Here is a 106,431-nt window from a genome sequence, read left to right on the forward strand (position 1 = left end):
GGCAATCCCCCAAACTGTCGTCATCTCAGATCTGCCAATCCCAGCCCCACCGTGGGGGTCTCACATCCCAAATTATTAGCATCATAGACATCTGGCTTATTAGATCTCGGATCAGGCCAGAAATGGCGGACATTTCATGCTTTTAGTTTACGGTCATGATATAAGTTGTCATTCGCAATTATAATGTTTTGGGCATCGCTGTGGTACAAAAATCCTAAATAGTTGCTACAAATAAAAATAAATATATAGAAAATAGTGTATACAAATAATATTCTGCTGACTGAGATCGTGTACAAGGACAATACCTGATCTGACATATAGTATATTAGTAGTTACCTGTAATAATGGCGCTCCTCGCCGGCTCCGGGATGACAGTGATCTGCGGGTCGTTGCTGTCCGGGGATGTGTGAAGTAGCCGCGTCCTCTCTCGGCTCATAGTGATGTTTCCTAACTTCCTTCCTGTCATGTATCTTGACTTTTACAATCTACATGAACCCTGATTAAATATAGAAGTCGCCCATTGATGTGTATGGAGGGCGCTATAAGATCAGCAGGGTCAGCAATATAGACCATATTGTGTCCATATTCCAGGGGGCGCTGTTTTATTAGAGATCATACACATGGCCGTACAACAGCTCTGGGAACTGAGATAAAGACTCTAGAGTGGGTTTGTATTTTGGGGGACTATCTGTTTAGGGGTCTGGCCTTAGTTGTGGATTTAGGGTGTGATAAAGGGACATGCCTTAGATGGGGGGGGGGGTGTCCTATATAAATGGACAAGACATATGTTATGCGTCATGTGCCGTATAATACATCACTACTCGGAATCTCGCGGCAAGTATGGCAGGGCTACAATGACTGTATACAGAAGCTTTGGAGCGTAATACCGGCGGTGCAAATAGTGACTGCCGCTCCGTAGTACAGAGAGGGACGCCATAGCCCCATAAAGCCTTCTATAACATGGATCTGATAGGACACAGATTTATTTTAGAGGTTCACCGTGGCCTCATGAGACCTCCATGACTCCATATATAATATATAACCGTGGTGTGCACCACATTACGTTCATTAAGGTTAGATCTAGATCCCGTCACCTGGCGTGGAATATTCTTTACAACTGGGCGTCTAATGAATGTCCCTGCTACATTTTAGGAGTGTGACCACCTGCACGCAATACAGTTACCCCTGATATCTGCAGCTGCAATATATGGAGCCAGTGGCAGAAATCTCCGAGTCGTGCCAAAGGGGTTTGATCTCACTATAGAGCCAACGTCTAGGAGGCATCTGGCAAAAGGTGTGTGTGTGTGTGGGGGGGGGGACACTCCTGTAATAGTTGTCAGATCTCCTTCGAGTGGCGTCCCATGTGGACTATGGTGTCCAAACTCATGTGCAGTGACAGGGCCCCAAAAAAAGGAGTGGGGTCTGGTAAGAGGGCTCGGCTATACCACAATACCCTACATCCCAGATCGCAGTCCAGATATCTCATGGGTCCATCAACCACACAGAAATCTCCCCTGTGGTTCTCCACCCCCCGGAGCGCGTCCACCAACAACCACCAGCTGCAGTAACAGTGATGACTGACTTCTATGTATATACTTTAGATATGTGCAGAACATGCGCCATACGTGTCGGCACGGCCTGTTTGTTATCATCGTATGGGAAGCAGCTGCCATAGGGCAAACCGAAACTTGCACAAAACTTCTGCATTTCTTTGACACTTTTAGAGAAAATCTAAAAATATCACATTTCGTGCAAATCGCTGAATCAGAGATAAGTCTCCAGGAAGGGCCCGGAAATAAGTCTCATGATCACCAAGAATCTTGTTAGATAGGGCGGAAGAGATTGTGTGGAGATTATAGTTAGCTGTAGTATAGCATATATGTATAGTGTGTGTGTGTGTGCGTATATATATAAATATTAAGGGGGGCCAGCTCACACGGTGGGGGAGCAGCAATGACACAGTTCACACAGGCAGTAGATTTAAAGTTCAAGGGTGTTTTATTCTGTTGCTTCTGCACAAAACACCATGAAAACAAATCCTAGGCCTGTCCACTGTCCAGTGGTAGCTATACACCAGCATACCCCACTAAGTAAGGCCTCGTTCACATCTCCGGGGTTGTCGGCATGAGGTCCCCTCCGAACAGAACACCCAATGCAATTGCAAGCAGTGTGCAGTGAAAGCACATGGACCCCATAGACTATAATGGGGTCCATGTGCTTGCCACCAGATCTCCGCAGGGATCATGCCGACAGGAAACTAGTTCACAATCTATTTTGCTCTCCACATGATTCGTGCCCGGCGAGTACACGGACTCCATTATAGTCTATGGGGTCCGTGTGCTTTTAGTGCACACTGCTTGCAGTTGCGTTCGGTATTCTGTTGTGGGGAGGGGGGGGGGGGATACCGAACGCAGATGTGAACGAAGGGTAACACGTCACCAAAATCCCGTCACATGGTAGCCTATCCGTCATGGCGAGTAAAGAACGTGTTGTAGCTTGCAAGTGACTACAAACATGGCACAGGGGTCACAAGAAATCCAAATCTGCTGGCTTTCTTGTGCCGGTCATGTTACCACATGGCGACTTCCTAATCATTGGTCGCCATATTCACGTTCATTGCCTGCAGTCGATTTTTGACCATGCGATATTGACCTGCGCCATCTTTCTTCTCCCCCTCTTTCCCTGTCACTTGGTTTGACCTGAAGACACCTGAATTTTCCAGATAAGAAGGGAGGGCCCTCAGGTAAGATTATCAGTGTCAATTTCTTAATATTCCCTGAGAAGAGCAGCAAATAGTGAAGCCCCTTATACTTCAATATCTTTAATACAATTTGGACTGTGACTCCTGGGACTAGGAGGGAATAAAGTAGGAGGCATTGCGTGCACTACCAGCCTCAGCCTGCAGGTGTCGCTGTATTATTACACCACATACATGGTAGCAAAGGCAGCGACTCAGACGTAATCGACTCATCCAGCGCCATAAGTGCGACAGCGACACCCAGAGGCCGGAGGTGGTACTGCGCATGACGTAACCTGCGGTGCTGGAATGCGGCGTTTGTCCTCACGTGACGCAGGTGACGGTGAAGATGGCTGCCGGATGCTGTCTCCATGGTGACGGGCGGAAGTCAGGTTGTCAGCTGGTAGGGTTTGGTAAAGATGGCGGCGGAGGCTGAGTACGAGTCCGTGCTGTGTGTGAAGCCCGAGATCAGCGTCTACCGGATCCCGCCGAGGGCATCCAACCGGGGATACAGGTGAGGGGGCGGGAGCGGCGGGGTAAGTGTGTCCGGTACAGCGACACCTGCCGGCGTGTCATCTATCGCGATATGTCTCCATCTCAGGGCCTCGGACTGGAAGCTGGACCAGCCGGACTGGACGGGGAGGATGAGGCTGACCTCCAAGGGGAAGGTGGCGTTCATCAAGCTGGAGGACAAGGTGTCAGGTAGGGGGGGGGAGGCTCCTGCTGTCATGGCGCCCAACGTCACCCTTACATCTGTAATGTCACCTGCACCCCCTGTCATGGCGACCCTCCCTCTACCCCCTCATGTCATGTGATCCCCCCCTCTAACCCCTCATGTCATGTGATCCCCCCTCTACCCCCTCATGTCATGTGATCCCCCCTCTACCCCCTCATGTCATGTGATCCCCCCTCCAATAACCCTTGTCATGTGATCCCCCCTCTACCCCCTCATGTCATGTGATCCCCCTCCAATAACCCTCGTCATGTGATCCCCCCTCTACCCCTCATGTCATGTGATCCCCCCCCTCTAACCCCTGGTCATGTGATCCCCCTCTACCCCTCATGTCATGTGATCCCCCCCCAATAACCCTCGTCATGTGATCCCCCCTCTACCCCCTCATGTCATGTGATCCCCCCTCTACCCCCTCATGTCATGTGATCCCCCTCTAACCCCTCATGTCATGTGATCCCCCTCTAACCCCTGGTCATGTGATTCCCCCCTCTAACCCCTGGTCATGTGATCCCCCTCTACCCCCTCATGTCACGTGATCCCCCCCCTCTACCCCTCATGTCATGTGATCCCCCCTCTACCCCCTCATGTCATGTGATCCCCCCTCTACCCCCTCATGTCATGTGATCCCCCCTCTACCCCCTCATGTCATGTGATCCCCCCTCTACCCCCTCATGTCATGTGATCCCCCCTCTACCCCCTCATGTCATGTGATCCCCCCTCTAACCCCTGGTCATGTGATCCCCCCTCTACCCCCTCATGTCATGTGATCCCCCTCTAACCCCTGGTCATGTGATCCCCCCCTCTACCCCTCATGTCACGTGATCCCCCCCTCTACCCCCTCATGTCATGTGATCCCCCCTCTAACCCCCTTGTCATGTGATTTCCCCCTTCTTGTCATGTGATCCCCCTCTAACCCCCTCGTCATGTGATTCCCCCAAATAACCCTCCTGTCCATACCTCCCAACCGTCCCGATTTCCGCGGGACATTCACGATTTGGGTGACATGTCCCGGTTGGAGGGAGGTATGTCCCGATTTCAACTCAGATCGGCGTCCAGAGGACACATTTGCGGCTGAAGCAAGGAGCTGACACAGGGCAGCTCCTCGCTTCGCCGCTGCATGTCTCTCTCGCTGACACATATGCGGCTGAAGCGAGGAGCTGACCTGTGTCAGCTCCTTCCTTCAGCCGCATATGTGTCAGCGAGAGAGGCGGGCAGAGAGCGGCGAGGGAGCGGAGGAGAAGGTAAGTTTAATGTGGAGGTGGAACGTGAATCTGGGGGCAGAGATGGAGAGGACGGCATGACACTGGGGGCAGAGATGTGGGGACATGAATCTGGGGGCAGAGATGGAAGGGGGACATGAAACTGGGGGAGAGATAGAGGGGGGACATATAATTTACGGGTGACTCTAGGAGGATTATACTGTGTGCGGGCACATGAAAAATTAACGAGTGGGCGGAGTCAACACAAAAGTGGGTGGGGCTAAATTTGCCACAGCGCGCGCCGCACATTTTGTCCCTCTTTCAGTACTTCAAAAGTTGGGAGGTATGCTCCTGTCATGTGATCCCCCCTCATGTCATGTGATCCCCTCCCTCTATCCCTCCCGTCATGTGATCCCCCTCATGTCATGTGATCCCCCCCACTAACCCCCTTGTCATGTGATTTCCCCCCTCTACCCCTCATGTCATGTGATCCCCCCTCTATCCCTTCATGTCATGTGATCCCCCCTCTATCCCTTCATGTCATGTGATCCCCCCTCTATCCCCTCATGTCATGTGATCCCCCCTCTATCCCCTCATGTCATGTGATCCCCCCTCTATCCCCTCATGTCATGTGATCCCCCCTCTATCCCCTCTTGTCATGTGATTCTCCCCCCCCTCGCCCTCCTGTCATGTGATTTCCCCCCCTATCTATTAGGTCATGTTCTCCTCATACATGATCTACAACAACATGGCGCCCTGTGTCCGCTGCCCCTGCCTCACGCCCTGTCACTCTCTCACAGGAGAACTCTTCGCTCAGGCTCCGGTCGATCAGTTTCCGGGGATCGCGGTGGAGACGGTGACTGATTCCAGCCGCTACTTTGTGATCAGGATTCAGGATGGAAACGGTAAGCGAGACGTGAAAGGCGAAACGCATCAGATCTCACACGTGCGCACTCGCTCCTACATCGCCTCTGACCGCCGTGTGTTTCCGCTCCCCAGGACGAAGCGCTTTCATCGGTATTGGCTTTGCAGATCGGGGCGATGCCTTTGATTTCAATGTGTCCTTACAGGATCACTTCAAGTGAGTGAGCGAGCGCTGAGCGTCACTACACAGCCATGTTCTGTATGGAGGAAAGACCCTGCAGTTATGGGAAACCTGCCGTCCTCCTCCACCGGCCCCCCGACCCCCTGTACATTTACTAGGCTGCACCCGCAGGACAATGGGGTCACATAACAGCAAACATATAGCAGAACCCCGTATTAAAGGGATTGTCTGACTCGCAGGAAATAGTCTCCCATCCCCCGCCCAATTCAGTCCTTAGCTGCAAATGCAGAAGATTACGGCCAGTGGAGGGGACACCAAACCCGCACTGTGACCTCTTCACTGCCAGGATCATTGGTCATAAACTGATGGCCTATCCTACGGGAAATGTTCCTAGTGGTGCGAATATCACCACCAAGGGGGAAGGGGGAACCCCCTGCAGATCTGAGGAGCCTGGGAAAGCTGGGTACAGACATTAGGGCAAAAGTCTGTGACACGTAACCGATCCGTACCCCCTTCTCTCCTCACAGGTGGGTGAAGCAGGAGTCGGACTTCTCCAAAGAGCCCCAAGGACAGGACAATCAGCCCAAGCTGGATTTGGGGTTTAAGGAAGGCCAGACAATCAAGCTGAATATTGGGGTATGTGCGGGGGATGGGGCAGCACTGGGGTCCATCTCCCCATTCCTGCAAGGAAGACGTTCATGTTGTGCTGTTCCTCTGTTATTCCTCCTGGAAATCTATGAGTTTATAAATGTTCCTTACCAGGTGGAGGCGACGTCTCTGCCGCTGACCAATCAGTGCAGACGGAATGGCGCTCATACATTTCCAGGAGTGGTAACTGAGGGATAGGAGTTCTCTGTAAACATATTCTGCCTTTGTTCTCAACTAGAACATGAAGAAGAAAGATGGTTCCTGCAAACCTCGGGGTAACGCCGGCGCTGGGGGTATCGCTCTGCTTCCCCCACCACCTGGGGGCAAAATCACAACACCAACCGCCCCTGTGACCACTCCAATCCCCAATCATGTGACTCCTCCACCCACCAACACACCCTCCAGCCCAGGTATGTGCACGTCCATCTTGTTATCACTATGAGAACACGGGCCAGGACAGATCCCAGCACATTATGTCTGTGCTGTCCAGGAACCTTACAGTGTCCCTGCAGCGCCCCCACAGGGCAATGGAAGCATTACATAAATTGTAGATCTTAGAGATGTAGGAAGAATCTGATTTGTTATGTGTCCAGGCATCAGACACAAGCGCCACATCCATCAGGACCAGCACACAAGTGTAACTCTGTTTCTACCTCAGATATTCTGCTAGATTTGGGGTCTCCGGTGCCACCACCTAAAGCTGCTCCGGCCTCCGCAGACCTGTGGGGTGACTTCAATACTGCCAGCAGGTGAGAAGCATCTCCTGACGGGTGCGAGTCTGTATGTGGTAAGGCAGGGGCCAAACCTAGCGCAACGGCCCGAAGGGTATTCACAGAGCAAGCTTCAGAGCTGAAATCTCCCAGCATTCCCTGCTTGTTCCCTGTCTGCACACAGCTTTCTATGGTGACTGTAATTCTGGATGAGAGAACACAGCTCTAATAATATAATACAGGATAAGTAATGTATATACAGTGACTGCACCAGCAGAATAGTGAGCGCAGCTCTGGAGTATAATACAGGATAAGTAATGTAATGTATGTACACAGTGACTGTACCAGCAGAATAGTGAGCGCAGCTCTGGAGTATAATACAGGATAAGTAATGTAATGTATGTACACAGGGACTGCACCAGCAGAATAGTGAGCGCAGCTCTGGAGTATAATACAGGATAAGTAATGTAATGTATGTACACAGGGACTGCACCAGCAGAATAGTGAGCGCAGCTCTGGAGTATAATACAGGATAAGTAATGTAATGTATGTACACAGGGACTGCACCAGCAGAATAGTGAGCGCAGCTCTGGAGTATAATACAGGATAAGTAATGTAATGTATGTACACAGGGACTGCACCAGCAGAATAGTGAGCGCAGCTCTGGAGTATAATACAGGATAAGTAATGTAATGTATGTACACAGGGACTGCACCAGCAGAATAGTGAGCGCAGCTCTGGAGTATAATACAGGATGCAGTTTGTCTCACTACTACCAGCAAGTGTGAACGTTACCTGGCCCTTACAGTTGTATCTGAGCTTGGCTCGCAGCTTATTGATGGTGGTGGGCAGCATGCTGGGACTTGCTTCTGCTATATATGACACTTGCCTTCACCTGCTTGCGCTCTCTCTCCTGTCCAGCAGTCTGTCCTCTCAAGCTCCGCAGTCTTCTACCTGGGTTCAGTTCTAATGGCCGCTCCTGGATCCTCTTCCTTTCTTTCCCCTGGAGAACAGACAGTCCCCTGTCCACCGCCGGGAAGCACAGCCGCTCCGTACCGCATATCATTGTGACGTCTTCTCATTATTTGGGCTGTGTGGGTCTCCCAGGGGCCAATGTGTTGTGCATCTCATACTTTCTTCCTTTTCGCCTCCCCGTCCCCCGTCCCTGCCTGCTCCCCCTCTGTTATCATGTCATTGTTTTGCTGTCTGTCACACCCCTCCCCCTATTACTAGTTACACACACTGTATTCATTCCACACCTATATGCAGGGTATTGTGGGCTGGCGTTGGGTAGCTGGCGCTGATGCCAGTGCCCGATCTGTACAAGAGCTGCTTTTGTTTACAGACAATTGGTAAACCTATTTTCTTTTGTTATTTCTGATTTATTATGACCAGTATTTCAGTATTAATTTGTGCCATCCGGGCCACCGTAGACCAGTCCTCCAGCTGGATAAGGCGTCAGATTTTGTATTCGGTAAATTACAACAGTGGTCGCCAATCTGTGGCTTTCCAGATGTTGCAGAACTACAACTCCCAGCATGCCTGAACAGCCAAGAGCTGGGCGTTGTGGTCTTGCTGCAGGTGGAGACTACACATCTGCAGCCATGAGCCCCGTTGTATGACGATTACTTTGATTTAGTGTTATTTTTGGGGTTGCCTGTATCATGTCCTCCTGCAGGGTAAGTGGGGAGGGGGGTAAGTAGACTCGTGTATTTTGTCCTGTAATCATGAGACATATTTATTATCTAGTGATCCAATAAAAGAAGAAAATGTATATAAAATAAATTTAATGTATCACCACTTGTGGTTCTGGCTCTTTGTTTGACCCCGCTGTAGGTTTCTTCTCTGGGTTTGTATAATGAACCATGAACTACAATACAAACTGGGCAGTTGTCCGGGACACAATCCCCAAAGGTAACCCATCAGCACTACCCGGAACCAGGATCGGGCAGCTTAGACTCCCTGTGCTTTAATCATTGGGCAGTGATCCTTATCATAGAGAGAACCGTGTAACCATACAGTACAGCTGCACAGTCCTCTCTGCACGGATCACAGAGAAACAGGACTGTTCATTGGCTGGATGATGAGAGTATAAGGGGGAAGCATAGGGAGGAATCTGTGAAAGAGAAGGAGGAGTGGGGAGCAGTCTGCGAGGAAGAGGAGTCAGCGTGGGGAGCAGTCTGAGGAAGAGAATGGGGTGTGGGGAGCAGTCTGCGAGGAAGAGAATGGGGTGTGGGGAGCAGTCAGAGGAAGAGAATGGGGCATGGGGAGTAATCTGCGAGGAAGAGAATGGGGTGTGGGGAGCAGTCAGAGGAAGAGAATGGGGCATGGGGAGTAATCTGCGAGGAAGATAATGGGGTGTGGGGAGCAATCTGCGAGGAAGAGGAGTCGGTGTGGGGAGCAGTCTGAGGAAGAGAATGGGGTGTGGTGAGCAGTCAGAGGAAGAGAATGGGGCGTGGGGAGCAGTCTGCGAGGAAGAGGAGGCGGCGTGGGGAGCAGTCTGCGAGGAAGAGGAGTCGGTGTGGGGAGCAGTCTGAGGAAGAGAATGGGGTGTGGGGAACAGTCTGAGGAAGAGAATGGGGTGTGGGGAACAGTCTGTAAGGAAGAGAATGGGATGTGGTGAGCAGTCAGAGGAAGAGAATGGGGCGTGGGGAGCAGTCTGCGAGGAAGAGAATGGGGCGTGGGGAGCAGTCTGCGAGGAAGAGGAGGCGGCGTGGGGAGCAGTCTGCGAGGAAGAGGAGGCGGCGTGGGGAGCAGTCTGCGAGGAAGAGGAGGCGGCGTGGGGAGCAGTCTGCGAGGAAGAGGAGGCGGCGTGGGGAGCAGTCTGCGAGGAAGAGGAGGCGGCGTGGGGAGCAGTCTGCGAGGAACAGGAGGCGGCGTGGGGAGCAGTCTGCGAGGAACAGGAGGCGGCGTGGGGAGCAGTCTGCGAGGAACAGGAGGCGGCGTGGGGAGCAGTCTGCGAGGAACAGGAGGCGGCGTGGGGAGCAGTCTGCGAGGAAGAGAATAAGGTGTGGGGAGCAGTCTCTGAGAGAGGAGGACACTGGGCCCGGTCGGGGTGCCATTTATTGTAGGTCTATTACTGTGTAAAGTACAGCAGATGGCTCCTATACGGTGTGGTGCACTTTTAGTGACTGCACCATATGGGGGCGCCATCTCTTTTTTCCTCTTATTTCCTGGTAACACTATCCCGGAGCTTAGGATGTCTGGACCATAAAATCTGCAGGTAAGAGGTGTCTGGAAGAAGCCAACATGGTGGTCTGGGCCAAATGTGCAGTCACTGGATATAACTGCACTGTAGTGATAACTTTATAGCTTTGCTGGCTAAGGGCTTGTTTTTTGCAGGGCGCGTTGTATTGTTAATGGCGCGGTTTTACGTTTCATCTAATCTATAGAAAGTCTTCTGACTCTTGCGCAGTTTTATCTTATAGAAGAGGCGTCTTTTATTATTACAAAAATTGTACAGTTGCGTATTCTACATAATCGTATAACAAGGCGATGTCCCCGCAGAGCTACAGGAAAAAGCGTGTCGTTACATGGTCACCTCCGACGAGCAGACACTCACTGAGGTTGTCCCGGACTATAACAAAATGGCTGCCCCCTTCCACAAACAGCGCCACTCCTGTGCACAGGTTGTGTGTGGTATTACAGGTGAATCTCATTCCATTCTATGGTGTATGCTGCAGTACCAGGCATGACCTATGGACCTCTGTGGCGCTGTATCTGAAGAGCAGCCCTAGTTTTCCAATCCTGGAGCTCGCCCACCTCTCCAATCTATTCGGTGCCATCATATACACAGTTTGCCTCATCGGTGACACAACCATTTGCTGGTGATAATTTTTTGGATTTTTTTTACGTTGCCGTTTTATTTTACTGCGGCTTCTCCCACCTGTCTCTTTCTGGCTGTTGCAAAGCTGGTAATTTTGCAGCAGCCAAAAAGTAACACACTGGAAACTAAAGACTTGTAGTAAAGGGGGAGGGATCAAAGCGTTGCCTTTGGTTGGATGCAGACACTTACCCAATTACACGAGGGCCGACCACGATGGCGGCAAGTCCTGCTGTCACCTTTACAGATATGGCCATTTTCTATGGCAGTGGTGGCGCCACCCATAGGCCGCTGTCAGCATTAGCCTGTACCCTGCCTCTTCCTTACATGGGGGTGGGGACACTTATACAGTAAGATACGAGGAGCGGAGCACCGAGTACATATAAGACTTCATGTGGTATCACTACCCCAATATAGATAGTACCTAAGACTACAAGTAACTGCACCTACACGCAGGGGGCGCTGCTGGTACTAGCCCTGCTAGGTTAACATGGAGATGTTGCATAGATATGGATTAAATACTGTCAGACACTAAATCTATCATTAACATGTCATGTGCTTCAGAGCTGACACTCAACTGCACCCTGGTAAGATATGGGGAGAGCAGGACTGATCCAAGGGTCTTACTCCAGGGGGGGATGTGACTTTATAAAGGACCTTCCATCACCAGTGACCCCTCCATTGTCTCTCGCACAGTTATAATTTTTCTCCCCAGCCCTCGCCATTCCTGAGCCATCACTTAGTAGGTTTCATCACTACTATACTCTCTTATGGCAGGTGGGCGGTCCCTGATGACCTGCTCCAGCCAAGAACCGCCCACCTGGCACCCGAGAACATAATGGTGCTGAAACTGACAGCAATGATAGCTCAGGAACGGTGGGGACAGAATCAGAATCACTAGGGAAGTTAAAATAATGAAAGGTCCCCTTTAAGGGGGGGTTCCAACACCTAAACCATTGCAGGCAGCAGACCTAGGACTTATTCAGACACTTCCAGAAGCCGTTGCGTGTCTTTCCCATTCACTTCTCTCCCTTTAGATGGTCTCGGCTTGCTGTCAGTGAATAGAAACCATTACCCATCCCGGTCATATTCTAGTGACCCAGCTGCAACGCCCGGACCGTCTCTGACACACTGTCACAAACTCTACACCGGTCAGGATCAGGTTTTAGTCTCTGTTCCCATTCACTGACAGCAAGCAGGGGTCTTGGAAATCGTGAGGAACAAACTCAGTCTATGAAAAGCGGAAGGTTTTTTTTTTTTTTTTTGCTGTGCGATTAAAGGGATATTCCGGGCCTAGGACAATGAAGGCTGCGGCGTATTCACAACTTTCCAAGCACAGCGCCATCTGTTATAGGGTGGTTGTGCTTGGTATTGCAGCTCAGCCCCATTCTTTTGCACAGGACTGAGCTGCAGCGCAGTCATGTGACCATAGAAGAGGAGGTGGAGCTTGATGTACCCTTTAAACCTTTCATTTTCCTTAAACCGGACCCCTTAAAGAGACAATGTTGGCGGCCCCTTGAGGTCCTGTCTGCTCTCCTTCTTGGAACAGTTTTTGTTACATCTCCTCGTGGTTCCTCTGTTATTCCTCCTGGCAATGTATGACAATTGGGTGCTATCAGAAGTGATTGGATACTGTCAGTGTATAGTGATACCCCCTATTGACCAGGGTCATGGCCACACCCCTAGTCGACTTATTCATACATTTCCAGGAGGAACAACAGAGGTCCAGCCTGGCAGACGAGAGCGCCATCATCTAGACTGAATGGAGCACAGATACTAGATATATGGTCTTGGTTACCGGTTATACCGTCCTAGAGGAGGGGGAATCCGGATGAAGACGACACACACTGGAGGAGGAGGATGATGTCAGACCGCTAGTGGTCGCTACGTGACGTCTGCAGCGCCGTCCACTGGCCGCCAGAGGTAATTAAATACAATCAATCTTAATTAGAAAAAAAAATTAGCTGAATCCCTTCATCCCTGTACCAGCCAATGGAGTGAGAGGTCAAGCCTAGTGTCAGGGGTCACCTCAGGTCCGGCCAAGTTCGGAGTCCGTGGTTCCGTCAGGGTTCGTACCGCGGTCTCTGGAGTCTTAGTGCATGGTTGCGGCCTCTGCTTTCCCGGTACATTGACTGAGCCCGGCGAGCATGCACTCACACGGCAACCGGTCAGACCGCGGTCATTGTGCCGGCGGGGCCGAGGGAGAAGGGAACGCTGCTTGTAAAGCGGCCAGATCACGGGCGTCTGCTGCGGAGTACAAATTACTCTGTCCTAGCATGGATAGCGCCATCCGCAGGGTGCTCCAGATATTGTCGGACATGGCTCCTCCGGGGCCGCCGCTCCGCTGCTGCATGCTGAGGGCCTCTATGAAGTGCTCCACGGCCTCCCTGTAACAGGTGCAAAATAATAGGTCATACAGCGCCCCCTAGTGTTTATAAAAGTTGTACCTGCCCCCTTGTGCCCCTCCAACATCAGGGTAAATTCCTTATATCTTGTCCGTGCTGCAGCACTGCCTCCATAGACTTCTATACACTTCTTACAGCGGCACCAAAGATCAACCTCAGGAAGTTGAAAGCCATAAAAGGGTTAAGCTGCGGGGACCGGGATCAGCTGCTGTCTGATAGCAATAAAAACTTATCAGATTCCCGGGTGCTGGACTTTGTTAATACTCTCTGGCAACAATCCTGCGAGCGCGCGGTGCTGACGTTTACCTTACAACCCTATGCCAGATCTAAGTCGTAGGTGAATGGGAAATGATAGGAATATATTGAAGTATCAACAACGGAAAAACATCTAAAAACGTAACTTATAATAAGGAGCACAGTCCCCTAAAACTGATAGATAATACAGTGATGTATATGTGTAGTGTATCTGCTGCTGCACATATTTCGCTGATAGAACTTGCGCGTAGTTTGCAGCACAGAATCACGGATACATCTGACGGTCGGCTAGTTATTATAAGGGCTCATCATACAGATCTGAGCATGGCTAGAATGCAAAAAGTAGCAGCACCTGAGGCTCATGGTAGTGTCACTGTCTGCAGGCTATCCACACAGGGGCACTATTAGTTCATAAGCGTATATCCCCATAGAGAGAGCGTATTATATAACCAGGGCCTCTATGCTTATGAGTGACCCGCCTTGAACACACAGCTGCTTGCTAGCGTGAACTGTGTGTAACTCATGGACCGATTAAACCTGCTGACGATGTGTATGCGGATTAACCTATATACAATGGGTCTCCTCTATACAGAGACAGACAGATGGCGGCACTGCGGTACTAGTATGACAGGGGTGTGGCCGGCGGCATGGGGCCTTAAATAGCGTTGGTAGAATGATACGCCCATAGGGGGTGTGGCTTGGCACTAGGAGGACCAATCAGGAATTAGGGGAGGGCACACCTGACCATCGCCCCTAAGACATCCAATCGGCCTATTAGCCTAGCATTACCTCCTGTGCTGTGTAAATAGACTGCAGATATAGTGATGGCTACCATGAGGCTCAGGCGCGGCTACTTTTTGCATTGTGGGCGTGCACAGGTTTGTCTGATGATGGTAAAACCATGAGCCATTCTAAAAAAGAGCCGACCATCAGATTTATCAGTGATCCTGTGCTGCAAACCACGCAAGTTCTATCAGCAAAATGTGCGTGGCAGCAGAGACACTACATATATACATGGCAGTATTTATCACTTTTAGGGGCCTGCGCTCCTTGTTCAGTTTTTTGTTGATACATATCTGAGCCACGGCTGACATTGCCACACACAGTCTGCGGCACATTCCCCCCGACCAGACTTAATAAACCTCCTAAAATAACTGCTAGAGTAAACACACACCAGGTCCCGTGTTATTAACCCCCGCAGGCTAGCTCAACGTCACGTTAAATATTTGCACTCCGAGTTCTCTGCTTTGTTCTACTTTGTAGCGAGCTCAGCTGAGAAATCCTCATAAGAAGGGGGAGGGGGTGTAGACTTATGCAACCACTTTATGTATTGCAACTAAGTAATGTAGCAAAATGTTTTGTATTAATGATCTGCTACAGTTTCTAAACAGGTGTCTTTATGGTAACAGACTACAAACAAGGCCGGTGTAGTCTGGTGCGGCAGTAAAGTGTAACTCCACCAGCCGTATTGTATCAGGAAGGGGAGGCAGAGAGAACACGACTGCAGCATCAGATCCATGGGGCAGTGATACATTGTAGTAAGGAGTTGCAGAAGTATTCACATCCTCATAATTCATTGTATAAGGACACTGTGTCTCACCTGTGCGCCCCCAGATTGATGCACGCAATGCCCAGGTTGTATCGGGAACGTATAAAGCCCGGTTGCAGTTGCAGTGCCCGCCGGTACGCCTCCACCGCTGCCTCGCTGTCATTACCGTTTGCCAGGGTGGCGCCCAACTTATTCCACAGTAAATAGTCCTGTAAGAGAGAAGATGGCGGAGCGTGAGAGCCTCACTTAAAGGGAATGTCTGGTCTAAAGCACATAACATGGGGCCATGGTTAGCCTTGGAGAGAATGGAGCGGATATGTGATTACCTGGGAGACCCCTCACCCTAGAGATGGATGGAGCTCAGGCCCCCGCCCATCACTGAGCTATCATACATATAGACCAACATTGGTGCAGACATCGTAGTCCATGGAATTCCATCTCACATCTGTCGGCACCTGACTAATCACGATGGGCGCCCCCCCCCCCCCCCCAGTGTTACTAGTCACCCCCAGCCCCCGCCACACTCACATCCGGTCTCTGGCTCAGGGCGGCCGTGAAGCAGTCGACAGCTTTCTGATATTCCCCGCTCAGGTTAAAGAGAACCCCAAGTCCACACTGAACATCCGGATCCACCAGACTTGGGTCCATGCGGACGGCAGAGAGGTACAACTCCCGAACCTCGGAGAACAGGGAGCTGAAAGCAGAAAGAGGATATTATGTCTGACAGCCCGGGCCCCGGGGGTCCACAATCGTTTGTAGTCACATAGGCCGGCATAGGAAATAATAAATCAGAACTATTTGATGAATTACTTTATGCTTTCTAGTTATTTAGTCGTCTTGGAGCAATATATAATGCGGCTATGAAAGGTATACAAGCCGTATCCGAGTCATGTGACCACAAACGTGGTCTGCAACGCGTGGTCAGGCAAATAGACAAGAGAAACAAGACAGGTTGCAGGTCGCCTGGACACACGACTTACACCAAGGACCAAAAATCAACCAAGTTTGGATTTTTTCACAGCATCTCATGTTGCAAGGCGATCACATGACACATTGTGATCTCCTGGTTGCACGACCAAAGCTGCCATGTAGTCGTAGTCAGACAGCTAATCTGCAGCAAGCACAGAATGATCAGTATACAGAGCTATACAGTCGCCAGCCTTCACTCACTCAGACAGTAGCGTCCCCAGGGATTTCTTCCGAGCAGCCTCCCCGCCTCCGCTCTCCTCCTTTATCAGGTGGGTGTATTTGGGGTTGTGCCGCAGCCACTCCCGCAGGGTCTCACAGGCCTGCTGCTGGAGGCATTCATTGGTGAAACTAACCGCCAGCGCCATCAGGGCGTGCAGATTGTCCGGCTTTATCTCAAGGCACCTGGGGTTAAAAAATTGACACGGTGAACCAGATCTACATGCAAGAAATCAAAAGAGAGAGGCCAGAAGAAGAGGAGACCTCACCTGCGGAGAGCACTGATGGCCGCCAGCTCCTGCTCATTTTCTGCCTGAGTGGTGCCCAAATATTGCCAGGCCTGAAATATACAGAGGATGACAGGGATCACTAACACTGCTCAACCCTGCCCGCATCCTCCACCATAGGATAGTAGCACACTATGTCTCAGGGAAAATTGGGGACACAGCACATAAGTAGCCCCTGGTGCCGGAGGGGGCCCATACTACATCACAAGGGACCCTTTAACAAATTTTGCACTGCAGGCCAGGGTTTTAAGGGAATGTGTCACCAAAAAAGTGATCAATAAACTAGTTTAAAAAATGGGCAACACATTTCCTTTAAGTTTCTGCACCTGGTGGCGGTAGCATTGACTCTTCCATGTGAAGACCCTAGAGAAAAGCATCCTAGATCTCGGCTTCCTGGACCCCTAAGGTTATGACTTTGGAGAAGAGAAGTGGAAGATTGCACTTAAAGGGGTTCTTCACCAATATGGCCTCCAGGTCCTTGGATTTAACCCTATGCTGGCAGATGAATACAAGAGACAGTCTAGACAATGTGACGTCCTTGCAGATGCTCAGCCAAAAAGCACAGTATTACTAGAGTTCCTTTAGCTCCTGGCAAACCTGTATCTGGGTGAGAGGTGGACACTGCGGGGTGAGAGGTGGACACTGCGGGGTCAGGAAGGTCATGTTTTCGGTACTTTGGTCTGCCGGGTTGTACAGCAGAGATTAACCCTAATGTGTGCAGAGTAGCCTGCACCAAATTGTGAGAAGATACTCAGAGCCCAAGGGGGCAAAACTGGATGAGGAAGGGGTTGCAGCTTTGTTTATCCTGAGCTTCCGCTTCATCTGAATATAAAGCCAGAGCAGTACAGTAAACACTGACACTTAACAGGCAGAGCCGCCACCCGTATACAGGGGACGGAGGTCACTATTAGAATACAAGGTTGAACCTAAATCTCCTTTTACCTCCATGTGGCTGGGATCTCTTTGTACGGCAACCTCGAAAAGTCTGACAGCGCTGGGGAGGTCTCCTTCCTGAAGGCGTTTTAGACCCTCCTGAAATGGCTGCACCTCCTTGGAGAATGGATTGTCGTCCTCAAAAGCGTAGCCCTAGAAGAAGACACAGAAGACGTCATTGGAGAAGGAAGCAGCGACATCATCACGTCCAAGTATTATCCTGATACAAAGCTCCAAATCCCCTGCAGAGGAAGAAATAACTGCTAAAATTCTGTACCTGCAGCCGCCACCAGAGGGAGCTCAGGAGCTTACTGCAGTCATAGCCATTGTACTCAATAATACTGTGAGCTCCCCCTAGTGGTGGCTGCAGGCAGACTGAATTGTAACATTTGGTGTACAATCTGCAGATTTGGTGCTCTGTATCAGCGCGATCTATAGGTCACCTTGTCATAAGACTTGGCAGACAAGTCCTGGAAGTCTGAGAGCCACGGATGCGCCTCCGCGTCCCTCTTGGCCATCTCCTCCCATTCTTCCTGAAGTTTGTCCCAGAAATCAACATCAGCCTAATAAAATAAAAAAAATGCAGAAAACTTTGTGAAACCCCTGAACACAGCTTGCTGAAATACTCTGTGCTGCTGTCAACAGTACTAGTGTTATTTACCTCCACTGCGGCCTTTGCAGACTCAAACTCTTTCTCCAGGGGGGCAAATTGATCGACCCAATGTTCAGCAGCAGCCTGCGGGGGGAACGGGGGGCAGAGGAGATGGTCAGCCATGACAGGACAGGAGCAGCAACACCAGCAGGGGACAGAGACACACCAACAGGCAGGAAGACACAAAGAAGCCCCGACCAAGTGAGTAAGACGTGACTATACTGAGTAATGATGATGCAGTAAATCATGGGTGCGGGGTCCGAGCTGCAGGATTTCCTCCCAGGGGCCAAATCAGTCCAAAAAAAAAAGTGACAACCACTTCCCCAAAAAATGTGCTGGGAGCAGTTGTCACTTCCCTTCCTCCACTCGTCTTGCCATTTCATGCATTAACCTGCAGAGGGCAACAGTGAGCACAGCATGGGATAATCAGATGACACCCACGCCCCATGCTAAGGGATCACAGGGGGGAGGGGATTTACAGCAAAAATTTGCAAAATTGATGTAACTATTGATCAGATCACACCCATGTTTTACTCGGCTCCGAATACATAGAACAGGACACAAGGATATATCGTGGCGGCTGCAGCCTGTGGCTCCAGGGATGTCCTGGGACTACAACTCTCAGCAGGCTCTGACATCTGGAGGACTACAGGGCGCAGATCACCAATGCAAAGATTAGTTACAGGATTTCCAGCCGTATGTAAAGAAACTTTTCGGTTTTCGTTCTTCACCATATTAAGATCCCTGCTTGCTGTCAGTGAATGGAGCGTTACTGGTGAAGGGGTCTCCAGGGTTAATAATGGATGACCTATCCTTAGATCAGCAGGGTCTGACACCCCCGCGATTTGAAGAGACCACTGTGTTAAGGCCGAATACCAAGCACAGCGCCGTACATTGTATAATGGCTGTACTTGGTACTGCAGCTCAGTCCCATTCGATTGAATCGCAAGATCGCACAGGAGACTCCCGATGAAATTAATTGGAAGTTTGTAGCGAAGCCATTGCAACAAGTCCATTAAATGTTCCCACAGCAGAAATCCTAAAAATGGTGAAGAACTGGAACACGAACCAAAAACGTTACAGACCTTCCCTCCAATGATTCTTTACACAAGACTGGACAATCCCTTTAAGCCAGGTGGTGGGTGTCACTAGGCCTCTCCTCCACCCGCACACCCCACGCTGCCGGTCACTACCTGCTCCTGTATAAACTGCTCTGACCACTGCTCTGCCTGCGAGACCGTCTGGGAGGGAGCGCTCGGAGTCTGCGACAGAGACACCTCCCCGTCTCCTATCTTCCTCACAAATTGTAAGAACTGACAGAGAAAGAGAGATGGAGACAGTGACATCGACACATAAGATGGAGGGACACAATGTGGGGGGGGGGGTTGTGCAAATTTTACATAGGGTTCCACTTTATGCCTCTCTATGGAGCAAGTATAGGCACATCCTGCCCTGTGTAGTCTACAAACACCATAGAAAAGGGAAGGTCTCTGTACTGCTACCTTGTGGTCATCACTGGTACTGCAGGTAAGAGAACTGTGGCACTGTATAGCAAATATCATAATGAGATGGGGGGTTTTGTGGACCAATTGGGAAAGAGCGTTCACTGTGACCATTTCTTTTTAGGGTACATACATATATACAACTTACACCCCACCCTGACCCCCTCCCGGTACCTGGCTGTTGGTTAGCTTGGGGTCGTTGACTTGGGACAGCAGAGATTTGGCTTCTCTCTGCAAGTCGTCCTCAGGTTGGTACTCTTCAGTCCTTCACAAAGGGAGAGGATTGGAAAAAATTAAAGGAGACCCCTCACCACTTGTACCCCTGGTGGGGCAGATAGGAACCCCAAAACCATACCCCGCAGGAGACTCAGGTAGAAAGCAGTCCTACTGTACTGGTCAGGTGAGACTTTCTACCCAATCACACGGCTGGGGTAATTTTTTTGGGGGGGCATCTGCATGAAGAATTTGCACCAGTAATAGGAAAGGTTTTAGGGGTCCCCCAGCAAAATAAAGCAAAGCAGTGACCCCTTAAAGGAGAACTCCACCATTAGAAAATATAGTGGCTCACTTCTACTCAGGAAGTGACATCACGTCCATTGGCCACGTGATGTCACTTCCTGGGAAGAAGAAAGCAGCCATGTTTTGTAACCCTGCATCACCCCTTTAGGACGGCGCGTTTACGAGTGGTCACGTTTTCTCACCATTTTTCGGCCATCGCTCCCTCGCTCTCTCCCAACCATAGCTTCTCCTCTGATTGCTGGAGGTATTCCTCTGCCCAGCGAGACGGGGAGGAGAGGGGGTCTAGGAAGACAGAAAAGAGAGAGTTGTGGGGTCCCCGGGTAACTTTCAGGGCTTGGGGTCAAGAATCCAAACTCTGACTCCAATTTTAACACAGTCTGACTACGACTACGAGCAGCGACGGAATTCCTAAGAAAGTAACAATGTAACAAACTAACGAAATATTCAAAATATTTACTATTTCCCTTTATTCTGATTCCGACTCCACAGCCCCATTAATATCCCTCTTACAGACCTATATTATAGGGACGCCCTTACTGAATCTGTGATGGGGTGTACCAATCTCCAAAATCTTCCCCCTCCACGCCCCCACACCTCTTCATGATGACATACCTGCCTGCTCGATGAACTCCTTGCTCCAATCTTCTTCTTCTACCACCGGTTCTTGCTCAAGAAATTCATCCGTCCAGTGTTCAGACAGAGCGAGATCTGCGACACCCGGAGCTACGGGACGGCAAGGAGAGGGGGTGTAAGATTACCTGAAGTCTTAGACTGGAAGATCCGACGTCTAAAAGGAAGAACCGCGACTCTAAGGACCACCAGTAGTGTCGAAAAGTAGTGAAAGTCATAGAACACAGCCATAAGTGATAGCAACAAGTTGTAGAATGAAGTAGATACACAAAAGAATGGCAACATAATCGTAGAATGTCGTCGTAGTCGGGCAGTAGATACACAAAGAATGATGGAAAGTTGGTGGAACGTCGTCGTGGTCGTAGATACAGTCATAGCCCGGCTGCAGATCTGAGCTTTGTTCTTACCTCGGAGCGGCTCAGGACGGAAACTGCTTTGCTCGATTTGCTGCATCTCTGCCAAGAGGCCGTCCATCTTAAACGTGTGAGGAGCCCGGGTATGCAGGGAAGGAACACGGGACTGGAGGAACTCCGACACAAGCTGAGGACACGGGGGAGAGGAATAAGGGAAACGTGCAAGACAAAGAGCAACGGCACCAGAAAACGTTCTGATTCTAGGAAAGTTGGGTGACAACCAATACGGAAGCCATACTAGGAGTTGTCACCCAGCTTTCCCAGAGTCATGAGCAGCAGCTTTGTCCTCACCTCATCTTCTGTGGCTTCTCCAAGAGGCTTTGAGATCTGCAAGAAACAATAAGCAGCAAGTAAAGACGTCAGTAAATCCTAATGGCCGCCTTCACATAGACCTTGTCCTTCCATATCTCGCTATTTTCAATACCTCTGCTTGCTGTGAGTGACTAGAAAGCGTCTACATATATCCCTAATGCTCCTCGCAACTGTAACGGACCCTCAGCTGTGAGAAGTGTTAGGTCTCTACAACCTGCCCATGAATAAGGATATTCCCATTCACAGACAGCAAGCAGAGATCCTTAAAATGGCCACACAACAAATAGAATAGGAAGGTGAAGATATTGTTGTGCTGGGATCTGTAGTTCACCGGCAAAGCCAGATAATGAATACAGTCATGGCGGGGACATCACGAAAATGTGCGACCGTCAGACTCCCTGCCCCCTCTGTTTGTGGGGTGACTTACCGCGGTGGCTCCTGGGGGCCACGCCACACTGGGCAGCCCCTCCTGCCGCAGACCTTTATCCTGGGTGAAGTGACCGGTCAGCTTCATGAGGGGATTCGCCCCCCCACATTCCGTGTCCACCAGTCCACGCATCGCCATGCTAACGGCCTACAACATGGAGACAGCAACATGATAAATACGGGCTCGCCCAGACGTGACAGGATCCCCTGACAGGACGCAACTGACGTGACAGGACCCCAGGACAGGACAGTCACCCCCAGACAGGACACAATCACCCCAGATGTCAGGATCCCCCCAAGACAGGACACAACTGACGTGACAGGACCCCCAAGACAGGACAGTCACCCCCCGATAGGACACAATCACCCCAAATGTCAGGGTCCCCCCCAAGACAGGACAGTCACGCCCAGACAGGACACTATCACCCCTGACATAAGGACCCCTAAGACAGGACAGTCACCCCAAAATAGAACACAATCACCCAAGATGTCAGGATCCCTCCAAAGACAGGACAGTCACACCCAGACAGGACACTATCACCCCAAAATAGGACACAATCACCCCCGACAAGGCAGTCACTCCAGACATCAGGATCCCTTGAAGACAGGACACAGTCACATCCGACATGACAGGACACAGTCACCCCAGACGTCAGGACCCCGCACCATCCAGACACTACGACCCCCAGACAGGACAGTTATCCCTGACATGACACAATCACCCCAGACGTGACAGGATTCCCTGACAGGACGCAACTGACGTGACAGGACCCCAGGACAGGACAGTCACCCCCTGATAGGACACTATCACCCCAGATGTCAGGATCCCCCCAGGACAGTCACCCCCAGAAAGGACACTATCACCCCAAAATAGGACACAATCACCCCCGACAAGGCACAGTCACTCCAGACGTCAGGATCCCCTGAAGACAGGACACAATCACATCCGACATGACAGGACACAGTCACCCCAGACGTCAGGACCCCGCACCATCCAGACACTACGACCCCCAGACAGGACAGTCATCCCCGACATGACACAACCACCCCAGACATGACAGCACAGTCTCCCCCGTCCATTAGGTGAGGTCTCACGGCTGCGCTTACCCTGTGTCTCCCTGCTCTGATGGTCTCCTTCTCTACCTCAGCTGCTGTGGGTCTCTCTCTGCCATGGATCTGTCTCTCCGGCCTCGGCTGTCTCTTCCTGTGTGTCAGAGTTCAGGGGGAGGAGAGACAGTTAAAGGTACAGAGATCAGGGGGAGGAGAGAGACAGCAAGAAGGAGGGAGAGAAGGCTGGGAGCGGGGAAAGAGACAGCCGGGTACAGGGAGGAGGGAGAGACAGCCGGGCACAGGAGAAAGAGACAGGCAGTGCTGAAGGTGGTCGCTTATTCACACACATGGAGATGGAGCTTCAAGGGAGGAAAGAGACAGTCATATGAGAAGGGGAGGAGAGAGAGGCGGCCAGTCACAGCATGGAGGAGGAGAGAGAGGCGGCCAGTCACAGCATGGAGGAGGAGAGAGAGGCTGCCAGTCACAGCATGGAGGGAGGAGAGAGAGAGGCTGCCAGTCACAGCATGGAGGAGGAGGAGAGAGAGAGGCTGCCAGTCACAGCATGGAGGAGGAGAGAGAGGCTGCCAGTCACAGCATGGAGGGAGGAGAGAGAGAGAGGCTGCCAGTCACAGCATGGAGGAGGAGGAGAGAGAGGCTGCCAGTCACAGCATGGAGGAGGAGAGAGAGGCTGCCAGTCACAGCATGGAGGAGGAGAGAGAGGCTGCCAGTCACAGCATGGAGGGAGGAGAGAGAGAGGCTGCCAGTCACAGCATGGAGGAGGAGAGAGAGGCTGCCAGTCACAGCATGGAGGGAGGAGAGAGAGGCTGCCAGTCACAGCATGGAGGAGGAGGAGAGAGAGGCTGCCAGTCACAGCATGGAGGAGGAGAGAGAGGCTGCCAGTCACAGCATGGAGGGAGGAGAGAGAGGCTGCCAGTCACAGCATGGAGGGAGGAGAGAGAGGCTGCCAGTCACAGCATGGAGGAGGAGAGAGAGAGGCTGCCAGTCACAGCATGGAGGAGGAGGAGAGAGGCTGCTAGTCACAGCATGGAGGGAGGAGAGAGAGGCTGCCAGTCACAGCATGGAGGAGGAGAGAGAGGCTGCCAGTCACAGCATGGAGGGAGGAGAGAAAGGCTGTCAGTCACAGCATGGAGGGAGGAGAGAGAGGCTGTCAGTCACAGCATGGAGGAGGAGAGAGAGGCTGCCAGTCACAGCATGGAGGGAGAGGGAGAGAGACTGCCAATCACAGCATGGAGGGAGGAGAGAGAGGCTGCCAGTCACAGCATGGAGGGAGGAGAGAGAGGCTGCCAGTCACAGCATGGAGGAGGAGAGAAAGGCTACCAGTCACAGCATGGAGGAGGAGAGAGAGGCTGCCAGTCACAGCATGGAGGAGGAGAGAGAGAGACTGCCAATCACAGCATGGTGGAAGAGGAGAGAGGCTGCCAGTCACAGCATGGAGGGAGGAGAGAGAGAGGCTGCCAGTCACAGCATGGAGGAGGAGAGAGAGGCTGCCAGTCACAGCATGGAGGAGGAGAGAGGCTGCCAGTCACAGCATGGAGGAGGAGAGAGGCTGCCAGTCACAGCATGGAGGAGGAGAGAGAGGCTGCCAGTCACAGCATGGAGGAGGAGAGAGAGGCTGCCAGTCACAACATGTCATTGCCATAGTAACATCGGGCCAAAACTAGTCCTGTTGTCCCTAATGCAGACAGTCTGTGAGTAGGATGATCTGCATTACACGGCGCCCTCTACAGGCTGAATATGAGAATACTGTATACAGCCTGCGGTAGGGACCTGTTCACACCAGAAGGTCTCTTACACTTCTCCATACCTCCCAACTTTTGAAGAACAGAAAGAGGGATAAAATTTAACTCCACCCACTTTTATGTTCACTCCACCCATTCTCATTCATTTTCCATGTCCCCCCACACAGTATAATCCTCCTACAGTCACCCGTACTTTATATGTCCCCACATTGTAATGTCCCCTCCAACTGCCCCATAGTATTGTCCCTCTCCTCGTGCCCCAGTTTACTCTGGGGGAACTAGAGGGGACATGAAACTGGGGCAGATGGAGGGGGACATGAACAGTGGGGGTAGTTGGAGGGGCCAATAAATTAATTGCAGCTAAAGTGGGACATTAAACTGGGGGCAACTAGAGGCAGACAGGTCCCCCTCCCGCTATTCCCACGGTTTAATGCCCTCTCCAGTTGTCCCCAGTTTAATGTCCCCCCAGTTTAAGTGACCCCCTTATCTACCCCCAGTTTCATGCCCCCCTCATCTCTGCCTTCAGTTTCATTTCCTCCCCTTCACCTCTGCTCCCAGTATAATGTCCCCCTTCACCTCTGCCCCCAGTATAATGTCCCCCTTCCATCTCTGCCCCCAATATGTTCCCCTTCCATCTCTGCCCCCAGCATAATGTCCCCCTTCCATCTCTTCCCCCAGTATAATGTCCCCCTTCATCTCTGCCCCCAGTATAATGTCCCCCTTCCATCTCTGCCCCCAGTATAATGTTCCCCTTCATCTCTGCCCCCAGTATAATGTTCCCCTTCCATCTCTGCCCCCAGTATAATGTCCCCCTTCCATCTCTGCCCCCAGTATAAAGTCCCCTTTCACCTCTTCCCCCAGTATAATGTCCCCCTTCATCTCTTCCCCCAGTATAATGTCCCCCTTCCATCTCTTCCCCCAGAATAATGTTCCCTTCCATCTATTCCCCTAGAATAATGTTCCCCTTTCATCTCTGCCCCCAGAATAATGTTCCCCTTCCATTTCTGCCCCCAGTATAATGTTCCCCTTCCATTTCTGCCCCCAGTATAATGTTCCCCTTCCATCTCTGCCCCCAGTATAATGTCCCCCCTCCATCTCTGCCCCCAGTATAATGTCCCCCTTCCATCTCTGCCCCCAGAATAATGTTCCCCTTCCATTTCTGCCCCCAGTATAATGTTCCCCTTCCATTTCTGCCCCCAGTATAATGTTCCCCTTCCATCTCTGCCCCCAGTATAATGTCCCCCCTCCATCTCTGCCCCCAGTATAATGTTCCTCTTCCATTTCTTCCCCTAGTATAATGTTCCGCTTCCATCTCTTCCCCCAGTATAATGTTCCCCTTCCATCTCTGCCCCCAGTATAATGTTCCCCTTCCATCTCTGTCCCCAGTATAATGTCCCTCTCCATCTCTGCCCCCAGTATAATGTTCCCCTTCCATCTCTGCCCCCAGTATAATGTTCCCCTTCCATCTCTGCCCCCAGTATAATGTTCCCCTTCCATCTCTGCCCCCAGTATATTTTCCCCATTCATCTCTACCCCCAGTATAATGTCCCCCTTCATCTCTGCCCTGGTATAATCTTCCCCTTCCATCTCTGCCCCCAGTATAATGTTCCCCTTCCATCTCTGCCCCCAGCATAATGTCCCCCTTCCATCTCTGCCCCCAGCATAATGTCCCCCTTCATCTCTGCCCCCAGTATAATGTCCCCCTTCATCTCTGCCCCCAGTATAATGTTCCCCTTCCATCTCTGCCCCCAGTATAATGTTCCCCTTCCACCTCTGCCCCCAGTATAATGTTCCCCTTCCATCTCTGCCCCCAGTATAATGTTCCCCTTCCACCTCTGCCCCCAGTATAATGTTCCCCTTCCACCTCTGCCCCCAGTATAATGTTCCCCTTCCATCTCTGCCCCCAGTATAATGTTCCCCTTCATCTCTGCCCCCAGTATAATGTTCCCCTTCCATCTCTGCCCCCAGTATAATGTTCCCCTTTCATCTCTGCCCCCAGCATAATGTCCCCCTTCATCTCTGCCCCCAGTATAATGTCCCCCTCCATCTCTGCCCCCAGTATAATGTCCCTGCTCCATCTCTGCCCCCAGTATAATGTTCCCCTTCCATCTCTGCCCCCAGTATAATGTTCCCCTTCATCTCTGCCCCAGTATAATGTTCCCCTTCCATCTCTGCCCCCAGTATAATGTTCCCCTTTCATCTCTGCCCCCAGCATAATGTCCCCCTTCATCTCTGCCCCCAGTATAATGTCCCCCTCCATCTCTGCCCCCAGTATAATGTCCCTGCTCCATCTCCGCCCCCAGTATAATGTTCCCCTTCCATCTCTGCCCCCAGTATAATGTCCCCCTTCATCTCTGCCCCAGTATAATGTTCCCCTTCATCTCTGCCCCCAGTATAATGTTCCCCTTCCATCTCTGCCCCCAGTATAATGTCTGGTCTGGGGTCTGTATTAGTTTAGGGGTCTGGTCTGGGGTCTGTATTAGTTTAGGGGTCTGGTCTGGGGTCTGTATTAGTTTAGGGGTCTGGTCTGGGGTCTGTATTAGTTTAGGGGTCTGGTCTGGGGTCTGTATTAGTTTAGGGGTCTGGTCTGGGGTCTGTATTAGTTTAGGGGTCTGGTCTGGGGTCTGTATTAGTTTAGGGGTCTTCTCTGGGGTCTGTATTAGTTTAGGGGTCTGGGGTCTGTATTAGTTTAGGGATCTGGGATCTGTATTAGTTTAGAGGTCTGGTCTGGGGTCTGTATTAGTTTAGGGGTCTGGTCTGGGGTCTGTATTAGTTTAGGGGTCTGGTCTGGAGTCTGTATTAGTTTAGGGGTCTGGTCTGGGGTCTGTATTAGTTTAGGGGTCTGGTCTGGGGTCTGTATTAGTTTAGGGGTCTGGTCTGGGGTCTGTATTAGTTTAGGGGTCTGGTCTGGGGTCTGTATTAGTTTAGGGGTCTGGTCTGGGGTCTGTATTAGTTTAGTGGTCAGGTCTGGGGTCTGTATTAGTTTAGGGGTCTGGTCTGGGGTCTGTGATTATTTAGTGGGTCACCTGTGTGGCTTGTGTTTGGTTTGTGGTCTGTATGAATTTTGGGGGTCTGTAATATTTTGGGGGGGCTCTTGCACTACATGTAGGATGGGGGCGCCCTATATAAATGGGCAGACATATGTAAATCATTGCGCTTCCTTCCTGTCCTTGTCGTTGCTTCTTGGACTCTCCCTGACATCTCCATACTGACGGTTTCCTTTCAATGACCATGACAAGCACTTCCTTCTGCCTGTAGATATTTATTAATCTGTCTCTAGACGTTTTTCACGGGCTGGTTCTGGTTCTTTGGGGTCGGGGTCTAGTACAGGGCTGGGGGGGGGGGGTCAGTTACTGAGAATGACCCCCTTCAGGCTGAGCTGATCTGCGCGGCGTTCACAAACACTTGTGTATTTCTCGCTGCACTCTTCATCGCTCCATTGCGAGGCTGGAGACAAAGTGACACAATCCTCGTCACCATCATTATTGGGCTGCTCCGGACCCCAGACCCTGCAGAAATACAAGAGGAGGAAGATCATGTTAGTACCAGTTCTGGCCAGCAGGTGGTGCTGTAGAGACATGTGGAGAATGATTAGCCTTTATCGCCATCTGGTGGCGGACATAGATACAGCAAGAAAGAAAAAGCAAGAACAATGGAAATAATCTGCGGCCACCATGGATTATAATCTGATGGGGGGCAATAATCTGAGCAGCCCCTTCACAAACTAGATTGTCCCTGTAACTGTCTGCGCCTCACCATGTTGTAGACTCGTATGGTGTCCCGTCCACCCAGCGCCAGTTCCCTTCTCTGTGATGATCCGAGAGGCCGATCCAGGCGGTGACATTGACGAAACCCTCCAGAAAGTTCTATGGAAAAGATGTGGGATATAAAATGTGGTTAATACGGGGCGAGCAGACTGCGACGGGTACAAAGCAGCCCTGGAGGTCAACGCTGAGGACTGTAGGTGACCTATAGGATGGCTGGGAAGTGGCAGGTGGGGACATAGGGGTGGCTAATATGTATGGGTCTGGTTATGGGGTCATTGTGTCCAGTTACGAGGTCACTGTGGTTATGGGGTCACTACTTCTAGCAGTATTATGGGGCCACTGTGCCTGGTTACGGGGTGACTGTGTCTGGTTTTAGGGTTACTGTGTCTAGCACTATTATGGGATCGCTGTGTCTGGTTATGGGAACATTGTTTCTAGCACTATTATGGGGTCACTTTGTCTGGTTACGGGGTCACTGTTTCTAGCACTATTATGGAGTCACTGTGTCCAGTTATAGGGTCAATGTTTCTTTGCACTACTATGGGGTCAGTATGGTTACGGGGTCACTGTGTCTGGTTATGAGGTCATTGTTTCTGATTATGGGGTCACTGTTTCTAGCACCATTGTGGGGTCACTGTGTTTGGTTATAGGGTTACTGTGTCTAGCACTATTATGGGGTGACTATTTCTAGGACTATTATAGGGTCACTGTCCCTTGTTATGCGGTCCCTTTTTCTAGCACTATTGTGGGGTCACTGTGTCTAGTTATAGGATCACTGTTTCTAGCAGTATTATGGGGCCACTGTCCCTGGTTATGGGGTGACTATTTCTAGGACTATTATGGGGTGAATGTCCCTGGTTATGGGGTGACTATTTCTAGGACTATTATGGGGTGAATGTCCCTGGTTATGGTGTGACTATTTCTAGGACTATTATGGGGTGAATGTCCCTGGTTATGGGGTGACTGTTTCTAGCACTGTTGTGGGGTCACTGTGTCCAGTTATAGGGTCAATGTTTCTTGCACTACTATGGGGTCAGTATGGTTACGGGGTCACTGTGTCTGGTTATGAGGTAATTGTTTCTGATTATGGGGTCACTGTGTCTGGTTATGGGGCGACTGTTTCTAGGACTATTACGGGGTCACTGTCCCTGGTTATGGGGTGACTATGTCTAGCAGTATTATGGGGCCACTGTCCCTGGTTATGGGGTGACTGTTTCTAGGACTATTATGGGGTCACTGTCCCTGGTTATGGGGTGACTATGTCTAGCGGTATTATGGGGCCACTGTGCCTGGTTATGGGGTGACTATGTCTAGCAGTATTATGGGGCCACTGTGCCTGGTTATGGGGTTACTGTATCTAGCACTATTATGGGGTGACTGTCCCTTGTTATGGGGTCCCTTTTTCTAGCACTATTATGGGGTCACCCCCAGCCCATATTTTACCTGTTCCTCCTCGTCATTGACCACCGCCAGGAATCCGCCCCTCTCCCGGCACCAGGACAGACTTTCTTCCCAATTTTGCGCCTCTTCTGACTGCAGGTAACAGGACAGCTCATAGATCCTCCACCGCGGGGGGCAGAAGGGGCACAACATGGCTACAAATAAAGAAAAGATATGAAAAACTGAGGCCTGGATAAAGGACTAAAGCCCAGCCGATCCCCCTGGTGCACTGTAGTAGTTGTCATAGGGAACATCTGTGTCCAGGTGAGTATTCTCTATGGGCTCTGCACAGTGACACCTTGTGGTCATTCTGCTAACTACAACCAGTGATAATATTGATACCCAAGTCCTGGTCCGCGGCGGCGCAGTCCATCAGCAGGTCACTGGTCCTGGGGATCAGGACGTTCCCCTTCAGGAAGTTTCGGTACTGCTCTTCCAGTTTGCTCCGTTTGCTGCGCTGCTGCTGTCGTTGGCGCTCTATTACCTGCAGCGCCCCCTGGTGCTGGTTCTGGTTATACCGCAGGCCGGGTATTAGAGTGTCATGTAGGTGGCGGTATTCCTGCAGGACGGAGGACAGATTCCTCTGCAGCTGAGATACATATTCCTGCGTCATTTCCATCTCATCCTGTAGGTGGCAGCTGTTGGTGCGCAGAGTCTGCACCTCGCCCTCCGCAACGCGCAGGTGAGATCTCACCTGGAAATCTGGAGAAGACACAGAAATACAGTATAGACATCCATATATAGCCAGACCTGTATATACAGCACTATTATTATATTGCAATATGGCGTCACTTCTGTTTACGTTCATTTTTGGCCTATTTATACCTGGAAACCGTCATCAGGCAGGGCGGTTGCTGTTGATGGATCTTTTTCTTTATTTTATGACTTTCTAGATTTCATCTCGATTTGGAACATATTGACTGAATATGGAGACATGAGATACCCTGATACACCCCCTCCCCCAACACAACACCTACTTTATGTACCTGGAAACCATCATCAGGCAGGTCGGTTGCCGTTGATGGATCTTTTTGTGTCTTTATTTTATGACTTTCTAGATTTCGTCTCGATTTGGAACATATTGACTGAATATGGAGACATCATATACCCTGGAACCTGTCATCAAGCAGGTTGTTGCTGTTGACGGATCTTATTGTTTTTTTCATGGTATTCTAATTCTTAGAACATTTTGTTACAGTTATTGTGTACCCCAACCTCTCCCCCACCACCTATTTTAGCTCATTTTTGTTGTATTGGTACCTGGAAACCATCATCAGGCAGGTTAGTCGCTGTTGACGGATCTTATTGTTTCTGTTATTTAATTCTGTTGTCACTTTTTAGATTTTTGTCTCAAATTAGAAAATTTTGACCGATCATAGAGACTCACGGTACGAAACACAGATCTGTAGAAAGAATAGAAGATCCACCTTGTTGATGGTTTCCCGTTAACAAGGTGGTGCGCCAAATTAAAGGGGTTTTCTAGAATTTAATATTTGACGGTCATTGACTGACAAACGCTGCCTTGTCATTGGTTTCTATGAGGTTTCATGTCCGCCCCATTGTTTTCAGGATCTGTCAGTAGTGCAGCCTCAGGCTTTGGGCCTGTAAATTCTGGCAATGGGATCTCAGCACAGTAAATAATATTTTATATATATATATATATATATATATACATTATATTCTTACAATAAGACAACATGGCGGCCGTGAGACAGAGGAGGAGGACGATGACCAGGAGTAGCGATCCCGCCAAGAGTCTCCGGGGAGAAGAAGAGTACAAGGTCTTCTCAGAAGTGCAGCTCCTGCCAAAGATCAGAACAAAGGCCAAATACAAGGCTGTAGTAATGGCGTCCTGGACGTAGAGCGGCGACACTGAGCGCATAGTGATGGAGGTATAGCTAGAAATAGACGAACCTGGGCCCTGGTATTTGTGGGGGGCCTAGTAGGGGTACAGAAGTGCTAGTTGTACCCGCTGGTGTCTGAGGGGATCCTAGCAGTGGCTCCCTCTAGTGGTGGCCACAGTGAACTGAAGAACTAAGATTGTGCAGTTTATGGGGTGTCACGGGCTGTAAACATGGCTGAAATCATGTCACCCCCTCCCCAATGACAGCCATAACATCTACTTGTCTGCACCAACTTTGCTCCATCTATTCTGTTTGTGTCAGTCCTTACTGTAAAGCTAGAATTCTATGTAATAGGTTCCCAGCAGACAGTAGAGTCTGCAGGATAGATCTGGGGACCCCCTGCTTACACCCCCATGTTGCAGAGTCGGGATTCACACTTACATATCTTCGTTGTCCTCCTTTTTCAGGGTTGAGAGTCTCCGCGCTCCATCTCTCCGGCACACGAGCTCTGCGTCCACCGCAACGTCCATCTATATGTTCTGGCTTCTCCTATTCTATGTAAATCTCACGGAGGCGCCGCTTATCTTATATCTTCCCCAAATCCCCGGCCTTGTCATTCCAGTGTGCGGATACATTGTAACACTGGGACAGTCAGCAGATTGCAGGATATGGGGAGCGTGCTCAGGCGGCACCAACTATACAGAGGTAGTAACAGCGACAAACTCAGCTCTGCTACACTGACAAAGCTCCACATACTGTATAACACAGGATAAGTAATGTAATGTATGTACACAGTGACTGCACCGGCAGAATAGTGAGCGCAGCTCTGGAGTATAATACAGGATAAGTAATGTAATGTATGTACACAGTGACTGTACCGGCAGAATAGTGAGCGCAGCTCTGGAGTATAATACAGGATAAGTAATGTAATGTATGTACACAGTGACTGCACCGGCAGAATAGTGAGCGCAGCTCTGGAGTATAATACAGGATAAGTAATGTAATGTATGTACACAGTGACTGCACCGGCAGAATAGTGAGCGCAGCTCTGGAGTATAATACAGGATAAGTAATGTAATGTATGTACACAGTGACTGCACCGGCAGAATAGTGAGCGCAGCTCTGGAGTATAATACAGGATAAGTAATGTAATGTATGTACACAGTGACTGCACCGGCAGAATAGTGAGCGCAGCTCTGGAGTATAATACAGGATAAGTAATGTAATGTATGTACACAGTGACTGCACCGGCAGAATAGTGAGCGCAGCTCTGGAGTATAATACAGGATAAGTAATGTAATGTATGTACACAGTGACTGCACCGGCAGAATAGTGAGCGCAGCTCTGGAGTATAACACAGGATAAGTAATGTAATTTATGTACACAGTGACTGTACCGGCAGAATAGTGAGCGCAGCTCTGGAGTATAACACAGGATAAGTAATGTAATGTATGTACACAGTGACTGCACCGGCAGAATAGTGAGCGCAGCTCTGGAGTATAACACAGGATAAGTAATGTAATTTATGTACACAGTGACTGCACCGGCAGAATAGTGAGCGCAGCTCTGGAGTATAACACAGGATAAGTAATGTAATGTATGTACACAGTGACTGCACCGGCAGAATAGTGAGCGCAGCTCTGGGGTATAACACAGGATAAGTAATGTAATGTATGTACACAGTGACTGTACCGGCAGAATAGTGAGCGCAGCTCTGGGGTATAACACAGGATAAGTAATGTAATGTATGCACACAGTGACTGCACCAGCAGAATAGTGAGCGCAGCTCTGGAGTATAACACAGGATAAGTAATGTAATGTATGCACACAGTGACTGCACCAGCAGAATAGTGAGCGCAGCTCTGGAGTATAATAGGATAGGTAATATCTGGTGATCCTTCTCATTGAGATTCTTCTCACCACAATATTTATTCTGCGGGATTTTTGCTCTAATCCTCCGGTTTCCTGTTTCTGATGTAGAAATCTTTCTTCTGCAGTTCCTTCCACATTTCCTCTTCTATATAATTCCATTTTCTTACCCGTCAGATCTTGTGCGATGACAAAGTGCATTAGTCCGGGGCAGACTGAAGCCATCGGGGGTATTAGAGTGCGGGAAGGAAATGGCTACAACTGATTGTGTCCTTGGCAAGCACTAAGACTCCCCGGGAGCCGCGGCCATACACTTAGTGATTCTCCGCTGACTTGCAGCCTCGGCCCCAGGAGATCAGACTAATATTACACCAGAGGATACACAGAAGCCAGCGACGCCGTCTCTAAGGTGATGCTCCGAGCAGATGGTCGGCCGGTTGTGACACAAACACCGCCCCATGTATAGCTCACATCTAGGTTATATCTCTGCAGGTGATCACACCCCATACACCGCACATACATGGGGGCAGCACATAGAGGCAGTGTGCAGGACAAAGGAGAGATAGACAGTGCAGCACAGTGGTAGCATATTATACAGGGGAAAGTGGCAGTATAATGTACAGCACAGAGGAGCGGTATACAGCACAGACAGGCAATACAGAGAGCAGCACACTATGCAGGACAGAGGGGTGGTATACAGTATAGGACAGAAGGGTGGTATACAGTGTAGGACAGAAGGGTGGTATACAGTATAGGACAGAAGGGTGGTATACAGAGCAGCACAGTATGCAGGACAGAGGGGTGATTTATAGTATAGCACAGAGGGGCTGTATACAGTGCAGGACAGATGGGCGGTATACAGAGCAGCACAAAGGGACAGTATACAGAGCAGCACAGAAGCAGAGAGAGTGTGGCGGTATACAGAGCAGCACACTATATAGGACAGCGGGGTGGTATACAGAGTAGTACACTATGCAGCACAGAGGGGCAGTACACTATGCAGGACAGAGGAGCAGTATACAGAGCAGGACACTATGCAGCACAGAGGGGCAGTATACAGAGCAAGACAGAGGAGCAGTATACAGAGCAGCACACTATGCTGGACAGAGGGGCAGTATACAAAGCAGGACACTATGCAGCACAGAGGGGCAGTATACAGAGCAGCACACTATGCAGGACAGAGGAGCAGTATACAGAGCAGCACACTATGCAGGACAGATGGGCGGTATACAGAGCAGTACACTATGAAGGACAGAGGGGCGGTATACAGAGCAGCACACTGCAGGACAGAGGAGCAGTATACAGAGCAGCACACTATGCAGGACAGAGGAGCGGTATACAGAGCAGCACACTATGCAGGACAGAGGGGCGGTATACAGAGCAGCACACTATGCAGGACAGAGGGGCGGTATACAGAGCAGCACACTATGCAGGACAGAGGAGCAGTATACAGAGCAGCACACTATGCAGGACAGATGGGCGGTATACAGAGCAGTACACTATGAAGGACAGAGGGGCGGTATACAGAGCAGCACACTATGCAGGACAGAGGAGCGGTATACAGAGCAGCACACTATGCAGGACAGAGGAGCGGTATACAGAGCAGCACACTATGCAGGACAGAGGAGCGGTATACAGAGCAGCACACTATGCAGGACAGAGGGGCGGTATACAGAGCAGCACACTATGCAGGACAGAGGAGCGGTATACAGAGCAGCACACTATGCAGGACAGAGGAGCAGTATACAGAGCAGCACACTATGCAGGACAGAGGAGCAGTATACAGAGCAGCACACTATGCAGGACAGAGGAGCAGTATACAGAGCAGCACACTATGCAGGACAGAGGGGCGGTATACAGAGTAGCACACTATACAGGACAGAGGGGCGGTATACAGAGTAGCACACTATACAGGACAGAGGGGCGGTATACAGAGCAGCACACTATGCAGGACAGAGGAGCAGTATACAGAGCAGGACAGCGGGGTGGTATACAGAGCAGCACACTATGCAGGACAGAGGGGCGGTATACAGATTAGCACACTATGCAGCACAGAGGGGCGGTATATTGTGAAGCCCCAGCAGGCAGTATACTGTACAGCAGAGCACTGTTTGTGATTGCCTGAAGCACAGGGGTGTTAGGACGATACCTGGGCATTTTGGTTCGTTTCGTTCTCTTCTGCCGCTCCGCCATGCTTGCAGAGTTGGAGGGCTGTTCCTGATCAGCTAATGGTCCCTTTACGACCATAACACAACAGTCACCATAAAATCCAGCTCTTTCTTTCTGTCACCGGCAAGTCAGCAATACAAACTGTCTCCGCACACAGCAGCACACACAGGGTTAAATCCCGTTGCGTCACAATGAAACACGCCTCATGCCGTGTTATCAGAGGGGAATGGAGGGTCTTTTATTATTATTTTTCAAGGTACGGCCCCCTCCCCACAAAAATCAAACTCCCCAACACACAGGCAGCAGACTAATAATACATGTACATGCGAAACACGCCAAACCAACCATGAATAATCCTCCTATCATCTGCGTTGCGCCGGGGTCTCTCGCTAGAACCGTATTCACAGCGGCTGGGGACGGTTCGCCGTTGGTCGCGCTCAGATGGCAGGGGGTCAGGAATGAACATGTGGCACAGACGGGTTGACTTGGCAGAGTGCTTTATTGCAGCTCTTAAAAAGGCAGGACATGACTGTACCCCTCCCCCCCCCCAATATGATCACATGATCCCAACAGCCAATCCAAGTGCACTTTTTTTATTTTATTTTTTTGGACAACATTAAGCTCTGATCGGCCATGTTTGGCATCATGTTTTCTCATAGGCTATAGGGTGTGCTCTTCTGTAACCCCTCCCCCCATGAAGAGACCCCTCCCCCCCAACACAATCCAGCATCCTCGGACCGTCCTCATCCAGTGCTTATGTGCAATTTTACCATCGGCCTGGGGTTAGCTGCCCTGTGACGGGACCCGGAGGAGGAAAGGAGCCGAGATCAGACCGTCGGTGAAAGTCTCCAGCAACCTAAAAAGTTCAAGTAATAGAAAGCCTAGAAATACCGCCCCTCCCCCCCCATCCCCGAGTAGTAGAAAAGTCTATAAAACAACGTCTGGGGGGCCCCTACATTGGCGTAGGATTATCGGCGACCAGTTTGTAATAGAATAATAAAAAAACAAAAAAAAAAGGATCAGCAATTTGTGTCCTCCCTGGCAGTGTGGTGTCCTCCGGGGCCGGCATGGAAGGAGGTGTGCTAACCATCGCCTCGCCGGGCGACATACAATCTGCCGAGACAGGAGAGAAGGGTTTAGGGCAGCCATACTTTACATGAGGTTCTATGTCCTATACAAACCTATGACGGTTTTTCTCGGTATGCAAATGAGCTCTCTCGCAGCACTGGGGGCGGGCCCTAGCGCTCAAACAGCACTGGGGGCGTCGCCAATGCTGCCAGAGAGCTCTCCAGCGCCGCCTCCATCTTCATCTGCAGCGAGGTCTTCACCGCATCTTCTTACTTCTAGGCCTCGGGCAAGCCGACTGCACGTGCCAACGGCCACAAGAAAAATGGCCGCTTCCACAGTATGGTAAGCAACCATTTTCTCGTGGCCAGCGGGCGTGCACAGTCGGCTTGCCCTAGGCCCAAGGCCTAGAAGAACACGCCGCCGGAAAAAGATGTGGTGAAGACCTCGCTGCAGATGAAGATGGCGCTGGAGAGCTCTCAGCATTGGGGACGCCCCCAGTGCTGCGAGAGAACTCATCTGCATACCGAGAAAAACCGGGATTAAAGGCGAACGGCGCCTTTCCATCCGCCATTTACATCCTATTTCTGGGAAAGCTGGGTGTTGCTGAATACGTCACCCACATCACTCTCCTATTATTGTTAGCTGTGAATCTACACCATATATCTGCTGAGGAATGAAGTGATACGCATCACAGGAATCTGGGAAAGCTGGGTGGGAGCCGTCACAACAGCCAAATTACACCTAAATGGATTGGATACAACAACTGTATCCAATCCATGCTCTCACAGTCGGATATATAGTAGTCACGAGTCCTTACCCAGCTTTCCGAGAATCGGATAGAATATTTGGAAAGAATTTTCACAAGTTGCAACAAGATAACAGAGTCCAACGATTGGACGGCTCCTTCTTACCATCGAGCACGGTCAGTGGGACTTCTGCAGCTTGTCCTTTCTTTGCACCAGGACTTTCCGTGCATAAGGCAGTGCAAACAGCAGCAATAAGAAGAATAAATGGCCTATAAAATAGACCGACATGTACACCTGTGGAGAGAGCGACAGGCCGTCAGGGCGGGGTAACACTGCTGTCCCTAGGTCGGCATCACCATCAGGACAACCAGGGTGTCTGCCGAAGGTAACTGAGCCCTGCACCGGGCTTCTCCTCACCGGTCCCATTCAGATGTAAAGTCATATTACATGTAACAGAGCTGTGTCAGTCATTGAAATACTGAGATGACGTTTCCCCCCCAGGGCTGATATCCAGGGATCAGGGTCTGTACAGGAAAACATGGACGCTGGTTTCCAAAGAATGGACCACGCCTGTCACCGAGTTGTATAACCCTGGATCTGGGCCATGGACAGGTGTGGCACTGTTTGTTTTTGGATGAAGGCGGCCATGTTTATCCTGTACAAATCCTGCGAGGAGATCAAAATCTGCTAAAATACACAGATCATCTCAGTTCTGCTACATCTGCTTACATCTCTACTGCGCTGACAAACCCTGCTACATCTGGATAGTATTCTACCACACTAAGCCTCAGCCCGGCTACATATGTGTACATCTCTACTGCGCTGACAAACCCTGCTACATCTGGATAGTATTCTACCACACTAAGCCTCAGCCCGGCTACATATGTGTACATCTCTACTGCGCTGACAAACCCTGCTACATCTGGATAGTATTCTACCACACTAAGCCTCAGCCCGGCTACCTATGTGTACATCTCTACTGCGCTGACAAACCCTGCTACATCTGGATAGTATTCTACCACACTAAGCCTCAGCCCGGCTACCTATGTGTACATCTCTACAGCGCTGACAAACCCTGCTACATCTGGATAGTATTCTACCACACTAAGCCTCAGCCCGGCTACATATGTGTACATCTCTACTGCACTGACAAACCCTGCTACATCTGGATAGTATTCTACCACACTAAAACTTGTCTCTGCTACATCTGTGTACATCTCTACTGCGCTGACAAACCCTGCTACATCTGGATAGTATTCTACCACACTAAAACTTGGCTCTGCTACATCTGTGTACATCTCTACTGCGCTGACAAACCCTGCTACATCTGGATAGTATTCTACCGCACTAAAACTTGGCTCTGCTACATCTATGTACATCTCTGTGCATGAAGCCTCAGCTCTGCTACATATGTGTACATCTCTACTGTGCAACCCATCTCAGCTCTACTACATCTGTGTACATCTCTGCTGCACGAAGCCTCAGCTCTGCTACATATGTGTGCATCCCTGCTACACCTGTGTACTATTCTGCTACACAAAAGCTTAGCTCTGCTACATCTGTGCACTAATCTATCAAATTTGTGTACGGTTGTTCTTCACTTTACTGCTACAGCTCGGTACATCTCTGCTGTGCAGACAATCTCAGCACTGCTACATCTGAGTACGTCGCTGCTGCAGTGACATGTTACGTTGCTTCGTCCTCATACCTTGAGCCACTTGTCCCAGGTGAAAAGGCAGAACGGCACCAGCGGGTATCCCATAAAGAGCCAGTGGAAGAACTGCTGCACCAGGTACAGAGGGGGGCGCAGCAGGGGTATGGAGCAGATGTGGCTGAGTACAGGGCTGTCCCTCACCAGCTCCATCACCTGGAGAGAAAGGGAACGACAGTTATATATCACACGGCACCATAACCGCTCCCCCCGCCATCAGACGTCGCCCTCTCCACCTCACACCCCGCTCACCCGTCTCTCCACTAAGACTATCAGGAACTCCAGCGAGAAGCAGACGAGGTATCCCGAGTGCAGACCATGCCATATGGCCAGGAAGAAGAGGGCGGCTCCCTGAGACACGGCCTTATTACCGAGAAAGCGCAGACGCTTGAAAACGTATCTGAGAGGAAGAAGAGAACGCGGGGTTAATGTCATAAACGCCATGGCAACAACAACACAGCCAAATATTATATTCAAAAATAATCTGCAAAATTCACCCGGTAATGTGAAGGCGAAATAATAACCGACTGTACTCCAATCACAACCAGAGCTGCAGCCACAGAACACAGGACGGACAGCAAAGAGAAGACCTGTACTGATCCGATATTACTGTACCAGCAGAATAGTGAGCGCAGCTCTGGAGTATAATACAGGATAAGTAATGTAATGTATGTACACAGTGACTGCACCAGCAGAATAGTGAGCGCAGCTCTGGAGTATAATACAGGATAAGTAATGTAATGTATGTACACAGTGACTGCACCAGCAGAATAGTGAGCGCAGCTCTGGAGTATAATACAGGATAAGTAATGTAATGTATGTACACAGTGACTGTACCAGCAGAATAGTGAGCGCAGCTCTGGAGTATAATACAGGATAAGTAATGTAATGTATGTACACAGTGACTGTACCAGCAGAATAGTGAGCGCAGCTCTGGAGTATAATACAGGATAAGTAATGTAATGTATGTACACGGTGACTGTACCAGCAGAATAGCGAGCGCAGCTCTGGAGTATAATACAGGATAAGTAATGTAATGTATGTACACAGTGACTGCACCAGCAGAATAGTGAGCGCAGCTCTGGAGTATAATACAGGATAAGTAATGTAATGTATGTACACAGTGACTGTACCAGCAGAATAGTGAGCGCAGCTCTGGAGTATAATACAGGATAAGTAATGTAATGTATGTACACAGTGACTGTACCAGCAGAATAGTGAGCGCAGCTCTGGAGTATAATACAGGATAAGTAATGTAATGTATGTGCACAGTGACTGTACCAGCAGAATAGTGAGCGCAGCTCTGGAGTATAATACAGGATAAGTAATGTAATGTATGTACACAGTGACTGCACCGGCAGAATAGTGAGCGCAGCTCTGGAGTATAATACAGGATAAGTAATGTAATGTATGTACACAGTGACTGTACCAGCAGAATAGTGAGCACAGCTCTGGAGTCAGATTCTTACCTCGCCACCCAGTCATTGGTATTAATATTGAAGCTGGCGATAGTTCCTGTGAATAGGGGTGTGGTCTCAAACAGCCACACTTTCATATTGGCACAGGCGTCCCATCGTGTCTGACCTGTTTCATCCTTGCCATTATAGCCGAGGCCAGAGAGTATACAGACGCCCTCCTATGATAAGACAGGAAACAGACCCGGTGAGATATTAGACAGACGCCTTCACAGAGATCAGATATTAACAATTAGTGAGAATATGGTTAATAATGAGATCTTAATGACTCCCCCTCCCCCTCAGTCACTGAGTATTGTCAGAGACGTTACATATTATCTGCAGATTATTTTCCTTCTCTCTACATTTTTTATCTCTCCGCTCCTGCAAAGTGGGCCGGCGCTTCCTGTAGTGATTTCAGCGCGGTGCTGACCAATCACGTTACCCTTACTGCTCCATCCACATGCAAATCGCTGGGCCTCGCAGTGTACGGGCATCCTTAGGCAGACCATCTGCAGCTGCATACCCCTCCTCTTGTCTTATACGCAACATTTTCTATAAGCTGCTGAAAAGGGAGGAAGAAATGTGCTAATTCATGCACTTACCGTTACCAGCCAGCAGGTGACATATTTATACAGTGTAATTTTCCCCCAGATAGTCATGTACACGCAGCGGTACCAGAATGGCTGGTTCTAGAGAAGATCCCAAGAGAAAAAAACAAAAGCAATAAGTGAACACAAAACGGTAGGAGGACCGACCATCGGGACTGTTTGCAGTCTGTTTTATTACTCTAGTGCAGCCCTATATACCGGTCACGGTCTGCGCACATTGATAGGCCCCTGTATATGTGTCCACGAGGGCGCTGATAACAAACCACATTTTGACAGTTGCACCATTTCACTTATAAAGCACCAGATTTTATGCTTCGGGCACTGCGCCCAGATTGCAGGTTGTATCTTGAGATGTACCGCCATCCTGTGCTGTCTCTTACCGCATACTCCTCTGTCAGGAAGTAACTGTCAGGCAAGTAGGGGCCGAACACCATGTATGTGGTCAGGAAGAAGAGCCCGAGGCTCAGCCGCTTCATCGCTGGTGCGAGACTGTATGGGGAGGGGGGAGAACACGTAAGAGGTTGTCACACGCTGTGCCCGTGTACCCATAGAAGGCCCCTCATCCCCTCACCTGTTTGGTCTCTGTCCGGGCACATCGGTCAGCTCACCGGTCACAAACTGCAGGTACTTGCACATCGAGAACTGAGGTCCAACTAAAAAGCCACCATAGTAGTAGGAGAAGCCGCAGACCTCCGGCAGGGTGGGGACGTTCGCCACTGCATAGCGTTGCTGATCCGGGGTCAGAGATGTCTGCTAAGGAGATGATAAACTCAGAATCTAGGAGACATCTTGGCATGTAACGTAACACTGATATTCTATATTATGGCTGGTGCAGGACCTGAGGGGGCGGAGCATAAGACAGGTTCATATCACAGACACAATCCTCCCCGCAGCCCCCTATAAAACACATATGGGCTACTAAATTACAGAGACAACTTTGGGGTTACTGTCGCTTTAAATATTGCCTATTTTTCCTCGATGGCGTCCACAAACCCCAAATTGTGCCGTCAGCCTAGAAGGGAAGTGTCTGACAGCGCCGCTGCTTTCTAGGAATATATACACGCTGGAGGATACGGAGTGTAACAAAACCCGCCTGACACAGACAGGTAACACCCTGGCACAGCGACAGGAGGAGATCCAGAGGGCTGACTAATTACAGCAAACCTCCTTGGACCGTGTTCAGGGTAATTACAGGTGCAGCACGAGCTGGCCGGGTGACAAGACGCAACGTACGAACCTGAGCCTTCCCTCCATCGTAATAATCAAAGGCGAGTCCTGCAAGAGGCGAAGAGAGGGACAGTGAGCGCAGGAAGAGTATATATATATATATATATATATATATATATATATATATATATATATATACACACTGTATAAACGCTGCACAGGTAGGTCTGTACTATATACCAGCACTAGGGTGTGAGTCATTGTACAATGTGCTGTTCCCTGCAATTCTCTACATTACTGCTAATCCAGACCTAAAACTTGTCACAACTGAGGGTTTGCTGCAATGACATCCACTATAGATAATCCGCTATGTGACCTCCAGGCTGTTACATTGTATCCGCGCAGGCGAGAGAATTGTAATCAGGATACAACTGTAACAAATCCTCAGCTGTGCCCGGCTTCACTGATGTACACAAGAATCTTCATATTTACTAACAGCAAACAGATTATAACAATATGAAGGAATTCACAGACAGAGCCTTGAATGTCAGGGAGTATTCACACAACTGTAATGGGGTCTGATAAACATTACATATCCTGCACTGATCCTGAGTTACATCCTGTATTATACTCCAGAGCTGCGCTCACTATTCTGCTGGTGCAGTCACTGTGTACATACATTACATTACTTATCCTGTATTATACTCCAGAGCTGCGCTCACTATTCTGCTGGTGCAGTCACTGTGTACATACATTACTTATCCTGTATTATACTCCAGAGCTGCGCTCACTATTCTGCTGGTACAGTCACTGTGTACATACATTACATTACTTATCCTGTATTGTACTCCAGAGCTGCACTCACTATTCTGCGGGTACTGTCACTGTGTACATACATTACATTACTTATCCTGTATTATACTCCAGAGCTGCGCTCACTATTCTGCTGGTGCAGTCACTGTGTACATACATTACATTACTTATCCTGTATTATACTCCAGAGCTGCGCTCACTATTCTGCTGGTACAGTCACTGTGTACATACATTACATTACTTATCCTGTATTATACTCCAGAGCTGCGCTCACTATTCTGCTGGTACAGTCACTGTGTACATACATTACATTACATATCCTGTATTATACCCCAGAGCTGCGCTCACTATTCTGCTGGTGCAGTCACTGTGTACATACATTACTGAAAACAGTAGACATTTCTTGCTCCTATGACAAGACTCACCGATCAGTTTGAGGGTAAGAACGCAGTGCGGCATCGTCCATTTGATATCATAGTTATCCGTGGCTGTGTAATAGTAGCCAGACAATAGATAACCCTGTGACCACAAAGAAAAGTATTTTTAATTCCAGATCTTATTTATTTTTATCTTTGCTTAGCCTGTAGGAGGCGCCACATGTCTATTATACTCACCAACTGGAAGCAGAAACTGGTTAACACTGCAGTGACCGTCCTCCCCATAAGGCGAAGGATGAGGAACTGGAGAACAATACATAGCAAGGAGTGGTAGAGCTGAGAACCTAAGAGAGGAGGAGACATAAGAGGAGGTGTAATGAAGAGGTCATAGCCAAAGGGGGCAGTACTATAGTAGTTATATAGGAGTATTATAGTAGTTATATTCTTGTACATAGGAGCAGTATTATAGTAGTTATATTCTTGTACATAGGAGCAGTATTATAGTAGTTATATTCTTGTACATAGGAGCAGTATTATAGTAGTTATACTCTTGTACATAGGAGTAGTATTATAGTAGTTATATTCTTGTACATAGGAGCAATATTATAGTAGTTATACTCTTGTACATAGGAGTAGTATTATAGTAGTTATATTCTTGTACATAGGAGGTAGTATTATAGTAGTTATATTCTTGTACATAGGAGGTAGTATTATAGTAGTTATATTCTTGTACATAGGACCAGTATTATAGTAGTTATATTCTTGTACATAGGAGGTAGTATTATAGTAGTTATATTCTTGTACATAGGAGGTAGTATTATAGTAGTTATATTCTTGTACATAGGAGTAGTATTATAGTAGTTATATTCTTGTACATAGGAGGTAGTATTATAGTAGTTATATTCTTGTACATAGGAGGTAGTATTATAGTAGTTATATTCTTGTACATAGGAGCAGTATTATAGTAGTTATATTCTTGTACATAGGAGTAGTATTATAGTAGTTATATTCTTGTACATAGGGGGCAGTATTATAGTAGTTATATTCTTGTACATAGGAGTAGTATTATAGTAGTTATATTCTTGTACATAGGGGGCAGTATTATAGCAGTTATATTCTTGTACATAGGAGCAGTATTATAGTAGTTATATTCTTGTACATAGGAGTAGTATTATAGTAGTTATATTCTTGTACATAGCAGTAGTATTATAGTAGTTATATTCTTGTACATAGGAGGTAGTATTATAGTAGTTATATTCTTGTACATAGGAGCAGTATTATAGTAGTTATATTCTTGTACATAGGAGTAGTATTATAGTAGTTATATTCTTGTACATAGCAGTAGTATTATAGTAGTTATATTCTTGTACATAGGAGGTAGTATTATAGTAGTTATATTCTTGTACATAGGAGTAGTATTATAGTAGTTATATTCTTGTACATAGGAGTAGTATTATAGTAGTTATATTCTTGTACATAGGAGCAGTATTATAGTTACTCTTACACATATAGGGGGCAGTATTATAGTTACTCTTACACATATAGGGGCAGTATTATAGTTACTCTTACACATATAGGGGGCAGTATTATAGTTACTCTTACACATATAGGGGCAGTATTATAGTTACTCTTACACATATAGGGGCAGTATTATAGTTACTCTTACACATATAGGGGCAGTATTATAGTTACTCTTACACATATAGGGGCAGTATTATAGTTACTCTTACACATATAAGGGGCAGTATTATAGTTACTCTTACACATATAGGGGGCAGTATTATAGTTACTCTTAGACATATAGGGGCAGTATTATAGTTACTCTTAGACATATAGGGGCAGTATTATAGTTACTCTTACACATATAGGGGGCAGTATTATAGTTACTCTTACACATATAGGGGCAGTATTATAGTTACTCTTACACATATAGGGGGCAGTATTATAGTTACTCTTACACATACAGGGGGCAGTATATTACGCTAGTATTATTCCTCTTCACATCTACTAGTTATTAATTATTAATCACTCTACAGGTGACAATAATAGAATTTGTCCTCGGTGTAACAGTAAATGACCTTCACTTCTACTAAAGGGTTAACCAGTAACCAGACAGACTGGTTTCAGATACTTCTATTGATCTCTTGACCTGCAGATCCTAATGATCACCTCCCTTCCCCTCCCCCTACACAACAATGACTTAAATACAAAGGCCCTTCCCCCTGACACAATTGTCAGGAATGTAAGTTGTAGCGCCCCCCTACATCACAGATCGGGATCGCTGGTGGAGTTTGGACTCGCTTTATGTGTCCCCTTTAAAATACACAAGTAGATGTAAATCCTTATTGATCGCCGTCCGTGACTCTTCTGTTCGGTCATTATTTGCATTGGGTGAAGCTGAGTAACGACTAATGTGACCGGTCACCCAGATAATAGTGGGGCACAGGCTGTAAGGGCTGCCATATTGCTTGCCACCCAGCTTTTCTACACTACTGAACAGCATGCCTGTCTAGTGATGCCACTACATAGGAGCTTTAAAGATGACTCTACTGATCGTCACCCAGCTTTTCTACACTACTGAACGTCACGCCTGCATAGTGAAGCAGCTGTACAAGAAAAGGGGACTAGCTTGCCATCCACCAGTCACCAAAAACCTTTAACAGCACCATACTGTTAGACACCCAGCTTTCCCAGGAGCAGATATAAGTGACGGATGCCTGTGGGACATCTGACCAGTCATTTTTATATTTTAGGAGTCATGTGATTTCCTTCAATAACTTTATAAAGATGTCAGTGCTAGATAAGCGGACAGCGGGCATACCCATATAAGACGTCTCGCCCTGCTACGAGGCATCTGGATAAACTCTTAGTAAGCGAGAGGTTACGACATGGGATGATGGCCAGCGCCGGCGTGTGCCAGGAGCTCGGGGTGCGCCCACATGCCGCTCTATGCTGAAATTTTCGGCCCCTAAGGCACCGTTCACTTACATGCTCCGAGTAAATACCATGCGGTAAATAATCTGATGGTAGGAACCAAAGCCAGGAGGAATTAACCTAAAGCCGTCAGCGGGATCCGGTATCTTAAAGGGCCGGCGCAGCACCTGGGTCTAGTAAGGTATAACTTGTACATGAGTGGGGGTCTGACTGCTCAGATCTGCAGAATGGGGGACTATTGGGAACAGAGCGCTGGTTGGGTACACGCAACTCAATGGCAGCGCCAAAGATAACGCAGCGCCGTACTTCGACTATCTCCATTGAAATGAACAGAGCGGGCCTGCATTCAAAACTAGGTGACCCCCATTCTCCTGATCGGCCGGACCCCCCACTGATCTGTGGATAGGAAATAACCTGCTACCTTGGAAATCCCTTTAAGCTTACTCTACACTGGGGAGCCCTTTAAGAACTGAATGGTGCACTGACCCTTTAAGGAATGTCAGGTCCTGCTGATGGCTTTAGGCTAATTCCTCCTGGCTTTGGCTTCTGCCATAAGACTTGTCACCTGATCAGTGGGGGCCAGAGCGCTCGCACCACCACTAATCTTCATGTTATCCGCTCTGCTGCTTGCTGTCAGTGAATGGGAATATCCTGTACAGAGTTTAGTACAAGGGTTTCCAGTCCAGACAACCTGCAGCAAAAGATCTCTTTCTTGCCATGTTTCGTTACAGTGTATCAGTGCAGATAAAATGGATTAAAGCGGTAGTCCCAAGATTAAACCTTCTCACCTATCCATAATATAGGGGATAAGTCTATGACCACCGGGACATTTGTGATCACCAGAGTGGTGCCCCTTGTGTGTATACATCGCATGTGTGACCCTCTGTGGGTCTGATGACATGTTCCCTTCAACCTGAAGTGAATAGAGCGGCGGTCATACATTGTACATGCGCAGTACTGCGCTATTCCATGCTGAGACCCTGGTCCAGGGATTGCAATGGTCAGACACTTTCCTACCAAAAACAGGACAGGTATCTTCAGGCAATATTGCAGTACTGAGTGTACTCGGACCCTGCACCCGAACGTATATGGCGGGAATTTAGTAGATTTTATTTGTACATGTTGTGGCCGTCGGAGGTGCCAAATGGCCAGGCAGTGAAGGGGTTAAGGACAGAAGAATTGGGGATGAAACGACCTTATTATTGTAATAAACCTGTATTAAGGAATTGCTGGGTGAGCCGTGTCCACCTGTAGGATGTGGAGGAGTCAGGCTGGCGCGGTGCCCATACTCTGCCCGCACGCTATCAGCCGATAAACCCATTAGTCCTATCTCCTGCCCGCTGAACGTTACCCTCATTATCTCCATTACACGGACAATCCTCTGTAATCTGAACTGTCCTGACAGCAGACGGATACATCTGACTGCACCGATACACTGTAACAAGCTATCAGCACAGCACAGACCTCCAGAATGATACATTGTAACAAACTATCAGCACAACAAAGGGATTTCTCTAGAAGGCTTGAACTCCAGATTGATACAAAGCTCTCTCCGGTGTGTAGTTTGCTGCAATGGGTCAGGGAGCTACTTATCCCCATGTTTGTGATTTGGGGACTCCCCCCCCCCCCCCCCCCCCCGAGTGGAATACCGAACACATTAAAAAGCAGTTAGCTAAGAAACCACACGGACCCCATAAGACTATATGGGGTCTGTGTGTTTTACGCTCGGTTTACAGCAAGCAGCACTTTTCTCTAAGCACGATTTGTGTGGACACCAGGCGGACCCCATTATAGTCTATGCAGTCCGTGAGGTTTCAGGGAGTCTGCAAACGGAATTCCAAATACAGACGTGACCCGAGAATTAGACATATCCCAGCACTGAGCTGACTGTTTGTTACAATGCATCAGCGCAGGAAAAATCTATCAGTCTGGAGTCTATTACAGAGAAGTGTCCCTCCTGCGCTGATTCTTTGTCACCATGTATCAGTAGGGCAGGACAATGTACCGTCACCCTGATGATAGTCTGCTACAATGTATCAGCACAGGTGAGAGTCATCTACATGGCCCAGACTGATACACTGTAACAACCTATCAGCGCAGAGACTGCACACAAGTGTAACAACCCCTCAGAATTATCAGGTCATCCATACACAGGTGGTTTCCATTCCCTGACAGCAAGCGGGGACGAGTCTACAAGATCCGCCGCTCACTATGATATGTCATGTCCCCCCCGACCCCCTGCAGTGCTCACGTACCGAAGTTAAAGTAGGCGATGCAGAGTCCGGTCACCGTGTTGAACAGATGGATATGAGACGGCTGCTTCTTAAAAAGGAAGTATCTCTGGAATAAGGCCAAGGGGTAACCTGAGGAGACGGGAGGAAGTGAGAGGAGACGTTATATATACTGTATATATACCTACTGCTATACTGCAAGGATGTAACATATATACTGTATATACACATAGACTGCTATACTGCAAGGATGTAACATATTATATATACTGTATATATACCTACTGCTATACTGTACAGCAAGGATGCAACATTACATATACTGTATATATACCTACTGCTATACTACAAGGATGTAACATTACATATACTGTATATATACCTACTGCTATACTGTACAGCAAGGATGCAACATTACATATACTGTATATATACCTACTGCTATACTACAAGGATGTAACATTACATATACTGTATATATACCTACTGCTATACTACAAGGATGTAACATTACATATACTGTATATATACCTACTGCTATACTGTACAGCAAGGATGCAACATTACATATACTGTATATATACCTACTGCTATACTACAAGGATGCAACATTACATATACTGTATATATACCTACTGCTATACTACAAGGATGTAACATTACATATACTGTATATATACCTACTGCTATACTGTACAGCAAGGATGCAACATTACATATACTGTATATATACCTACTGCTATACTACAAGGATGCAACATTACATATACTGTATATATACCTACTGCTATACTACAAGGATGTAACATTACATATACTGTATATATACCTACTGCTATACTGCAAGGATGTAACATATTATATATACTGTATATATGCACATATTGATACACACACACACATATATATATATATATATATATATACACACATACTGATACATTGTAGCCAGGGTGACGCCCCTCTCCCGTATCTGCTCATGACCCGATAGACCCCCCGGGCCAAGTAACTTAATAAATGTACATTTAGCCCCCTCCTCAAATACAAGGGCTTCCATGTACATGGCGACAGGGGCTCAGCGGGGTCCAGGACATTACCTGTAGGTTTCCAGTTGCGACAAGACTACAACTCCCAGCATGCCCTGATGGCTATGTTGTAGTAATGCCACCACCGGAGACCCTCAGGCTGCGGACCACTGCTCTAGTCACATGACTACAACGCTCTATGGAAGGGTCTCAATGGTGACCACACGGCAGTCACATGACTACGGGCGCACTAGGGTACCCCGCAAAGCAGTCACATGACTACAAGCACTGACCAATCCCTACTCACAAGGTGACTCTCCCGGGGTGACCTCGGTCACATGACCTCACATGGCGGTTATAACGTTACCGATCAGCGGATACCCGGACTGCGCAGACTTGTTGGTCAATGGGGCGGTCCCTAGACTGGAGAAGTTACCCTGCCCCCCCATAGTCTACCACTCCATGGTGAATGAGCCCCATCCCCCCCAGTCCCAGAAGTCTGTCCCTCCTGAGCCACCATATATAATCAGCACTCCCCCCTCCCCATAGATCACCTGTTAGCCCTGACAGACCTGCCCCCCATCACACTCCAGTCCCAGGTCCCCCCTCAGGACTCACCACAGGGGCCCCTCACCGACACCCTTTAAGGGACCCTCCATATTTAACCCCTCCGTCCCCATAAACTTCCCACACCCCGACACTACTCACCGCTCAAGATAGACAGGATAAGTCTCAGCGCCGCCTCTGAAGCCCCCAGCGCCTCGGCCGCCCCGTGCAGCAGAGACCCCGAGGCCGCCGCCATCTTCCAGCTCCCCGCCGGCCCTGACTGGACCGAGCAGCCCCCACGAACAAGCCACGCCCAGGGCGGGGATTCCGCTCTTACTCCACGCCCCTCCCAGCGCTGATTGGTTGCCGGGGCATGAGGAGCACTGTCTGGGCGTGGCTTCTAAGGCCGTTACACAGACAATGTCACCTGAGGGCGGGGATTGGACGGTAGTAGAGCGACAGTGGGCGTGGCCGGGCGCTGATTGGACGTGTCAGGGGAGGGGGGTTACTATCGGTCACTGTGTGCTGATGGGGGACAAGGGTCACGTGATGTCACATGTAGGTGAAAGGTCAGCTGACTGGGCATGGGGGGGGAGCTGCACCTGTATATTAGAGGGGTGACCCTCACACCTGCCCAAATATATGTCATAGACTGTCCTGTCTGCTCCTGGGAAAGCTGGGTGACAACTAACAAAGCCAGACAGGTGTACAAATACTCCGTCACAACCTCCTAGACATGTGGCTGCTATAGTGGCCGCCATATTGGTTGTCACCCAGCTTTCCCAGAAGCAGATAGAACTCAGATCCTGTGTATAAGGTTTGTACGGTGTCACACACAGGACACTATAGCTCTGCAGTACTCCACGTGCCGCCATAAGGTGCCCACCACACCCGACCACTAACATGGCGGCGTATAAATGGGAGGGGCCTGTGGACGTCTGTGCCGCCATATTCCCGCTAATATGACCTCATGCGGCCGTCCTTAAAGGGGGTTTCCAGGAGTCAGATACTGAGGACATCGCCTTAGGATAGGACATCAATATGAATTCAGTAGGGGCCCAAAATCCGAGTGGAAGAGGCCGCAGCATTCAGGGGTCACCGGGATTTTTGGGGAATGAAATCCCATTAAAAAATCAGAGGGTCCCTGAGTGTCCCATATGGGTGGAGAGCGGAGCACTGGTATACACAGTCTGGGTCTGGGGTCTCAAAAAAGGATGAGGCTGGGGTGCACATTTAAAAGGGAATCTGGTCGGGGGTCTCTACTTAGGTCTCTGTTTATTTTGGGGATCTGGTCTGGATTTAGGGGGTCTGGAGAAATGAGGGGTCTGGTCTGAGCTCTGGAATTATTTGGGGTTTCTGGGGTCTGTTTTAGTTTAGGGGGCCTGGTCTATATTTAGGAGGTCTGTACTTAGGGGGTCTGGTGTCTGTATTTAGTGGTCTGGGGTCTGCATGTAGGGGGTCTGGTCTGGGGTCTATTTAGGGGTCTGGTCTGGGGTCTGTATTAGTTTAGGGGTCTGGTCTGGGGTCTGTATTAGTTTAGGGGTCTGGTCTGGGGTCTGTATTAGTTTAGGGGTCTGGTCTGGGGTCTGTATTAGTTTAGGGGTCTGGTCTGGGGTCTGTATTAGTTTAGGGGTCTGGTCTGGGGTCTGTATTAGTTTAGGGGTCTGGTCTGGGGTCTGTATTAGTTTAGGGGTCTGGTCTGGGGTCTGTATTAGTTTAGGGGTCTGGTCTGGGGTCTGTATTAGTTTAGGGGTCTGGTCTGGGGTCTGTATTATATTAGGGGTCCGGTCTGGGGTCTGTATTATATTAGGGGTCCGGTCTGGGGTCTGTATTATATTAGAGGTCTGGTCTGGGGTCTGTATTTATGGGGTCTGGTCTGGGCGGTCTGTAATTAGGGAGGGTCTGTCTTTAGGGGTCTGGTGTCTGTATTTAGGGGGGTCTGGTCTGGGGTCTATTTAGGGATCTGATCTGGAGTCTGTATTTAGAGGGGGTCTGGTCTGGGGGGGGGGGTCTGTGTTTAGGGGGTCTGATCTGAGGTCTATTTAGGGGTCTGGTGTTTGTATTTAGGGGGTCTGGTCTGGGGTCTATTTAGGGGGTCTGGTCTGGAGGGTCTGGTGTCTGTATTTAGGGGGTCTGGGGGGGGGTCTGTGTTTAGGGGGTCTGATCTGAGGTCTATTTAGGGGGTCTGGTGTCTGTATTTAGGGGGTCTGGTCTGGGGTCTATTTAGGGGGTCTGGTCTGGGGGGTCTGGTGTCTGTATTTAGGGGGTCTGGGGGGGTCTGTGTTTAGGGGGTCTGGTCTGGGGTCTATTTATGGAGTCTAGTCTGGTGTCTGTATTTAGGGGGTCTGGTCTGGGGGGGGTCTCTGTTTAGGGATGCCGGTTTGGAGGGTATTAGGTGGTACTAGTATGGTGTCTGTATTTAGGTGGTCTGGTCTTGGGGTCTATAGGAGGTCAGTATTTAGGAATACTGTAATGGGATTGTACTTTAGGGGGTCAGTATCTAGGGTGACAGGTTTGGGGTCTGTATTTATTTAGGGGGTCTGGGGTCACTATTTAGGAGTACTGTACTGGGTTTGTATTACTTCAAGGGTCTTTATCTGGGGTCCGCTCTATGGTTTGTATTACTTTAGGGGGCCTGATGTAGGGTCTATATTAATTTAGGGGGTCGCACACACCTTTGTAGGTTGAGGGCGTGTCCTATGGCAGTGGGCGGGGCATACACATTAACTATTTAGGTCCCTTTTCCTTTCTCCTGACATTATACATACACGTCAGATTATCAGACGTTCCGCATTACTGGTGACGTTTCTGGAATTCTGGACTACATTATGATACTTTGTTGGAATTTCTGAATAAGATGTCTCATGAGATTGTGCGACATGTCCGAGAAGAAGGTCAACACCTGTATGAAGACATCTGGATGACTCCAAGGAGGAGCTGTCAAGTGACCATGTCTTATGTCTTATGTTCTAGTCCTTCATGAGTGTGATAAGATGTTGCTGAGCTCATACATGTCTCGTGTCATTACTTCCCCCGTTATGACATCATTCATCTTGGCCACGTCTTCCCATCAGGATAAGACCCTGCGGTGACCCCGGACACTCACTAAGGTTTCTCAGATTGAAGGATAATCTCCTCACATAATTTCCGACTTGTCTTCGCTTCTTCTTATATCACAGACAGAAATCCGGATTATCAGATTTCCCGGCCTCTGATATTGGATTATTGAGTTGTCACTATGTACGGCCAGAGCTGCGCTCCTGATTACTGACATCAAATCGTAGTCACCTGATAGTACGCGGCGACCTGACAACGTGTGACACGTCCTCACCCCGGAGCTCAGGTGACAGATCAGCAATGGCCGCAGGGCGTCTGTTTACTGTACCTGGGACAAGTCTCACTAACCAGGAGGAGAAGGATCTAAGAAAGGTCCAAGAGGCGGAGAAGATACAAGGAAGGAAGAACAAATAAGTAATGTAATAGTGAGCGCAGCTCTGGAGTATAATACAGGATAAGTAATGTATGTACACAGTGACTGTACCAGCAGAATAGTGAGCGCAGCTCTGGGGTATAATACAGGATAAGTAATGTAATGTATGTACACAGTGACTGCACCAGCAGAATAGTGAGCGCAGCTCTGGGGTATAATACAGGATAAGTAATGTAATGTATGTACACAGTGACTGTACCAGCAGAATAGTGAGCGCAGCTCTGGAGTATAATACAGGATAAGTAATGTAATGTATGTACACAGTGACTGTACCAGCAGAATAGTGAGCGCAGCTCTGGAGTATAATACAGAATAAGTAATGTAATGCATGTACACAGTGTCTGTACCAGCAGAATAGTGAGTGCAGCTCTGGGGTATAATACAGGATAAGTAATGTAATGTATGTACAGTGACTGTACCAGCAGAATAGTGAGCACAGCTCTGGAGTATAATACAGGATAAGTAATGTAATGTATGTACACAGTGACTGTACCGGCAGAATAGTGAGCGCAGCTCTGGAGTATAATACAGGATAAGTAATGTAATGTATGTACACAGTGACTGTACCAGCAGAATAGTGAGCGCAGCTCTGGAGTATAATACAGAATAAGTAATGTAATGCATGTACACAGTGTCTGTACCAGCAGAATAGTGAGTGCAGCTCTGGGGTATAATACAGGATAAGTAATGTAATGTATGTACACAGTGACTGTACCAGCAGAATAGTGAGCGCAGCTCTGGGGTATAATACAGGATAAGTAATGTAATGTATGTACACAGTGACTGTACCAGCAGAATAGTGAGCACAGCTCTGGAGTATAATACAGGATAAGTAATGTAATGTATGTACACAGTGACTGTACCAGCAGAATAGTGAGCGCAGCTCTGGAGTATAATACAGGATAAGTAATGTATGTACACAGTGACTGCACCAGCAGAATAGTGAGTGCAGCTCTGGAGTATAATACAGGATAAGTAATGTAATGTATGTACACAGTGACTGTACCAGCAGAATAGTGAGCGCAGCTCTGGAGTATAATACAGGATAAGTAATGTAATGTATGTACACAGTGACTGTACCAGCAGAATAGTGAGTGCAGCTCTGGGGTATAATACAGGATAAGTAATGTATGTACACAGTGACTGCACCAGCAGAATAGTGAGTGCAGCTCTGGAGTATAATACAGGATAAGTAATGTAATGTATGTACACAGTGACTGTACCAGCAGAATAGTGAGCACAGCTCTGGAGTATAATACAGGATAAGTAATGTAATGTATGTACACAGTGACTGTACCAGCAGAATAGTGAGTGCAGCTCTGGGGTATAATACAGGATAAGTAATGTATGTACACAGTGACTGCACCAGCAGAATAGTGAGCGCAGCTCTGGGGTATAATACAGGATAAGTAATGTAATGTATGTACACAGTGACTGTACCAGCAGAATAGTGAGTGCAGCTCTGGAGTATAATACAGGATAAGTAATGTAATGTATGTACACAGTGACTGTACCAGCAGAATAGTGAGCGCAGCTCTGGAGTATAATACAGGATAAGTAATGTATGTACACAGTGACTGCACCAGCAGAATAGTGAGCGCAGCTCTGGGGTATAATACAGGATAAGTAATGTAATGTATGTACACAGTGACTGTACCAGCAGAATAGTGAGTGCAGCTCTGGAGTATAATACAGGATAAGTAATGTAATGTATGTACACAGTGACTGTACCAGCAGAATAGTGAGCGCAGCTCTGGAGTATAATACAGGATAAGTAATGTAATATATCTACACAGTGACTGCAACAGCGGAATAGTGAGCGCAGCTCTGGAGTATAATACAGGATAAGTAATGTATGTACACAGCGACTGCACCAGCATAATAGTGAGCGCAGCTCTGTAGTATAATACAGGATAAGTAATGTAATGTATGTACACAGTGACTGTACCAGCAGAATAGTGAGCGCAGCTCTGGAGTATAATACAGGATAAGTAATGTAATGTATGTACACAGTGACTGCACCAGCAGAATAGTGAGCGCAGCTCTGGAGTATAATACAGGATAAGTAATGTAATGTATGTACATAGTGACTGTACCAGCAGAATAGTGAGCGCAGCTCTGGAGTATAATACAGGATAAGTAATGTATGTATGTACACAGTGACTGTACCAGCAGAATAGTGAGCGCAGCTCTGGAGTATAATACAGGATAAGTAATGTATGTACACAGTGACTGTACCAGCAGAATAGTGAGCGCAGCTCTGGAGTATAATACAGGATAAGTAATGTCATGTATGTACACAGTGACTGTACCAGCAGAATAGTGAGCGCAGCTCTGGAGTATAATACAGGATAAGTAATGTCATGTATGTACACAGTGACTGTACCAGCAGAATAGTGAGCGCAGCTCTGGGGTATAATACAGGATAAGTAATGTATGTATGTACACAGTGACTGTACCAGCAGAATAGTGAGCGCAGCTCTGGAGTATAATACAGGATAAGTAATGTCATGTATGTACACAGTGACTGTACCAGCAGAATAGTGAGCGCAGCTCTGGAGTATAATACAGGATAAGTAATGTAATGTATGTACACAGTGACTGTACCAGCAGAATAGTGAGCGCAGCTCTGGAGTATAATACAGGATAAGTAATGTATGTATGTACACAGTGACTGTACCAGCAGAATAGTGAGCGCAGCTCTGGAGTATAATACAGGATAAGTAATGTATGTATGTACACAGTGACTGTACCAGCAGAATAGTGAGCGCAGCTCTGGAGTATTGACACAAATGCATTTTTTTCCAATTCCACCTCATTGTGAATATGATTCCAGTTTCCCAGGACATTGTACAGGACATAGGATGGCGCCATTACATAGTGCAAACAATAAGACTCTGTAACCGAAAAATAAAAAAATACGTACTTTTGGAAAATCAGGAGGAAAAAACAGATACATAAAAATTTGCTAAGCTTTTGAGGAGTTAATGGCCCTGTGACTGATTCTGCGCTAAATCTTCGCCACACAGTCCGCTGACATTACGGTGTTTGTGCACTCTGGAGACTGTCACTATTTTAGTCCAATTTGCAGGCCAAACAAGTACATTGAAGTCTATGGGTCCACAAAAATCACAGGGCGCCCTCATTGTGACGTTCGGTGCAGGTGTCAACTCCATCACAAATACCACAGCTCCCCCGTGTGGCAAACTGAGAGATGTGTCCGCACTATTTCACTACAGATCTTTCTGTTTGTCCACACACTTTCTGGCCATTGGTTCTCAATGGAGTTTCCTGGCCGTGGACACAAAATGTCAATGTTTGGTTCACCAAGGTACAGTCCTATGAAAAAGTTTGGGCACCCCTATTAATCTTAATCATTTTTAGTTCTAAATATTTTGGTGTTTGCAGCAGCCATTTCAGTTTGATCTATCTAATAACTGATGCACACAGTAATATTTCAGGATTGAAATGAGGTTTATTGTACTAACAGAAAATGCGCAATATGCATTAAACCAAAATTTGACCGGTGCAAAAATATGGGCACCTCAACAGAAAAGTGACATTAATATTTAGTACATCCTCCTTTTGCAAAGATAACAGCCTCTAGTCGCTTCCTGTAGCTTTTAATCAGTTCCTGGATCCTGGATGAAGGTATTTTGGACCATTTCTTTCTACAAAACAATTCAAGTTCAGTTCAGTTTGATGGTCGCCGAGCATGGACAGCCCGCTCTCAAATGATCTGAAAACAAAGATTGTTCAACATAGTTGTTCAGGGGAAGGATACAAAACGTTGTCTCAGAGATTTAACCTGTCAGTTTCCACTGTGAGGAACATAGTAAGGAAATGGAAGACCACAGGGACAGTTCTTGTTAAGCCCAGAAGTGGCAGGCCAAGAAAAATATCAGAAAGGCAGAGAAGAAGAATGGTGAGAACAGTGAAGGACAATCCACAGACCACCTCCAAAGAGCTGCAGCATCATCTTGCTGCAGATGGTGTCACTGTGCATCGGTCAGCAATACAGCGCACTTTGCACAAGGAGAAGCTGTATGGGAGAGTGATGAGAAAGAAGCCATTTCTGCAACTACGCCACAAACAGAGTTGCCTGAGGTATGCAAAAGCACATTTGGACAAGCCAGCTTAATTTTGGAAGAAGGTCCTGTGGACTGATGAAACAAAGATTGAGTTGTTTGGTCATACAAAAAGGCGTTATGCATGGCGTCCAAAAAAAACTGCATTCCAAGAAAAACACTTGCTACCCACTGTAAAATTTGGTGGAGGTTCCATCATGCTTTGGGGCTGTGTGGCCAATGCCGGCATCGGGAATCTTGGTAAAGTTGAGGATGGATTCCACTCAGTATCAGCAGATTCTTGAGAATAATGTTCAAGAATCAGTGACGAAGTTGAAGTTACGCCGGGGATGGATATTTCAGCAAGACAATGATCCAAAACACCGCTCCAAATCGATTCAGGCATTCATGCAGAGGAACAATTACAATGTTCTGGAATGGCCATCCCAGTCCCCAGACCTGAATATCATTGAACATCTGTGGGATGATTTGAAGCGGGCTGTCCATGCTCGGCCACCATCTAACTTAACTGAACTTGAATTGTTTTGTAAAGAGGAATGGTCCAAAATACCTTCATCCAGGATCCAGGAACTGATTAAAAGCTACAGGAAGCGACTAGAGGCTGTTATCTTTGCAAAAGGAGGATCTACTAAATATTAATGTCACTTTTCTGTTGAGGTGCCCATACTTTTGCACCGGTCAAATTTTGGTTTAATGCATATTGCACATTTTCTGTTAGTACAATAAACCTCATTTCAATCCTGAAATATTACTGTGTCCATCAGTTATTAGATATATCAAACTGAAATGGCTGCTGCAAACACCAAAATATTCAGAACTAAAAATGATTAAGATTAATAGGGGGCACAAACTTTTTCATAGGACTGTATCACTTGTGTCATGATGTCCGCCATGCTGGTAAAAGCATAGTCCACCACCAGACGTCTCCAGGATGATTGGGAGAAGACAATCTTGGAGGATGGTTATATCCCATTCTTTATTCAAGTGTTCTAAGACAATGGTGACTGGGCCATTCCATGGATGAGAAGATGCGGCAGTCCAGTGGATGGTCTCAGGAGGCTTTACTATAGACAGGACTCATGGTGGCCTCACCTTGTCTTCTCCAGACAACGATTCTTCCTGAAGCCATGTGTCTCCAAGAACAACATCAAGGATAGGTTGACATCCAGGGGATCGGACAGCAGAGGACAGGGGTACGGTTATTCCCTTTATTGGCGCCCCCTTCTAACTGATTGGGACATCTCAAAAACGTCTCCAGAGAAGATAAGATGAGGCCACCATGAGTCCCGTATCATGTCTACAGAGACCGTCCATGTGTGGGGTGACGTCTCATCCATGGAGTCATAATTTTACCTAAATATGGCCACTTTAAGAAAAAAGTTTTTGCAAAGTTTTGTTTTTTTGTTAACAGGTTAAAATGTAAATAAAGCTTTATAAATTTGGTATCCCCAGAATCTTACCGAAACATAGAATACAGGTGACCTGTCATTTTGGCTGCAGAGTGAACGCCGTAAAAACGAAGCCCGTAAGAAAGTCGCGCAAATGCAGTTTTTCTCCAATTCCACCCCATTCTGAATCTTGTTCCAGCTTCCCAGTACATTGTACAGAATAATAAATGGGGACATGAGAAAGAACAGTTGTCCCGCTAACAGTAAGACCTCGTATGGCCCTGAGAATGGAAAAATAAAAAAGTGATGGGGTCGGGAGTCAAAAACGAAAATTGAAAATCGCCTCTGGCATGAAGGGGTTAAGTCTGCGACCAAATCTTGCCGTTCCCTTCCTGCAGTCACCACGAGATGGCGGCAGTGCAACAGAAATAGAATCCGTGAGCAGAAGAAAACACAAAATTGTGAATTAGTAACTTTTTTTGGGGGGGTGGGGGGGGGGGAGTATTTTTGACCACAATGAAATTTACATCTATAGCGTCCCTTTAAGCCTCAGTTCCTCTTTGGCGCGGGGCCAGCTGTTGTTTGTGTACAGATAGTCCGGGTGATGGTGACTGGTCAGATTTCGGGCCTCTTCCCCCTCCACTTTCATTTATTGGAAATCAGCTGCTTTCAACTCCAAAAAAAAACAAAAAAAAACAGATTCTTACGAAATCTCGGACTTTCCCCCCGTTCAGATGCGGCATCCCATTGGCCTTCTTATATTGCCTGCATTTACTCAGTACGACCCATTCAGTTGTCCACATCTGGATTCTCCCCACCCGCAGCCCCCGGCCATGTCCATAGAGGGTTAAATCCCCCATGGATCGAGGGGGGGGGGGGTATTATCCAAAGTCCAAAACATAAACAAGGAGGGAATTTTTTCCTTCTTTCCCAGTGTAAAACGATTAAGATCTGAAATGTGCTAAGTGTCCGGCGCTGGCAGCGAGCGGTGAAACGTCTGCTCCCCTGTCCTGTATCATCTGCTGGGAGTATGAAGCTGAGGTGAGTCCCCCCCAATGACCTGCAGAGCTTGCAATCTAGTGCACACTTTGCATCCTGCATACCCATGACTCTTTGCATGCATTTTGGGTAATACGCATAACATATACTGTAGCCATATTGCATCTTATTTTATGCAACATAGGTGTCTGTTTCTCGCCCTCCTGGGGTGTGCCAGTGCGGGGTCACCCTCTATGTTTGGAGAGATCACATCCCCCAATTATCCTCAGGTTTACCCCAATAATGCAGTGGAAAGCTGGAACATTGAGGTCCCGGAGGGGTACGGCATCCGCCTGTACTTCACACACCTGGACATTGAGCCCTCGGAGAACTGCGAGTATGACTATCTGCAGGTAAGTACTGAGGCAGGGCGCAACACTAGGGCAGTGGTTCCAGCTGCCGCAACACTACAACCCCCAGCATGCTTGGGGTTAGACTTATTGATGCTGTGTGAGCCTCAATGGTTGGCCCACACAGCCATGTGACAATCAAGCCCCTCCCATGATTTAGTAAAGGCAGTCATGTGACCACTAAACCCCTCCCAGGAGTAAGTAAATGGAGTCATGTGACCACTGAACCCCTTCCAGGAGTAGCAAAAGCAATCAGTTCTATTCCAATCATTATTAGTGTCTGGTAGGGGTCCAGAAATATACAAGTAGGGGTGACTTGATCTTTCCTTTAATTCTAGACAAGCCTTTTAAGTCTATAGGTAAGGCCATATAGTCTATATGGAGCCCCACTAACACCAGATCATCAGGCTGGGCTGATATTAAGTCATTTATAGTCAGATTCCTGTAATGTAAAATCTCCATACCCCTAATATACAATGTGTATGGTACATCCCTATTCTGCCGCTCAGGGCTGACCCCTCTCCCTATCCTGCAGATTATAATCGGCACTGAGGTTCAGCAGGCCTACTGCGGCCGCCATGTGCTTGGATCCGCCGGATTCCCACAAGAGAAGTTCTATGATACCACTCACATGACGTTATCGTTCAGGTCTGACTTCTCCAACCAGGAGAGATATACTGGATTTGCGGCTTATTACATGGCTGCAGGTGGGTGATGTGTATACATGCAACGTTTAATAAGCAAAGTCAGTCCAAACAAAGTGAAGTAAATGGGTAGATGTAAGGCAAGTGTAACGTGTGAGCACAGATGTAACGTGTAGGTGCAGGTGCAATGTGTAAGTGCAGGTGCAATGTGTAAGTGCAGGTGCAATGTGTTAGTGCAGGTGTAATGTGTTAGTGCAGGTGTAATGTGTAAGTGCAGGTGCAATGTGTTAGTGCAGGTGTAATGTGTTAGTGTAGGTGTAATGTGTTAGTGCAGGTGCAATGTGTAAGTGTAGGTGTAATGTATTATTGCCATTTTATAATCCCATGTCACCTCATGCTGCCGGGTTTGAAGATGGGAGATAAAAGCCAAGTGGGAAAGGGCAAGGTTCCTCCTTCTGCGATGGAGGCCATTTTCCGTTCACACTCTCTTCTCTTCTCTTTCATACAGATGTGGATGAGTGCGACGGCCATCATGACCCCTGCTCACATTTTTGCAACAATTACATTGGAGGATTTTTCTGCTCCTGTCCTCCAGAATATGAACTGCAAGACGACCAGAGCACCTGTGGGGGTAAATACTGCTCTGTCCTTATCTGGTGGGTGTAAGATGGACAGGTATGTAAACTCTACACCCTATAGCACAGATTGGGATGTAAAGTGTGGAGCGCCCCCTATTAGGGCTGGCTGTGTTGTCAAGAGCCTAGACTAACACCGTGGACTCCCTGCTGATGGCTACAATGTATCCATGTAAGGAAGAACTATCTGGAAGGATCAATATATGAAAGTTGCGCAGCTTGTTTTTATTGGGTTAGGACATCCTTAAATATTGGGGGTTGCTGCTACTTCTTGTTGTCATCTATGTCACCCGTATGATCTGACTGTGTCTTTGTGTTTTACAGTAAACTGTAGTGGGGGTCTGTACACAGATCAGAGGGGGCAGATCAGCAGCCCGGGATATCCTTCTCCATACCCCGAGAACTCTCGTTGCGAATACAAAGTAGTCCTAGAGTCGGGGTATCAGGTGATTCTGTCATTCAAGGCGCAAGATTTTGACATCGAAGCTCCTGAAGATGGGAGCTGCATCTATGACAGTCTTACGGTAAGTGCACGGGGTCAGCGTCTGATTCAGGCAAAGTGGGTGGAACCAACAGCTAAGCCGAGATACAACTGTTTGCACTTTGTGGCTACCGGGGTGTCACAAAACTCCACCCACAGCCTGGAAGGTCCTCCTCTTACATAGACGGTGCCCGGTAAAAACATTGTATCTCCCCCAATACATGTCAACAGGGCGTGGCTCCATATAGACAATTAAAGGAAAACCACCAATATCTTAACATAATTAATTTTCTAAATACATCCAAATTAGAATTCTGATGTTTTTCTCTTGCCAGAAAGCAATGCATTGGGATCCAGATGACAGTAACACAGATACATGCAATGGCTATTAGGTCACATGTCAACAATAGGGTTACCCATTAATTAGCAAGAAGTGTCCGGACTCTAATGAAGTCCAGCTCTGGATGTGACTAAAATGGAAGAAGTAATATCAAAATCAATAAAATGAGCAAAATCACTTTAAAGAGAACCTTTCACCTTCTCCACCAACTCTAGCTCTTTACATCCTCGAATAGTCGCCCCTCTACTGATTCCAGCACAGTTGGAATTTTCTCTCTAGCCCCCACCATTCCTGAGAAATCAGTACAGTTAGTTTTGGAGCCTGATACGTTAACTAGACTCCCTAATATCAAGTGGGTGGTGTCAGGCAGGAGCAGGGAAGGGGGCGTGACTTAGAGCTCCAATCACAGGCAGACTGTAAGAGCTCTGAGACACGCCCCCTTACATGCCCCTGCCTGACACCACCCACTGGACATTAGGGAGTTTAGGATATCAGGCACTGAAACTAATAGCACTGATCGCTCAAGAACGATAAGGGCTAGAGAAAAAATTCCAACTGTGCTGGAATCAATAGAGCGGGGCCTATTAAAGAAATAAAAAAAACTTGAGATAATGAAGTTTTAGAAAGTTTTTAGCATTTTAGGAAGTTCTCTGTACAGTTACATATACACAATGTTTGAGATTGAAAGTCACTGGAAATATCTGGTCAGATACAATTACTGTATCTCAAAGTATTTTAGACCCCTTTGACAATGATGGAACAGAAACCCACCCTATCCCATTCCTATAAATAGATGTCCTTGTTAGCTATGGGGAGGATTCTCTACAGTAAGGGCATTTATAGTATCTCAGCTGTAATGGAGACTCATTTTCTCCCCAGATTAAAGCCAAAGGAAAGAAGTTTGGACCCTACTGTGGGAAGACGCCCCCTCCTCGCATTGAAACGGGCAGTCATGAAGTGGACATTGAATTCATAACAGACAGCGGAGGGGATAACAAAGGCTGGAAGATCTACTATTCAGAGGATGGTGAGGAAGAGGCTGAACCCTATATATGCCATATGGGCCTGATCACTGAGGAGTAGGGTATGGGTGTATGGGGCTGGGGGCACAGGGGTCCTTACAGTGGGCGAGATGATGTAGAAGTGTAAAGTTGTACTGCCTAAAAAAAATACACTACATCAAATCATATCCCCCATTATATATGGTAGACTAAACATTCAGGACTCCAAAAAAGTTGGGTGCTGACCCTAATGCAAAGGCTACTAGACCCGAGTGTAATATACGTAGCAGGGCTCCCATGGAACATGTGCAGCTTATAATACTGGTGTCTTCCTATGTGGGAGAAGAATATTTGGGTCCACTTAAGCACTTGGGCCACCTCTGCACCCTTGATAGCTTTACCGCTGGCCTTGTGGAAGTTGCTATAGTAGCCCTGTTACTTTTTCATAACTGGGCAGATCTGTTCCTGAACCTTTGGGCTTCATCAATGTTGGATTCCACTTAGATGTCATTATTCAGCATTGACTGATCCAAAGAAGACTTGATTTTAAGAGGACATGTCCCTTAAGGCGCCCTTTAAGGACACTAGCATATGCCCATGCCTAGGCTGAGTCTTGGCACAGTCAAAGGACATGGACAGCAGGCTGTTAAAACAGGAACAGTCCTTCCAGTCTTGCAGATCACAGCTCTTCTTATGCAGATCAGCAGCACGATCCTGGCAGCGACAGCGCTATGATGAGAACAGTTCCTACTTCTGACATGCTCATGTTCTCTTCTCTACTTCACAGAGGTTCCGGTTTGCAAACATTTACAGTATAGGCAGTGAGCGTCAGTCTTTATGTGCAGGCTCCTATCTGTATACTGTAGCCTGACTCTCTGTATACTCATGGAATGGGACAGAGTTAATGCAAATCCTATTCAACGGTGTCAAAGGAGTCAAAGCCTAACATCATAAGGCGTGCACATTCTACCATCCCAACATATACCATTACCCAACAAAGATGTATCACACAGTTTATTGGCACAATTTGGGCGGTTGTAGCTGAACCAATGCAGACCCTCTCGATACTACAACCAGCTGTGACACCAATCCTGACCTGCATTCGGAGCCCACCATACTGCCCTACCACAAGCTTTATAGCAATACCGGGCAACCATTATGGCTTGGGATTTTGATTCTGTTCAAGTTTGTCGCTCGTAAAACAGATAAAGCTTGTGAATCTCGTAACATCCCCCCCTCTTTGTCATCCTTGCCAGCCATTCCCTGCCCGGCAGACGCCTTCGATCATTCCATTCTACATCCACAAAAGAACAAGTATGTTTTCAAAGACATGGTCACCGTGAAGTGTGAGGAAGGATATGAGATAGTATCAGGGAAGGTAAGTGACGGCAGGATTGCTGCACATGCTGGGTAGTTGTGGGTGCCGAATAGCTGCACACGCTGGGTAGTTGTGAGTGCCAAATAGCTGCACATGCTGGGTAGTTGTAGGTGCGGAATAGCTGCACACGCTGGGTAGTTGTTGGTGCCGAATAGCTGCACACGCTGGGTAGTTGTTGGTGCCGAATAGCTGCACACGCTGGGTAGTTGTAGGTGCGGAATAGCTGCACACACAGGGTAGTTGTTGGTGCCTAATAGCTGCACACGCTGGGTAGTTGTGGGTGCCGAATAGCTGCACACGCTGGGTAGTTGTGGGTGCGGAATAGCTGCACATACTGGGTAGTTGTGGGTGCTGAATAGCTGCACATGCTGGGTAGTTGTAGGTGCGGAATAGCTGCACACACAGGGTAGTTGTTGGTACCGAATAGCTGCACACGCTGGGTAGTTGTGGGTGCCGAATAGCTGCACACGCTGGGTAGTTGTGGGTGCCGAATAGCTGCACATGCTGGGTAGTTGTGGGTGCCGAATATTATAATTAAAGGACTTGTCCATGTAATGGGTCTAACAGAAGCTGGATGTGGAAATTAACAAAATGTTAGTGTTCTGGCAGCTTCAAGATAAAGGTGGGATGGAATTATACTTTATGTATATGGTAACAGGTTTATAATATATTTGCTATGTACCGAGTGCCCCCCCTTTATATAGGTCAGTAGGTCATGACTCTAAACCACAAACTATTGTCTTTAAATCAAGTAATGCATCTGACCCCATCAGCACCCTCAAATTAACTTCAGACCACAAATCCTGAAGAAAATACCCCTATACCCTTAGGGTAGTCATCCTAAACCTCTGCCCATTGTCAGCACCACGGAGATCTTCTCTGTACCTAGCTGGCATGTAAGACCCCGGTATCTGTTACCTCTCCTGCTCTATTCCTTGCCATTTTTCAGAAACGGTTGCCTTCATTCCGATCGAAGTGCCAAGGAGATGGAACCTGGTCCGACAAACACCTGAAATGCAAACGTAAGTGACAACTCCATAAAAACCAGAAATGTCAGGTACTAAGACAATGGAGCAATGACCCCCATCCTTCTCCTCTCTGCAGCTGTGGATTGTGGTGAGCCCGAACCTCTTGTGAACGGTGACGTTAAATTCACACTCACCACATATGGGGCGAAAGCCGTGTACTTCTGCAAGACAGAATATTACACCCTGAAAGGAGATGGTTAGTATTTGTGGAGTAGAGAAGATGGAGTGGGAATGGTTGGGCAGAGATGAACACGTGTGAATGGTAGGAGATGGCTGTAGAGCACATGTATGACTGGTAGGAGATGGCGTGTGGAGCTCATGTATGACTGGTAGGAGATGGCGTGTGGAGCACATGTATGACTGGTAGGAGATGGCGTGTGGAGCACATGTATGACTGGTAGGAGATGGCGTGTGGAGCACATGTATGACTGGTAGGAGATGGCGTGTGGAACACATGTATGACTGGTAGGAGATGGCGTGTGGAGCACATGTATGACTGGTAGGAGATGGCGTGTGGGGCACATGTATGACTGGTAGGAGGAGATCATGTGTGCAGCACATGTATGACTGGTAGGAGATGGTGTCAGAGCACATGTATGACTGGTGACACATGTTAGGAGTACTGTATGTGCCACTACTCATTCATTTCTACTTATTTTCAGATACTTATTACTGCTCTATGAATGGCCTCTGGATAACCAGCAATAAAGACAGTGAGCTTCCCAAATGTACAGCAGGTAAATGAGAGGAACCACATCCAAAAGCTGTTCACTGACATACAGTTGGTTTTTGACACCCTCTCCTCCACCCCCTTTCTCCATTGCACTGATCACTGTTTCTGAATATACAGTTCAATCCATATTTTAAGTCCAAACAGTCAGCCCAGTGAGAGCAGGGATATAAGAAGCAGGGGCTTTGACAGTTTTATTTCTCGCAAAATCCATTCTGGGAGATCAAAAACTATGAGATAAAACTGTCACTAAACGCTTTAGCTGAATCTTGTTATCTCTCTGCTCTGGCTGAAGCTGTAGCTGGATATGGACACTAGGGTGCGTATGTGAAAAGTGTATTCAGAGACAGTGATCAGCGCAGGAATATATGGGGGTAGAGGAGGAGGAGGAGACGGAGAAGAAGAAGATAAGAAGCAGGGGCTGTGAATGTTTTATCTCTCCCAGAGTCGGGTTAGGAGTTGAAATATTATCCAGCTCTGTGAGAGATAAAACTGTGATATAAAACTGTCACTAGATGCTCTAGCTGAATTTTGTTATGCCTCTGCTTTGGTTGTAGCTGGATACAGACAATAGGGTATCAATCTGAACAGTGTATTCAGAAACAGCAATGAGGATGAGGATGAGAATGAGAAGACAGAAAGCAGGGAGATGAAATGCAAGGGCCATGATCATTTTATTTCTAAGGTCGAATTGATCGCTGTTACTGAATACACTGTGAAATCCATACCCTGCTCTCTGTATCCTGCTAACAAAACTCAGCTAGAGCATCTACTGGCAGTTTTATCTCACAGCTTTAGCTCTCACAAAGCTGGGTTAGGAAGTGAAATATTATCCAGCTCTGTGAGAGATAAAACTATGAGATAAAACTGTCACTAGATGCTCTAGCTGAGTTTTGTTAGCTGGATACAGAGAGCAGGGTATGTATTTGACAGTGTATTCAGTAACAGCAATCAGCAGGGGAAGGGGGAGATAGAAGAGGATGAGGCAACAGAGTGCAGGGACATGAGATGCAGGGACTGGGACAGTTTTATCTCCGAGTAGGGTTAAGAGATAACATATTATCCCGTTCTGTGAAAACTAAAACTATGCAATAACTAATGCTTTAGCTAAATGTTGTCATCTCTCTGCTCTGACTGAAGCTGTAGCTGGATATGGACACCAGGGTACCTATTTGAAAACTGTATTTAGAAGCAGTGATCAGTGTAGGCAAATAAGGAGGTAGAGAAGGATGAGCAGAGATCAAGAAGCTAAGCAGGGGCTGTGACAGTTTTATCTCTCCAAGAGCTGGATTAGAAGCTGAACTATTATCTAACTCTGTGAGAGATAAAACTGTCACTAGATGCTCTAGTTGAGTTTTGTTATCTCTCTTCTCTGGCTGTAGCTGGATACAGACACCAAGGTATGGATTTGAATAGTGTAGTGTATTCAGTAACAGCGATCAGAGCAGGTGAAGGGGAGTTAGGAGGAGGATGAGAATACAAAAATCAGGGAGATGAAATGCAAGGGCCATGATCATTTTATTTTTAAGGTCGAGTTGATCGCTGTTACTGAATACACTGTCAAATCCATACCCTGCTCTCTGTATCCAGCTAACAAAACTCAGCTAGAGCATCTACTGGCAGTTTTATCTCACAGTTTTAGCTCTCACAAAGCTGGGTTAGGAAGTGAAATATTATCCAGCTCTGTGAGAGATAAGACTATGAGATAAAACTGTCACTAGATGCTCTAGCTGAGTTTTGTTAGCTGGATACAGAGAGCAGGGTATGGATTTGACAGTTTATTCAGTAACAGCGATCAGAGCAGGTGAAGTAGGGAGAGAAGTAAAGGAAGGAAGGATTTTTCTTTATTAAAATATATTACGTTTGCTATTATGACCTGTATTATTGATTTGTAAAATTTAGCATAAAAGCTTAGATACAATTTCATTTTTATGTGTTTTCAGTCTGTGGAAAAACATCATTATCCCAGGGATCTCGGATTTTTGGTGGGAGCAAAGCTGATGCTGGATGGTTTCCATGGGTAGTACGGGTCGACTTGGTTACCAATATTGGTGGTGGGTCGCTCATTTCGGATCAATGGGTTGTGACGGCTGCCCACGTTTTGACAGAGAACGCGAACCCTACGATACAAGTTGGAAATGTGGATTTTCAGAAGGCAGTGGATGTTCAGGCCAAGAAAGTGATTCTCCACCCAGATTGGGATGTGAATGTGGAGAAGAGGACAGATTACAATAATGATATCGCCCTTATCCAACTGGCAAGGAGAATCGAACTGGATGACTGTATTTACCCAGTATGCCTGCCGGACAAGAGTGAGCCGGACCGGCCCGCCATTAATGAGGTTGGGTATGTTGCTGGTTGGGGAAAAACTGAAAAAAGAGCCAAAACAAAGTATCTACAATTTGTATCCATTCCACTCCGTGATCTTGAATATTGTAAGAAGATTGTGCCAAAAACTTATACCGTCACCTCAAACATGATGTGCGCCGGCGGAGACGGTTTCGACAGTTGCGATGGTGACAGCGGGGGTCCGTTCATGTTTGAAGATCTAAAAAATCGAGAATACAAGAGATTATATCTCGGTGGCATCGTCTCTTGGGGGATAGAATGTGGCAAATATGGAATGTACACCAAAGTTCAGAACTACTTGGACTGGATCGAGAAGACGATAGAAGAGGTGGAAAATGGTGAGAAAGACGAAGAGCCACTGGAGCCACAAAGAATCTGTACGAAGGCAAAGTGAGCCGTGTAGTTGTCTGGTGACATTAGTATATATGGGAGGGGGATCATATCCTTTACTATGAAATATGTTAATGGAATGTCCATTTTTATGTGAATTCTGAAAACAATAAAGAAAATACAATCATAAATGGTCCTTGTCATTGTGCAATCTGTTGCGGTTTAGATGGTCGCACCACCGTTAGCAATGTCCGCTGCTCGCACCCGTTATAAGATATGGATGGAGAGATTAGAAAGTGAAATTCTGATAAGGACAAAAAGGAAACATTAGTTTCCAACCCAAGAAGCCCCCAAAAATGACTCCATACTTCATCTAAGTGGAGAGGTGAACATGAAGGAAAAAATTCAAGTTAGAGGATGCAAAAGGAGAAGAAGTAAGTGTGTCCAAGAAACCATCAAGACGAAGAGTTGTCGACCCAGCAGATGATGAAGAAGAATACTCCCTGACTTGGAGGAGATGACGTGTCCTAGAGTAGAGGGAGTCTTTGTGTCCGACAAGAACAGGCAAAGAGTTTCAGACAAAAAGCCGATATAGGATGAAGGACGGTCATCATGGATGACAAATACCAATGAGATGTTGTAGGGCCATCTAAAAGACAATGCCAAGACTCTCTTATCAGGCTTCTGGAGACCAATGGCTGGGGTCTGTAGGGCAACAGGTAGTATTTGGGGCTATACTATAGCACCGATTAAGAACAATCGATCCCGGCTCAAGGACTGAGAGAAGCTTCAACACAATACTCAGGCACGGAGTGATCAGCTGTAGGAGATCGCTGGAACCAAGATGGCCACAGACAGGAAACACACAAAACGCCATCTTACTAAGGGACCAGGACTGGCAACACAAAAAGTCCATCGAAACAAGATCCTGGCAGACGAGTTGTTTCGGGAAGGGATCCATTGACTTGGGTCTGAGCAAGAGACATAGAGGGCAATTTGAGAGTTGTAGGGCCACAGCAGATAGGGCCCCGGGAGATGATCAGTCCATAGCTGCCTGATCCCAGGAGAAGATACAGATGATACAGATGGCAGGGACGACTGTCATAGCAAAGACGACTTTGTACGGGAGGAGAGGAAGACTCCAGAGTCGGTGGTTATACCCTGCCATTGGTGGATGCTCCTACGTTGCCAAGTTGCTCCTTACCAATAAACTGGACCTTCCTCTACAAGAGATTGTAACCATTAAGCTAGTTGCCCCATGCGAGAACTTGAAACCACCAAGTCTCAAAAGGTTCCACCTCTGTTCACTGATCCTTCCATAATCTTTGAGTAGGGAATAGGGTTGAGCGATCGTGTTCAGAAAAAATCGGATTCTGATCGGCGATCGAGAAAAATTCACGATCGCGATCGGAATCCCGAACACGATCTGTTTAGGTGGGATCGAGATCGGTGATCATTTCCCACAATGCTTTGCTAGCTAGTCTCCCATTCATTCTAATGGGAGACTAGCTAACATCTCTAGTAGCTACTTACCTGCAGAGATGGCTGGTCCGGTGCCCGGTCTTCTCGTTCCTCTTCGCCTTGCTGTCCCCTGCCTCCCAGGTTAGCAGAGTGTGGGCGGGTACTGGGAGGGGAGACGTCACGGCTTCCCGCCCGCACTCTACTAAGCTACAAGCTCCGCCTTCTTCCTAGCTCTTTAAACACTAACCTGGGAGGCAGAGGCAGCAAGGCAAAGAAGAACGAGAACACCGAGCACCGGACCAGCCATCTCTGCAGGTAAGTGGACACCAGGGGGGACTAAGTAGTCAGAGGATTAAAAAAAAAAATCCTCTGGCTACTTAGTGATTCACTACACAGCGCGGATTCTAACAATTAAAGCGTTCGATTGTTAGATTCCATGCTGTATAGTGAATAGGATTGTTTTTAAAATCCGATCTCCGATTAGTAAAAAAAATCCCATTGACTTGCATTGGGATCGGAATTGGGATCGAGATCGGGTTCGAATGAAAAATGATCGGAAATCAGATTTCAAAATCGATCCTGAAAAGTCAAGATCGGCTCAACCCTAGTAGGGAACAACAACCCTGGCCAAAAATCCTAGTAAAGTCTGTCCCTATTGCCTGGACACTCCTGTTTACCGTTCCCCAGAAAAATACACATGGGAGATGTTTACATATTATCCAATTTTATTCAGAATTATAGAATATTTCCACTACTAAGCAAAGAAAAAATTCACATTCACCCCGTTACCATTTTTACATTCATGACACCTAAGAGAAAATGGTAGCGAGAAAGTAATGGCCAAGTGGCTGAAGCGTTGTGGGTCGGTCCCTGTCTGACAACTAGATCTAATGTGCATGGGAATTCCAGCTCCATTACAGCAGGGTCACAGGTCGCTCTGTACGTTCCGTCTGACCCGTTACTTTGTACAGCGCTGCGGTATATGTTGGCGCTGTATAAATTAAATGTATTATAATTATTGACGGCCTATCTTTAGGCTAGAGCACTAATATCAGATCGGTGGGTGTTCAGCGCGGAAACAGCGCAGTCCACGCAATAGTGGTCATGCTGTGCTATTGCAGCTCAGCGCTCATTGACTTGTATGTAGCATGTCTCATGTTACAATTCCATCCATTCTGACGATTTTTTAACTATCTGAGACCGCAGGACCTATGTGACTTCTAATCCAATCAATGTAATTGATCACTTTGGTGTAGAACCCATAACCACGGCCACAATCGATACCCCATGACACAAGACCCGTGGCCACCCATTTGTTTTTGCCCTGGACAGCATAGGCACCTCCACTGTCTCCTTGGCAGGAGTCCTTTGCCAAAAACTCGGATTCGGTGTAGCCGGCGCAGAACATGTTTTCGGTGTATTTGTGTTTCTTGATCTTCATATTCGCTTGCTTTCTGATCAGCTGATCCAGACATTTGTTCCCGGCCACCATTGGCAGCAGCACGTAGTGCAGATGGTCGGTCATTTTGTTTTCTTCATTGATGCCAAACCCACTGACGTAGCCCACTTTACCGGACTCGTACAGAGACACCTCGCCACTTTCGGGGAGACATATTGGAGACACGTTGCCATTCATGGTCACTGGATTCTCCAGCTGGATCAGAGCGATATCGTGGTCGTAGTTGTTGGCGTCGTAGTCTGGGTGGATGTAGTACGCTTTCACCTTGGCCAGACCATTTTTGAGAAGGTTTTCGACAACAATGTCACCAAGAAACACGTGCAGGTTAGCGATATCAATGTCCGTTCCGCTCCCCTCTTTCCTTAGGACGTGAGCCGCAGTAAGAACCCAACTCTCATGGATGAGGACGCCGCCGGCTCGCCCATTGCTGTTCAGTAAAGCTTGCCAAGGGAAGTTCCCGATGTCAGCTTCTTTGCCGTTGATGACGCGACTAAAACCGGCTACCGGATTCTCTGGACGTCCACACACTGTGGATACAAAGGCAAACAATAGGTGAAATGTAGCGGGCACCATGTATAACATAGGGTAAGAGGGAACCCTATAGCCTAAGAATTCTTCATCACAGTAACTGTAACCAAATATCACCAAGAAGACGTTTACATGGTGTCTAAGTGGTAAGAAGTCAGATTTGTAGTTTCTGGTGGGATAGTAAGTGGTCTCTGGTGTCTAATACATTGGGAATATCATCCCTGGGGTCTATGAGGTTAATAATGATATCCCTGGTCAGTAGAAGGTGAACACGTCCCTGGTGGTCCACGGGCACCGCTTTTAAGATATTGTGAATTTCCTCATACCTGGCAAACATATTGGGATCTTTTCGCCTCCCTTCTCGTCCTTCCACACCCGATCTTCTGTGCACGTGAAACTAGCTGTAAATTATAGAATTAGATTGTTATTAGTATCTGTATTTATATAATAATTATATACAGTATATACCCAGGTTATACCGGCTGTACATATATAATTATATACAGGAGATACCCAGGTTATAGCGGCTGTACATATATAATTATATACAGAATATACCCAGGTTATACCGGCTGTACATATATAATTATATACAGTATATACCCAGGTTATACCGGCTGTACATATATAATTATATACAGTATATACCCAGGTTATACCGGCTGTACATATGTAATTATATACAGTATATACCCAGGTTATACCAGCTGTACATATAAAATTATATACAGGAGATACCCAGGTTATACCGGCTGTACATATAGAATTATATACAGTATATACCCAGGTTATACCGGCTGTACATATAGAATTATATACAGTATATACCCAGGTTATACCGGCTGTACATATAGAATTATATACAGGAGATACCCAGGTTATACCGGCTGTACATATAGAATTATATACAGTATATACCCAGGTTATACCGGCTGTACATATAGAATTATATACAGTATATACCCAGGTTATACCGGCTGTACATATAGAATTACATACAGTATATACCCAGGTTATACCAGCTGTACATATAGAATTATATACAGTATATACCCAGGTTATACCAGCTGTACATATAGAATTATATACAGGAGATACCCAGGTTATACCGGCTGTACATATAGAATTATATACAGGAGATACCCAGGTTATACCGGCTGTACATATAGAATTATATACAGTATATACCCAGGTTATACTGGCTGTACATATAGAATTATATACAGTATATACCCAGGTTATACCGGCTGTACATATAGAATTATATACAGTATATACCCAGGTTATACCGGCTGTACATATAGAATTATATACAGTATATACCCAGGTTATACCGGCTGTACATATAGAATTATATACAGTATATACCCAGGTTATACCGGCTGTACATATAGAATTATATACAGTATATACCCAGGTTATAATACATGTAGTAGACAGTAGATGTAGCATACGCACCGCTTCCTTCTGGAGCCATCACCATTCGGTAGTACGGTTCGTTGCAGGAGTAGACTATTTGGGACAGGTACGTCACTTTGTTCGGTTCAGTCAAGAACGTGTGGACACCATTGCGCAAAACCTTTGGCTGCTTACAGGTCACAACTGCACAGAGCACCAACAAGCAGTGAGATAAGACAACCCAGGTCACATATTGTACTAGAATGTATTACATATGCCCAGCCTTACTTTCACATCGGGGCACAGGCCGGTGCCACGTGCCATCTCTCTGGCAGACAGCGGTGAAGACGTTTAGTTCTTTGGTCCCCTATAACAGAAAGCATAGAAGCTTATCGGTGCCAAAAACCAGGACTTATCCCTTCTATCACCGCGCTCGGCGTTTGTCGGTGACGCGCTGTAATCTGGTGCAATATAAGACTGCAACTGTTAGACAGGATTTGGAAATTTGCTTTGTTTATTGAGTCTTTCTGTATTACGAGTTTGCGCCCTCGTAGTCTAAGGGGTTTTACATAAAGTTCTTTCAGGGCTTGTTTTTTGCCAGATGGACCAGATTGGTTTTTACACTGGTCACTGACTAATCTTATAAATTGGGGTGAGATTTTAACAGTTTTTCCCCAACACAATGGAGGGAATTTACTAAAATAAGCCTTCTCTGACTAGGGTAGATCTCAATTTGGGCCAAAATTATTAAGCGGTCGGGTTGAGGTGCATCTTGCAAATTGGAAAATTGGCAAATTCTTCTGGTCCTACCTCCATTAACCTGTATCCGGTGCGGCAGGACAGAACAAAGTACTCTCGCATTTTGTAGACTTCTTGCCTTGGTGAAACAATGGAGAATTCATCCAGGGTGACCGGCTTTGGACACTGGATAGCTGGAAAACAAACCAAGGAGGTCACCTCCGAAGAAAAACCTGACCAACATAGAGACAATATAATGCACCATGGGAACTGCTCGGCCAACTCTTACCCTCTGACGTGTAGAATAACTTCCACCCTTTGCTGTCCCCGGAGTCATCTGTTTGGAATAGGATGTCCACCTCGTTGCTCTTGGTTTTGATGATTTCTGGGGCACGTCTCCCACATAAAGTCCTCGGTAAATGATCTCCTTCAAGTATCTGACAATACAGAGTTATGGAGGACATCAGGACTTGACATAGGTTTTGGTTTGTTGGGGTTGACTTGTCATGGTTGGGGTATTCCCAGCCCTAAAATATCAGATCCCAGACCAAAATGCACACCCCTGACCCTTGGCTCCACTTTAGCAACTCTGGGATTGTGTTGTATACAGTGGTATCTGGAACCGTAGAGATTCTGGAGCTGCTAAAGAACAGTCAGGAACTTGGGGAGTGGTGGATAATATCACACTCCGTCCTTCTCGAAAGTGACCCTGGATGTATAGAGCAGTGCCCATGACAAAAAATTGACAGGACTACACCTTAAATCACGGCCAGAATCTTAACAAATTCTAAACTTTTCGCAATTTTACATTTCACGAGCTCCAAAATAAACTGGTACATCCATGAAGGAACCAAAGACGTAGTTATAGGGGTGCAAATGAAGGAGCCCTGGTGTCTAAGGTGGGCGTTCTACCATATATGAAGGCAAACATGGTATAGATGACACACAGTAGTTGAGGGTGTTGGTTCCAAGACCTAAAAGTTCTACTTCTTGAAGGACCTCTATGATGAGAACATCTCTATGAACAATCTAGTTGTCCTCTAACATGGGGCCATCTACTTTTCTTGAACAGTAACCCTACACTATGAATATTCCTCCTTGAAATTAAAGTGAAAAAGATAAAGAGGCAAAAGCCACGATGGTTGGAGACAATAAAGCCATCAAGCATGGTCAAAGAGAAGACACGTCTATTGAGAATGGAGAGAGAGTCACCTTCAACGTGTCGTAGGGACATGGAGCCTGTGGATGGTAGTCAATGTCAAAGATGTCCATGAACTTGAGTGAGATGTGCATGCCTTTCTCCAGTCGTATCTTGTAGGTGCAGTTGAGATCAGGTGGATATGGCTGGGGGTATCCTGGACTGGAAATGTATCCGGACTCCTCCGTGAACAACAGGTTACTGCATTGTGCTAAAAAAACGAAGAACAATGATCTTGTCTAGAAGACTGTTCCGGACTCTAGAATAACGATCAACAACCCATGGCTCACGAGTAGTGGTGGAGGTATAAACCCAAGCGTGCTGGTGGTTGTAGAGTCACTACCATTGGAGAGTCACAGCTTGCTGCTCTAGAACCTACCTTTGCAGGACCTCTTGTCACTCTGCAGCTCGTATCCCGGAAGACAAGAGCAGAAGTAGCCGCCGATATAATTGTGACATATATGTTGGCATGGTCGGGTCCATGTGAGACTGTTGTCAATGGGTGAGGCACACTCGTCATTGTCTGGAGCGTAAAAAAGTGAGAGGAACATGAGAAGAACATGTAAAGGAGACCCTAAACACGGCAAGATTTTGTATATGGAACCAATATGGATCATGTATATGTCCAGAAGCTCAAAACAACCCTGGTCCAACAGCTGAATGGAGTTGTATTACTTTAAGGGTGTGGTCTGGGGTTTTCTTTATTTTAGGGTGTGATGAAGGGGAGTCAGATGGCACGTTAGCCTTTAGTCCTGACTCCTCGTGGGTGGGGCTTAACCCTCTTGGTTTTAATAGCCAATAATCTGTGTAATATTCTGAGTCTTTCAATAAAAAGCTATTCAAGAAGGGAAAAGAATGTAAAGCGAGGCAAATAAAGTGTCAGGAGTCATATTATTGTCACTTTGGAGGCTTCTACTTGCCCACAGCCTGGTAAAATGCCTGGAACCCTTTGTAGGAGACGGACGAGCCATTTTCTTCATTGGAGAAATCCGAGAGAAATTCAAGTTTCATTTGGTTCCCATGAGAGATAAAGAGACGATGGCCTGGGTGGGATCTGGAACCCTTAGGGCCACAGAACCGACCCAATTCCTTTTTGTCTTCAAACACCTAGAAGTCAAATAATGGAGACCTAGTATTATATAGAAAATGCTCAGGTTATACCAGCTGTACATATAGAATTATACACAGGAGATACCCAGGTTATACCAGCTGTACATATAGAATTATATACAGTATGTACCCAGGTTATACCGGCTGTACATATATAATTATATACAGTATATACCCAGGTTATACCGGCTGTACATATGTAATTATATACAGTATATACCCAGGTTATACCAGCTGTACATATAGAATTATACACAGGAGATACCCAGGTTATACCAGCTGTACATATAGAATTATATACAGTATATACCCAGGTTATACCGGCTGTACATATAGAATTATACATAGGAGATACCCAGGTTATACCGGCTGTACATATAGAATTATACACAGGAGATACCCAGGTTATACCAGCTGTACATATAGAATTATATACAGTATATACCCAGGTTATACCGGCTGTACATATAGAATTATACACAGGAGATACCCAGGTTATACCAGCTGTACATATAGAATTATATACAGTATATACCCAGGTTATACCGGCTGTACATATAGAAATATATACAGGAGATACCCAAGTTATCTAATCCTCCTGCATTTGGAACAGTGTGCAGTCGCATGTATCTAATCTTATGGCTTGTGGTACTGTGTGCAGACATGCGTATCTAATCCTCTGGCATGTGGAACTTTTTGCAGACGTGCGTTTCTAATCCTCTAATCCTGGTACTGTGTGCAGACACACGTATCTAATCCCCCCTGTGTGGTATTGTGTAAAGAGGTGCATATCTAATCCTACGGCATGTGGTACTGTGTGCAGACGCATGTATCTAATCCTCTGGCGTGTAGAACTGTGTGCAGACGCGCGTATCTAATCCTCCCCTGTGTGGCATTGTGTGAAAAGGTGCATATCTAACCCTCCCCGTGTGGTACTATGTGCAGACATGCATATCTAATCCTTCAGCGTGTGAAACTGTGTGTAGATGCATGTATCTAATCCTATGGCGTGTGGAACTGTGTATAATGCGCGTATCTAATCCTCACCCATGTGGTATTGTGTGCAGTGGCATGTATCTAATCCTCCAGCTTGTGATATTGTGTGAATATGTGGCATGTATCTAATGCTCTGGCATGTAGTACTGTGTGCAGACGCATGTATCTAATCCCCCGGTGTGTGGTACTGTGTGAAGATGCCCGTATCTAATCCTCCGGCATTTGGAACTGTGTGCAGTCGCATGTATCTAATCCTACGGCATGTGGTACTGTGTGCAGACGTATGTATCTAATCCTCTGGTGTGCGATACTGTGTACAGATGCACGTATCTAATCCTCCCCTGTGTGGTATTGTGTGAAGAGGTGTGTATCTAATCCTAAGGCATGTAGTACTGTGTGCAGATGCGTGTATCTAATCCTCTGGCGTGTAGAACTGGGTGCAGACACGCGTATCTAATCCTCTGGCATGTGGTGCTGTGTGCAGATGCGCGTATCCAATCCTCCCCCATGTGGAACTGTGTGTAGACGCGCATATTTAATCCTCTGCTGTGTGCTTCTGTGTGCAGACACGCGTATCTAATCCTTCAGTGTGTGGAACTGTGTGCAGAAGTGCGTATTTAATCCTCTGGTGTGTGGGACTGTGTGCAGACCCATGTATCTAATCCTCTGGTGTGTGATACTGTGTGCTGATCTGTGTCTCTAATCCTCTGATGCGTGTATCTCAGTTTGGATATCAGTGTTGTATTGTGCATGTGGAGTGACCGTGTGTATTGTAGTTGGAATATGAGTGAAAGTCTTGCAGGTTTGTATTGGCTAAGGGGGGGGGGGCACTGTGTTTGGAATGCTGTATCTCAGCAACGGTACGTCCGAGCGAGTTGGAGTCTCGTCTTAAACCTTCCTGGATACCTGAAGTATCTCTGTACCAAATTTGGTGCAGATCGGACCAGTCGTTTGGTCGCGCATAGAGAACAGACAGACAGAGACAGATATTCATTTGTATAAGATAGAGAGATATACCCGGGTTATAGCAGCTGTACATATATATTATATTCAGTATATACCCGGGTTATAGCAGCTGTACATATATATTATATACAGTATATACCCCGGTTATAGCAGCTGTACATATATATTATATACAGTATATACCCAGCTTATAGCAGCACGGCCCATATCACGTTATATAAGGAGAAGCTTATATTAGACCAGTATATATATATATACATTACCTTTACATAGTCATAGTTACATCCATCAGATGGTTCCAAGTCAAACACCAGAAATCTTAGTGAGATGTGGAATCCTCTGCTGACGGTGATGTTCCAGGTCTTGTGCTGGTTGTTGGGGTAGGTTTTGGAGTAGTTGGGAGATGAGATGAGTCCATATTGGGGGGTCCGGGCTGTAGAGCAGATCACAGGTCCAAAAAGCAATAACACCCAGAGCTGCCTGCAGGACAAAATAACCCCCCACATGGGAGAGGTGCAGAGCAATCCTCAGTGACCCGGGCACAGCTGGACAGCGTAATAGACTCTGCAGAGCATTGTATCTCATCTATATACAGGCAGATCATTATGTCTCCTCCATACGCATGCAAAACATTGCATCTCCTCCATCCATACGCAGAGCATTGCATCTCCTCCATACACACACAGAGCATTGCATCTCCTCCATACACACGCAGAGCATTGCATCTCCTTCATACACACTCAGAGCATTGTATCTCCTCCATACACAAGCAGAGCATTGCATCTCCTCCATGCACACTCAGAGCATTGCATCTCCTCCATACACACGCAGAGCATTGCATCTCCTCCATCCACACGCAGAGCATTGTATCTCCTCCATACACACGCAGAGCATTGCACTTTCCCTCCTTAGTTATTACTTACATTATACGTTTTCTGTCTGTACAAAATGTTTTCCCCAAAAGTGAATATTTCCTTCTTTCATAGTAGATCAGGCAGGTGGGAGGAGATAATAGGAGGAAAGCGAGAAGAGTATTTTGGACAATATTTTGGGACTGTACTTCGGTGGTCTCTGCTGCCCCCTGGTGTATATCTGACAACACATGGTCTGCTGTGTTCACTTACAACTTTCAGCACAACAATGTTATTCTGTATTTTTTATTCTATGTTCCGCACATGATACTTGGGCCGTCAGATGATCCCAAATGAAGATCTCCAAGGAAAGAACAAGATGGCCGCGGTGCTAATGGATCCATGATTGTTCCCCGTGCTCCTTGGATGTTTCCTGTTATATCTATGTAAGTTACTTTGGTATTATTATAGTATAACACACAGCGCGTATCCTCCCGCTACCTTTGTAAATCTGATGGCCTGGACAATGGTAGTCAGAAAGTGAAAAAATCTTATATATAACAATATAACATCAATATCTCATGACTATTGTGCCCTAACGTCAGTATTGGGATGAATTGATGGTCTACATATACTAAAGATACATCCAGATCCGCCATAATGATATTAGTCCATATTGGCGTCATATTTGCCCCCATGGCGGTCCCCTGTAACTGTATTATTTCCAATAGGTCTAGAATATTCTCTCTTCTGGCATCTGCATGTTCACATTATGCCCCTATTACCGCTTACCCCATATTACAATATAGAATACATTTGAGGGAGGGAGATAAGATGTGACATCATCTATTGCCAGTAGTGATGTAATGATGGATTAGTATATACAGGTGTTATCTTCTATTGTAATCCTGACTGTGATCTAAATGAGATAACGGAACCAAAGAAAACTTGTACAGAATTGGCAATTGTTAGTCTAGGTGTAAGCAATGCTGGTACCAATGAAGGATTAGTCTGAGGTACCACCATCAGGGGCACTATCAAAAACCAGTAACAGTAGGGTAAGGCTTTATTACTACAGACATATTCCCAAAAATGAAGCCAGCCAGAGCCGTGGTGTTCTCTATATATTTTTTTATATATAGTTTTATATATATTTATACCAGAAATCAGTGTTATTTCATTCATTGTCGTGACCCCCATTATCCGAGCACCCCCTTCACAGGGGCAGAGACGTGAACGAGGTGGAGGGTGGGGGAAGACAGGAAGGGGGTAACACTTTAAATAGGAACAAAAGGAGAAGTCTGAATGGCAAAAACATTTTGGGTAGAGGGAGTGGGCGAGATGAGCGGCTGTGGGCCTTCGTGTCTATGGGTTGTCAGCCATTTTTGCGAACTTTCCTGTACCGAGCTGTCACTCCTTCAATACTTTAGTCTCTCTGGTTAGAGTGAAGCTGAACCCCAGAAACGAGTCGGGGGTCGGGGTTGGGGCGGGGGGCACTTAGTTGACCAGAAGGAGACGGATAGCAGCCTCTCAGGGATCTAATGTAAAAACATCACATGAGACGGTTACAAACACGGAATGGAGGAGAGGAGGCGGCGGCGAGTTATCCCCTGAGAAATGATAACGTAAACGTGGGGGGGAGGGGCAGAGGCATCCGGAATGACATACATTGTGGACGTTATACACAACCCAGCCAGCGTCGGGGTGGGTGGCACTCTTCAGGAGACAGCCAGGCTGTGACACACACTCCAGGGAGAGGAGACGTTGGTGGGACATGTCCCAGGCTGAGTGTCTATGCGTTGCACTCGTCGCTTAGAGTGTCGGAGAAGTAGCACAAGAGCGCAGTCAGAAGTGGCACACACCGCACAGTTGTGTCAGGATGTGGCATACACACCAGACGATGGTGGGGATGACACATAAGCGAGAAGTACACGGATGCACGGCTGTTAAAAGAGATGACTCTCAACGTGTCTCCTCCTCCGGCTCCTCCTTCTCCGAGACGGATGATTTCTGTGCCGCGACCAAACCGCGAGACTGCAAAGACTGAAGGGAGAGACAATGGAGAGAAGAATCAAACACTTGTATGATGGGAGGCTGCGTCCACTAAACAAGGCGCAAATGTGATAACTCATATCTTACTCCTAGGCTGAGATATGACCAGTTGTAGTTACAGGCCCAGAGCCTGAGGCTGCACTACTGAGAGATTACGATGACAACGTATCTCTTTCTCATTTACTGTAGACCTAATCCTAATCCTCCCAATAGTCTTACTGTCACACAGCTGCAGTTTGTTACAATGGATTACAATTATCCAGCGTTCAATGTATTCCGAGTCCAGGACATTTGTAACTCGGAAGGTTCCAACATCACCATGGAGTGACCAGCAGAATTAGGTCAGGGGAGATTACCAGTCATTGAATGTAAATTACAGCAAATCTATTAGAAAGTTGCAGAATGTTCCAATAGCCAATGATCAAATTCACTCACCTCCATTGGGTTCACAGTTATGGTCATGGCAGAGTCCTCCCAGAATGGGTCACGTTGATTGGCTGCCTCTAGCTCCGCCCCCTCAGAACCTCTTTGCCTCACATTATGTATCCTCGAGAGCCCCAGAGTAACAATCAAGGCCAAGAAACCGATGCAGACAACAATGATGACCATGGCCACACCGGGAAATACTACAAGGGAGAATGAGAATATTGTTGGCGTGATGGTCACCAGGGCATGAGCGCCACGTGTGTGTTATAGTGCCACCAACCTGAGCTGTGATTTGGGCTGACCAGGGCATGGCCTGATAACTCCGCAGGGGCCTGGTGTACACTGTGAATAAACTGCTGAGCAGATAGGAGGTGGCTGGGTGAGACGGCATGAATCCCGTGTAACACGTCAACCTGCAGCATAAGAACATAACATGTAAGATGTACTATAGTGTCAGGTTCCATGGATTTTTCCATTGCAATATTCCTAACTACCAGTAGATGGTGCTGTCCTAATATGAATATACACTCACCGGCCACTTTATTAGGTACACCTGTCCAACTGCTCGTTAACACTTAATTTCTAATCAGCCAATCACATGGCGGCAACTCAGTGCATTTTGGCATGTAGACATGGTCAAGACAATCTCCTGCAGTTCAAACCGAGCATCAGTATGGGGAAGAAAGGTGATTTGAGTGCCTTTGAACGTGGCATGGTTGTTGGTGCCAGAAGGGCTGGTCTGAGTATTTCAGAAACTGCTGATCTACTGGGATTTTCACGCACAACCATCTCTAGGGTTTACAGAGAATGTTCCGAAAAAGAAAAAACATCCAGTGAGCGGCAGTTCTGTGAGCGGAAATGCGTTGTTGATGCCAGAGGTCAGAGGAGAATGGCCAGACTGGTTCGAGCTGATAGAAAGGCAACAGTGACTCAAATAGCCACCCGTTACAACCAAGGTAGCCAGAAGAGCATCTCTGAACGCCGCACAGTACGTCCAACTTTGAGGCTACAGATGGGCTACAGCAGCAGAAGACCACACCGGGTGCCACTCCTTTCAGCTAAGAACAGGAAACTGAGGCTACAATTTGCACAAGCTCATCGAAATTGGACAATTGAAGATTGGAAAAACGTTGCCTGGTCTGATGAGTCTCGATTTCTGCTGCGACATTCGGATGGTAGGGTCAGAATTTGGCGTCAACAACATGAAAGCATGGATCCATCCTGCCTTGTATCGGTAACGGTTCAGGCTGGTGGTGGTGGTGTCATGGTGTGGGGAATATTTTCTTGGCACTCTTTGGGCCCCTTGGTACCAATTGAGCATCGTTGCAACGCCAAAGCCTACCTGAGTATTGTTGCTGACCATGTCCATCCCTTTATGACCACAATGTACCCAACATCTGATGGTTACTTTCAGCAGGATAATGCAATGCCATGTCATAAAGCTGGAATCATCTCAGACTGGTTTCTTGAACATGACAATGAGTTCACTGTACTCCAATGGCCTCCACAGTCACCAGATCTCAATCCAATAGAGGAGCATCTTTGGGATGTGGTGGAACGGGAGATTCGCATCATGGATGTGCAGCCGACAAATCTGCGACTGCAACTGTGTGATGCCATCATGTCAATATGGACCAAAATCTCTGAGGAATGCTTCCAGCACCTTGTTGTATCTATGCCACGAAGAATGGAGGCAGTTCTGAAGGCAAAAGGGGGTCCAACCCGTTACTAGCATGGTGTACCTAATAAAGTGGCCGGTGAGTGTATGTCCATATGACATCGTTGGGGCCGATTTTACATTGGGGCCCCTATTACATATCGTTAATGAGTTTGGTGCAGATTATGAGCGCTGTATATAACACTAAGCTGGTGTCATGATACTCGATCCCTGCAGTGTTATGTATCGGGGGAGGGGCAATTACATAATCACATTGCAGAATCTGTTACCTATCATTGCACCATGCAGCATATTATAAACCCGTCTGCACCTGGCGACGCCTGTATAAATCTCCTTACTGAGTATATATAACATGTAATACGCCATGGTACGATATAATATGGCAGCACAATGTCTTAGGGGTAAATTTCAAGATCTGCGTGAGAAAAGTAACAAACACCTTAAAGACATAGGCATTATTATAATGCAGGTCCTCTATATAATATACTCCTGTAGAGGGATGTCCGCCCCAAAAAGTGTAACCAGCAAGCATTGTGCTTCACCCAAGACATGTTACTGTCAAGCCTTGTGCTTCTGCCAAGTAGTGTAACTGTTACAGGATTTCTGCTTAAACAATTTTCAAAGGTAATGGAATTGCTAAGGTCAGTAAGGTCAATAAATTAGCAATTCAGCAGAAAATTGGGAGAGAATTCTGAGAACAAAGAGCCTGAATACAACAGTAATCACAGGCACGTGAGTAAGGTCAGTGTCAGGTTACAAGTCATCACAGGCACGTGAGTAAGGTCAGTGTTAGGTTACAAGTCATCACAGGCACGTAAGGTCAGTGTCAGGTTACAAGTCATCACAGGTACGTGAGTAAGGTCAGTGTCAGGTTACAAGTCATCACAGGCACTTGAGTAAGGTCAGTGTCAGGTTACAAGTCATCACAGGAACGTGAGTAAGGTCAGTGTCAGGTTACAAGTCATCACAGGCACCTCAGTAAGGTCAGTGTCAGGTTACAAGTCATCACAGGCACTTGAGTAAGGTCAGTGTCAGGTTACAAGTCATCACAGGCATGTAAGGTCAGTGTCAGGTTACAAGTAATCACAGGCACCTCAGTAAGGTCAGTGTCAGGTTACAAGTCATCACAGGCACGTAAGTAAGGTCAGTGTCGGGTTACAAGTCATCACAGGCACGTAAGTAAGGTCAGTGTCGGGTTACAAGTCATCACAGGCACGTAAGGTCAGTGTCAGGTTACAAGTCATCACAGGTACGTGGGTAAGGTCAGTGTCAGGTTACACGTCATCACAGGCACCGGAGCAAGGTCAGTGTCAGGTTACAAGTCATCACAGGCATCGGAGCAAGGTCAGTGTCAGGTTACAAGTAATCACAAGCATATGAGTAAGGTGAGTGTCAGGTTACAAGTCATCACAGGCACCTCAGTAAGGTCAGTGTCAGGTTACAAGTCATCACAGGCACGTGAGTAAGATCAGTGTCAGGTTACAAGTCATCACAGGCATGTGAGGTCAGTGTCAGGTTACAAGCCATCGCAGACACGTGAGTAAGGTCAGTGTCAGGTTACAAGTCATCACAGGCACGTGAGTAAGGTCAGTGTCAGGTTACAAGTCATCACAGGTACGTGAGTAAGGTCAGTGTCAGGTTACAAGCCATCGCAGGCACGTGAGTAAGGTCAGTGTCAGGTTACAATACCCCTTCTTATTTACTGTCAACCAGAGTCACTGCAATATCCTAGAGTGGGGCACCAAGGGCCAATACTTGGTGTAATTAATGTATTCTAATTAATTATGCTAAACACAGTCCTCATGTCCCTTCCCCCACTGCACCAGTGGGATGACTATGTCGACATACCTCAGTATAGAGCTGGTTACTGATATATCTCCCGTTCATCTCACTGCAGGATACGTGAAATTTCCGTGCATATAGTGAGGCCCGGGCCGCAGTGCGGTAACTGACACTACGGAGGATATCCTCGTACACCGCTACGTTCTGCACACCTGCATAAGGCACACAGGTTAGGGTTTCTATTGATGTCTGGGGACCGGTACGTGGTTGTATTAGGGAGGCCATTACCTGTAACTCGCAGACTCCGGGAGCTGTTCTCGGTCTCCAGCCCACGCTGCCACGCAGAGGAGACATCCAGGGACAGGCCCTCGTATTCAGGATTTAGATCCTCCCCCACCACTCCGATCTCACACCTCTCCAGGGCACACTCTATGCCATCCGGGGACTGCATATCTAGAGACACCGAGGATGGAAACTAATGGTTTAAAAATCATTTACATAAAGCGAAAATATCGGCCAAGGGGATGTCTACATGAAGGCATTAGGGTAAGATGTGGACATGTCACCCACCTGATCTTGGCGCTCTTTCTAGCTTGTTAGGAGACAAATTATGAGACACTGTGCAGGTAATCCTCAGGTCTGGGAATATGGGAACACCTAGTGACCCCTGGAAGTCCGATACAGGGTGGGCTGATCGGGGGGACCCAGTAAGTTGGACCTGAGGAGCATCAGGCTGCAGCACGACAAGGTAACCATCTAGATCTGGTACTGTAAGACATCCTTCATCAGTGAGACACCTGGAGAAAGAGACAAGGAGCTTAAAGTGTATGAACCATTTACCTCTTCTTTATAAGAAACCATCAGCATGGATGATTTGGAGTCATTTCCTCTATATTTAATAAGATGACAGTGCCCTGCTTCTCCAGCACTCCTCTTTTTAACATCATATCTTGGTAAAAAATTGAGCTACCTATTGATGCCACTAGAGGGCGATATATATAGAACTGTAAAGGGTTTCTATTGACCTAAACAGGAACTACATGTAGATAAACCACCTAGTGGTGGCAACAGGTATGGCACTCTGTAGCCAGCAGCTCATCCACTATGTATCTGACTCCTGGTGTAAATGCTATATATGGAACCTTGATTTAAAGGGTTAAAGGATTAATAGAGGGGGTGCACTACACTAAACGCACCTTGGAGACTGGAGTATGAGTGCAGGATCAGACTACAGAGGATTTATTTGCTGTCTGAGACATATTAGGTTGTCCCCGGGTGATCCTCATAGGCTCTGCTTTCAGAACCCGGGCCCATCTCCTGATCCACTGGTACTATGGTGGGCCGTCAAACCCTCCCAATACAAACTGGGTCTGCTACAAGTCCACCATCCATACTATACACCTCCAAATATCACAGCGGCAATTTAGTTAACCCTTTGTCTTCACGGCTGTTTCACGACCCTGCTCTCGACATGTCCTTGAAGCACCCACCTCACTGTGGTCTGTAGTTTTAGGGGTCTCACTCCTGGTGTTGGAAACTGTAAGGAGTTGAGGTATTCTACATGCTGCAGGGCCCGGCTGAAGGACAGGGCATCGTCTCCTTCCAGGCTCAGCTGTGACTGAGCGGGGTTGACATGGACCTGGGGAAACATTTAATAATTAGGGCCTATACTAGGGCGCTATATAAGCATGTATGGTATAAGACATCTCGGGACCCTATACCAGTTGCATTACCTTCATTCCTTTCCCCAGGCTGTCGAAGTCGGTGTATTGCAGACCCTCCTTACAAGCATATAGACACTCAATCACTTCCCGAGAATCCACAGGGCCGAGGCGGAGGGACAGGCCGGAGACGTAACCACGCAAGAAGCGGCCAACAGCGGAGCCTGAGTGCAAGAGAGGGGTAAGAAACTGCAACGGGCAAGGTACAGGATCTCCTACAAGCTTCTAATAGGGCCGAGCTGGTGACGTCCCCGATATGTTGCTGTATGGTGCGTGACATTACCTAATGGGGGTTCTACAAGAACATTGCACAATGTCGTGCCCATATAGAGTAACCTCAAAAGTTACGGTTGACCATCTGCGAACTACGATGAGGACCAAAACCTCTGCTAAGTACAAGGCTAAAAGAACAGTCCTATTGGGTAAAAAGGTCACGTGACCTAAATCACACAAAAGATGAATCATGTGACCCAAAAGTTATGGCCGCCTTCTCATTCAATTTGTCTCAATGCCCCGGAGATTAGGAACAAAGCAAGGTCTTAATTAAAAATATCCTACTTTTAAGGTCTGAAGCTCCCAAACACACAAATGTGTCTCCATGGTCACAGACAAGGGACTGTCCTGCGTAGTCTGATCCTGCAGACATGTTCCCATGTGTCCCCTACATTTTGCTAATGTGTCTGATAGGTTATATGATGTAAAGACTGGACTATAGGGAGTACGACTGCAGGATCTGACTACAGAGGAGTAGCTTGCGGTCTGTTAACATGGTGACATATCTAACACATGTACAGCGTGGTATTACGGATTGTACCTGATGTTCTTAATGTTTCGCCGTCATTCACTTTTACTGAAATCTTCTCATCTGTTAAAAGGAACCAACACGTGTTAATGCAAATGTCATAGTAAATGCATCTTGTGTTTTTTCCATTGTCTCCTCAGGGGCGGCAGCCATCGGTGAAAACCCGGGAAGACGTTCATAATACAGATACGATAGTGTGCGCCTAGACCCATGTAAGACATTACATTTGCCCCTTAGGACCTCAAGTCTCTGCCACTTCATTATGTCTTCCCTTCCCTCCTTACCCGTCCAGCAGCCACCAATCATCATCCGGGCCTGGCGTTTGGGAGGCGTCAGGGCTCCATTATCGTGCATGAGCGCCGGGTCGTACGTCACCCCATCTACATACAGAGACACGGTGGGGAACTCGAGGCTCAGGGCGTAATGATGCCACTCCACGTCACAAACCTGAGAGACACAAACATAAACTTAGAGATGGTGGGAATGGAGAAAAATATAATGGACGACGATATACAAGGAATAGAAGCAAGCAAAGAGGTCAAAGGAAAGACAAGAGCGCTGGATAGAACGATATCAAGAGGGGTGTAAGGGAAGAGGAGCCAAGTATCAAAAGAATAGGATCACCATGTGTCTACCGGAGACCTTCACAGTTACCAGCGGAGGAATGACCGGCCTCCTAATATCATAAGGCAAGAAGGCAAGGAGGAGAATAGTTCTAAGGTTAGAGAGAATGAAGGAACAAGAATGGACAGGGTGGGCAAGAGAAGGGACTGGAAGGTGAGGAACAAGGAATAAGAGACAACCAGAGAAGGTGCGGAGGAAGGATGAATAGGACGAGAGAAGAGAAGGAATTGCTAAGTATAGATGAGGTTAGGAGAGTAAAGAGGATGGACTGGTAAGACGTATAGCATAGGAGAATGAAGGAACTCGTAAGGAGTAAATAGGGACTTGTAAGGACTTAGGAGTGAAGAAGAGATGAATGGAAAAGATGGAGAGAATGGATGAGGAGAAAAAGAAGGACATTGAAATAGAGTAAAGGAACTAGCATGTATGAGGGAAGAAGAGAAGGTCAGGAGAGAAGGGATCAGGTGGTAAGGAGCGAAGGAACCCGCAAGGAGGAAAGAAGAAACACCTGGAGTAGGTGAAGGAGATGGATGAGTAGGTAAGAGATGAGGAGGTTAGGAGAGAAGAAATTGGTTAGGAGAAAAAACAGTTGAGTGGAGAAGGAAGCCAGAAGGTGACAGTGTATGAGGAAAGAAGAGGAAACTGGAGAAGGTGGAGGAGGTAGATGAGAACTGTAGGATAGAAGAAGGCAACAGATCAATGGAGAGAAGAGGTGGGAAGGAGAGAAGGGATGAGATGGAAGGACAAGATGGGTGAGCGAAGGAACAAGTATGGAGGAAAGAAGAAACAAGTGAAGGTGGGGAAGATGGATTAGTAGGAGAGGAGAGAATAAAGTATAAGGTCAGAAGAAGATAACAGATGAGTGAAGAACGTGAGAGTGAAGGAAGTAGTCAGGAGGAGGAAAGAAGAGGAAACTGGAGAAGATGGAGGAGATAGACAAGTGGAGAGAATTGGGAAGGTTAGAAGAGAAGGGATGAGCTGAGAAGGAAGGAAGAATGAAGGAGTGAAAGTAAGGAGAAGCCAAAAACTAGTAAGTAGGTAAGAATAAAAAGAGAGATGGCTGGAGATGATGGAGGAGTTGGGAAGGAGAACATAAGGAACGAACAGGAGGAAATGGGATAGAAAGATGAAGAATATTGGATGATGATGAGTAGGAATAATGGAAGACGTATAAGAAGGAGTAAGTAGTCCTTAAGGATAAAGAGAAGGAACTAGTAGGTAATAAGGAGGACTGAAGGTTAAAGGATGGAAGGAACGAGTAGTGACGGTGCAGTGTAGATATAATGCAGGATAATATCTGTATAGTACAATCTATAGGGGGATCCACCGGCCACAATCTGACGCCAGGACAACATGATGCAAGACCATACAATAGATACTAAGAAAAAACAGGCCAAAAAGAAGCAAAGTCAGGATGAGGGGCAAGGATCCATGCCGAGAGCAGGTGGCAGCGCAACATGCTAGGCTTCTCCCGTCCATCTCCTCCCCCACACCTACAAATGCCGGGCGGCCCACATTCTCTTCTTCTGGGTTCTGGTGACTACAAATGAATCTAATGAGGCGAGAAAGAGGCGCTAAAGTGGCTGCGCCTCAGGCCGGGGCCTCTTCTGCGTTATACAATACACAAGACCAGAGACTGTGGACAAGAGGAGAAGGAAGAGGGAAGAAGAGACATCACAGGAAGACGGAGGAGGAGGGTGAGAAAAGAAGAGAGAAATAAGCAAGTATGGAGGAGCCGTTCATTACAGCCTCAATGAGAAATGTGCAATACTTTATCTCCCCTGCGGAGGCGCTGTGGGAAAGTTGGACACTTGTTGCTGAGTTCTTCTTATCGCTAACGCATCCTTCTAACATAAAGGAAACATTGGGCAGAGCAAGGCTGATCTAAGATGGGCTGGGTCGGGAACCCTTGGCCTGACTAGGATAACCTGGTTTATGCTAGTCGCTGACTACCACAGATTGTATTTCTGGCCGGAGCCTCTTAAAATTTCTGATGTATCGCTCTCAATATTACGGCTGGTACACAATGCTCCGGTCTTCATAGATTTCCCCCATTAATGTCGTTCCCTTCTTTGTATGTTAGAGATGTGCCTATGGGTTGTGTGTGGTACTGTCACTCCACTGATGTGAGATGCAATACCATACTCGTCCTGTGGACAGGAGTGGCGCTGTTTTGGAATAAAGCAGTCATTGATATAATAGAAAGTAAATGCCAAAGTCGATTGTCTTGAGAATTCTGCCATCAGTACAACTAGGGGATGACCTAGTAGGCTACCATGACCTTTTCTTATGGCGTGCCAGGAAGAGCAGTCATAGGGATTTATATCTTCCTGTAATTGCTGCTCATTAGGGAATTGTTATTAATGCATTTGTCTAATCCCCGCTGTTAACATGCCCATTGTGTTCCTCCCCATCTGTCTTGCCGCACTCCCTTATCTCAGCTCCGTCTTGGCATGTGCCGCCCCTGACAGTACACGGAATATTCATCGCTTCATTACAGCTCATGAATATTTATATGGGCCCAGAAGATGTCTATAGTCACACAGACAAGTAGAGAGGAGAACACAGAACCGACTGAAGAATATCAATCTCCTTAGTGACTCTTGATGGTAATTTTTGGAGCAGCACAGAGTATTTCAGGAGATCACAGTTGTGACAGTGTGTGTGGCGGTGACCTGGATCTAGAGCAGAGCTCTGCATCCTGATCATTGTGGCCTCTTCTGATGCATTTACTAGCCCGCCTTCTGGTGGTGGTACAGGATATTGCAGCTTGGTCCCATTCTATGGACCAGTTCTAAGCTGCAATACCAGCTCTAGTTTATGCCATGTAGTATAATGATATACTTTATGGGGTAGTGGGGCCTTTGGGGCCCCCTCAGGGTAACGACTGCTGCCTCTGCACCCCCATAGCTACGCCCATGTATGTGATGATGTTAGTAAGGACAGGACAGTGCTGTATATAAGCCCACATTAACCCTCTTATACCGCCCACCCTGGAACATGGATCTGTATAACTACCTGTTCCAGCTTCCAAAGGAACTTGACAGGGTGAGCGCTGTCCAGGAGGGACCAATAGAGGAACGAGATCCGACAGCCGTGCACGGCCAGAGTATAGTGCGAGAAGCTGCCGTCTGGGAGGAAAAGGAGACATGAAAAAGGGTTAAGTAACAAGAAAAACCTGCACAGACCCTTAGGGGGCTGTCAGGGCATGCTGGGAGTTGTAGTTTTGGAAAGCTATCTGCCTAACACTCTCACCATTCTGCACAGTGTTACACAGCAGCACCTCCTCCTCCTTTCCGCTTTTGCCTCCGCTGCCCCCTGCATGTTTCAGCCAGAAAGAAAGAGTCAGGTGATCAGCGGCCCCGCCCCCTGCTGGTAACCGCCCAGGAGGAACCTCCACGGATTGGGAGCCATTGAACCAAAAGACGGGGCTACTGTCTTGTGTATCCTGTATGGGAAGGCTATGGGTCCAGTTATACATCGGGCTTGATGGAGGTAGAAGGTCGACGTCCCCTGGAGCAGCTCCTAAAAGGGAGCAGGAAAACATGAAATCAAATTATAGTTAATTGTTCCAAGTGTTAATCACCCAGCTTTCCCATATCCCTCTAAATGGTATTGTGGTGCAGTACCAGAGACAGCCACATTTGTATGTGTGGCGCTGTGTCTTTGTAAATAATGAGGCTTATTCTGAACAGGTCTTGAGAGTCAGATGGACCATCAATATTAAAGTCCTGGAAAATCCCTTTAAAGAGAACTAAGTCTGAAAATCCAATGACCTAAATCATCTGATCGGCGCTGTCACCCTGAGCACGTTGATGTGTTGTTTATCTAAATACGGTAAGGCACTCCAAAGATATAAGCCCTTTTAGTGTTGGTGCATTTTAGGGTCTACTAGCCTAGTGGGCGGTAACATTGTGGCTTCTCTTGGGCGGGGTCTCTGTGTGTCATGCACCTCCCACTAATTCTTATCAACACTTAAAGGGCTTATATCTTTGGAATGGCTGAACAGATTTGGATAAACAAAACATCAAAATGCTCAGGATGACAGTGCCGATCAGATGATGGATGTCATTGGGGGTTTTAGACCTGAGAATAAGTCCCCTTTAAGAGGGTCCTCTGCATTGGGTTGGAGAGGTCCCATAACAATCAGCTGTAAACTGTCAGGAAATCAGGCAGCAAGTGTTCAGTTTCCCCACAGTGCCCCCAGAGGTAAAATGAAGCATTACACGGTACCTATAGGACTCAATGAGCTGTTTATGTAATGCCAGGTCTTCCATGCACCCTTTAGCCTGGCTAAAAGACGGGGGTCCCAAATAAGAGACCCCCTGCCCTCAGTTTCCTAATATAATCTCCCAAAACCCCAGATTCATGACTGCACTAGTGTAATGTAATAGAATTGGAGGTAGGGAGCTCTTGGGCCCTAACGTATAAGTCATACCTTGGTCCACAGGGGCCCTATACACTGTACTGTCTTTAGCCATTGGCAAGTCTATGAGAGGTGACTTGTATTTGTGCCCAGGCTGCAGAATAATACCAGGGAATTATCGGTCTTATGTTCCAGCCCCACGGGCATTGTGTTACATGGTGACGGACGTACCGCACAGTTTGCGCAATGATTTCTCTGAATAGTTATCCCGGTCGCAGCCCTTGGCAATGTGACTGGTCTGGATTTCCACCGTGGCCTGAATACTCCAGATTGGCTCCTCGCAGGTCTCTAGGTGGATGGTGGGAAACAAGGCCAGGCTGCCGGTGCCAGGAATGTACTCGATGCGCTTGTTCCAGCCTGTCGGAGCAGAGACCAGAGGGTTGAGGTTCATCTCACATGTGAATTCGGGCCATATAGACCACAGAGATATTGTGCAACCGCACAAACAGTGAAGAATACAGATACCATGGTGCGGGGATTAGCAGGTGTGTATAGGGAGAAGCCTGGACCTGTCCATACCACAAGCTCCTGGCCAAGGACCTGCTGCCATGGAGAAACTACAACTCTCAGCATGCCCGGACAGCCTTCAGGGAGGGTTGTAGCTTCTCGTAAGCTGGAGGTCCACAGATGGCAGGCAAACCAATATGAAGATGCCGCATAACGTATGGGGACATGTCAGTGCACAGAATGATTTAGGGGTTGTCTAGACTCATTGTAGCAAACCCTCAGCTGTGACAAGTATCAGGTCTGCAATGGTTTGTAGACTCTGGACATAAATGATAGTGTCGCCAGTCACTTACAGCAAGCAGAGATTGTAACAAAATGTACAATGATTAAATTATCCCCAATGATACTATAATGTTAATGAATATGGCCGCTTACTATACACCACCCCTTCTAGGGTTAATAGGGGCAGGGCCTCATGTAGTCATTGTAAACACCAGTGCGCCATTGTCCCCTCACCCCGTGGGCACCAGCACTCTGTGTGTCAATGTACCATTGTTCTGGGCATATATAGTCAGTGCTGCTATTGTTCTCTGGACCATGACAACAGCCGTCATCCTGGGGATGGTAATAATATGCAATCCGAGGCGTCACTATCCGCTATCACTAAAGGGTTTGTCCAATGACATGAAAATACAGTTTACTTGTAATAAAGTTCTACATTATCATCATTGTCTTTGCATATACAAGATCTCTGCTGGCTCTGCTGACAACCTGACAACTTGTCCTGATCATGTCCAGGTCACTCACATGCCCATTGCATTGCATTGCATCAGATCTCTCTTATTAATCCGTACGTTAAGAAATGTTTCCATTTACTAACAGCAAGCAGACATATTGTAAATGTTAAAGGGAGTCTATCACCAGAACCCATCATATCACCCCTGCCGACAGATAGATAGGTTAGGATCACCTGAATCAAACGATGTTTTCGCCTTGTGAATCGGTGTCTCCATTGCTGAGATATCGCTCTTTTTGTCATATGTAAATGAGCTCGCCGTAGCAATGGCGTCGTCCTTGTTGTTCTAAGAGCTCATTTGCATGTTGACAAAATCAGCGATATCTCGATAATGGAGGCCCCGATTCAAAAGGGGAAAACACCGTTTGATTCAGGTGATCCTAAGCTATCCATCTGTGGGGTTGGTTTGATATGTTGGTTTCTGGTGTAAGACTCCCTTTAAGCAATGGATTCAGGAAAACTAAGACACCCCAATGTTACCTCTCCAGCTGGGTTTGCAGGTGGGCTTTACTTGGATCTCCACCTCAGCGTCTTCTACGGCTCTCTTCTTCCCACAGTCATACGCTGTCACCGTAAATCTGATCAAGCGCTCCCCACTGGCCTGCAGGGGCTGCGTGTTCTTTATATAGCCTGTCAATAAGCAAAGACAACAAAGCAATAGATCATATTCAATGGCACAGGAAAGGAAGAGAAGATAATCTCTTGGCCATGGAGGATGGGTCGGTGACTTACCATCATTGTCGATGGTGAAGGGCACATTGGGAGTGAGGATTTGGTAGAAGCAGACTTGGCTATACTGAGGAGAGCAGTCCTGGTCCCACGCCTGCACTCGGAGGACCCGTTCATACATACGACCCTCGGTGACCGACGCTCTGAAGACCCGTTCACCAAACACGGGGGCGAACTCATTGACGTCATTGACTCGGACGTGAACTGTGGCCCTATGGTGGGCATAGAAGAGTGAGAAGATACACATCAGATGTGATTGGTAGAGATTCCTGGGCAAACATTCAGTTGGGTGGCCATGACTGGGACCTATAGCAGTCACTGGTGTCTATAAGAGTGACCACTTATTCACTTTTCAGCAGGATAGGATCAATAAATAAATGGACCCTGAGGTCCCATGTGCCCTTCCTATAAGTTGCTTGGCCCTAGAGTCCGTAAGGACACCAAGTGACCAGAATATTGTCTACTATAACTCTAATCTATTGGGGCCAAAGTGTCGCTGCAGTGGGTGAAGGGACAGCACCATTATAAGTTGTCCATGATGCTCTTGCCCACAAAGATCTCAAGGTATAAGGTGGTGCTTTCAGATGTTCTTCGAGTGATCTTGGCTCATTGGTCTACTCTCACAAACATGGAGATTTTCTCACTTGTGAGATTTCTTGCTGTTGCTCCCGTCTGGTCCCTCTCCACAGTCATGGGCCTGGATGGTGAAGGTGTGCTCTCTCTGGGCCTCACAGTCCACCGGACCCTTCGCTCGGATCAGACCTTCACCTGTTGTCCGATCTAGAACAACAGCTTCAAAAGGAGTTCCAGCTCCATGAATCCGGAACCCACAGATTTCTCCTGTGATAGGGAAGATCATTCATTCAGGATACAATCCTATAGATTGGTGATCTCCAACCTCCGGCCCAACAACTGGAGGGGCACAGATTGGAGACCAAGTCCACTATTACATTGACACCATTCATTGGACCAGTACCTGCATATCTCAATGGGGCATCTTTGTCCAGGGCGAAGAGAGGTGGATTGAGTAAGACTGTGTTATCGTTTTCCATGATGATCCCCTGGTACTGGGCTTCCATCCATGGTTTGTGTTTGTTACCTGGAAATAAATTTTGGCTTGATGAAGCGATTCCATAAAATACAGGATTATTTGTACGGGTGCAATACAGAAGTTATGTCGGGGCCTGGTTTATAAACCCACCATGGGCAACAGAGCTCAAACCCAAGACGGAGACACCAATGTTCTCCACAGGTTTCCTTGGGCTGTTCTCCAGTTTCCTCTCGCCCTCCACGTCTATAATGATGGGTATAATGGGCTCCTATGGTGCCTCTATATAGAAGATCAGTACTTATAGAGTAGAATAGCTCTGTACTTTCAGCATTGAGCGGTATATGGCGGTATGTCTAGGACTATCAATGGGCCTTTAATGTTTGAATTTACTGACAGCAAGCAGAGGATTTGAAGATGGTAAGGAACCAAAACACAAAGGAGACAGCTACTACCCCATCTCCAGAGGGCAGGAGTCTTGGGCCGGCAGGCAGCATTCATGGCTACCTAAATAGCTGGCATTCGGTTTTGCTGGAGACATCTCCCACCTCCCATAGTTGTTGGCTAGAGGCCCGAATCAATCCTTGGTCTCACAAAACACGGCCTGCCCTTCCCTCTGGCATCCAGCCCAGATAACGCACAACACAGATGGAGGCGGCCGCAGTGTTTTTAACTGGCGTAATTTTCCCACATTGAATTTTTGCTCATTTGTTCATAGGATCAATTTATCCAATAGGCAGCCACGTGCGGCTGACAGTGCGACATTATAGAGGGCAAAGGGGGCAAATCCCACCGCCCAAAGAGGACACTGTACAGCAGAGGAAAATATAACACGCTCTCCTCTATCAGAACCGCCATGTTTAGTAACCTTATTGTTATCTTTTCACAATATGGCAGTAGTATTTGAGCAATAGATGGCGGTGACTGTGTATCAATATCCAACGTAAAATTCTTATATCGCGACAACTTCAATTGTCTATTAGTCATGGGGACGAGGGAATCCTACAGACTGGAGTCCTCTGTGTTGGGTCTCAAACCCAGGAGCGTCTATATGGGAGGCAAACACCCTAGCAAATAGGAAATAGGAAAATGGGAGGATTTTCTCAGACTAAAAGACTCAATGGTGTTCTTTTTTTACATACTGAACACAATAGGTATAATGATCACTAAATTATGTTAATAAATATGGTGCAAAGTATAATTTTTGGTATATAGAATTGCAATACTACACTTGATACCAAATTTATATTCCCTGTTATTTTGGAAAAATGCAAAAAAACAGCAGACCATGGGTGAATCAGTGCAAAGCAACTCCCGCAGAGGCGTTCGGCACAGGAGCCAATCCTATCGCAGCCTTATACGTTGCTATAGGCAAAGCCTCCGCTAATTTTTAGACGTCTCCCCCATAATGTTACAAAAAAAGGATTTAGCACTTCTTTTTTTTCCCTTCTGCATCATCTATTACGCTGAGATAAGGCTCTGAATATATTTGACTGGCGCCCAAAATCCAAGGGATTCTGTAAGCGGCTTTCATTCAGAGTCTCAGGCAGCCATCTGCTCCCCTCTTACACGGACTAGTGCCAGCATCTGCATTCTTGCAAAGCAAGTTAGTGTCATCTTAGCAGAGTTATAGCTACTGACTGCAGTGACCTTCACAGAGAGAAAAAGTGTTTTCCCGAGTGTCTTGTAGGATTATAATATCTTTCTAGCCGCTTTATGACATTTAAAGGAACAATAGAATTGTGCAGACAGATGCAATAGAAATGAAGCGTAGGAGAAGCTTTGTAAAATACCAGGGACCAGCACTAAGGCGGAGGATGGAGAAACTCAAGACTTAAGTCATGGGTCAAGTATTCACTGAAGACAATACGGATATCACACTATTGGAATTGATGGAGCAGGCTGTCAGAGTATGCTGGGGGTTGTAGTACTGCAACAGCGGGACAGACAGAGGTTTGAGGCCACTGTCATAGGAGATACTATACATTGGAACGATGGGCTACAACCTGGGGCTCATCAGCATTTGCAAAATAACTCCCAGCCTACTCAGGGCATGACAGGGGATGTAGTATTGTAGGTTGGAGACCACTGTTCCAAGTAGCCTTCGACTTCTGTCTTTCCAGGAGATGCAAAACTACAACCCCCAGCATGTTCCTGACATATAACAACAGGTAAGACATAGCTATTCCAAGGTATAATATTTCCTATAGCAATGGCCTATAACCTCTGTCTCTCCAGCTGTTGCAAAATTACAACCCCCAGCATGTTCTAGGCTGTCAGGGCCTGCAGGCGGTTGTGGTTTTGCAACAGGTAGAAATACATAGGTTGGCAGTCACTGGCATGGGTGATAATATACATTGGAGCAGTGGTCTCCAAATTATGGTTCACTAGTTGCTGCAAAACCCCAATTCCCAGCATGCATTGCTTGCCTGGGAGTTGTCGCCTCTACTGGAGGACCTCAGGTTGCAGACTGCTGCACTAGACTATACCCTTCAGATTAATGCCCTGGATCAATCATCTTGAGAGTTTACGACCAAGAGAAGACCCCTATAGATTCTGTGCAGTGTCCTGTCAATGTATAACTAGGGGTGGAAACTCATCAGGAAATTTCACAATAATGATTTCTAAATTTATAAAACTCAGCATCAGCAGCAAGACAAAAATCAATAACTTAACAATGACCCAGAGCTCTAAATCCCCTGCATAGACATGGAGGATACAATTCTAGCACACTGAAGATCTGCGACTAGGAGGAGCTCAGGAGGTGATCGCAGATTATAGGGAATATATGAAGGAGAATTGCAAAAATCAGGTTTGTTTACAACGTTTGGATTATTTGTGCAACAAGAAATTGTGTCTTTTTCTGTATTTAGCGATTGGTTTGGGTTGTTACATTTATGTTGACAGAAAGGAAAAAACAAACAAATAAAAATAAGAAGATAATAAACATAAGAAAGGAAGAAAGTCAAGAACATACAAATGGAAGGAGAATACAAAAAGCATAAGGAGAGTGTAGGGAGGAGATCAAGATAATAATAATATATAGGAAAGAGATCAAGAACATAAGGAGAGAGGATCAGTAATATAAGGGTTGTGTAGGGAACAGATCAAGAACCTAAAGATGAGATAGGGAGGAGATCAAATAAGGAAGATATAGGAAGGAGATCGCAAATAAGATGATGTAAGGAGGTGATCATGGGCACAACAATAAAGGAATACGAATAATAGCGAGAGACAAGGTAAGTAGATTAAGAATGTAAAGCTGGAGAACGACAGAAAGTGAGACTGCAAAGCTCGGGAAACAAGGAGATCATGGACCTAAAGATGGAGGAAGATGAGCACTGGAAAAATGCAGAGACAAGTGGATTAGGATCAAAAAGATAACGAAGGAAGGAGATTTATACCATTAAGATTAGGAAAGAGGATCTGAGACATAAAAACAGAGGAAAGAAGGAAAGCGATCAAGAACATAGCGATGATGTCAGAAACTGATAAGGAAGAAAGGAGAGAGAAAAGGAGCAGTGATACAAACATAATGGAGGAAAGAGATCAAGAACATACACACAAGGAAGGGAGAAGATCAGGAACATAAACAATAGGAAGAAAGATCGGGAACATTAACATAAGGAAAGATGAAGATTAGGAACATAAACATAAGGAAGAAAGAAGATCAAGAACATAAGAATGATGTAGACAACTGGCCAAGAAAATAATGAGGAGAATCTAAGAAGGCAGAAAATCAGGAATATAAACATAAGGAAGAACAAAGATCAAAAATATAACTATAAGGAAGGAAGATTAAGAACATAAACCTAAGAAAGAAGATCAAGAACAAAAAAACAATAGCAAAAGAAGAATGTCAAGATTATTAACATAAGAACGGAGCAAGATCAAGAAAATGAAGATGGAGGAAGACAAACAGTGAAAAAGAAACAGGTGGATTATGAATTTGTAAAGCCGGATGGAGACTAAGAACTAAAGATGGGAGAAGATATCTAAGACAGAGAAGAGGAAGGATCAAGAAGGAGGAAGAAGAAGGCAGGAGATTGAGTGGGTAAAACTGAAGATGCAGACGTGATGAGGAAAGAAGAGGGAAGAAGAAGTGTCATAATGAGGGAAGATTAGAAATAAGGACAAGAAAAAGTAACCCGTCATAGGTTGTCTCATTACTGGACCCAGCGATCAGCTGTAGTCAGAAGAAGAACCCAACAACAAGCATAAAACTCCCCTACAGCGCCACCACAGGATATATAAAGTATTACACATTTCCCATTGGAATCAATGACTTGTCCAAGTAGTGCAGGAGACAGTGTGTAGTAGTGGAAAGCAAAGTATATAATCAATAGGGCCGTAAATATACAAGGACTACACGGCCAGACGTATGTGGACACCCTATTAATCATTGGTTTGGCCACGTCAGCCACAAGTTGGACAGCGTCCAATAGACAGTCAGTCAATCTTCATAGACAGACATTAGCATGTATTTCCTGCATGGTCCAGGGCTGTTTTTTTAACCCCTTACAGTGATGCTCTAGCAAATATTCTGGATAACTATGCAACAGTTTAGGAGAAACATGTAAGTGCCGCCTCGAGACCGCACACAAACTGCCTAGGAAGTCCCACTTTTGGGCAGTTCACCTCTCTGTAGGCCTCGATAAGCCAAATTTAGGACAATCCCAGCAAATTCAAGAGAGTGGGCAAGTATGTAATGTATAGACTACACGGCTACACAAGACGGCTCCCAAGAAGTGGGTCTGCCTCTCCGGTGGGCCTGGCAAGTCTGTAGTCAGTTATGACAAGTATCAAAAATGGACCCCAGAAAATAACAAGCCCAGGTCAGCCAGTCACTGGCCACTGGAGTCTATTTCTTTAGACTGGCTCCTAAAATTAGGGAGGGGATCAGAAACCCCATCAGGGGCAAAGCTATAGCAGAAATTACATCCAGATAATGATACCTGAGGGGGCCAAGTACAGATTTTTCGTGAGCTCCAGGCTTTGCCTCTGTACCCAGTCCGACACCCTGGAATAGTCACCACTATCACCCACGATGGACCAACATCATATTAAGGGGTTCACATACTTTTGCTCTTGTAGTTTAGATCCCTTTCCAATATACTGTATGCAATGGGTTCCTCCATCAATAACTACAACTCCCAGCATGCTCTGACCGCCTGCGCCGCCTGGGCATGCTGGGAATTGTAGTTTAAGAACAGGTTGCCTTGCGATGTCACATTCTGGATCTGTGATTATTTTGGTTGCCATATTTCCGGTACACGACAGCGATGTACCCGCCTGTTTACCCCATACATTATGCATATGTTCACATGTACGTTTTGTCTGCCGAGCTGTTTTCATAAATCATTAACTCCTTTAGCTTCCGAACACAAATAGAACGTGCGACAAGACAAACATCTGTCACTTCACTCCCGTCACCCTCCTCAGACATTGCTATATTAGGACCAAGCCGCGGAGGATGATGGGAGTTATTGGTAATGAACCTAAACAAAAGCCCCCCCGAACTTCCCACCCATCGCAACCCCGCAGTAATATTCCACGAAACGCAAGGGTACGATCTAGCAACGCCCACGGTGCGGTGTCGCAGTGATGCGAGAACAAGAGTCTTTGTTTTCTTATAGCAACCAATCAGAGCGCAGCTTTCATTTCTCCAGAGCAGTGTAAGACATGAAAGCTGAGCTCTGATTGGTTGTAGGAGCAACAAGAGCAATTTTGAAAAATGAGGCCTAGTGGCAGAGACGTCACATGAAGCCTCAATGCAAAATCTGTATAATGTATAGTCTATAGTACTGGTTTACTCATATTGGGAAGAGGGTTCCCTAAACTTTCAGGGCCCGGGTGTGTCCCCTTACGTTACGCCCCTGCCCGTCTTATAGTTGAACCTGAATAGTCAGTGGGACTAAGGACAGCGGAGATATGAGGTGCTGTTTGCAAGCTCTATATGCTGTCTATGGCACCGTGGACATTACAGGACACTGCGGCTCTGCAGTCAAGATTTTCCAAGATGGCGATTTATCAAGATAATCCCGGCACCACCGGAGGCTCATTTATGATCAGCGCTCGGCACCTCATAAATCAGGAGGACCCCCGGCGGGGCCGGCTCGTAGCTGCCATAGATTTCAGGCATCATTTACCATCGGCACCAGCAAATTTTCGTAAATGATCATAAATCTGACATGACGGCGGCCCAGACCACGCCATTGAGCACTGACTTTGCCCAAAATTGCTAATTTTTCATGCCATGTATGTGAGAAAATGGAAATACAAGGCCCCAATGAAATCCCCCCTGTCCTATATAGGGACACCTAACGCAGCTTTAGTGTAAGGACCCTGCAAACAACCCCCCGGATCTCAGCTGCCGAGAAAGAAAGACTAATTTTGTCCATTGACTTGAGACACCCATAGATTTCAGCTCATATGACGTATTAAAGGTTTTAATGGACCTATGGTACTGATCATCCTGAGCTTCTGGGTTCATGAATAGAATGCCAGAACTACAGTAAAGACTGACACACAAGTAGCTTAATAGGGGAAGGAGCAAAAATAGGAAATGTCATATCTCAACAAACATTATCCATTACAGGATGGCAAGACTGGTGTATGTGCCACTCAGGACTGATGGAAAGCTGGATGACATCTGCCTATGACTCCTATTTTTGCTATATTCCTATCTGCTGTATGATTCCTGATTGTTGCATATTTTTCGTGTTATTCATGCAAATCAATGCGCCCAATCAGAGGTTTCAGTCTCGTGCCGTAAAGCAAAATGCTGCAAACACATTTCGTGAGAAGACAGTGGCTGTCGAGTTGCGGTGAAACTACAAGTCCCAGCATGCCTTGAGCTACCACCTTGTTCAAGTGACTGATGTTGCGGACAGTCACTGAACCCAATGGACAGACCCCGAACTGCTAGGGGCTGCCCCCCAGATCTTTGCTGGATATAGACATGAAGCAGAGCTGTGAGAGCTCTGGATGAGCAGTCAGCACCTGCAGGTCACAGACCCCCACTTTGCAATTTAAGGGGAATGGGGTTGCAACAAGTGGCCCCTCCATGAAATACTCAGGGTCAATGTCAAAATAAGTCATCTCTTAGTTGGAGATTCTGTCAATTTTACCAGTTTCTGGAAAAGCTGGGTGACTGACAATCCATTGGCTTCTATAACAAGGCTGTCATCCAGCTTTCCCAGATGCCTAATGCCACATTTGCCAACCAGGGGCACAAACAAGAGTGTCAGTGACAATCCCCGGGGGACCGATAGTGGTGGCCATATTGTCTCTGATCCAGCTTTCCCAAAAAGAGAGAGATGAATAGAATTTACGGCTTCATAGAAGAAGACGACTCAAGAACTTGTATTTTGTGGGACTGTCTGGATTTTAGGGAAATTGCTGTAATATCGGGGCCTGGCTATGACCCCCATATACCGAGAGCGCCCCCCTATGTACTGACCTTTATTGCAGGTAACAAAGTGCAGAACGGCCGTGACTAGAAGCAGCGACAGGCAGGCGTCTCTCCGGATCATTCTTAGCTGTCGCCGGTGGTCTCGCTGCACATACGGGGTGTCTCTGGATTATTCAGTGGTGCGGTCTGCAACGCGTCTGTAGGAAAACAATGGACAGAAAATCCCAATATCAATCAAGATGAACGATTTCTCTCCATCCGTCTCTCCGTGACATCACAGACAGTCTAGTCGATGAAACCTGCCAGGGCTGTCTCTCTATCAGACACCCCTCTCTGTCCAATCCAAGCTCCCAGCAGTCTACCCCACCAAATTTAGATTGTCCATAGGGTTAAATGCAATATTTGACCTGACGGATATTAAAGCTATATCATTAACCCTCTAAGGACCGCCACCCCCAACGCAATAAACCATCTGCCAGGCTGCAGTCTCTCTCCGTCACACCGTAATCTCAATGTCACAGGTTGCAGTGACCATCCATAGTGCCCCCCATTTTCTATCACTATAACCCCCGCCGCCCTGGATTTTGCAACCTGCCCCTGTGCTCCCAGTGCAATGTGTCCCTGTATCGGTGCGGTGGGATTATGCCGGGTGGAGGTGCGCTACCAATTTCTCCGTCGCTCTGGATCAATGCTCTGCTGTGTGGCGATGTGGGGGATGATCTGTGATAGAGGGGTATGCGATGCTCTGCAAGAATGCACAGCACAGGGAGGATGCTCTGCAGCTGCAACTCGTGCCGCTCACCTGTAATGCTCTGCCTTGGGTGGGGGGGGGGGGGAGGTTTTAAAGGATTATTGCACAGGAAAAATTGTAAAAAAAAATAAAAAAATAAAAAAAAATGGTCAGGTTGGTGTCTCTGCTGAAGGAGGAATGATCTGCTGAGAGGTGTACTCCGGGGGGTGGGAGAGATGCTCTGCTCCAGGGGAGATGCTCTGCGTTGGGGAGGGAGATGTGGAGCTTTAGGGGGATGCTTGGCTCCGGGGGAGGGTCTGTGTAATGTCCTTAGGATGGAGCAGAGTCTAGCAGCACTGCAGGATGACATCAGCCGCAGACTGGCAGCTCCGCACAGCCAATGGAAGAGCTGCTGCAGGTGGTGGAGAGCAGAGGAGGGCGGCGGTGGTCCTTACCCCCCTCCCTTCCCTTCCACTACCTTGTGCTTCATGTCCTCTCTGTTTCTCTCCCCTCCCTCTCCCCCACCCACCATATTACATTCTGTCTTCCCACATTAGTGTCTCTACAAGGTCCCTACAGCCAAGGCGTGAGATGAAGGGGAAGACGTCAGGGAAGGGGGGCACAAACATTTTTCCATGGCTAAATATAAGATGGCGTTCATGTAAATGTATACAGATAAGGATTGTATATACCTAGGGGTCTGCAGACGGGGCCGGCGAGGGCCAATGACTACAGGAGCTCCTCGGCTAATGAAGGGGCCGCAATTACTGCTAATTAAAACCAAAGCAGAAGAAAATAAGAGGCTCCGACAATGAAAATTGTGAATGATTCATTCATCCGTCCATTCATTCATTTATTCTAGAAATATTCAGAATATCTACATGACATCCCTGTAATCCGGCGTCTGCTAATCCAGAAAATCTGAGCAGAGAGGGGCGAAGTAGCGGATTATTCTGCCCATAATCCCGAATATTTCAGAATCGCTAGATTAAAGGAATGAAATTGTATATCTAGAGCAAAATCATTGCTGGGATTATCCGTATACTGGATTATCAAATGGTCATGTGATATACGATGCACGCTAAGGGCTGGACTATCGAAATTTTTGGAGTAGTGGGGATTGGGACGTGACCTTTAGCGAGCGATGTTGTGTACAGTGTTGCAATTATGTGCAGTGTTTTCAATTTGCCCTTCCATTCATTGATATATTGTGTCATATAGTGCACACGTAACTAA

At 47.1% G+C, this 106,431-nt stretch overlaps 7 protein-coding genes across 10 annotated transcripts; 2 read left to right on the plus strand and 5 right to left on the minus strand.

Moving 5' to 3' along the window:
• The first annotated feature begins 3,117 nt into the window (after positions 1-3,117).
• On the plus strand, positions 3,118-8,872 carry NECAP1 (NECAP endocytosis associated 1). 2 transcript variants are annotated; one of them, XM_075258559.1, is made up of 8 exons: positions 3,118-3,251; positions 3,339-3,439; positions 5,470-5,574; positions 5,669-5,750; positions 6,242-6,350; positions 6,601-6,772; positions 7,021-7,111; positions 7,994-8,872. In XM_075258559.1, the coding sequence occupies exons 1-8, from the start codon at positions 3,157-3,159 to the stop codon at positions 8,040-8,042; spliced, it is 804 nt and encodes a 267-aa protein (XP_075114660.1). In that variant the 5' UTR covers positions 3,118-3,156; the 3' UTR covers positions 8,043-8,872. The 2 variants fall into 2 exon arrangements, with proteins under 2 accessions (XP_075114660.1, XP_075114661.1); XM_075258560.1 differs by having other exon boundaries at positions 7,997-8,872.
• Positions 8,873-10,509: 1,637 nt separating this feature from the next.
• Positions 10,510-23,391, minus strand: PEX5 (peroxisomal biogenesis factor 5). 2 transcript variants are annotated; one of them, XM_075257626.1, is made up of 16 exons: positions 23,071-23,391; positions 21,965-22,111; positions 21,517-21,552; positions 21,220-21,352; positions 20,795-20,905; positions 20,365-20,464; positions 19,838-19,928; positions 19,355-19,474; positions 18,171-18,245; positions 17,953-18,072; positions 17,519-17,662; positions 16,559-16,629; positions 16,275-16,475; positions 15,633-15,798; positions 15,156-15,313; positions 10,510-13,282 (listed from the first exon to the last, which is right to left on the minus strand). In XM_075257626.1, exons 2-16 carry the CDS (start codon positions 22,100-22,102, stop codon positions 13,075-13,077), a joined length of 1,872 nt encoding a protein of 623 aa, XP_075113727.1. In that variant the 5' UTR covers positions 22,103-22,111; positions 23,071-23,391; the 3' UTR covers positions 10,510-13,074. The 2 variants fall into 2 exon arrangements, with proteins under 2 accessions (XP_075113727.1, XP_075113728.1); XM_075257627.1 differs by lacking the exon at positions 19,355-19,474.
• A 4,688-nt stretch (positions 23,392-28,079) lies between these two features.
• Positions 28,080-36,569, minus strand: LOC142183185 (CD209 antigen-like protein 2). The gene is made up of 5 exons (XM_075258124.1): positions 36,208-36,569; positions 30,323-30,682; positions 29,984-30,135; positions 28,530-28,639; positions 28,080-28,282 (listed from the first exon to the last, which is right to left on the minus strand). Exons 1-5 carry the CDS (start codon positions 36,326-36,328, stop codon positions 28,120-28,122), a joined length of 906 nt encoding a protein of 301 aa, XP_075114225.1. The 5' UTR covers positions 36,329-36,569; the 3' UTR covers positions 28,080-28,119.
• A 3-nt stretch (positions 36,570-36,572) lies between these two features.
• Positions 36,573-50,818, minus strand: LPCAT3 (lysophosphatidylcholine acyltransferase 3). Its single transcript, XM_075258123.1, has 13 exons — positions 50,708-50,818; positions 48,999-49,106; positions 44,047-44,153; positions 43,858-43,951; positions 42,690-42,727; positions 42,024-42,202; positions 41,833-41,941; positions 41,447-41,533; positions 40,857-41,023; positions 39,640-39,787; positions 39,385-39,543; positions 37,842-37,970; positions 36,573-36,975 (listed from the first exon to the last, which is right to left on the minus strand). Exons 1-12 carry the CDS (start codon positions 50,799-50,801, stop codon positions 37,854-37,856), a joined length of 1,407 nt encoding a protein of 468 aa, XP_075114224.1. The 5' UTR covers positions 50,802-50,818; the 3' UTR covers positions 36,573-36,975; positions 37,842-37,853.
• Positions 50,819-60,329: 9,511 nt separating this feature from the next.
• On the plus strand, positions 60,330-70,006 carry C1S (complement C1s). Its single transcript, XM_075288053.1, has 11 exons — positions 60,330-60,552; positions 60,695-60,902; positions 61,435-61,606; positions 62,052-62,174; positions 62,503-62,702; positions 63,879-64,026; positions 65,257-65,378; positions 66,328-66,400; positions 66,483-66,602; positions 67,069-67,143; positions 69,080-70,006. The coding sequence occupies exons 1-11, from the start codon at positions 60,542-60,544 to the stop codon at positions 69,877-69,879; spliced, it is 2,052 nt and encodes a 683-aa protein (XP_075144154.1). The 5' UTR covers positions 60,330-60,541; the 3' UTR covers positions 69,880-70,006.
• A 1,994-nt stretch (positions 70,007-72,000) lies between these two features.
• On the minus strand, positions 72,001-80,671 carry C1R (complement C1r). The gene is made up of 11 exons (XM_075258739.1): positions 80,593-80,671; positions 79,933-80,149; positions 77,518-77,704; positions 76,977-77,120; positions 76,612-76,808; positions 75,689-75,836; positions 75,472-75,593; positions 74,950-75,028; positions 74,722-74,865; positions 73,590-73,664; positions 72,001-73,262 (listed from the first exon to the last, which is right to left on the minus strand). Coding segments are annotated over exons 1-11 (2,115 nt in total). The 5' UTR covers positions 80,595-80,671; the 3' UTR covers positions 72,001-72,462.
• Positions 80,672-81,634: 963 nt separating this feature from the next.
• On the minus strand, positions 81,635-105,561 carry CLSTN3 (calsyntenin 3). Of its 2 annotated transcripts, none has more exons than XM_075257656.1 (19): positions 105,268-105,561; positions 104,514-104,662; positions 96,980-97,102; positions 96,648-96,843; positions 96,007-96,215; positions 95,755-95,904; positions 94,203-94,388; positions 92,861-93,130; positions 92,624-92,736; positions 89,266-89,428; positions 88,994-89,044; positions 88,192-88,343; positions 87,949-88,097; positions 87,029-87,255; positions 86,747-86,911; positions 86,525-86,670; positions 83,279-83,411; positions 83,008-83,198; positions 81,635-82,563 (listed from the first exon to the last, which is right to left on the minus strand). In XM_075257656.1, exons 2-19 carry the CDS (start codon positions 104,584-104,586, stop codon positions 82,483-82,485), a joined length of 2,778 nt encoding a protein of 925 aa, XP_075113757.1. In that variant the 5' UTR covers positions 104,587-104,662; positions 105,268-105,561; the 3' UTR covers positions 81,635-82,482. The 2 variants fall into 2 exon arrangements, with proteins under 2 accessions (XP_075113757.1, XP_075113758.1); XM_075257657.1 differs by lacking the exon at positions 105,268-105,561 and adding an exon at positions 105,130-105,167.
• Positions 105,562-106,431: the final 870 nt, after the last annotated feature.

The sequence above is a fragment of the Leptodactylus fuscus genome, chromosome 10 (assembly GCF_031893055.1).
Source record: "Leptodactylus fuscus isolate aLepFus1 chromosome 10, aLepFus1.hap2, whole genome shotgun sequence".
NCBI lineage: Eukaryota > Metazoa > Chordata > Amphibia > Anura > Leptodactylidae > Leptodactylus > Leptodactylus fuscus.

Excerpts from the sequence above, each read along its gene's own strand:
- NECAP1 (XM_075258559.1), top strand. The coding sequence starts at position 3,157 with ATGGCGGCGGAGGCTGAGTACGAGTCCGTGCTGTGTGTGAAGCCCGAG. Across the intron at positions 3,252-3,338 it reads GCATCCAACCGGGGATACAG|GGCCTCGGACTGGAAGCTGG; the intron begins GTGAGGGGGCGG and ends TCTCCATCTCAG. Across the intron at positions 6,351-6,600 it reads CAATCAAGCTGAATATTGGG|AACATGAAGAAGAAAGATGG; the intron begins GTATGTGCGGGG and ends GTTCTCAACTAG.
- PEX5 (XM_075257626.1), bottom strand. The coding sequence starts at position 22,102 with ATGGCGATGCGTGGACTGGTGGACACGGAATGTGGGGGGGCGAATCCC. Across the intron at positions 17,663-17,952 it reads CTGCCAAGTCTTATGACAAG|GGCTACGCTTTTGAGGACGA; the intron begins GTGACCTATAGA and ends GTCTTCTTCTAG. Across the intron at positions 15,799-16,274 it reads CTGGGGACGCTACTGTCTGA|CTCCCTGTTCTCCGAGGTTC; the intron begins GTGAGTGAAGGC and ends TTCTGCTTTCAG.
- LOC142183185 (XM_075258124.1), bottom strand. The coding sequence starts at position 36,328 with ATGTTCATTCCTGACCCCCTGCCATCTGAGCGCGACCAACGGCGAACC. Across the intron at positions 28,640-29,983 it reads TCAATGACGAGGAGGAACAG|AACTTTCTGGAGGGTTTCGT; the intron begins GTAAAATATGGG and ends TCTTTTCCATAG. Across the intron at positions 28,283-28,529 it reads CCATACGAGTCTACAACATG|GGTCTGGGGTCCGGAGCAGC; the intron begins GTGAGGCGCAGA and ends GTATTTCTGCAG.
- LPCAT3 (XM_075258123.1), bottom strand. The coding sequence starts at position 50,801 with ATGGCGGCGGCCTCGGGGTCTCTGCTGCACGGGGCGGCCGAGGCGCTG. Across the intron at positions 41,942-42,023 it reads CCCGGACAGAGACCAAACAG|TCTCGCACCAGCGATGAAGC; the intron begins GTGAGGGGATGA and ends CTCCCCATACAG. Across the intron at positions 39,788-40,856 it reads ACCAATGACTGGGTGGCGAG|ATACGTTTTCAAGCGTCTGC; the intron begins GTAAGAATCTGA and ends TCTTCCTCTCAG.
- C1S (XM_075288053.1), top strand. Across the intron at positions 62,703-63,878 it reads GCATCTATGACAGTCTTACG|ATTAAAGCCAAAGGAAAGAA; the intron begins GTAAGTGCACGG and ends TTTTCTCCCCAG. Across the intron at positions 64,027-65,256 it reads GATCTACTATTCAGAGGATG|CCATTCCCTGCCCGGCAGAC; the intron begins GTGAGGAAGAGG and ends CATCCTTGCCAG.
- C1R (XM_075258739.1), bottom strand. Across the intron at positions 77,121-77,517 it reads GGCATTTTACCAGGCTGTGG|ACAATGACGAGTGTGCCTCA; the intron begins GCAAGTAGAAGC and ends TTTACGCTCCAG. Across the intron at positions 75,594-75,688 it reads GTTATTCTACACGTCAGAGG|CTATCCAGTGTCCAAAGCCG; the intron begins GTAAGAGTTGGC and ends TTTGTTTTCCAG.
- CLSTN3 (XM_075257656.1), bottom strand. The coding sequence starts at position 104,586 with ATGATCCGGAGAGACGCCTGCCTGTCGCTGCTTCTAGTCACGGCCGTT. Across the intron at positions 93,131-94,202 it reads ATCATTGCGCAAACTGTGCG|GAGCTGCTCCAGGGGACGTC; the intron begins GTACGTCCGTCA and ends GCTCCCTTTTAG. Across the intron at positions 89,429-92,623 it reads TCCTTTGGAAGCTGGAACAG|GTTTGTGACGTGGAGTGGCA; the intron begins GTAGTTATACAG and ends TGTGTCTCTCAG.